General features: G+C 49.5%; 7 protein-coding genes and 1 long non-coding RNA gene across 12 annotated transcripts; 3 read left to right on the top strand and 5 right to left on the bottom strand.

Annotated features, from left to right (window-relative positions):
• Positions 1-15,493: 15,493 nt before the first annotated feature.
• RPA1 (replication protein A1) lies at positions 15,494-38,344 on the bottom strand. Its single transcript, XM_054287453.1, has 17 exons — positions 38,272-38,344; positions 37,912-37,959; positions 37,575-37,653; positions 36,948-37,056; positions 36,034-36,122; positions 31,392-31,475; positions 30,063-30,195; positions 28,985-29,087; positions 27,801-27,869; positions 27,468-27,660; positions 26,236-26,375; positions 24,485-24,633; positions 23,069-23,201; positions 21,660-21,836; positions 20,237-20,344; positions 16,866-16,952; positions 15,494-16,494 (listed from the first exon to the last, which is right to left on the bottom strand). Exons 1-17 carry the CDS (start codon positions 38,302-38,304, stop codon positions 16,387-16,389), a joined length of 1,842 nt encoding a protein of 613 aa, XP_054143428.1. The 5' UTR covers positions 38,305-38,344; the 3' UTR covers positions 15,494-16,386.
• A 173-nt stretch (positions 38,345-38,517) lies between these two features.
• Positions 38,518-45,761, top strand: SMYD4 (SET and MYND domain containing 4). Of its 4 annotated transcripts, none has more exons than XM_054287450.1 (10): positions 38,518-38,664; positions 39,351-39,501; positions 40,341-40,430; positions 40,725-41,868; positions 42,606-42,788; positions 43,075-43,241; positions 43,551-43,686; positions 44,112-44,228; positions 44,539-44,662; positions 45,278-45,761. In XM_054287450.1, exons 1-10 carry the CDS (start codon positions 38,534-38,536, stop codon positions 45,426-45,428), a joined length of 2,394 nt encoding a protein of 797 aa, XP_054143425.1. In that variant the 5' UTR covers positions 38,518-38,533; the 3' UTR covers positions 45,429-45,761. The 4 variants fall into 4 exon arrangements, with proteins under 4 accessions (XP_054143425.1, XP_054143424.1, XP_054143427.1 ...); XM_054287449.1 differs by having other exon boundaries at positions 39,348-39,501; XM_054287452.1 differs by having other exon boundaries at positions 39,348-39,501; positions 40,725-40,944; positions 45,278-45,759.
• Positions 45,762-45,819: 58 nt separating this feature from the next.
• Positions 45,820-52,928, bottom strand: SERPINF1 (serpin family F member 1). Of its 2 annotated transcripts, XM_054287457.1 has the most exons (8): positions 52,784-52,928; positions 50,359-50,444; positions 49,800-49,998; positions 49,568-49,723; positions 48,538-48,741; positions 47,634-47,776; positions 46,823-47,033; positions 45,820-46,471 (listed from the first exon to the last, which is right to left on the bottom strand). In XM_054287457.1, the coding sequence occupies exons 2-8, from the start codon at positions 50,434-50,436 to the stop codon at positions 46,212-46,214; spliced, it is 1,251 nt and encodes a 416-aa protein (XP_054143432.1). In that variant the 5' UTR covers positions 50,437-50,444; positions 52,784-52,928; the 3' UTR covers positions 45,820-46,211. The 2 variants fall into 2 exon arrangements, with proteins under 2 accessions (XP_054143432.1, XP_054143430.1); XM_054287455.1 differs by having other exon boundaries at positions 46,381-47,033.
• A 3,623-nt stretch (positions 52,929-56,551) lies between these two features.
• Positions 56,552-64,288, bottom strand: SERPINF2 (serpin family F member 2). The gene is given in 10 exon segments (XM_054287084.1): positions 56,552-57,569; positions 58,274-58,478; positions 59,058-59,200; positions 60,063-60,266; positions 60,421-60,564; positions 60,842-61,250; positions 62,128-62,184; positions 62,991-63,193; positions 64,061-64,136; positions 64,139-64,288. Coding segments are annotated over 10 exon segments (1,866 nt in total). The 5' UTR covers positions 64,238-64,288; the 3' UTR covers positions 56,552-57,243.
• A 654-nt stretch (positions 64,289-64,942) lies between these two features.
• WDR81 (WD repeat domain 81) lies at positions 64,943-77,844 on the bottom strand. Its single transcript, XM_054287083.1, has 11 exons — positions 77,815-77,844; positions 73,514-77,071; positions 73,183-73,290; positions 72,317-72,507; positions 70,380-70,570; positions 70,018-70,183; positions 69,724-69,889; positions 68,724-69,422; positions 68,426-68,571; positions 68,080-68,259; positions 64,943-66,782 (listed from the first exon to the last, which is right to left on the bottom strand). Exons 2-11 carry the CDS (start codon positions 77,058-77,060, stop codon positions 66,456-66,458), a joined length of 5,721 nt encoding a protein of 1,906 aa, XP_054143058.1. The 5' UTR covers positions 77,061-77,071; positions 77,815-77,844; the 3' UTR covers positions 64,943-66,455.
• Positions 77,845-79,394: 1,550 nt separating this feature from the next.
• LOC128944250 (uncharacterized) lies at positions 79,395-81,517 on the top strand. Its single transcript, XR_008483783.1, has 2 exons — positions 79,395-79,459; positions 81,165-81,517. It is a non-coding gene; the product is annotated as an uncharacterized LOC128944250 (long non-coding RNA).
• A 2,077-nt stretch (positions 81,518-83,594) lies between these two features.
• LOC128944240 (apoptosis-inducing factor 3-like) lies at positions 83,595-90,098 on the bottom strand. Its single transcript, XM_054287422.1, has 18 exons — positions 90,037-90,098; positions 89,860-89,969; positions 89,662-89,771; positions 89,233-89,277; positions 89,054-89,135; positions 88,796-88,908; positions 88,028-88,114; positions 87,769-87,860; positions 87,477-87,607; positions 86,836-86,951; positions 86,404-86,475; positions 85,994-86,057; positions 85,817-85,893; positions 85,616-85,733; positions 84,702-84,800; positions 84,270-84,345; positions 83,762-83,866; positions 83,595-83,637 (listed from the first exon to the last, which is right to left on the bottom strand). Exons 1-18 carry the CDS (start codon positions 90,096-90,098, stop codon positions 83,595-83,597), a joined length of 1,602 nt encoding a protein of 533 aa, XP_054143397.1.
• A 5,454-nt stretch (positions 90,099-95,552) lies between these two features.
• TLCD2 (TLC domain containing 2) lies at positions 95,553-100,682 on the top strand (the record flags this gene model as incomplete). Its single annotated transcript, XM_054287504.1, is given in 6 exon segments — positions 95,553-95,567; positions 96,950-97,112; positions 97,115-97,400; positions 97,730-97,812; positions 98,292-98,374; positions 100,290-100,682. Coding segments are annotated over 6 exon segments (1,023 nt in total), but the record flags the coding sequence as incomplete, so codon positions are not given.
• Positions 100,683-102,119: the final 1,437 nt, after the last annotated feature.

The following is a 102,119-nucleotide window of genomic DNA, read 5'->3' as shown; positions in this document are numbered from 1 at the left end:
ATAGTTGTCTTCACCCCAACTCCTCATGCAGATTTAGCAGTATAAATAAATCTGGCGTGGCCACCAAGAAAATAATCCCATCTATTTAGCAGCAACTGTCTACTGGGGAGAGGATAAGAGGCATTTGAAGACAAGAACAACAATCTCAAACTGTATATATATGAAATTAAAGGATCTGGGTAATTAATTCTTTGATAAGATAAAATCTGCGCTAAGTTAGGGCCATGAGTCAGAGAAATGAGAGCTAGAAAATATGTTCATCACTCAGTCCACCTCTTTACCAACACATATTTTCTAGCATTTGTCCAGTGTAGGCTTTGTTTTGTTTTTTTCAAGTCAATGAATCAACTTTCTTGATATTCAGCCCAACGCCAAACAGGAGCTAGTGGCATTTGCCGAGGATGAATAAATAACCAGCAGCGGCACAGTCTCGTGAGATGGTCCAGGAAAATCCTGGGCGAGGTTTCCCCAGGACAAGGCTGGCTCCATCACACTCCCCCTGCGCTTTCTAAAAGAGCAGAGGTACCTACATATGCACGGATCTGTGTTGTTTCACCAACCACCGCCACCTCTCAGCGCTGCGTTTTTGCCTGCTGCTCCCATCTCCCCGAAATACCAAAGCGACTTGTTTGGAGCAAGCTCGTTCCTCCCGGCACCCTTACCTCACTCTTAGCAACCTTCTATTTAAAGTCACAATCTGTTGCAGCAAGCCAGCTTAGGAGTGTATAAACAAGCTGTTATGACCCCGCTGCAGGAAGGGGAGGAAATGGCCTATGCTTTAAAGTCAGCTGCCTTCAATAATTAGAAGCAAGTAGACAAACATGAAAGCGATGACACTTCAGAGTTCTGTTATTTAAAGGGTACAGTCCCTGTTACCACCCAGGTATGCAGCCCTGCTGCAATTAGTCAAGCAAAGAAGAGTGTCACCTACCACAGGAGGGGGTCACAAACTCCTTCCCCGTCCCTGCTACTGGGAGAAGTGCGTGGGGCTTTTTATTTTAATCAGCCTTTTTTTTTCTCTTAGCATGCAATGGCAGCTGCTTCTCACATCAGAAGCCCTGAAAGGTTTTTATTAGTCCTAATGCTCCACAGAAGAATTAAGAGGTAACAGCACATATGTTCTGCCGTGCCCCGAAGAGTGGGAAAGGGAGGAAAATGAGCTCTTCTGCAGCAGCACAGCCCAGGGTGTGGGACTTGCTTATTACCAGAATCACTGCTGATGGAGTGAGCACATCCATGCACAAAGAATTCCCTTTGCAAAGGAGCATTCCTGGCCTGGGAGGGGGAAGGCAAAGGTCCCAGGGAGCAGCAGGGAGGTTCCTTGGAGCTGTCAGTAGAGGAGAGAGTCTCCTTGCGAAAGGCGACGCGGGATTTTTGCTTTATTCCATCTCCCACATGGAAAGTGGGGGAAAAGGCAAAATCAGCACTAAGATCACACCTGGGAAGCTCACAGTGCTGCGTGGTTTAAACCTGAGCGGGGCTCATATCTCCCATTAGGCTGTCTTGACATTACACTCACAAATAACCCTCAAGTGCTTTTAGTGTAAAAGCCTGAAACTTGTTTGCTGAGGGACTCGTTCGCATCAGCATCCTGAGCAGGGAGCCGACTTCTTCAAAGCAGCTTTCTTTAGGGAAACACAATGCCGAGGAGAGCAGGCACTCAGCTCTTCCAGGAGAGATTAAAGAGGAAAATTAGAGAAGCTGCAGCTTATGCCCATACCAATAAGAGCAGGCGTTTACCGCCACTTAAATAATTAAAAAGATTTTTCACCAGTGACCAGGTTGTCACCGACTCATCTCACTGCCACCCATGGATGTGACAGCAGGGCTCTGCTCTGAGGGATTCTGCCACCCCAGTAATCCCAGCACACTGAACTGCAGGGATGAGAAGAGGAAAGAGAGAGAGAGGAGGAAAAACCCCGTTTTCCCCAGGAAGCTCTGCTGTGATTTCTTTTGGGATAGGACCCGAGGTTTGCTTAGAACAATTTTTAGCCAGACCATGTAATACTGACTACATTAAAATGCTGAGACTTTGAGAGCAATTATCCCAAAAAACAGCGTGCCAGGCAGAGCAGTGCAATTAGGCTGCATGTAGAGAGGCAGGATCCAGGCATTAGCACCCAAACCGGCACGCACGGGACACGATCCACATTTAGTGTATTTACAACACATGACCTGATAGTAAAAGCAATAATTAGCTACTATTAATACCAGTGGATGAAAATAGACGGGAAGGGAAGCTGAATAACAGAAATTATTTATACAGAGGTGGTGCCACCAGCCAGGAGTAAAGATGGCAATGGTTTATAGGATGCTCATGGCCCCAAGAAGGGACAGGGTGGACCAGGGATGAGGGACATCCCTGAGAGCCTTTGGAAGGGCCTTTGGGAAGCTCTGTGGCTGTGCCATGGGTGTCCCAGCTTGCAGGGAGGCACTCCAGGGTGAAGGAGGTGGGTTTGAATGCCACCTCCATCACCTCTCTGTGTGCTGAGCTCGCACCACAGAATCTGTCCCAGGATCTGCACACGGAATTAAATAACACACAACCTGTGGAGGGTGAACCAGAAGGATGACACCCCCTCTCTTTTTAGCTATCCAAAACATTCCCAGGCAGTCAGGCAAGGCAACAACTGCAGCGATGCAAAGCAACACCACGACTGTCTCCTAGAGAAGGAAACAGGACTTGGCTCAGAGCTTTTGTTAGGGAGGAGAGGGTCCTTTCATAATACAGCCCTTTGTTCTGCCAGAGGAATTCAAATGCTATAAATTCATCCCCCTGGTAAATGCAGCAGTTATCAGGCATTTTACCACAGGATTCCTGGTCTCCTAGTGAAGTTAAATGCAGCGCCATTACAGCAGCACTTTAAGGTGTAAATATTACATTCCCGGTTCTTTAGGAGATGTTCATTTAGTGAAATAAAATCCTGCTAGTAAAACACCTGATCAAACCCTTCAGCTGAACTGGCCCAGTAATTGCTCTAGGACTGGAGGGAGTCCAATGACTGGTTGCAATTTATGACCACTTTAGGAAAAAAATCTACCTTGAAGCATCCGCTAAGGACTGACTTGTAGATGAGATCATGGAGTACATTTACATCGCAGCTTTCTGTAACGTTAAGTGGCCACTAATTCGTGCTGAATTCCTTTGTAATTCTGACGGAATCACATCTGACAATCACATAAACAGCAAAAAAATTCCTCAGGAATAATGTTACTACAACAAGGAGTAAAAGGCAAAGGGATGATTCATCTTTCATGGTGAGACATGCCCTTTTCTATCGTCTCTACTCACCCAAAATAATTTGCCCAGCCCAAATTTCACAGCCAGGGCTGACAGACACCAAGTTGTAAAGGGGTCACTTTCCTGAGCCACAAAACTCAGCCACAGTTACACAGTTTGAGGGAAATACAGTTAAAATCTGAAGCTGTGAGAATGCTTAAAGACAATTAAACAACAAGATGAGCTGCCTGAGGGAGGCGGCAGGAAAACCTTGATGAAGATTTTGCTGCAGGCAGGGGGCTGCATTAAATGACCATAATTTCCACTGCTACTAAAAATCCAGGGGTCGTGGTAGGAACAGGACAGAGAGAAGAGATGCAAAACCCATCCATTTTAACCTTTTCCACTCAGCAGAGAGAATCAGGGTTAGGAAAGGGTGGAACAAAAAAAGACCAGAATGCAGGAAAAAAAGCAGCAGAGTCATAAATGTATTGGAAGACTAAGATCCAGCTGGAGAGCTGTAAAATGGCAGAGCAGAGTCAGAATCCTGTCAAAGACATGGAGGGGAGGGATAATCACAGATTTTAAGGAGTTTGGTGGTTTCTCCTCCCTGCAGTGAGGGTAAGTCCTCTCCATATTCTGGAACCAGGGAGGAAAGGAGGGTTTGGGCTCTCTGCATCCCCCCAGCTCCAGAAAGGAAACACTGGTTCTGCCCTGGAAGAAAAGTGGTTTTATCACCTTCAGTCCTGCTCCAAAAGGGCTGTGTTAGAAAAGCCACAATCCTTTGGCACTCGAATAGCACTGGAATCAAACCACCAGCTCAGCTCCTGTCTCTTCATCCTCCCTAGGAGAAAAAAACATCTGGGAAAGCCATCAGGACATCTCCTGCTCTTGCTCCATGGACCTGAGAAACCTGGAGATGATCCAAAAAAAAGCTGTATTTTGACTGTCTCAATTAACCAAATAGCTAAAAACTTTGTTATTTGCCTGGCACCAGTAGAAGCAGGGTCCATATGCTGAACTAGAACAAGAACTTGCTCGAGGAATCGCTGCCTGCACCGAGAGATGCCAGAAGCCAGATGGGGGATTTAAAACAGCACAAGGCTGGCTCAATGGGCAGGGGCTGCTCCAGCACAGCGTGTTCCTGGAAGAAAGAAACAACCACCAAAGTTAGGGGAAAGGGTTAAAAATAAAAGTGAGAACTTTCTTATCATGCACTCCTCGCCTTCCGCTGAATTAACATCAGAACCAAACATCAGATGATGCTCCAGGCTGCCTGAAAATTGTTTTTACACTTTCAGCATGCCCATGGCTAAAACCTAGACAATACATGTTCGTGTGAGGTGATTATTTAATGAATTTTAAGGGTGCAGATAGATTAGGAGGAGCTGATGCTCCTGAAGAAAAACTTTGGGACCAGCTCCACAAAACAGCAGCAGCATCCCTGGAAAGGTGACTGGCTGATGGTTCAGCTCTTTAGGACAGCAAACACATTCCCCATCTCTGGTGGAAGTTACAGAGTGTGATGTGTGGCAGAGGGAGGCACAACATGAAGTTACAGTTTTAGCTTCCCATTGGGTGCAATAATTACAGGTAGGGAGTAACAGCAGCATCCCTCCATAAGGCTGTTAATAAAGTTCACCTTCACTAGCTAAACCCATTCCTCTTTCCCAAAGACTGGGAGAGATTTTATAGCAGATTCATCACCTCCACCCTTTAATTCTATTTTTGGAGTCTATTGAACTTTTGCATATGTTGAAATGAAAAGAGTCTATATTAACACAACCACTTTTTTGTTACTGTAATGAGAGCCTTGAAACCACCACAAAGAGAAACATGCCTTTTAGCAGCTGAAACAAATTATTACAGCAACTGAGTCTTAAAAGGAATTTCAAGTAAAAATATAGTATTGCATGAAGTTGTTATGGCAACTGATGTTGTAGAGTAACTGCACTGGGGCAACTTTTCCTCCTTCATCCTGCTCAGCAAAGTCTGGGAAAAACTTTATGATAAAATTGTGCCTTAATTAGTCAAATAAGTCATAAATATAGCTTATCCCAAAATCCTTAACATTCCAGCCTCATGCAGTCTGTGTGCAGTTACTCTACTAATGAGAAAATATATCTACTAAAGCCCCACTTACCATTAAAAATCCTATCCAATATTTTTCTAATACAATTTATCAATTTAAACACATTGCACAATGTAATATTCTGCAGCATTCCATTAAAATGATAAATAGCTATGGAAAAAACAAGGGATTAAACATACTGTAATGTAATCTAACAGTATTTAAACATAAATAAAAAAAACTTTAATATGGATGGGAAATGTACCGTATTTGCAAGGAAAAAGAGCCCAAATCACTCCCTGGGTTGGAGTATTAATAGGCCAGAAGAAGCAGAGCAATGAGAAATGACAGTCAACTTCAGAGGATATAAAATGTCCATTAGGCTTTGTTATAAGATTACATCAAAGCAGTTCATATGTTTTAATCTGGGGAAAGAGAAAGCAGCTACTTGGGGTCTGTGCCTGGGGGCTGCCTCTGTGTACTGAACCAGACAGTTTGCATAATGAACAATTTTTATTCAATCAGGATTTCGGCACAGATAGTTCCCACTCAATGGGCTCTGGCTCAAATGGGGTTGGATATTGATGCTATTCTTCAAGCTCCACCTGCTGGCCCCGGAAGAAGTGCCGGTGGCTTTCTGAAGGGCCACTCTGTGGAGGGACATCGAGTTATTGGGGGGAAAACCCAACCCCAGGTTCTGTGCTTCTTGCCTTTCTCAGTTGCAAAAAAATCCCCACAAAAAACCAGCAACCAACCAAAAAAAAACCCAAAAACCCCCATAATCCTCACAAAAAATAAACCAAAAAATCTTCCAGATTTTAGAGTCTTCCTTGGGCTGCACCAATGATTTGGCTGATTTGCTCAGGCAGATGTTGAGCTCCTGCAGCAGAGGTGCAGGAGCTGCCAAAAGCTGCCTGGTCGAACCCACCTGATCACCAGGGGAGTTGCCTTGTGCTCAGAGTGCAGCCAAAAGGGCAGAGCAGCCAGGGAAACAATTCCATTTAGCGTGTGCCTCCTGCACAATAATTACTTATTTAAATTTTACTCTGCTGCTCGAGCCATTAGGAAAAAAATGCACTATAAACAAAGGTGATTTTATGCAGACAATAGCTGAGCCAGTCATTTTTTCAAGGCAGGCATGCCATGACTTATCTGCCAGGATGAGCAGCTCTTATGAGATAGCTGAAACAAGGTTTATAGCCTAAACCCTATTTCCAAGGGTTATTCCAGTGGCTGCACTGCTGGATCACCTTCAGCTTTAGCAGCAGCATGGAGCTCACTTACCCCACCAATGCAAGCCAGGGTCACTAAGAGCTTTGTGGAGAGGAAGAGCCCAGGCAGCACTTTGCTGCACAGAAGTGCTTGCTAAACCCTGGGATGAACATCGAAAGGTTTCACACAGACACCTGCTAATTCAGAGTTAATTAGTGTGGGCACATTAGAGATGCTCCTGCCTGCACCTCTGGATCCTGCCTATTGATCAGGCACTGCAGCTGCTCTCAGCTCGGGGAGGAACTGTTGCAGTGAATTTTGCTTCCTGCCTGATTCGGGGAGGCTTTGCTTCTGACTGGCACCAAATCCCTTCTTCCCATTTCCAGAAGAAAAATAGCTCCCTTTTAATCTAGGCCTTCCAAAGCTCCTGCCATGCCTGTGACGTCCTGAATGCAGAATTATGGCTTTCCCTGGTTTCTGCTCATTTGTCTGGGAAGCCTGTAGGTTGTTGCATCTCACCCCCAGTACTTTTTTGGCTCCGTTCAGAAATACTCTTTTATCAAATTCACCTGACAGCCATCCAGCAGGACGGGTGTGCTGGAAGATGATGCTAATCCAGGGAGACCATTCTTCAGTTGGAGCATTCATGAAGTCTAATGAACTATAGGCAGAAAGGGACTTCTGTGGTGCAATTAAAACTTGCTTCTGCGAGACACAAAATATTGCAACTAAAAGTTAACGGTGCCAAGCAGGGGGAGGCGGATTAGCTCAGGGAACATAAATTGGTGAGAAGAAGCCACTTCCTTCACCCCCCCATCCCCAAGCCCTTATGCATTAGGCAAAGCTGAAATAATGAATATGTATTGCAAGGTGTTTGCTACAAGCCTACTTATAAAGTGCACAGCCAGGAACTCCTGGAAGGGGGATTTATGGGAGCAGTCACACACAGCTGGCACACCGTGTTCTGCAGGCTTCAATTGGGATGGATGCCCCCCCTGTAAGCACTTAGCACCCACCACAATAAACTAAGGTGTGTAAGCAGAGTCTAAAGTTTATTTTCAGGGACATCCCTTGAGGGGGAATGCTAAATCAACCACCTCAGGTTTGGCAAATTCAATGAGAAGCCTGAGCTGGGAGAGGGAACGTGGCTCATCTCCTGCTCTGAGATCCCCAATGTCCTCAAAATGCTCAAGGAAGAGGAGCAGAGCATGGGAAGAGGTTGGTGCTTGAGGACTGGACCAGTCATTAACACCAGATGACATCCCATTAATCAGAGGAAATGACACTAACAGGACCATTACAATGCTGTGATCTTTCACCAGCTTTGTTAACTGAGGAGGGGGAAAAAAACAAACCTACCCATCAGACACTAAGTTTTAATTTCAAAAGGAAATTCACCTTCAAACTGCTTTATCTTTTTGCATTTGTTTCCAGGCAGAGTAATTAAAATTCTAAATCAAAACACAGCTACACTCTTTTCCTTCAATCTCGCTTGGCAATGAGCACGCTCTCCCCAAAATCCTCCACAGCACCAGGGTATAATGAGAGCAAGTCAAGCAAAGCTTTCTACAAGGTGAAGGCAGCTCCTGGAGCTTTAGCATCAGCCAGGAGCTGTGGTGACACAGGCTCTGACTGCAAAGGCTGGCTTAAGGGCTGATGCTGAAGACCATGTCCACTGATAGGTGGGATATTAATGCCACTCCTTTCTTCAAACCCTCTAAGTCTGCACCGCTGCCTGGGAGAGGTTTGAAGACTAAAGATATATTTTTTTTGAATTATTAATCTCTTTGCAGAAGCTGTACACTTGGAGACAGCACAGAAAATAGGTTAAGGCTCACAATAAGCTGAATGAGTTAAATCAGAATCAGGCAAGTGTGCTGACAGCCAGCTCCTGTGACTCTTAAGCTTATGGGCCAAGGTATGAGTATGAAGGGAACAGCAGGATGAAGCCAGATAAAATGAACATGTTGGGTTTGACTAGTCTATAAGGAAGGGTCAAACAGTGGCTTGCTGGTGGGACCTATAGCCAGCATGGACTGACTGACTGAAGCAAAGAAGGACTGACATTACTTCTCCAAATTATAAATTCTGCTTCCCGATCTATCTGAATGGATTAACCTCAAAACACGAGATCCGGAATTTAAAGATTCAGAATTCAGAAGCTATTATGAGTCAAGAGCAGGAATTAGCATTTGAGTTATAAATATGCTCTAACAAACTGACAGGAGTCAGCTTGCTGTTCCTTCCCTTTTTGAAGATGGTGGCATCATACTCGCAATATTTAGAGACATAAACCTAGAAGTGATTTTCACATCCCAGCTGGATGTTAACAACGTGGCTTGTTGGGAGAACACTGCTCCTCATCTAACCAGTGCAGGAAGCTGTTACAACCAGGCAGGGTCTGGGTTCCCAGCACAGGAGATGGGAGCTGTCCAAGGAAAATGTGCTGTCCCAGGACACAGAGCTGTTACCACAGCACCCTGATCCTCTCCAGGTCCTCCCTTACCTAAAAGGGCTGTCAGGAGAGAGAGGCAGACATGAGCACACTCTGAATAAACAGGAGCCACTAATATCAGAGAAAGTCTCCAGGCAGTAAGTAATGAAGGCACTAAATAACTGTACCCGCTATTCGGATTTTCTGCCAAACATTAGCCAATTTAAAAGGCAGCAAGAGGCCTTTTACACAGGGAGAATTTCTTTGAGCACCGACTTAAAAGCTGAAGTTTGGCAGGCAAGTGTCTGAGAAGGATGGGGGAGAGGTAAAAGCCAATTTCACCTGGTAATCTGCTACACTATTTGTGTCCTACCCAGACCACACTTCATGCATTAAGAACACACTGCAGCTCTCCCCCGCGCTGGGGGAGCGGGGAGCTAATGGTTTCTATTACAGGCGTGTGTGGAGGGTGGCTGTGGCATGCACATCTGTCTGCAAAATAGATGTCAGCCCTGGAAAGTGCCTAAACACCTCCGTTCCCCAGCAAAACGGGGCTGGCAGTGGAGATTTTTTGGGCTCCCACCCCGCGGATTGACAGAGCTCGGAGCCCAAAGCCTGCACGTGCTCCCACTGTAAATAGTAAAGCTTAAAAGCCTCAGCCCTAACTGACTGTTTCACAGGCTTCAACTCAGTTACTCTTAATGAGGATTTCCACACACACACACGCACAGAAAAAAAAAAAAAAAAAAAAAAAAAGGAAAAAAAAAAAAAAAGAGTCTACACATTCGCAGTGCAAGGGAAAAAATAAAAACAACCCAAAAAATCAACAAGCAAACAGCAAAATAAACAGCTGGTGAAGTGAAATACGAGGTTAGAGCCCTCTCTGATTCAAGAGAAGATTATTAAAACAGCTATAAAGATGGTGTTGGCATCTCTTGAAATGAGTTTGTTACATTCAGAAGAGGCAGTTACACATGACAAACCATTTTCTGTTTAATTAGAGGGCTCTGTGTGGAACACTTCCAGGCGGAGGAGGGGAGCAGATTGCCACCCAGCATCTCAATTATGGGACAGAGCCTTAACGATTCCACATGCAAATGTTTTTTGACTGACCACAGAGGGACAAAAAAAAAGGGGAAAAAAAGAAAAAAAAGAGCTGTTCAGGAGGTTAAGGAACAGGAGCTTTGTCCCACACTTTAGCAACCTGGGCTGTCTTGTCACACACATTAGAGCTTAATGTTTCTTTCTGCTCAAAGAATGGCTTCTACTTGCTGGCTGGAGAAAAAAAAATACAAAATTTCTATGGGGAAAATCATAGAGATACCCTCTGCCCAACCCTGGTTGAAAGTCTTCTATTCTTCCAACCAGGTAAAATAATTCGTGGTTGAGGAATAGAGCAGGACCTTGGTATTCACACCAAAGCTCTGAAAGTAAGCAAGCACAGAAAGGAAATTCTAGCTAATACAAGTTAAATATAGGTTATGTTAGCTGCATTTTACAAGCACCAAGAATGTTTTTGGAGAAAGCTGTCATTTTTAATGACAGCACAAGCTCCAATTACCACATAGCTGATACACTTGGGATTTGGAAGTTTTTTTTAAAATCACTTGAAATCTAAAAAAACCTTCATTATCAGCTTCTGAGCTGGATGTAAATAACTTCACCTGGTGCTAAGAAGTTTAACATTTCACAGGGGCACACGAACAACTTAAAGCCATTTATAAATGCAGCTTCAGCTTCCTGGCAATCTAAATGCAGTCTCTGGCAACTTGAGCAGCAGCAGCAGCAAAGAACACAAGGCTGGGCTGCAAGGGGAAGAGCAGGGAGGCTAAAGGAGATGTGTGAGCATCACCAAACCCTGGAATCAGACAAGAACACACCTCAGGCTGCAGATACCTGTCAGTCCAGGGGAAAGATTAATCTTGCTGCTAGGCTTAGGAAAGGCCACTTAGGCTGAGAGCAAAACCATGTATCACCTTGAGCCTAAAGCAAAGTATTTGCCCCATAAGATGCTTCCAGAACAAAAATGAAGCTTTGCTGAGAAAACTCTGTCCAATGGATCCCTCCCAGCTCCACCAAGCTGTCTCCCAGGCTTTCACCACTCACCAAGGTTAACAAACCCAAAAACAAGTAAAAAAAAAACCCCTCAAAACTCGCTCACAAAAACCAGAAAGCTCCTTGGAAAACCCTGCAATAAACAGCAGAGCACACAGAGCAGCTCCAGCCCCAAAACCCAACAGAGGAGCAGCGAGGCTGAAGGCTGAAAATTCTCCTTCCCCACAGCTAATGTGAAAGCCTTACAGTCAGCAAGAAGAAGGGCAGGCTTCTAGCTTGTGGCAAGCACAAAGTGGGATTGAATCATTACTTGGAGAACGTGTTTCAGTGTCTATAAATAAAAACCTGCGAGGCTCCTTGCCAAAGGAGCCCGAGTCAATATCGCTTTTCTATATGCGCTGTCAAACTTTACTTTTAGACAGTATATTAATTACCCAGTCAATAATTGTGGGTTTCATTAGTGTATTAAATACCTCAATCAATAATATTTATCCTTTTCAGAGCCGGTCTTCACCAAAAACAAAGGCAGGAGTATTTTTTGATCCTGCAGTTCAAGAAGTCAGTGCAGCATAGCAGCAACGCTTTAATGGAAAACATAAAACACTGGAAACAGACAAAAATCGGATTATTACTCTTATTTTTCAGCCTTTTGTACAATAAGCCATGAGGGAATTCCAAGAGCTAAACTGATGGCAGAAAAAATTAGATTTCTTCCCCTTAATTGCTCAGCGGTGATGTCAGAGTGGACATGACAAATGTTCACATCTTTCATTTCTCCATCAGATAAACCAGCAACCAGCTCTGCTCTGCCAACTTTCCTGAGGATAAACTCTCAGAACAGAGCCCATTTCTGGTGCATCCTCTGCACTGCAGCCTCCCAAGCGCCTTTATCCCAACCTGGGCTATCCCTGGGAATTACATCCCTATGAGAGGCAACATCCTCAGGTGGGGCCTTAAAGAAAATTTCATCAGGCAGCAAAAAAGGAGATCAGGATGGTGATTTTTTTTGTTGGTTTTGTTAATTTTTAATTTTGTTGTTGCTGTTGTTTAAAATCTCCTTTTAGAGGGCAAAATGTTTGGGACAAATTAAAAAGAAAAAAAGCCTGTGGAAGTGTCCAGTTTATTTTAAATAACTTACAAGGATGGGAAAAAAGAAAAGCACAACAAACAGCTGAGGAACACTCCCAAAGGCACGCTTTTGGCATGGCACAGAGGCTGAATTTAACGACAAATCAATGCAATATAAACAGGAAAAAAACTAAAAACAAACAACACCCTACCCCCCAAACACAGACACCTAAATATCCAAATAAAATACACAGAAAAATGCATAACAGACCTCATGAAAAATCCATCTGGCGATCCAAACTACTTTTTTTTTTTTTTAAATATGCATATGATTGAAATGCAAAAATGTAAACATGAAAAACAGACTTTAAAAACTGCGAGAAGGTCTGTGGGCCTCTTGCATCCTCACAGATAATATATTAAAGAGAATTTCCACTCCCTGTAATAAGATTACTGATATTTACTGCACTACTCCAGTATTTATAAAGCCTAATATGCTGCAGACCACTCCTTCCCATGAACACAGGCTTTGGAAGCAGGCAGCCCACTCTATTTCACGTTTTTCCTAAGCCTTTTATATCAAAGTGATGTGAAATTTCCCTTTCTTTGCCATCTGAGCCTCCCCAGCATCCCTGGGGGCTAAGGGAGAAGCCTTATGGGGTGGCCACTCTTCTCCAAAGTGGCCACTTGGTAAAAAGGCTGGAAAACAAGGAGGCCAAAGAAAAGGGGACAAAAAAAGGACCCAGAAGGAAAGTTACTGTTCCCTTCTCGAGATGTTGTGCTGCACCTTGGGCAGGAAACGTAAATATCAGCCAGAATTGGGAATGAAAAGATCAGACTCAGCAGCTTCCACTCTCACCCTGGTTGCACTAAAAGGACAATCCCGTGGTGCTGGAACACGGAGCCCACACACACTCACTCATCCCAGCTGCCAGGCAGAGCACACACACAGCACAGAGCAGCCACTCACTCCTGATCCATCCACCACCACCATTTATTCCTTACAACGGCTCTGAGAATGTGTTGCTGCCACAAGCTTGACTTCTGGGACCAAAAAAACCCCAAACAAAGAAACAACAAACCACCTGATGCATCTTAAAAACTCAGCCCGGCTCGAACAGAACCTCCCCTCCAGGGACTCGTAAAGGGTCACTAACAACTCATTTAAAATTCACACCCGGTGAAAACACAGCTCAATCCCACCAGAGGGAATTAAGACAAACAGCAAAACTACCTGAACATGGCCTGGCCGAGCACGCTCCAGATCTTCCCCCAGCCATGCACAACTTGATGTTCTCGTGTAATTGCCTTGGCACCTGCCTGTTTCCAAACCAGCAGCCTCCCAGTTTCATCTCTGCTGTGTACATTTAATTTAAAGCAAAACAAGAGCAGCCACAGGAATCCTCACCTCACAGAGATCTAGTTATGAACAATTCCAGAACCATTTCCATTGAGCAAATACATATTCAGGGCCAGGTAATGGCTGAAGCCATGCAGAATAACCTGGGTGGCAGCAGGGGAGATTTATGATGAGGGGAAGGAAGGCACAGGCTAGTTTGCCAATAATCCAAATTAGCATTGTGAGTCCACTTAATTAGCATGAGAGCCTTTGTGAAGTTTTCCACAGCTCCTGCCAGTGGCTGCAGGGTTTGGATGGCTGTCATGGTCAGCTGGCAGTGAGGTGGAAGGAGAATGGAGACACCTCCACAGCTTCCTTGCCCTCACTTTCCTGGGATTAACAAACAATTTATTAACCAGGTACCTTCAGCAGTCCCAGCCTATGATCAGGGGAAGGAAGGCAAGATAGAGAGAGGAATTTATCTTTTATATAAGTGGGAAATCATATGCCCCTCTCAGGATTCATTCTGCTATATTAGCTCTTCCAGGCCCCTCCTAAAAAAGATCCTCATTCTCCTACTCAGCAGTGTAGTCCTCCTCTGTACTCGCCCCAGCTGAGTTTCTTTTTTGCCTCTCCACATTGCAGGCCAGAGCTGTACATAGCATTCGAGATGAGATCTCACAGCAGAGGCTTATATAATGCTGTGGCACTTGTATAGCTACACTAGAAATACCTTGCCTCACATAGCTTGATGTTTTTATCATATACTAGCTGATTAAAGCATGATTAAAACCCTCCAACTCTTCAGTCACTAATGAGCATCCACTTTAGAGCAGAAGGTTGTTTTTTATTAGTCCTCAAATAAATGGCTTTTCACACAAACTGTTTTAAGTTGATTTTCTGTTCCAGTTCTCAAGGTCATTCAGCTGATCCTGTAAGATATCTTAATGCTCTTGAGCATTGATACCCTGCATCTCTAGTGCTCTGGCTGATGGCACAGCAAACCCAGCACGGTGGAAGTGCAGCAATTCCCCCTGGGAGAAGGAGCTGCCCCAGCAGAGGCAGCTGTGCCACGCTCAGAGCAGCAAACACCTGCCAAAAACAACACCCATAAAAACTTCCTGGTGTAAATGGATGGGCCCAGGCATTGGAAATGAGCCTCAAGGAACATTGTGCACTTCTACCACTTGTTCCCAGTTTCCTAAAATTGGGTAGGAGGGATAGGAAGGGAGCAGTAGTAAAAGACTGGTTAGCAGAGTGGAAAGATGGATAATCACCACTAACCTACCATTTGTCAATCCAGAACTGTGCTGAAGACTGTAATTTTCTAGTCAATGCTTTATAAGCAAGGTCAGAGGAAACAAATACTTCAATAAAAAAAATGCAAGACATCAGCAGAAGAAACCCAGTCATGATCCTCAGAATCCAAAAAAGAAGAGGTTGTGTTTGCAATTAATGGGCCCAGAATAATGTGCTTCATGTCCATCAATGGAAATGACATTTACAGTACTTAAACACCAAGACTTGAGATGACAAACAGGAAATCACAGGGAATAAAGGGCACCAACTGAATACACTAAGAAACTGTGCTCTACAGAGCAAAATAAATAAATAAATCTCACTTCTGCCACCAGAGCCCCACTGCAGCACTGCCTGGATGCTTGGAGCTGTGCAGCAAATGCCAAGCTGTGAGCTGCAGCCAGGGAACACATAATTAATGTGATTAGGAGCACACAGAGCTAGCATGCTCTGCTGACTGAAAAGCCCAGTAGCATAATTACTGTTTTCTGTACTAGCTCTATGTCTGAACAAATCTCAAAGCCTGGTTAGTTTTAGACTGCTGTGTAAACGTCAATAAAAATCCCAGAAGTGCCAGCTCATCAGCATTCTCAGGCACAGAAATGGTGAAAATATCACTGCATTTCCATGCTGTTAACATCAGGCAAGGAAGTCTCCATTCTTCAGTCTAACCTTAGAGTTTGTAATAAGGTAACATCTCCCCCAAGTGAATGCTTATTATGAAAGCTAATTAATTGCTTTCCAGTAATGAGAAGTCTTTGGTGTTCAAAGAAAGCAAAATTCAGTATGCAGGAATTAAACAGTGTTTATTGAAACAAAGCACCCCCCACTTAAAGACCTCTTTCTGATTAACATCATTACAAATAAAACCAAAGAAACTCAACATACAAACATACAAAACATGTATAGGCAGGAACTGTGAGCCAAAGAAAATCAGTCAGAAATCCATAGTATTAATTGAAGAGAAAACTAAAGCAATGCTTTGTAGTTGCCTGGATTTCCCTGGGGGATGGAGAGTCAATGCTTATCTGCCTTCCTCAGAAGAGACAATTTTGATTAATATCAGACCCATCTGACTCAGTCTATTAAACCCTGAAGGAAGGATATTCTTCAGATATAAGAGATATGTCTTTGATTAATAATTCTACCATATTGCCATTCCAAGCATTAACAACTGCATGGCACCTGTGGAAAGTGAAAGCCTTTGAATTCTATGGAAGGGAACTAACTTGTACTAATAGACCTGTTCTCTTTTGTCCAGATCTGAAAGCTCTGTGACACTGCTCCTCCTGCCCTCTGCTGAACAAGTCAAAGTGTCAAGGTTGTCACTACTCCCTTGCAAAGAAGACAAAATGGTTATATAATTCAGCTTTACATATAGGAAAAGAGCAAAGTTACTTCAGACATTCTCGGGGGTTTGTCTAAAGACCTTGGCAATCTGTCTAGAGATTCCTCTTCAGCTCTGTCAGAGTTTAACAGACCACAACAGGCTACAAAGTGGTGGCCATCACAGTTCACTCTTACCTCCCAGAGCACATCTCCAGAGAATTGCAAAAATCACTCAGCTCACTATGCTGGGTGTAACTAATGCCCAATTGTCACACACGAGGTGGGGGAAATGTCAAGGTAACATTATCTAGTGAGTTTTTCCTGGAAATTCTAGGCTCAAGCAGCCAGCACTGGCCTCCTCATCCCAGCTGAGCATTCCTCCTGATGTTGGCAATCAACCTCTTGCTGTATTCTCGGTAGTTCACGGGTTTGACGTCCAGTGCCGTGGCCTTAATACGAGACTCGTCCTGCAAAAGAGAAATTTTAGCATGTAAAAGAACATGAAGCACTCCAGGCATTGATTCCAACATCCTTCTGCCCCAGTAACTTACTGCTCATGCTATCTGGGTTAGCTGGGAGTGCCAACACGACCTCCCAGAGCTGGCATGTTGTTTTCATGTGAAACCAGCCACTCTTGATGAGCCTGAGAGGGAGCAGCAAGGATCCCTCCTTCAGTGCTCAAGACTGACAGCATTTGTGTGATCTCTGGAATCTTCTGTTCTCTGTGAGCAAGGGAAACCTCTCCCCACAAACATAAGAGGAGGAAGTCACCTCCTATGGAGACAAGCTGAGCTACAAAAGCCACAACTACATTATTTGCCTTTTGGGCAACACTTACGTTGTAAGTCTCCAGCTTCACCCGGATCCTGAACTCGTAGGTGTTGAAGTTTGCATTCTGGAACACTTCTTCAAAAGCCTGCTCGTTCTGAGGGAAGGACAAAGACAGGGATGAGCTGCAGACACTCCAGGCTCCCACTAGAGCCATGAACTTTGAGAGCAGCTCAGCTTTTGGGGAGGCTGGCAAAACCCTGGAGCTACCTGGCCCACACAGGCAGAGCTGAGTGTTCCATCATCACATTTTAGATGCCAAACCCATAACTCAAAGGTTTTTAAAATAAAAAAGGTGACAACTTTTTAGCTGCTTAAACAAAGGAACATACAATTGCACTGAATCTGCAACCAGGTGTAAGGAACAAAAATACTACAAATCTTCAGGAGCTGCCAAACTGGCTAATTCTGGTGTTGTGCTGTGATCACAAACACTGATAGAGTTAACTATTTCCTTATTAATTGCCTTATTAGGCATTCTGGTTTTCTGCTTATCCATCAAAGCTGCATGAATCCTTCCCATCCTGACACAGGCCTATTTGAGAGAATGTTCTATAAAAAAATCAGATCCATGTTTTGAACGTGCTTTAATAACCATGAGAAGACTGTGTCATATTTATAACATAAGCAGCTTCTAATTACCATATGAACACTAAACATCATCATCATCATTTCTAATAGACAATTTGTCAAAACAGTAGAAAAGGAGCAGGCAAGTCGTGGAGACTGTGAAAAAAAAAAAGTTTATTTTTGTAAAAATATGAGTCGTAAAAACCTTTGCTGACATTCAAAAAATATCCTGCATCTCCCTGATGATACTGACAAGTAATTATTAATGCATTTATCTACCAGATGCACTTGACTTGATCAGTCACTCCAGCAGCAGACAGAGCATCTGATCTGGAATTGAATCCACCCCAGTTCCACTCACATTCCAAGTGTTACATCTGCTGTTTTTCACTGTGTGCAGCACTATTTTACACTACACAGTCATTCTCCTAGGGTTTAGAAAAGCACAACAAATGGAGGTGAACAGGAGCAGCTAGGTTCACAGATTACAGAATTTAAGCATATCCCTCCTGAATATTAAAACCCCCTCCTTTGGCCATCTTATGGATTAGAGGATAAGAAAACTCGCTTAATAAAGCATTTAGCTCCTCTCTGCAGCTCTGTCACAAACTGTGCTAACCATTAGTGAGTTGAAAATGCCCTCAGCATAGCAGCCACTGCTACCCCACATTAGCTCCTTTGGTATCTAACAAGCACAGGCGAGAGGCAGATGAAAAACCTTGCACATGTATCTGTGCTTAGCGTGGTCACAGGCTGTACATGAACTCCATCCATACTGTGAGCACTGAAAAGACTCCCACCAACTTCACAAGACACTGCATCAGCTCTATCAGAGAAAAGCCACTAAGAAAAGCTTGCTGCAAATGCATCGAGTACCATTTTTAAAGGCTCATAAAAGTGTCAAATCAAAACCAATTTCTCCTGGAACACAAAGCATTCCTGCTCAAGGGCTCACTCCATATTATGTTCCATTTTCTATCCTCAGCCATTTCCATTAGGCAGCTCTTCAAAAGACATTACATGTTTGTACTGGTACATAGGATCTGCTGTCTCTCCTTCCCCACCCAGGTATCTTCAGCATTAAAAGCAACTTAAGAAATTTTGTTTAAACTCTAGCAGAGATTAAGCACGGCTGAAATAAGAAAACATTGACAGGTTAAGAAAGCCTGAAAATGGAAATGCAAAAGTGCAAGCACATCTAATTAGAATCCCCCCAGCTAGACATCTTCCTACAGAACAGAGGTGGCCAGCCTTTGTAATGCCACAAAAACTCAGCATGCCACACCACAACCTTTGTACCCTTCACCTCCGCCAGCCAGAGTGCAGAAAACCTCCAAAAATCATTCCATACTACAGGAAAAACAGCCCTGCTCTGTAGAAACAGAGGTCTACACCAGTGTCTCAAGGCACAACAGCCTCAACAATGCCTCCTGCTCCATTTCCCTCCCACAGCCAAGCAAGGGGTTAACCAACAACTGGGATATCTGTGGAGCCCTGGAATCAACCAGCCTTAGCCTGGGAGCACAGCAAGGCTCATATGCAATTCAAGAACTTATCATGCATTCCACATCATCATTTAAAAACAAAACAAAGCCACACAGTTTTTATACAGTACACAAGTTAAAAAAAAAAAAAAATCAGGAAAAGATTATTTTGGTTGGAAGAAAGACAAAGGCAGCAGAGAAGCACAGAGCGACAAAAGGGAAGATAATACTGCCTGTTAGTGTCTAATGACTTAAAACCTTAAAAATTGTCCTAATCTGCACAGAAAGATCAATTCAGCACCTCTGCCAATGACCTGTTTTACAAATTGTGGCTTTTGTGAGACCCACAAAATTCTGATGATATTTGGTGGGGGGGAAAAAAAAGAGCCTTCAAAAGTGGGCTCACACACATCAGTTCAAAAAGCTTCCTGCCTACTTAACAAAGATACATACAAAGTGTTCTAGAACTTTTTGATTTTGTAAACAAATTTTTGGAACACATTAGGGGCAATGTTGTCTGCACTCATTGCTAAACTAGGGTTGGGGTTTTTTTTGCAGATTTTTCCAGTCTAGGTACAATGATAAAACAGGCTGTGTTTTCAACAGGAGCCAACACTGTGAAAGCTGTCAGTCCCACAAAGGCTGTGGCACAACCCTGGGGTGAGCAGCTGCCTCTGCAGGTCCAGGTGATGAGGACAGGCTGAGCTGCAGCTTTCAGCAGCCAAAAGAGCTCAGGGGGAGACAGACTGACTGTGGGAGCAAACTATGGGGGAAAGCAGGCAAATCTCTGTTCTTCAGGCAGATGGCCTGTGGAAAATAATCCTGAGGAGAGTAAACAAGTCCCTGCCAAGAACTTCAGGCTAGGGAGAAGCAATGATTTGTGAACTTGTTAAAGACACTGAAGGCCAACATCTGTAGGACAACCTTGGGCTGAGCTGGCCTATCACCCAGAGAAAGGGCAAATCAAATCCTTGACAAATGAAACAGAACATCTCTTTCTTTCATATGGCATTATTTAATGTATTTTCAATGGTTTTAATTCTCACAGCAAGTACATGAACATGACCCAGTGCCTTTGCCACATTTGCTGTCCATTCACACACAAATATCAGACCATGCTCTCTGGTGGATCAGCACTGGTGCTCCACACAAACCTTACATCTTTGCCAGAGCTGCCTTCAAAACATTACAAGAATATTTCCTAACCAGAAGGATCAAAAAAACCCAAAAAACCCCAAGAAATCTGAGGGCAGCCCAATAGAGGATGAATGAACCATAGTTCAACTTCAAGGCAAATAGTAAAAATACAACAAGCTAATTGACTGACCTTTTCCTTCAGTTCTCCCAGAAAAGCAGCATTTTGGCCAAGAATGAATTCTGCTGTGTCTTGAAAACAAGTCACCCACTGATATTCCAGACAGTCTGCAATGGTCACCTAGAATACAACAACAAAACCCAAAAGGTTATTTCTTCCAGTTGCCTTTTCCTCCAGAAAGAAGACAACACAAAAGAAAAAAAAAATCACAAAGCCATAGAGAGTTTTAAACTCCTAGTTAACTCTCAGAGCCTGACCTGTGTGTCCTTTCAATCACTGTGGGTGGAAAGAAGTGACTTCCTACCTTTTTTAAGCTCCACAGAATGTCCATAACTTAACACAAGTTAACTCTGGCAGTAGATTGAACCACAGGGCAAGGCCAACAAGATCATAGCAGGAAAACACTGATGGATGCTCAGCTGTGTTTCTGCTGCCACTGAAGAGCAGGAACAGGTATCCCAGAACAACAACCACCAAAGGGAACAGCAGCAGCTCTGCACACTGAATTTACTTTGCACATACCTGAGTACTTGAGCATAAACTCACAGAACATTATGTTATGTAGGAAACTATCAAAACACTCAAAGATAGTTAAAAGTTAAAAAATCAATTAAAAGATTGGTTTAGATTTGCTTAGTTAAAAGATCAATTTCCAGCCTCACATGCATTTCCTGGCTGCTTTGACAATTAGGAATGAGGAAATGGGAGACACTGCTCTGAAGGCCTTGAGTGCACCCTCAGCATCCTCTTTATATTCTACAAGAATGACTCTGCTATGTAAAGCACTTCATGTATTCCTAGAAGTTATCAGATAAAAATTATTCAGAAGCAGTTTGTGTTTTAAGAAGCTGCAGGGATAGTTCCCTTCTCTCTGCATGCCCACCTGGCAGAGCATTTCTAAAAAGCAGATACAACTCTAATTTATAATGTAAAACACGAGGAAGTTCAATGCCTATGGTGTAAGTGGGCATCACAATAATAATCCCCAGACAACTTTCTAAAGCAGACTCCATTAAAGCACGAGGCAGAACAATACCTACCAAAAAAAAACTGTACTAAATATAGGTAGCAGCTGTAAAAGTGCAATTACTGCTCTCCAGAAATGCCATTTTACTTCAGTTTATCTTCACTACTGAAGAGGCGGGGGCCATCTGTATTCTGCACTGCATAGTACACTTGGAAACCAGAACCAACTGAGCTAGCAGCAACTTTTTGGCAAAGAGAAAACCTTTTAATTGGAGCACTAGGAAAACAAACTGCTAATCAGCTCAATGAAACATCCCTCACTCAGGTAACAGCACACTAAACAGCTAAACACCCTGTAACTCACAGGGTTGCAGCACAGACAGACAAACAGCATCCTCAAAAGATTTCCTGCTTGGGTTGTGCTGGGAACGTGGCAGGGAACGCCCTGAAATGTGATCCGGGTACTCACCAGGAGCATCAGGCGGTACTTGAAGTTGGGGAATTCGCGGTCGCACTTCTCGCAGCGGTAAAGGCCGTTCTGCTGGTCTATCACCTTCTTGTTGCAATCCTGGGAGGGACACGCCTGGTACATGCAGTTCTCCTTGCGCAGATGTACAATGGTGCCCACACAGCTAAAATAATCTGCCTGCCAGAGCGAGTGTGCAACATTAGCCTCAAAATACTCAATGTTTCCCCCATTCTGAATTAACTACAAAAGCAAGGCAACCATACTTGGATATTTAGGATTAGAAAGCTTAACAGCTATGGATTACTGGGAAACTGTAAATCAACCCCTCTGTTGCAATAATTTTTAGGCTTCCATTATGTTAATAAAGCCCCTACAGCAAGATTATTTTGTGTTTCCATTGCAGGAAACTCCAATTGCTAGGTCTTCTTTAGATAAAGCATATTTGATTCTCCATTGTGTCTGTTCAAATCTGCACTTTTTCGCAGGATTAAGATTCTGCACTTTCCTACGCTTCTTTCAGGAACCAATACAAAAAACAGAAAGCCTATTGTGTAGTGTTACAGATAAGCATTTGATTAAACTATAGCCTACAGAACAAAATACCCACTCACCACACTAAAATAATCATCATAATGGTTTAAGACCACGGTCAAGTCTTTCAGCAGAAAAATAGAGGTTGCTTAAGAAACATGGACAAAAATTGTCACAGAAAATAGCTGAATTTCAGGTAAAGAGAAAGTGTTCAGAGCTAGGCTGGATGGGACTGAGCAACCTTATCTAAGGGGTGGCATCCCTGCCCACGATAAGAGGTTTGGAAAGAAATATGGTCTCTTCCAACCCAAACCATCCTATGATTTTAAAGGTTTTTTTTCCATGGATAGAAGTTCTTGTATATCCCAAACAGCATAGCATTTAAGTCTGAGACAAAAAAAAAAACCTCAAAAACTCCACAAAACTAAAAAAAAACCCAAAAAAAAAAAAACCCAAAAAAACCCCACAACAAAAAACCAGCATAAGCCTAGAGAGGTTTCTGGAATGAAAAGCCAAGGACCTGGGGTTTATTACCAGCTTTTCTATTGACCAAGTGTGCACCCTTGAAAACCACTTCCTCCTAATGCACCTGTTTCTCCTAGAACACTCTGTGCTGTCTCTTTGAACATCTTTGGGGTAAAAACATCCTCCCTTCGTTTACACAAGGCATAGAATTCTCTTGCAAACAAAGTACCATGTTGCAACATCAGCAACAAGCTTGGATTTATTTGAAAAACAATAATACTAATTAATAGCATAAATTCCAAGACAGTAAACACCTACTGCTCAATACTTGAATAAGAAGAATATCTGCACAAAGCCTTGCTTTTTATTTTCTCCCCAATACACAAAGCTTGCACTGAGTGGCCATGCCTTACCTTATCTCCTTGTCCCAAGTTCTCAGATTTGGCTTCAAACAAAGTTTTCCAGTTGGTATTTGCTCCAGCTGCTGGCCCACCCCTCACATCAGAGATGGAGGTACATTCCAGAAGCTGCCCCTCGGAGTCAAACCTGCAACCACAGAGATGTGCACTTCTATTTTTGGAGAGCAGACCACACAGACTTATCAAAAGCTTACGTTTATTTTCATGTGCTCGATACATGAGGGATTTTTTATCAATGATTGCAAAGGAAACAATTACAGTAATATGTGTATATTGCAAACAAAAATAGCATTTCAGAATAAGTTAATAGTCTGACTTAATTAGCACAGTATTTTATAAACCCACAAAAGGAGGACAGCTTTGTTCTATATAACTGCAATTTGTTTGCCAGCTAGTGGTCAAACCACGCACTGCACACTTCTTAGAGGCTGGCAGATAACAAGATTTAAGGGCATCAAGATATTTCCATAATTAAAATTAAATTACATGGTACCATTATCTTCGCAGCAGCTTCGAAAGGAAAAGCAAATAGCATTGAAAAGATTATGCTTCCTCTGTTAAAATCAGAAAGCAGAGCTCTTCAGCAAAAGGTTGCACTGCATTCCCGTTGTGATGGGCTTTGTGATTTCACAAACACACCAACGAGGCTCCAAGATTGAGCTTAATTAAAGCGTGACAGTAATAGCTCAGACCCACAATCAATTTTATCTCCAACAAGCCTCTGAAGTATGGGAGAGCTCAATGACAAATGGAGGATGCCATTTATTTCATCCACATTTGGGTGATGTAACTGGAATCTGAAGACTCAGGATTCACAAGTCTGATGCTGTTGGCACTTAACCCTCTTCACACACACACACACCACATCTCACCACGTTCATACTTGCAACAGACAATTTAACAGCTCCTTGCAGGAGAAGCAACAATGAAATCGCTTTGTTTTGCTGACAATAAAAGAGTTATTTTGCTATCTGAAAAATATCTGGCAAGAGCTAGACACTGAGAGATGTCAAATAGTCCCTCCGCACTAACTGAGTGTGTATCAGATTCCACACAATGGAAAAGCCTGTGGGGAAAAAAATACCATTCTCTCAGATCAAGCCTCAGAAAGTAGAGCTGGTCAAGCCTGATTTCATGCTGCCTTCCAAGGCTTTGGGTCAGCATGCACTAGCCCGATTTCAATTTTTCAAGGTCTGTCATGGAATTAAAAGTTTTTTGAATTGAACAACTTAAGAAGGAACAGCCTTCCAGGCTCCAGGGCTTGCAAGCCAGAGAAGCCTCTGCAGCTCTGGAAGCCACAGCCTCTGCCACCTTCCCTCAGTGCTACACACACTGCTCAAGCACAGAGAAACAAAATAAAACAAATACTCTGCAGGAGGTTGAAACAAAGCAAAATAAACACATTCCTACCATCCTCGGAGCTTGAAAGCCTCTGGGCTATCAGGGTTGATGACAACTGTGCTGGAGGACAGGACAGACAGGCTTCTGCCACCAAAGTCAGAGACACGGGCTCCTTTGATGGCAATCACAGGTTGTCTGGAGCCATCAAACTGTTCAGCCTGCATGTGTGAAAAACCAGAGAGCAGCAGCAGCACAGTTACAGGAAAGGCTCTGAACTTGTGGTCATAATTCACAGATCATGACAAGAGACCAGACCTGAATCAAACTGCCCCACTGTATCTAAAAGGTAAGGGTTTGAATGGTGTCATTAGGAGTTTAAGCAAAGGTAGGTGACAATTTTCTGTGCAATCCTAACACCCTGTTTCCTGGGGAACCAGAGAATCCTTAAATCACACCACGGGTTTGTTAGAAAGGACTGGTCCCCTCTGTCAGCAGCTTTACAGCAGGATTTTAGGAAGGGAGATGTGTTATGGGAATGCAAACAAAATTAATTGTTCATATCAGACTCCTCAGGAGATGAAACAACTCACTCAGCTTCACTGAGCCAATCATGTCCATCTTACTACCACTTACACAAAAGTGCAGCTGTGCTGACCAAACATTTCTAGTCAACTTTCCATCTTCTGTTTTTTATGTCATAAAGCTGCTCTAATGTTGTTCAACTGTCATCACCTGAGTAGTCTGACACTAACAAAGAACCTCATGGCATGAGAGAGGGTTTGAAAGGTATAGATTTTATGGACACCACACCACTCAGCAAGCAAGGGGAGGATCATGTACTTAAAGATAACAAATGAGCTGGAGTTGCAGTAGCACTTACTGTACCCATGAGATGCAAAAAGAACAGAAAACACATCCCAGCAGTCATGGCAGTGACTGCTGTAAAGGACATCCAGATTCTGACCCCAACTGTGCCAGCTGCAAGCCATACATCACTCCCCCTCAATGCTTATTGATATTTCTATTCTACAAGCAAGCAAACAGATTTAACTTTGCAAAATGCAGACCCTGATCTCTGTTGGAAGAGTTATGCCAGGAATTGTATACCAGTAGTCTCTCCTATTATAACCTAGTTCAGTCTTAAGGTTTTGCAATACTGAACTTCAGTTTACTTCATCTGTATCAGCAGATGGTTAATGGTGTTTAGGTACCTACAGTATCAGTGCACTTGATCATTTAGCCATAAAGCATCACTGTCAAGCTGGCAGGATCACTCCCATTTTATAGACTGCCACATAAATCCCTAAGTATCTATAACAACAGTGGAAAACAAAGTAGCCTGTTAAAAAGATAAGGAAACAGTTTACTGCAACTGTTCAAACTTCCACTTCCAAGGCTCTGATGCTTTAAACTCCCAGTCTGAAACAGAGCCTCTCAACCTGCTCATTAGGGGTAATATGTATCCCACCTACAAATAAAATTCATCTTATTTGAGACAGCCATAGCCACCAGGCTTTTCCATCATCAAACTGCAGCTCACACCCTTTCCTAAACCTGGAGCCCGTTACTTTCAGTATTTTGGCTTGAGACATTATGTCTGCAGTTGTTCAGAACACATTAGTCAGATCATGTCAGCAGTTTGTCAGGGAAAGGTTAGGAACATCACACCTGAATGCAAGCAGACAGTCTTTCACCTTCTCTTGGCCCCTGATCCTTGGACACCCAGGACTGTGGCAGTGCTGTGCCCATCTCAGGTGACAACAGCACTGCCTAGCCTAACACCAAGGAAGCTTTGTTAAAGCAGGTAAGAGAGCACATACCTCATTTCCCCACAGTGTAGCTGTCACCAGTTTCCCTGATGTATCCATCAGATGCACGTTCCTCTTTGAAACCTCCCTATTGTTAGCTTTCACTGTAATTTTAGTGACATCTTCGTAGCTCTTGCAAATTCCAATTACATCTGAGAAACAGTTACAATTTAGAGTTACTCAAAGGGTCACAATTGGAGAACACAAGATCACAAGAGAAGAATTCAAACCTACTGTCAGATTTTTACCTTGTATCCCAGCTCCCTATTGAAATGAAATCTGATATGGAAATTAAGTGTATTATGGTAGGAATGTTCCACTACAGAACTCCTCAGTGCTTTAATTTTGTTGACGCAGTCATTAAGATATTCATGAATGCAAGCCTCACCACATTAGAGAGATCAAGGCATTGTACTATCTTTCCCCATCACATTCTGTCAAAGGACTTCAGTCCCGATCATGTAACACACTTGCTGTTAAAGCACAAGCAAGAGCCTTCAAAGTGGCTGTAACACAATGAAACAACTGGCTCGTGCCTCCACGTAACTCTGCAATTACAAGTTGCAACTTTAACAAGTCTGCATGCTCAGGTGGCAAGAGCTAAAGCAATCCCCTGTGCAGTCCCTAAAAATACACCACTTTTAATATTTCCCATCTACCTTTAAAATTCCCAGCTGAATGTCTCTGAATCACAGGCGTCTTGTGCCTCTGAAACCTGAGAACCCTCGCCCCCACCCAAGCCTCTGATTTTTTCCGGAGTACTCTGCTCAACGAATTACAGAAAAACAAACCTCCAATACTTCATAAAGCAAGCCAAAACAGTCATGCAACTTGGACTTGGATGCAATGAATTATGCCAAAATCACTACAGAGATAATTAGATAGTGAAAGAAAGCAAGACCACAGAAGGTATGAAATGCACACATGCTGAGCAAGGGCATTTTTTCTTTCAGCCTTTTTCTGTGGAAAACAGTGATCACAGTACAATAAACAACTCTCACCTACTGTCTTCAGTTTGAAGCACAAGTTTGAGGAATAATTGTTATACATTGCTAGAAAACAGGCAAAATCATCTTAACAGGAAAATTGTCTGAGAAATTTTTAATGGCAACCATCACTGGATGACTTCAATTAAGAGATCACAACACTCAAAGCATCCTATGCTCACTACCTGCCCAGAATTCAGGACACAAAAATCAAACTTCAAAGCTTTAAAATTTGCCATTTTTCTACTTTTGACTGACCAACAATCGAGTCTTTGGGCGTGTTCTCCAAGTCAGAGATGGATACAAAATCAAACTGAACAGATGGAAGATGCTGGGCATCATCACAGGGCACAACTGAAGTCTCATTAGTGAATGTAATCTCGTAGTCATTCTTAACAGCTGTATATTGCTTGTTAGCAGTCTTCAAATTGCCTTTGGTAAAATAATATACCTACAGGATAAAGCAATGAAACAGGGGGTATTATCAGCAGTGAGGGAAAATAGATTGTGTTCACCTTTAAAAATCCTTGCTAGGCTCAAGTTCCTCTTTTCCAGCTCCTGTCAGTCTAAGAAAGCACAAAGCTACCATACCTTGTTCAATTCAATGAGTGGAAAGAACTTGTCTGCTTGATCGTTGAATGCAGTAGCTCTAATCTCACCCTGCAGGAAAATAGGGGAGCTGGTCAGAAGTGAAATTTGGCACGGAAAAAGATTAAAAAAAAAAATAAAATCTTTGCAATGTTAAGTGGTAGCAGTCCTGCAGAGACAGTGGGGTCTGCTAGGGTTGCTCCAGGCGTGTGAGAAACAAACAACATTCTCTTCACATCTGTACTTAGAGCTAAAATGACATATTCTACACCTGACAATCAAACCTCATATTCAAGTCTCATTAGTACTTCTACAGCTTCAGAATAAAATGCATAAGAACTGCATCCATCATAGAGACACCTCTGAAAATGCCAGAAAAACTGGCAGTGATGGAATAAAATTCAAATACACCCCACAGCTCCACAAGTTAGCACACAGTATATTGTGATGGCTCCCACTCAGATATGTCTATAAGTAAGAATTAATAACAATTATACCCTCACTAGATATAAACACTGTTTAAAAAAAAAAAAAAAAGGAAGAATATAGACACTATGCAGAGAAAACAAATGCCTGGTGACAACATGTTACATTATTAACCTCACATTTTACACTCAATATAATCTAGCAGAATCTTGTTTGTTTTCACGACAGAAGGCTGTAATTTGATAAGAGGTTTGACAAACTGCAAGTTCAGTTAGATTAACCAGATACCATTCCCCAAACAAACCACAAAGGAGATTTCTCAGTGTTACAATAATTTGTACTCCAATTTCCTCATGAAAATTGAAAGCTTGTAACTTGGAGGTAATGCTCCTCTCACTCCCTGTTTTGTAAGGTGTAGCTCAGCCAGGAGGAGATGTCACTCTCAATCTCCAGGAAACCACCACAACCCTCAGTATTAGGTTGTCAGTTTGCATAAACAACTCTATTTTGAAGCTGCAAAAATCCAGTCACACACTATAGACTTTGATGAAAAATAATCAGCAATGCTGCACATTTAAGACTTCATTCTGGATAAAAACTGGCACGTTGATGTGCAACTTAATGAATGCAGGGATACAAGTTTCAGTTGTAATAAAAAAAATCATTTCCGAAAAATGCACTTTATTTCCTCTATTCTGCCTTTATGAAAGGTTCATCAGCATCTGGCATACATTATCTTTGTCTCAACATATGACACTTACACTTTCATCAACCAGCTCTATGGAAAAGAGCTTTCCTTCCCCACGAGAGTTGCTCCACGTGCGGATCTGACCTTTTTGGGTAACACGAGCACAAATGGTCCACCTGAAATCATTCAAGAAATCACTGCTCTGCATCTCTTTGCATCTTTTTAAAGAAGAGATTGGCTTGGCAAACCTTTGGAACTGGAATGTGATTATTTAAAAGCCAGAATCTTCCCACTGCACCTCGGCAACTCTTTGCTTTCAGTTTTAATGGCCTAGACCATTAAAGACACAAAGTTGTAGAGAAGGCAACAAAGCAGCCATAAAACATCCAGTATGATAATAATAGTGAACAATCCTTCTGCACAGAAGCAGGCCTCAAATCTTTTACTCTTCTAGGGTACATTTCTCACACAGCAGTTTGCCTGCTCTGAAAAGCCACGCCAGAACTCAAGAGCTCAATTATAGGATTCGCATTTAACTTGGGTAATCAAATCAGTTTGCATAACTTAAAAATGTCATTCACTAAATAATTACATCCTCATGCTTTTCAACAGCTCAGTAGCTGAAGTGAATAGCTTACTGAGCTGTTTTGTCATTAAGTTACCAAAAAGAAGGTTGCTTTAGGAAAAAAAAAAAACCCAGACAAGTCAATCGATTTTCAACTAAAATATTAAAAACCTATCAAGCTCAGCAGGGCAGCTGCACCAAGACAATGGCAAAGCAAATCTCAGATTGTTAAGAGTGTTGATGCAATTTAAAAAGATAAAAAAAAAGAAAGAAAAGAACACCCTTCTCCACAGGAAAAAATATCAGAAAACAAAACCCTAAACAAAAACCCAAAACAACAACAAGAAAACAAAACCCCATAAAAACAAAACAAAGCCCACCAGTGTTTCTGTGGAAGGTTTTCTGCTTCGTTCTCTGGGTGGTTTTGTGGTTGCTGTTGGGTTGGTTTGTTTGAACTTAACCAATAAAATCCAAAGAGCTCAATGAATTATTTGACAGACACTCACACACAGAAAATCACAACAAAGGTATTGTTCCTCCATGCCTGTGAGATGAACAAAAGGCCTGGCAAACCACAAGGACTCACTTGGACTGGTATGGATTCAAGCTGGCAATGGGCACCACTTTGATCTGAGACCCCCCAGGTGTCTTCAGGGCACTGGGAGCACTCGCTTTTCCAAACTGGTGGGAGGGAGCGTGGTACTTGGGAGCAGCAGGACCTTCCAAAAACCACAACAGAGCAGAGAGGATTTCAGCCTCACACACAAAAATCAGGTTAAAACCAACTCAGGGGGCAGAACTTTCCCACCATGGCATGGGGAGGGAACACCCTGTGCCACGTGGGCACCACAGAGGGGCTTGGAGCTTCTTGCATCGTTTCTGCTCTTGGTCACAAGTGTTTTCTAGGCTGCAAAATGCTGCAGAAGAGACACTCTCAGACCTTTTAGAGTGCTTGCACTTAAGTGGAGATGTGTCCAGAGTCAACCACTTGAACAGAGTTTAAGTGGCAAACAACTGTTTAGCAGTAAATCCTCTAAAATAACAGAATTACAGGGTGGTTTGAGTTGGAAGGGAATCATTCCAATCCCTGCCAAGGACAGGGACACCTTCCACAAACAACCCTACCCAAAACCCCATCCAACCCAGCCCTGAACACTTCCAGGGATGGGAAGTGTTAGAACAAGACACCACTTGGGGGAACAACTAAGGAAAAACACCCTACAAACAGTTTTTTAACATAAAGTGATACTGGTAATTCTAAACTCAAACTTGTCAATGTATATGGAAAAAAACTCTTGTGATCAGCTTTAAGCAAGGAAGGAGAAGCTTGTTTTCTGCTGCAAGTTTCTAAGCAAATGTCAAAATTTTACTATTTAAAAATTCTTCCTAAACACAGGGGTAAAGAATACAGACAAGTTAAAGCAGCACCAAGAATTAGGATTGACAACTTTTTAGCTAAAAAAAAAAAAAGTCTACAGGCTGACATTTAAATTGACTGCATCTTCCAATATCTCACTGAAATCTTGATCAAAAAACAGATTTCTAGATGTACTACCAAATAATTTCAGTGTATTGCCTAAAAAATGTTTGGCCTCCATCTCAGCACTGGTAACACACAGAGTTGGTGGCCAGCTCCAAGCTGCAGCCTAATTTGGGTGTCCACAAAGCAAGAATGCAGTGTAAACTGAATAAAGTTGGGGTTTTTGGGCTTGTTTTCCTCTTGGGGAAGAAAAGGGACAAATTTTCCCCCCTTTTATAACCAGTTCTCTTGAGAGAATTCACCTTGTCAAGCTATGGGTTACTCCTCAATGGAGAGTTTCTTGTGCAACACCACTAAAGAAAGGATTTTATTTAAACTGAAGCTGCAGTTTCTCACTGATCACATATCAGAATTCCTGCCCAGCATGACTCTTACCTGGTCCAGACAAATTGCCATTTTGCTGCTGTGGTTTGCTGGCTGCTGGGTTTCCTGCTGGAGCTGCAGAACGTTGCCCTTGTCCTGGTAATTAAAATGGAAAGAGACCATAGAGTAGGGAGCACATTAATTAAAAGTACCCTTTGAGGAAATAAGACTTGCATGCAAAAAAAAAAAAAATTAAATAATTACACTCACAGAGACCATGCTAAACTCCAGGTATTTAAGACACAGGAGCAGCCAGGTATCTGTTGAACACTACCATGAAGGAATTCCAGTCAGATCTCTTTCCTCAAGCTACTGCTTTCTACTTGGAAAGAACTCAGGGCTGATGGTGATTTAAAAGGACAGCCCTGAAGTAATCTTGACAACTTTTCAGTGTTTATCAGCTGCTATTGCTCTGACAGGTAGTTTCTGCTCCTACCTAAGAGCTATGATAAAAAAAACCTGTAGAGAATTCTGTCTCATCACTCAGAAAGGGCCAAAAATCCACTGGGTAAAGTCAAATCTGAAGTTAACCCAAGACAAAGAAAACACCTGCTGCGTTTTATTTCTGAAATATGAAGATGTTTAATGTGGGGGTGATGGAGCCATCACTTCAGAATTCACCAGGGCTCCTCTTGGCACACAGCAGTAAATTGCTTAGGGAGAAAAGTGATGCCATAGTAAGAAGTGTCCATTTTTTTAGATTTCAGGGCTTTTACTTGCTCTAAATTAATGATAAATTACAAGGCAAAGAGCAGACAGGCATATCTAAAGTAAAAGTCCATTAAAAGACTAATCTACCATCCAAAAATTTGAATTCCTTTACAATGTAATTTGCCTCTAGATGAGAAAATATCCAACATTTTTGTCCTTTTGGACACAACTAATCCTTGAGGTCTTGATTTACAGGGAAACCTAGGCCTGAGCAGGCAAAATCCCTGCGATTTGGGATGTGAGGAGGAAGATGCTCAGAGAAAGTAGCAAAGAAGGTCAGACCAAGCCTAGAGAGCACCACGAGGAACAAAAGCAGAGAATCCCAGGACAGAGGGATGGCACCAAACTACAGGAAAGGAACACAAGGAGATCCCAGTGAGGTGTTGCCTGATGTGGTGGAGGAGTCTCCAGAGGCAACCCTCTGGTTATTTTTAATCCAAAATCCAGGTCCTTGCACCAACCCCAATCTCTAAGTTGCCGCAGCAGAGTCACATCGGTGAACTGGTGACAGTCTCCCTGGCAACAGCGTGACGTCAAACTGCAAAATGTGTATTTACTGCAGGTTCCACTAGATGGAGGAGCCAGGTCTCCCCCTTGCTCCGTGGCCTCAGGTGCTCAGAGGGTCAGCACTCCACACCCAAACTCATTTTGTGCAAGGGAAGGTGGAAAAAAACCCAACAAGACGCATTAAGAGAAAAATATGTCTGGTCAGGGGAGGAATATTCAGGAGGAACAGAATGTGGGTATGAAGCAGCAAGAGGTTTCCTTATTGCTTTTGTTCCAAATATGTTTCTTTCTGTAGGAATTTGTGATTAAAAAAAAAAAAAAACTCCACTGAAAACCAAACCCAAGACCACCACATCCATTGGAACACGTGTGCGTTATGAAACACAAATTCACATTTTAATGGCTGCCTACCCACAGCCGAGTGTTTCTCAACAGAGTAAGAATAAATTCACACATCTGTGCATGTGTTCAAATACAGAAGTAGCAGAAATATCTCTCCAATTTTCTCACTTGCAGAGCCTAGGGACTCCTAAACTGTGATTTTTGGTGGCTGGTGGCCTACAGATCACTTAAAGTGCTCAGAAAACCAAGGAGGCTGCCTGGTTTTTGCTGTTCGTTTTTATTAGCAGGAGGTGAAAAAAGCAGCTGAAATACCTGCTCACATTTCTGCTGTGTGTGGTAGATTAGGTAAACCCAAGACCTTTGCCTGCAGCTGCCCCCCAGCCCACTCAAAGGCAATAACTGTGTAACAGGAACCCTCAGCTCCCAATAATTTGTCACCAAGAGGTTTTGCCACAATGCCATGACACAAGACCTGCCCCAGAACTGAGCAGCAGGGAAGGGAGAGAAGGGGGAAAAAATGCACTTTGAAACAACACACCCCTAAATCACAGCAGTGGGAAGGGCAAGAGGAAGGAGTTCAAGTGAATGTGCAAGTACATAAACATCTCAACATGGAAAGATTAATGACAGGAGTTAAACATAAGTAGCAAGTCATTGTCAAAGTGAAAAGGAAGTCCAGCATCAGAGTAATTTGAATGAGATTAACGACAGTAATAACACAACCATCCAGTCTTCAACAAGAACTCAAACTGCTCAGTCTTAATTTTCAATACTATTATGAGAGGCTGCCTGAAAAGTTTTTATGATTTGTAATAAGAAGATTGTGTCTCCAGCTTCCTTGTTAGGCAGATTAACCACCTACTGCTCCCATGTAAAGTGGCCAAAAGCCAGCTTCTCACCCCCCTGGGTCCCACTGTGCTATTACAGCCTGAGAAAGAATATTCCTTAATCCTAGGTCTGGCAGTCTGAGATCTGTATTTCAGGGAAAACCAAAAGTAGGGCTAAAAGATACATTTTTAAAACACCAGAACTCTTTTTTTTTAACAGAAACCATGAAGTACATTTAAGATGCTCATTTTGCATTAGCTGAGTGTCCCACAAAAAATACAATTTCTTAATATATACAGGAACTTAAAAGAATATGCAATTTAAAATACACACCTCTGCCATTTCATCAAGGCCTTCATGACAAATCTTGCAGCTTGCAGAGCAGCAAGGCTGGGTTAAGCTTACCTAATCTAAACTATTACCATCTTCTGTATCAGAAACTTTATTTAGTATCAAATAAAAGGGTATGAAGTCGTCAGAATAAGATCAGTGTTAAAATGAAATACACATCACATCTTTTTTGGCATCTTTTACCTAGTGCAAGCCCACACATATTATGACCACAGACCTGTAACATCTCCAAAAGCGTTTAGATTTGAAACCTTCACTGCGGAGTATTTTTGTAAGTCCAAATGAAGAACACAACTCTGATCAAAGTAATGGTAATTTTACCAGAATTTATAGTTATAGGTATATTTTCAGCTCAATTCTGTCAGATACCACGTTCTCAGTGGTTTCTAAGCAACAATATAACTGAAAAACACTATAGTTCACAAGCTCTTGTATCACATAAGCAGGGAAATGGGAGAAAGGCACAAAACAGTCTGCTCAGTAGCTATTCTGAAAGTCTTGGTCTCTACAGCAACTGTGGGATTAAACCATAAAATCTGAGATGTCAACACATTTTTTAAACAGCAATTAGCTAAGTAACTATCAAAGGAACAAAGGATTCTTTAGGCTCATTTAACATACGCCCCTCTTAATTCCCTTGGAAAAAGTTAATGAAGAAAGATGTCTTTGCCTTTGCAACAGAATAGATTTTTAACCAGAAGAGCAATGTACCTACCACCACTGTTTGTCCCAACTGTTCTACAGAAAACTCTTGCCACTAATGTGTGGTCCCTTAGTAATAAAAATATATTAGTCCACTTCTCTCAGGATAAAAAAAAATATCTTCAGGAAGAGCTGTTTGCTATTAAATTCCAGCCATTATCTGTGTATACATCACTGACAGAGCTGTTCAAATATTTCCTTTAAGTGCTTATTATTCTCCCTCCTTTTTAAAAGATCAGAATTGGAAGAGCAGCACAGACTTTTCAACATTCTCAGAGGGAAAAATGTTTTAATTTAAAAAACCATTTGCATGAGAACTGCAAGCTCAGCACACAAAAGTGAAGAACACAGTTATTTATGCAACATAACAGATCCAAGGGGATTAATGGCAGGTCAGATTAAGGTCCAGCCAGTACCTCAGTCCTTTTTCAGCTGGGCATGGTAGGAAGGAGTGCTTAGGGAATTCTGTGCTCTCCTGTTTTCATACCAGTCTCTCGTCTATGTACTTGAAACAATCTAAGTTTTAGTGCTTCCTGCACCTAACATTCATGCAGAGGATGTATTGTTATGTTTAACAGCCTTTGATGGATTTCTCTTTCACATCTAATTGCTTTTTGAACCTGTGCCAATTTTTGGCACCTACCTCCACAAGTTCCATCATTTAAGTGTGCAGTTTAGGGGTGTAGTGCAGCCTTTGTTTTACAACCACTGCCTGACAACACGAGAGCTAAAGAGCATCAAAGGAACATAGAAAAGAGAGAGAGAGATTCATCATTCTTTATTCATCCCCTCTATGCCATCTTAGACTTTTACAGATCATTATTCCATCTTCCTCCTCCTGTTTCTCTCCAGACAGGAGAAATTAGAATCTATTTGATTACTCATTATGAGGAGACATAAAATCGCTTCCGTTTACTTACTGGAACTCGAGGTAGAGACCACTCACTACAATAAAAACCTGTCAAGGTTATAAGGGATGGATGCTCCAAACACCATGGAGAGACTCAAGCTCCAGCCATGGTGCAGAGTTTATTAAAACAGGAACACACCCCAGTTTGTGTGACACGAACAAAAAGGATTTTCAAGATCTGGACTTCCTCATTCCAGGCACAAAAAAACCCTGAACGTGTCTGCCTGCTTTTTTTTTTCAAGTGAAAGAGAGAAGCTGAAAGGCTCTGAGGTGGCAGAAAAGTATTTACTTACAGCTACTCACCCTCATTGTATGGCTGGGGATTGCCTATGGGCCCACCAACCTGATCAGCAGTTTGCAGGACGTTCACATCCATCAGGATCACCACTCTCCTGCAACACAGAACACACAGCAAACAAAGACTTCACCCTCTCTGCAACTCCCATCTCTGGATATCCTCTGCAGCAGGTGAGGAAGCCAAGCATTAAGAGGCTGATTCTTTGGATGAAGGATCTGGGAGACAAAAGCTTTCCACTGTCAACTAAGCCCTCTCTTGAGGGACAAGTAAGCTTGAAACAATATCAAGGACACTTCATATCACTGCATCAAGGACAGGCCTGAACAGGCACCAAAAGCAGCTTGGGAAACCATTGTGTTTTAAAAGTAGCAAAACCATACCAGATTTTTATTTCCTGCTTCAAAAGTTGTTGTCTTCTCCCCAGAATAAAAAGAATAGTTCATACCCTGCTAGACATATACACAGTTTCTCTGTTATAGTTTCACCTGGATCTCTTCTAATTTTGAAGTATCCTATTCCCTCAAGTTTTCCACTTATTTCCTCAAATTTTAACAAAAGACCAGATTCCACAACACCTAAGTAACAAGACACCTTTATTGTTTCTTTCCACCAGCAGATAATTTTAAGGAAGCTTTGTGCAAGTATTTGGAGTATTCCAGCTGGAGTTGGAGTATTGCAACTTGAAACTTTATATTACTAAATCACTGTACCAGATACATCTGATCCCACCAGAGCCACATTCTGCAATTTATTTCTTCTGTTACTGGTGCTGTGGACTTTCCCCCTCGCACCCTAAACCTGAGTATGTTCAGATAATCCCAACCAAAAGCACTTGGCCTCTGCCTAGTCACAAAGCACAGAGTCCCCACTGGTGCAGCTGCCTTTCTGTAGGGCTGAACTTAAGGATTATCACAAATACCTTCCATCTTTCAGGCTGTTGACAATGAATCTGTTAACCTGGCAAACACACCGAGCTGACAAGCGTTCCTCTTCCACCAGGGAGTTCAGCTGTGTTGCCAACATGAATGCTGCAGGAGCAGAAGGAAAATATTGAGAAAATTCACAATGCCAGCTTTAAAAGGGGCTGCCACACCTTTTCCAGCCAGTCAAATATTACACTGGATCTCCAACTTGACAAAGAAAACCGTGCAACTGCTAAGAAGTCACCAAAACTGACCATAAAATATGCTGTATTTATTCCCCACACGTCAGAGTGGGGTGATAGCTAGAATGATTGTATATCAAAAAGCTAAGAAATAGATTAAGCTAAATTACTTTTAAATCAATATTACATGTACAGGTTTCTATATTTTCATTATATCCTCCAGCAAGTTGATTGCTTATATTTCACAAAGTTCCAAAAGTCAAAGATTTCACCTAAATGACAAAAAGCAGTTGCATACTTCAGAGTCTGTGGCCCAGTGAAAAACCACATTCTACCTCAATGTTTATTTCAGCACTTTGCATCCAGTCACCAGACCAGGAATTTAACAACCCTTAGCATTTCCAAACTTAGAAAAATCTCACTGCAGCGTGCCATACTCACAGGAGAGGGTGTTCACCCCATCACTCATCAGCACTCTGTAACGTGGGGGCCCAGTTCCTGTGGCAATAGCCCGTGTATTCTGCAGGGGAAAAAAACCAACCAGGCTGTCAGTTCACACTTGTTCAGAAACTTCTCAAAAACAGAAACTGACATTAACAACAAGTGACTTATCTACTCGGCTTTTTTGAACACTAATACCAACAACACTGACCAAATAATGTAAAACAAAATTAAGAGAACTAAAAGTAGAGCAGCCTCGCTCGGCTTCTCTGCAGAGGAAAGTCTGGCTGCACTCAGGACCCCACAAGCAGCCACCCAGGGAAGGGACGGTACTCACGATGACTTGCAGCACGGGCTTGGAGACCTCCTCCCCTTGCATTATGGCCTGCAGAAACGAAAGAGACGCTCAGGAAACGTTACCGGAACGCCTCGCCACCCGCAGCGACCGAACCAGAATGAGCTCGGATGTCCGAGACCATCGGCCCAACCTACGAAGGGCTGCAGCCAAGGAGCTGAGCAGAAACTGCCGCGGAAGAGCCACGAACGCGAGTGCGGCCAGGACACCCCCCCGGGACCAGGCCCCGCTCCGGGCCTGCTGCTCCCCTCGGGACCGGGCCGGACCCGGTGCCCAGGCCCGGCTTTCACCTCCCACCCTGACAACGAGCAGATCCATGCCAGCCCACCCCGAGCCGCTCACCGCGATGGCCCCTTCGCTCAGCCGCACGCTCATGGTGCCGCGTCCACCGCTGCCGCCAAATCCTTTCGCCGCTGCCGCCAAATCCTCCCGCCGCCGCTGCCGCCACCGCCTCCTTCCGGCGCCGCCTCACGCCACGCCGGGCGTGCCCCGCCAGCTCGGCGCCGCTATTGGCTGCCCGGTGCCGTACGGCGGAAGTGCCGCGGGTTCCGTGCAGGGACGCTGCGGGCGCCGCCATGGTGATGGCGCTGCCCGTGGAGCGGTGATGGCGCTGCCGGTGGCGGAGTGGCAGGGCCGCACCGCCCGGCTCTGGGCCGCGCTGGAGCCGGCGCTGAGGGAGCGGCTGGAGGCGGCTTCGCTTCAGGACGCGGTGCGGTTGGGTTGCGATGTGCTCCGGTGAGGCGCGGGCAGGGCGGGTGCGGTGCAGGGCAACGAGGGGAGAGGGGGACTGGAGCATCTCTTAATGGGAATGAATAATAAAGGGCGGTGTCGAAGGATGGATGAGGCTCCGCTCGGTGGAACCGAGCAACAGGACACAGGGTGACGGGCAGAAAGGGATACCATGTCCCACCTTTCTACCGCCCCCTTTTTAGCAGGTTGGAGGTCGGCCTCATGTCCCAGGCTCTTGGTGGTAGGACAAGAAGATATCGGCGTAAACTTCACCTGGGGAGGTTTGGGTTGGACACTAGTAAGAATTCTAGTAAGAATTTCTTGGCAGAGAGGGTGATTAGGTGCTGGAATGGGCTGACAGGGAGGAGGTGAAGTCGCTGAAGTTGTTTACGGAAAGGTTGGACAGGGCATTCAGTGCTGACCAACCGGACATCCCTCACAGGCTGGACATCCATCACTCGGTGGCCTCAGAGGTCTTTTCCAACCTAACTGATCCTGTGATTCTGAGAATATGGGGAAGAACTTCTTCCCTGTGCAGTGACCACACAGACTGAGAGTGTGGAGTCTCCCTCGCTGGGGATATTCCAGAGCCCTCTGGACACAGTCCTGTGCCACAAGGAGCATCCTGCTTGAGCAGGGAGGCTGGACCAGAAATTCCAAACTGATTCTTCTCCCTCTGTGTCCCACAGGAGCGAGGAGGAGGAGGAGGAGGCCGCTCTGGTGCAGTTGTGCCACCGGGCACTCACAGACAAGAAGCCGGAGGCTGCGAGCTGGTACCGGGAGCAGGGGAACCAGGAATTCAAACGGGGCCGGTACCAGGCTGCCCTGAGGCTCTACTCCAAGGTAAGTGTGGTGTGAGGGGGTCCCACAACATCTCACATCCCCTCAGAGGATCCCTCTCGGGACTCTAGCTGCTCAGAGTGACCCTGAGATGTGTTAGAAAGTCTCTTTTCCCAGCCTGGTGCTCGAAGAAGGAGTCAGAGCTCTTCAGTTCTCGGTCTCAAGGTTGTTTATTGTGTCTTATCTATAAAATTTTTTCTCCTGTCCAGCTGAAGTCCACTCAGCAAGACAGTCTGAGGCACTCTGCCCACCCCCAGGGTGGTGTTATCTTTTTATACTAAAACCTGCATGTCCAATATTTACAATTACTTTCCAATACCTATCACCTATGTTAGACAGTGAGCTGCTACTCCAAACCAATCTAAAAGTGCCACCATCACAGCAGAAGATGGAGGCCAAGAAGAGGAAGAAGGAGAAAGGCTGGACACACCCAGATTCATCCATCTTGCCCCCTGAACCCCCATTCTAAAAACCCCAAAATCTATTTTTCACCCCATGATAAATTCACTGTCATTCTACTTAAACTGTCGTGCCTTGCAGATCTTCATCTAAGGTTGGTAATTTGCTCCATGGGTCATAATCAAAACCACAGGGGCATTTTGGGCTCTGTGCCAGGGTCTCTGAGCCCCCTGGCAGGGGTCTTGGCAATCCAGGACAGCCAGAGGGATGTCCTGAATTCCCACAGATCCCCAAGAGAGCGTCCTGCAGCCCTCATGGTTGAAGGGTGAGGGGAGAGGAGCAGCTCCCGTGAGGGGATCCCCAAAGAGGGGATCCTGCAGGCCCTGCTGAGGGGGTGCTGTGAGGGATCCCCCCAGGCAGCAGCAGTTCTCTGGTCTCTGCAGGCAGCATCCCACGAGCTCCCTGGGAGCCCCGAGGTGTCCGTGTGCTTTGCCAACCGCTCGGCCGCCCTCCTGCACCTGGGGCACTTCGAGGTAAGTGCTGCCCCTGGGGCCAGGGCAGCACCCACCCCACAAGGTCCTGGGTGCCCCTGAGGTGTTTGATTGTTAGAACAACAGACAGCAGATCAGATGTGCTTCCCAAGCTGTGCTTAAAGCATCCATAGCTCAATTTTCCTACCTCGTTTCCATGTCAGGATGCTTTATTTGAGCAGCAGGTTGGTTATGCACATGGAATTTGCTGATTATTCCATGAGACTGTCTGAGGTGGAATGAAAAGGCATGAGCTGGTTTTCAAGCCCACTTAAAAGGCCTTTTCTTTGTTCCTAGGTTTGTTTGGAGGATATTGCCAGGGCTGAAAGCCATGGCTATCCAGACAGGCTGCTGCCCAAGGTCCTGCTGCGGAAAGCTGAGTGCCTGCTGTGCCTGGGGAGGTTACAGGATGCACAGGATGTCCTCAGGATGCTGGAGAGTAAAATTGCTCTGGATGGGGCCATGACTACACACCTGACACGGCTACAAAAGCTGAGTCAGCTGAAGGTTAAATTGGGTGAGAAAGAGAAGTGTCCAGAGCCTGCACGAGGAGAACATGGTGGCACTCAAGGGGAGCCAGAGATCTGGGAAGAGAACAGCAGGATTTCAGGTGCATCCTCATCCCTGAGCCTGAGTTTTAATGCAGACAGAGGACGTCACTTGGTGGCCTCCCAGGACATCATGGCAGGACAGAGCCTGGTGAAGGAGGAGGCCTTTGTGAGCGTGCTGTGCCCTGGGGACAGCCTTGCCCTGCAGCATGGTGACACAGCGTGGGACACCCGAGCCACCAACGCAGACCTTTACTGCCACCGCTGTCTGAGGCAGCTCCTGGCCTCAGTGCCCTGCCAGGGCTGCAGTTATGCCAAGTACTGCAGCCAGGACTGTGCAGACAGGGCATGGCAGCAGTACCACAGGACAGAGTGTCCCCTGGGAGCGCTGCTCCTCACCCTGGGGGTCTTCTGCCACGTGGCCTTGAGGACTGTCCTGCTGGCAGGATATGCAGAGGTCAGCAGGCTGGTGGAAATGTCCCACCATGGGGACAGGAACCTTCAGAACCCTGAAGGAAGCTGCAGGCCTCTCAGTGAGGCAGCAGATGCAGGAGCTGGCAGCAGAGGTGTCCCTGGTTGTGACAGCAATGGTCGGTACCAGAGCTCTTACCAAGCTCTGTTCCACCTTTTGCCCCACACTGAGCAGCACAGCCCTGAGCACAAGTTCCTCTGCACTCTCAGTGTGGTAGCTCTGTGCAAACAGCTGCAAGCAGCTGGCCTGGAGGCTGCTGTGTTGAGTCAGGAATCACCTCAACAGTGCTCCAAACCAAAGACATGTGAGAAAACCTCAGAGGAATTGTCCCCAGAGCTGAAGACTGTGGCAGAAGCAATGCTGAGGCACGTGTTGCAGCTGCAGTGTAATGCACAAGCAATCACTGTAATGCAGGAGCTGGGTAAGATAAAAAAAAATTAAGCCCTACAGTGTTATCACAGAATGGTTGGGGTTGGAAGGAATCCCCGAAGATAATTCAGTCCAAATCCCCTGACCAGGCAGGGTCACCTAGAGCAGGGGACACAGGAACATGCCCAGGTGGGTTTGGAATGTCTCCAGACCTCCCTGGGCAGCCTGTTCTGCCACCCTCAGTGGAAAGAAGTTTTTCCTCATGTTGAGGTGGAGCTTCTTGTTTAGTTTGTGGCTGTTATTCCTCATCCTGGCACCACAGAAAAGAGTCCATCACCATTCTCTGACAACTGTATTTGTAAATGTATTGATGAGATCCCTTCTCAGTCTTCTCCAGACTAACCAAGCCCAGCTCAGTCTCTCCTCATAAGAGAAATACTCCAGACCCCTCATCCACTGAACCCTCTCCTGTAGCTCCTCTTTCCTGTCCTGGGGATCCCAGGACTGTCCTCTCCTTGCCCATCTTCTTGTGGGAAGTGAAGACATTAAATTCTCAGCTGTAAAAAGCTCCCATTGCAGACGGAAATGATTTGTTTACAATTTAATGGGCTGTCCCATGCTGGCCTGTTCCTTGGTGCCCATGCAGAGTGTGCTTAGCTGTTATTTATTGCAGCAATATACCAGGAACCTTTCTGCCGCTGCCTGCGATCGGTCACGGGGCTCCTTGCAGGAATTGTGTGGGTTTGTGAGCATTCCATCTCAACCTGCTTGGTTTTCCTCTGTCTTCAGGGCCTGGAGATGGGGCTGTTGTAGATAAGAAGCCTGTGAGGCTGGCAACAGCCTTCTTCCCTGTCCTCAGCCTCCTGAACCACTCGTGCTGCCCCAACACCAGCGTGTCATTCAGCGGGACATCTGCCACTGTCAGGGCAGCACAGCCAATCTCAAGTGGCCAAGAGGTTTTGCATTGCTATGGTAAGCCCCAATTCTGTGTTTGTCTCAAGGCACAGACATCATTACCTCCCCTTATCATGCTGATAGCTATTTATATCATAATTCTCATCTAATTCTCATCTGATATTGCCAGAGTCTTTGTTTAGCATCCTTGACCAACATTTCATCCCTTAACCCCTCTTAGATTTTCAGTCTCCAGTTGTCTCTTCCCCAAAATGTACCTAGTCTCAATTGTAGCAAAAATCCATTTATTCTGATGTTAAGAACTGTGCCTGTGGGAGATCTTTACCCTTGCCATCCTCTGCAGGGCCTCACTGGTGCAGGATGAGGGTTGCTGAGAGACAGCAGCTTCTCAGGCAGTATTTCTTCGAGTGTCGCTGCCCAGCGTGCCTCCAGGAGTTAGAGTCTGGTGTCAAGAGTGTGCTGTCCATCAGAAATTCGTTCTGCTGTCCCAAATGCCAGGCCCAAATGCAGGTAATTCTCCATGGTTATGATTGTGCAACTTGCTGGGGTGTGTAAGGTTTAGGTTTGGGGAAGGCAAGAGGTGAAGGCCTCACTTTGAGCCCTGCTCAGAAGCCAAGAGCCCCCATTGAGTCAAGACAAGTATCTAGCTGTTTCTTATAAAATCAAATAAGCTGATAACAATTTATTTTAAAAATCACTTTGTTTCTCTGTTATATTCATTAAACAATTTAGCATCTCTATAACCCAGAGCTAATGCAGATGGAGAGTAAGCTTTGAGCTGAATGTGAGCAGGAGTGATCACAAAGGTGATTTCCACAGGGGGAAGAAGACACACTTTGCTGTTCAAATGAAGCTTGTGCAACCTTAGCCAGCAGAGATCACCTGTCTGGCCGTTTACAGGACCTTCAGCAAGAAATCAAGAAAGCCTTAGAGCTGCTGAGAGTTGGGAAGGCTGGTAAGGCTCAGCTTTGTGCCCTGAGGTCAGGCCCAGGTTGGGACAGGAACCATGAGATGGCACTGTTGCTCATGCCATTGGGGTGCTGTGACATGTGTCCTGGTGTCCCTGGGGACTTCAGCTTTAGATTTTTTATACCCCCTGATCTGGGTGTTAATCTAAGTCCTATATTGTTCCATAGTAAAGTAATTAAATAAAAAGAAATCAGGGTAACATTGGAGTTGGGCATTCCCAGGCCTTGTTTTCCTGGAGGGAGTTGGGCCAGTGCTGGGGTAGAATAAGCAGAGGTGCAGATGAAGTCAGTCCTGAATCCTAACCAAACCCCAATTAGCTGTGCAAAGATGGATTGGATTGATTTTATTTCATGGATCATGGAAAACTGGACACTCACCACAGGGTGAACTTTATAACCTTTTTTTTTATAGATCAGGCTATCAAAAAGCTCCTGAAGTGTCAGATGGATGCTGGAACCTTCTTGTCTCCAGAGCATTTGCTGATGGGAGAGATGGAGGATCATCTGGCACAGGTCTATGCTACTGTTGGTATGGCACTGTCCTCTCACTATCCCATGTCTCCTGAACTTTGAATTTACCATGACTAGCTTTTTATTGGACTGGCCCTCTCCTTTTTCCCCTGGTTTTGTCAGCAGAGCTCTCAGAAAGACCAAACCTGTGTTCCCAGCAGCCAGTGAACAATAAACTGTGCTCTCATGTTCTTTTAGATTCCCTGTCCTGGTTCTGTGGACAGAGTTCACCACATTTTGATTAATTCTGTCAGATTCTTTGGGTGCCAGTAACTCTAGGAAGTATTTATTCATTTCTCATTGTTCTGTTTTGTTTGTTTTTCCATCAGGGAAGTGGCAGGAAGCAGCCAGACACCTGAAGAAGAGTATTGAGATTGTGGAAATGCACCATGGGCCATCAAGTGTAGAAACAGGCCATGAACTTTTCAAACTGGCACAAATTCTCTTCAATGGGTGAGTTTGGTTTCATCCTCTGTCCCTGCCCTGTGTGTCTGACACAAGATCAGAGCACCTGGTATGTGTCTCACAGGACACAGGGCAGTCTAGCACAGGTACCCTCTCAGGAATCTGTTTCTCTATTTTGTGCCTGTCTATCTTTTTATTCTCTCTGGCTCAATTTATTCCCTGTCCAATTGTTTTATTCTGTCAACTCATCACCCTTGGTGTTTATATCTCAGTTGTATAATGTTGCTGACATCTTCTCAAAAGAGGGAATGAAATCCTCTTGCTTTATTGGCAAGGAAATCCCCTGACTGCTTCTGAAAATCTCCTCACAACAACTCCCTTTAACCAAATTAATTTTAGCAGGAGCAGCAGTGATGAAATAGTAGGTTTTTATATACTCAAAGATAATGTTTTCAGGTTTTGTCCTTACCTTTCCATCCCCCTCATCCTCCCTTTGCAGTTGAAGCAGACACAATTTTCCTGGTGCTGGAAGGCAGGGGAGGGTGGGATCTGTAGCCATGAACAGGTTTAGGTTTTTTGTTAGGTTGGGCTTAAAGGTTGTGTAAGTCAAGAAGCTGAATTAAGTATTTTGCATGCTCTGTTCTTATTATCTTCCTATTTCAGCTTTGCAGTTTCTGAAGCTCTGAGCACGATACAAAGAGCAGAGGGGATTTTGTCAGTGCACTTTGGTCCTCAGAGTGCTCAGATGCAGGAACTACAAGAGATGAAGGCCTGCCTGTCAGAGCTTCCCAGAAACATCCTTCAGAGGACTTAATTTCCCTGTCAAAGGAAGCTGCAATGTGATCTTTCATCAAAGCTAAGTGTCATGTGGTAGGGTAGTCATGTAGTACAAGCTGGAAAATCATGTGTAACAGCAACTTGAATGAAGTCTTGGAATGCTCTTTAGTGAGCCTGTTGTAAATAAAATGACCAATTCTAACGTGAGAGGTGTGTGTGTGGTATGGTGGGAACAGAGGCTGTTGTATAAGTTCTGTGTGTGGGTTGGAAGCAAATGTTTGAGTTGCTTTTGTGTGAGGTGTGACTCTCCCCTGTGTGGTGCCCTGAGCATTTTGAACATACAGTCATCCAGAGCACGTTGCCTTCTATTTTTAATACTGTGAGGCACTTTCCTTCTTGCCAGTGTCAAATGGAAACAGTTGGAAGGGGTGAGGCAACAGCCTGGGAAGTGCAAACTTACAGTCTGTAAAAGGGGGCACTGCAGAACTTGGAGGGCTCCAGCACAGCTCTGTCAGTGATGAGGGACTCAGAATCAACAACTGGTGTCAGGTTGGAAAACAGGATGAGGAGCAGTGCAGCATACACCAGATAATGTTTGTTTTCAGGACACAGAACTGCATTCCTCCTCTGGGGAAACTGGGAGTGTAGGCAGATAACCTTTCAAGGGAGAATACTTGGGCTTGCTGAGATTTAATAGCAAAAGCTCTTTTATTGCAGCATGAAGGCGTAAGATTTGCAAGTTGTGTCTTTGTGCAGCAGAGCAGGGAGCCAGTATCCCTCCCAGTATCACCCTTACCATTGCAGATTATTGTGAAGGGATCTAAACCCCCCTGGGATCCAGGATCTTGCCAATGAAGAGGAGGGTTCCTGTGGTGTCATCCCTTAGTACAAGAAGGAAGGGTCTGTCCACGTGGTATTCTATGGGGAAGGTCAGACGAGCAGCAGTGGCCTCAGGGTTTGGTGTGGATCTTTCCCCATCCTCACTAAGCTCCAGCATTGCCTTGTGTTGCACATGGGATAATCTCAGAGGTTTGGCAGAAATCTTGGAGAAATCAGGTGATGTGAAAAGTGATTGGAGCCCTGGAGAAAAGAGAGAAAGTTCCATTAGCTGGGGGCATTAATTGCAGCAGGGGGAGCAGCACTGCTCGTGTGATCCACAAGGGCAGGGAGCTGCTTGGGCTGAGGTTGTTGGGGGAGCAGGGAGGAGCAGCTTCCATCTGCTTGTACTCAGCTTCACCCACAATCTCAGCAGCACTGCACGAGTTTGGTGGAGGGATGTGATAAAAAGCTGAGAAATCCTGGATGAAGGTGATTTGGTTGCTGGTGAAATCTCCACAACCATACCTAACAACCCACCAGCTTCATAATCTGAGAGCAGGAAGCACCTTGACCACTGCTTTGAGCCCTGCAAGGGGGGTGTGATGCACATACTTGTCTCCTTTATTGTGTTTCCAAGTGCCTCTTCGTGGTTCAGCTTCAGTTTGGGCAGGCTCAGCACAGCGTGGACTGTCTTCAGCTCCTTGTCCACATCATGGACAAACTCAGAAGTGAGGCTTTCCTCAATCAGAGTCATGTTCTGGGTCACCTTCGTGGGCAGGAAGAACATGGCACTGATTCCCTCTGTCAGGGGCAGCTGGGCAATCTGCAAGGACAGAAATAAGAGAGAGATAAGAAAGGGTCACATCAATAATAAAGTTTTAATCATCCTGTACCAAGCAGTGGCCTGATTCTCAGGCTGGAATCTCAACCTTTCCAGTGACCATTTGATCTTTTTCCCTGTTTGCTTTTATCTGACATGATGCTTCCTGACACTTCTGGCTTTTTCCCCAGGCTTTTATCCATCCTTGCTGCACTCTTCCTGCTATGGAAGTGCTCTCTCACCTGCAGCATTGCTTTGGGGAATTCTCACTTGAACACCTTTGAACTCATGCTCCGAGGAAAGATTAGTTGAAAGAGGTAGAGATGGAAAAGTTTTGAGAGGTGTGCCCTGCCCTTCTTGCCCAACTTTAAGTCAAGCAATACAGGCTGATAGGACCTGGGCATAATTTATATTTTGGATTGCTTGTGACATAGCTTGGGTAGAAGCAGGATATCCTAAGAGTCAACACACTGCCTTTCAAAAGAGGGATTGCAAAAGTAGCAATGATGGGAGGAGCAAGGCTGGGATGGGTTAACAGGCAGGTGTAGCTGAACCTGCCCCTCAGTGGGTTTAGGAGATCTTAGGCAATATTTGCTGTCTGACCTTGCAGTTGAGTTCTGAGTCAAAACCATATCTCAGGATGGCTTTGGGGTCTGACATCATGGACACCTTCACAGTCCTGTCCTCATCCAGGTGGAAGTCTTTCAGGGCAGTCTTCTTGGTGTCAAACTTGGTTTTCCATGTCCCTGTTTTATAAGAGAGAAAATGAAAGATTTTTCTGGAATAACAGCACAGGAAACCAGTCATGCCTGTGGCTGAATAATCTTGTGCTTTAATATACAGCATTTGTGCTTTAAGGAGTTGAGGCATAACAGGGACAGAAATAGACTGATTGGAGCTACTGATTTACTGCCATCCTTGGCCCCTCCTTTTCATCTGAGAATTGGCTAAATGGCAAATAAATAATCAAGCCAGTGTATGGGTGGAGTAGCCAGTGGGAAGTTGATGTCTACTTATGTAATTACAAAACTATTTTAAAGGGTAACAGTTGTGTCAATGGATATAAAGTGCTTCTCTCCCCACCCTTTATTTTGCTCCTTGTCTCTAAGCAATAATTCTCCAGGACAGTGGCTTACAGCATGTTTAAGAACAGCTCTCAAGTATCAAATTGTTCCTTCTACAGTGGTAAGAAGGCTCAGAACACTCTAAGCTGTTCCTTCCCTAAATGGCAATATCCCATCTCTGAATGGAGTTTTGTGACCTTAAACTTCCCCCTCTGATTCTTACTGCAAACAGGTCAAGACTCAGCTTCCCAAGAGTAATAATTCCTTCCTCAGGACTATTTTTGTGTGCTTTTTTTTCCTTCTTTACTAAACATTCTCAAACACTTTCTTCTCACACTCTCTGTTTGACAGCCTGTTTGCTTTATTGGAGGTGAGAGCATTCCTTCACATCTCCTCTAACACTTAATGCACTTTTTCTGTGTCCAAGCACCCAACATTCTTACCCTTGAAGAAAGCAGCCCCAGCAAGGAGAATGCTGACATCTGTGGGCATGTCCTTCATGAACCTCATGATCCTTCCCTTTGTCTGCTGCCTGGCCCAGGTGTTGATTTCCTGCAGGTCCAGCTGGGAGTTGCCACTCAGTGCCCTCGGCCTCATCTTGTAGGATTTCTCGAGCTGGCTGTGAAATCCAGGCCTTGCCCTGAGTCCTGGGGAATAAAAACATGGATGGCTGCAGCTAGCTCCCTTATCCAAACAATCTCCAGGCAGCAGGTGGCAATCCAAAGCCCAGCAGCAGGTCTCTCATAAAATATCTGGCCCTGTTTGTCTCCAGAAACTCAAATTCCTTTGAAGAGGAATATCTGAAAGCACATTAAGGAAAGTGATCCAAATCCTACAGCCACCCATGCTGGAGCATGGGATAACTTTCTTCTGAAAACTGAAAAAAGGAGATAAGAACTGAAGGCTTGGACACAGCCATTCCCACATCAGCCTTTCTTCTTTTCCCCAGCCTGCTTTCTGAGTACAGCTTACTCAACCTATTGGATTCTTGGAACCAGCAGGTTCCAAAAGATAGCTCTTAGCATTCTCAGCAGATGTTTATGGCATGCCAGAAACAGACATTTCAAATAGCTCTGCAAGGAATTAAACAAAGGAATATGGCTGAGTGTTATCACAAATAGAAAATGTGATCTGTGGGTTCCTGGAAGCCAGCAACACCTGCCAGACAGCCTGGAGTGAAGGCAAAATTATCAGCAAGTTTCTTTTAGGTCTTCTGTGAGTTAACTGTTCTGTCACCAATGTCTTTGTGTGCATGTCTGGTCTTTTATTTAAGTGCACACAAACTTTCCAGGCTTTTCCTGGAGCAGCAAGAGCATTCCATGCCCTGTCTGCAGCCTGGCTCAGCAGGATGCCAGAGCCAGAGCTGTGAGTGCCGTGTGTTTTTATATATACACTCACACCAAAATAACTGCTTTGACAGCAAAATGACAGCTTTTTAGGTAAAATTTTATGGAGGGCAAGAAGGACTTTTACTTTTCTCCAGGATGATGCGGGAGGCACTTTTCATGCTCTTCTCAGGCCCAGTCACACTGCCCAGGAGCTCCTTGTAGGTGTCGTGGACCTCAGCCTTGTTGAGCAGATCGTAGAAGAGCGCGCGGGAAATCACATCCTCAGTTCGTTCTCCAGCCCCTGAAACGAGCAGGAAAACGTGAGGGAAGGGCTGCCAAACCTGAGGGGGGGTGTGGAAATGGGGCAAAGCACTCACCAAGGGAGAGGGCAGAAAGGGCAGTGGCCAGGCTGAAGGGGGACAGCAGCACGTTGGCCGTGGCCGTGCGCCCGGACTGCTGGCGGTACAGGTCGTAGCCAAAGTTGGAGACTGCAGCTGCCAGCTTGTTCACAGGGCTCTTGTAGAATGGATCTTCCTCTTCCTCACCAGCGTTGGCTCCATCAGCCGTGGCAGAGTTCTGGCAGGCCCAAGGAGTGCTTTGGTTAGACTTGCAGGTGTGGTAAACGCTTCATAGGCAAACAACTAAAGATATTCTTCAATGACTCACAGAAATATTGACTTAATATTACAGAGGGTGTAGGAACAGTGACTTTAATGCCAAAGGCAGCACTGAGTTTGAAATTCTGCCTCCTGGTCATCCCCTGATGTAACAACTGTGGTTTTATCCAGGTAAAGCAGGAGTTAGTCTCATTATGTTGCTAAATAAAATCCCAGTAATTTAGGAGGGTGGTGCTTAATCCTTCAGTAAGAATCTCTAAACTTAAATTACCTGCTCCACACCTCTCCCCTTGCTCTTTGCATGTTGTCTCCCACTCACCTGCTCAGTAGCTGAGTTCTGGGTTCTGCTTGGGACAGTTAGGAGACCCAGGAAAAGGAGAACCACTGGAACCTGCATGCTTATACCTACAGAGTAAGAATATGACAGAGAGAGTTTGAGCAATCAGGTAAATCCATCTCTACCACAGCTATTCACTGTACCTGGCTGTGACAGGAGCTGCAGTGACAGATGCTGCTGCTTGTCCTTCCAGTTGTGAAACACACACCTGATCTGAGCCAGGTTTCCTTCTGTAGTTGCAATTATTCAGCCAGACTGGCCCCAGTGACTTTAGAATTGGGCAAGCACAGGGTGTGGGTGTGCCTGAGCACAAAAGCAGATGTGTGTGGCCCAAACCACACTGATGCTGGCAGTTACTGAGTGCCAAGGTCCAGAAAAGCACCAAGTCATTGCTTCTGAGTCTTGGGCTTCAGAAAAATTAAAGATTTCACTTATAAAAGGTACCAAATCCATGTTGTTGAATGGGGTGAAGGCAACACTGACTGGTGCTGCTTTGATATACAAATTACCTGCCTCAGGCAGTAGTTTGCTGTTTCTTGTGTCTACATGTACCTGTGTCCATTCTTTGCTTCTTATTTGCAATCTGATGAAGTAAAATAGAAGAGGTTTCTTAAAAGACAATAAGGAAACCTGGAGAAGTGAAAGGCAGAGCTTGGCTTATTCAACATTTTAAATGGAGGTGGGAGAAAAGCACCAAACACCCCAAAGCTGTTCCTTGTGTGGAATCCACTTCTCACCACTGCAGTTCTGGGATGAGTGGCCCTTCCAGACAGATCTGTCTGGTCCAGAAGGGCACTGAGCAACCCAGGGCTTTGCTGTGGGTAAAACCAGAGCTATGAAGGGTCCTGCCCCCGAGAACAGACGCCACCGAGGCTGGTCTGAGGCAATGTTTAGATAGATTCCCAGAAATTAAAGGAAGAGGGTTGTATTTAACTAACCCCTGTCATCCAGGCAACTGGAGAAATCAGAGGAAGAACATGTGTTTCAGATTAAATCCAGCTACAAAGAAAAACACGCCTGCTGCTAGAAATACACGTGGCCACAACAGCCCCAGCTCAAGACCCCGTTCAGGCAGAGTGAGAGGCAGTTTGCTGGTTTTGCTGTTTCCCTTCCCTGCCTTTTCTTCTGCAGGCAGCTCTCCCTTGGAGAAAAAAGCATCACAGGGGAGGTTTTAAGCTCTCATCTGTGTTCAGCCAGTGTAACACAGACGTGGTACCCTCTTTCCCCTCATGCATCCTGCAATCTGCTGCCATCCCAGCTGCAGAATGGGTGAGGTTTGTGGTGCAGAAGATGTGGATCAAGAGGATTTACTGATGGTGTGATAGTGGATGTGGTGCTGGGATTGCTCCTGTCATTCCAGAGATTTACAGCTGGAAGAGAGATGCCACAAGTCCTGCATGAGTCTCAGTCTGACAGGTTAAGCAAGGGCTCTGTGAGGCTGCTGTGCCAAGCTGCACTCCTGCATGCTGAGAGAAAGAGCTTTAGCCCAGTCTAGCTCAGAGATGAAGCTTTTCCATGGAGCATAACCTTTTCCCTGAAGAAAAAAAGAAAATAATCTCAACACAACCTCTGCTTCCAGCTACACTGAGCTCCTGGGAGCATGGGAGCAGAGATTGGTTTTGCAGATTTGTATTGTTTTTGCCAGTACTGTCACCAGCTTCATATTTCTCAGACTTCGCCAAAAAGCAATTTCCATTTAAAAAAGACAAAGCCTTTTGAGTTTGAATTGGCCTGAACATCTGGATTCTATTTGTATTTCTCTTAGCACACGGCCAGAAACGCAGAGAAAAGAATTTGGTTGGATTGGAGGTGGGATGGTTTCAGGCATGATATTAAAATCTGTGGCTGCCTTGAAGGAGAAGAGAAGGAGCATCAAAAAGCACAGGAAGAAAACCTCGAGAAATGAGCTGAGAAGGAACTTTTGTGTCTGGGAGTTGTCGATTCCTGAAGGCCTGCAGGTGCAAAGGAAACATTTTACTTTCCACCTACAGTGGTACAAGTCTCTCACATCATTTATAAACACTTGAGACTTTAGAGGTGCTGTGAAACAGGACCCATGAGCTCAGGCTGCTCCCTCTGCTTGTCCCACAGCTCCTGGAGCATCCTGCAGCCAGAGGATTTCCCTGTCACACCATCACAGACAAAGAACACATTCCCAGCTGCTTGAAAGGCACAAAACCCACCCCAGTTCCCCAGCACAGCTCAGCCACCGATGCTGGTGGCTCCCCATCCTTGCTGAGGTCTCTTGGTGGCAATCCCACCTGCAGAAGAACCATTCTTCCCATTCCCCAGGTGCTCTGAGCGCTGCCCAGCCTCAGCCTCAGCCTCAGCCTCAGCCCCTGCCCTGTGCTGCCCTGGCCCAGGTGAGCTGTCCCTGTCCCCGGGCTGTCCCCGGGCTGTCCCTTACCTGGGGCTCCTCTCGGCCGCTGCTCTCAGGGCTCCCAGCGGGTGCGAGGCGAGGACAGCGCGGGTTTGGTGCAGCCACTTCTGCTTTTTGCTGCTTTCCCCCAGCCCAGCCTTCGGCAGGCTTCAGGTTACAGCTTCCCAGGGCTCTCTTAAAGTGCTCTGCTCCCATTTTCTGCCCCTGCCACCCTCGCCCCGAATTGTGCTAATTTTCCAACCCTTTTTTCGCCCCAAAACAAATCCCCGTGCCAAGGGCAGCCTGGTGGGTGAAGCACAGCTAGGAAAGGCAAACTCTCCCTGCTCTGCTCGAGCAGGTCTTTTATCCCTGCAGTTCTGCCATAGGTCACATCAGGGAATTCCTTCTGTCTCAGAGGTATGGTTAATGCAGCAGTGTTTAATGGATTTATAGATTTATGTCCAAGGTTTAATGGAGAGACTGTGGAAACAGGATTCTGTTGTTCGAGGCAGTTAAGATGCTGGGAACTGCTTGTATCCAGTGATAGTTATAGTTAACAAGAAATCATTAACTGGCTTAAAGTTTTTGGCTGAAAAGAAAGAGGCTGGAAAGCCAAGGACTTGTTAAAAAAAGAAGATGAATTAAGAGAATCTTGTAGAAGCTTTCAGAATGATAAATGATATGGAGAAAGGAGAGGGACAGAGGAGTTCCATTATTACTTTCCACAGGAGGCTCAAGGGGAGCACCCACCCGTGCACATTTAAATCAGGGGAGTGTATTTTTAAACATGTATTAAATTGTAGAACTCATTATAACCAGATATTGCAGAAGATGAAAGATAAAAATAGATTTGATGTAAAAAACCCAACCCAAACCAAATTAGTGGAAGAAAGGTCCCCTAAAGGCCAGCTGGGCAATACAGCCAGAGAACAGTGGGTTTGCCTTGACCCTTGCCATTCCTTTTTTACCTCATCCATGGTTACTGGAAGGAGCAGGATGCTGTACATGATGTAGCTGACCAGATCCAGCTGTTTTTCTGTTTGGAAATGCTGCAAAGGCAGTGATGGCAGAGCCCCCAGGCTGGGACATCTCCCTGGGCTCACTGCCAGCAGGTAACAGGAGCTCCTCCCTGTGAGCACTGAGCTCACCCATCCCTCAGCAAAGGGGAAGGATGGGCTCAGAGGTGCATTACCTGCTGGCTTTGCAAGCCAGGAGAGCAGATCAGGTGTGCCCTGAGATTAGTCAGTGCTTCAAAGGCCACCCCTCCTAACCAGAGGGGTTTCTGCTTTCAGCTGCTTCTCAGCTTGCTCTGTGCAAAATCATCTGCAGGGAAAAGATTGTGCTTGTTATTCTTCCATTCTCAGCCCAGGAATGGGGGTGTTGGCTGCGGAGATGTTTTCTGGTGGTTTTCATCTCTTTGTGATACCTTGTTTGTGGTGTTAAAATGCCCTTTTGTGGAAGGAGCACAAGAGAAGTTTTTATGCCTCGTCTCTATCTTCAAATGAAAACCCATCTGTTTAAATACAGGTTTGGTTTTAAAACCATTTAAATCAGAGTGGTAGTTTCATAGAATGTTATTACAGACCAAAGCCAGCTTTATTCCTGTAGGTGAAGGGTGTTCCTGAAATGGTGCATTAAACTCATCTAACAAAATCAGTTTTATTAAATCAATACAAACATTTTGTTGTTGTTCTGGTTTGGTCTCTGTGTGCTCTCTGACAGGGTTCACCTCTGCTGTGGAAGTAGTGCTGATATGAATTTGCTCTAGGTAAGTAAAAAAACACATCTAATATGAAAGAAACTGGGACTTATTTGATATTCTGAGCCAGTGGTGCAGATGGATAGAGCAGACACCCTGTGCTAGTCATGTCTTTTCAGAATACAGCTCCGTCAAAATGAAAGCTTTAGCAATGCAAAGTGGAAACTCCTGAGCAGAAACATTAATATTACTTTGCATTTTACAAACTGCCTCTTCTGGAAAGTCAGTGGAGTGAAAAAGAGTCTTATGGTTGGTGTAACTGATAATTTGTTGAGCGAAGCACAGTCATGGAGGGCTGCTGTACTGTCAAATAAGATGAAATTAATAGTTTGACAAGAATAGCTTGGAGGAGGAGTGATGGCAGCAAGACAGAAAATAGGAAATAAGAACCAAGCTGTTCAGGAAACTGAGAACAAGGGGAAAAACTTTATAAAAGCAGGAGCTGGAGGGCAGAGGCGTGAAAAGGAAAACTTGAGCTTCAAATTTTGCAGCGGTTGCAGTGCAACAGGGTGGCATTCAGGGAGGCTACAGTAGCCAAAGAAGACTTACCTAAGGCATGGAATGGTATTTCTGAATGCTAGGAATGAATCTGTATAAATAAATAAGCTAAAATGTTCCCTGTGGGCCAGAGCTGTGCCCTCTAGTAAGAAAGGCTGAATTCTTGTGGGTTTACTTGTTAAAATTGCAGGGCTCTGTAATTACAGCCTCTTTCTGCAGGGTTTGTGTCATGACATTGGTTAGAGGGGTAGGCATTATCTTCGGCCATTCTTCCCCTTTTAGACTGGAAGAAATGCATAATTGGAGGCTGGAGCCAGGACTTTTTTTATTGCCCAAAGTTGCCTGCATCCCCTAAATTCATGGTTAGTGAGTCAGTCCTGCTCTTATGCCAGCAGATGGTGCAGACTATTCAGGGACGGAGGCTCCCAGAAGCATTCTGCTCCTTCCTTTGGGGGAAGGCAGCCTTCCCAAGAGAGGAAAACACTGCCAGAAGGATGGCCCTTGGGCTCCATAACTGCTGCTCTGCAAGAACACAGCACCATCCTTTCCACCCAGCAGCTGAGAGAGTTTGGAAGCAGAAATTACTATGGACGGGAGTTGTTTTGTACAGAAGTACTCATGAATTTTTAAGTGGTAGGATGGCTTGGTTGGGTGGAGAGACCCCAAAATTCCTTGATAGAATCATAAAATGGGTTAGTTTGGAAGGAACCTTAAAGATCATCTTGTTTCAGCCCCCCTGCCATGGACAGGAACACCTTCCACTATCCCAGGTTGCTCCAAGCTGTCCTTGGACATTTCCAGGGATGGGGCAGCTTCTCTGGACAATCTGTGCCAGGGCCTCATGGGCATTTTTAGGGCACTGCTGCACTGGAACAAGGACCCATCTCAGACCAAAGCGAAGCTGTAACTGGACATTGTCTCTTGCCAAAACGAAAGCAGTGACATTCAGTTACAGGTGTCAAAATCTTTCCTCCTTTCCCTGGAAGCTGTCCCAGCCATCCACATGGATACTGTGGAGCCAGGAGCATCCCAGTGAAGAACAAACCACAGGTAACAGATGCCAGATCAGCACCTTTGACCCCCTGAGCAGATCCCAGCATTTGTCAGGTTTTACCCAGGAGAAAGGTTAAGGGCTGTTCCATCCCTGCTTATCCCTGCATTGCTGCTCACAGGCCAAACACCCTCCTGACCCTGTGCCACTGAGCTCATGCCCCAATTCAGGGAATTCTGCCATCTCACAAAGCCAGCTCTGACCCAGAGAGCAGCCATCCCCTGCACACTTGCCAGGGGAGATGCCCAAAACTGGTTGGACTTGGCCCTTGGAGAGTCTTTAGAGATTTACCATTTCACCTCACAGCCCCTGCTGTTCCCTGTGACAAGGTGTAGCAAAAACCAGATCCTTTCCACAGCCCCTCCTTCCTTTTCTTCTGTCATGCCTAGATTTTTTCCTCCCAATCTTTACAATTAATAAATTTCTGTGCCTTTTCTCTGTTGGGTCTTTCAATGCAACACCTTCAGCAAACACATTCTGCTTTATTCTTTATTATTCTGCCAACAATAAAAATTACTAAAAAACACTTTATAAAACATGCCTTGAAAAATCTAACATCACCCAGCCTCTAGAAGAAGGCCTGGAGAAGGAAAATTACCCAGCCTCTAGAAGAAGGGCTGGAAAGAAGGATCCAAAGGGAGGGGTTTCCTACAGCAGAGCCTCCTACATCAGATCCAAATAGCCAAGGAGTGGGAAAAGGGAATCTTTGAAATGAGCCCATGCCTGGAAGAGGTTGTGACTCATCCTAGAGAGGACAACTGGTTTCTGGTCCAGTTGCTCTGGAGGTCGCTGTCTAGGTGGGCACAGATGGTTTTAGAGGAACACGGAGGGATTCGTGTTCCAGAACTGCGGAAGGAAGAGCCACACTCAGACAGCCCTGGCTGATGTCCAAGCTGCCAGATGCTAATGATGATTCCAGGCTACAGGGGACTCTAATAAGATCTTAATGAAGACTCTAATAACAGTCTGGGGACAAGAAAGTCTCCCTTCCATGACTGAGAGCCCTGGAAGGGAAATCCGGGCAGAACAAGGTTTTCAGGTTCAACAGAGGGGAGCCTCAGCCTGGAGAAACTCAAAAATCCCAGGACTGGTCTCTAGGGATCTGGAAAGGAAAACAGCAAGGAATTGCCCCGCTGTGGCCTCTCCCAGCTGGTCCAGAGGGTCAGGCAGGAGTCCCAGAACACTCAGCTGTGCCCTCTGTTATTTGGGCACGCGGTTCTTGTTGGCATCTGTGGCTTCACCCGAGTCCTGCGGCTCTCGGATCTGGGGAGCAGCATCTGGGTTGGGGTTCTGGACACTGCCAATGAAAAGTGGGATCCCTGTTTCGTCCTCAAAGATGATGAAGACAAAGGGCCTGTCGAGGCTGAAGGCAGAGACCGAGCGTGACAGCACCACACTGGTGGCAGCAGAGGCTTCCACCCCGTCTTCTCTGAGCTCCAGGGTGGCCTGGTGCTGGACACTGGACACAAAGAGAGGCTGCTCTGTGATCTTCTGGAGATTTGGGCTCGTGAACAGCTCCTGGAGGCCTGCAGAGAAATGAGACCAAGGTGGTGCTGTGAGTTCTGAGTTTTCTCAAAGCTGTCTGAAGAAAGCAATTCCCCGATCTCTTGCTCCATGTGCTGCCCACCATGGAGGACTGGAGAAACAAGAGAAACAAAAATTCCACCTGTTTAGGAATATAGTGTAAGAACTTGAAGTCATCCTGAAAAAGCAGCATCAAGTCTGAAGACTGTCTAGCTAGACTGGAAACTATAGAGATTATTTTTTTATAGAGATTACTTTTTTATAGAGATTATTTTTTTAAGCAATTCTTTGCAAAACAAAGTGAACTCTTAAATTATTCTCGTCTGCAAAGGCAGCACCTGGTGTTTTATTTCAGCTCCAGGTTTTGGGATCTGCATTTTCTCTGTTGACAATTTCCATGTCCTGGACACTGAATGAAATGACAAAGAGACTGAGATGGATGCACGGGGGAAGTTGGTCTTGGCTACAACAGGAAGAACTCGTAGAGGCTGTGAGAAGCTGTGAATTCTCTGTAGTATCATCTTGTTGGAGCAAAACATTTGGTGCCAGGCAAGCAAGGAGTAAGGAGGAGGAGAGGAAGAAGAGCTGGGAGGGTTTGGAGCTCTGGAGCAAGCTGTGAGGCACAGCTTTAGAAACAAGGGTAGCAGCTTTGGGTGTCAGTGAACAGATTGATCTTGTTCTCTGCAAACCCTGCCAGGGGCCTTACCCATTTGGCTGAGAACCTGGTTGAGTTCCAGCTTTTGGTCCAACTTTATTTTGGGGATCTTCACCGTGGTGGGCACCTCTCTGGGGAAGAGCCTGCACAGTTGTTTGTAAGGGAAGTTCTCCAGCACGTGAGAGGTGTCCCTGGTGTTGTGGTTTGGCACAATGACCACAAAACTCACATTGCTCTTGAAGGGAAACTTGGCCACCTGGAAATGAAACCAACCAGAGAAGGATTCAGGGAAAAGGAAGGGAAATCCACAAAGTGATGCTTCTAATTTAGTAATTTTCTAATTCGTCTACAGGGCCACTCTTGCTCACAGATGAAAACAGCCTGGTGAGAAGGAGGGATCTGATTTCTCCAGAGGAGAATTTGTTGGAATAACAGCTTTAGGTTTTAGTATTGGCCGCTGGCTGGTAAAGGTTGGGCACATGGCAGAGTGAAAGCCCACAGCTTGCCCCACTCTGGATTCTGAAAAACTCCAACAGCACGTTGTCTGAGGGGATTCCTTTCCATATTTCCTCATTTATCTTTAATTCAGGGCTTTAAAATTCTATTAATTCCCAGTTAGTCTGAATATCTCTTTGTGGTTTTTCCTAGAGATTAAAAGTGAAGTTTCAACATTCTTGCTGGAAGCAAGGACAAAGAATGATTATTAAATTTTTGTGTGCTATGCCTGTTTAAAAAAATATAATTGGTTTTTTGGAGGGAATGCTTTCAGTTAGTAAAATACCACAGCAAGAGGAAATTCCAGTGAAAATTTGCTGTACTCCTGAGAGATCCCTACCTGAATATCCTGGGACTCCAGAGTAAACCAGCTCAGGGGGTACTGGTGGGCTTTCATCATCTCAACTGGCACCACAAACTCATTGTCAAGGTGGAACACATCTGGCCCAGTGAAGCTTGCATTAAACTTATTCCTCCAAAACCCTGTAAAAAAATAAAAGTTTTGAGAGCGATGAAGTTAAATTTGAGTAGAAAACCAGAAACTGCTGAGCTGACACTCCTCCTATCTTGAGTTCTCTAACAAGGCCAGGAGTGACCAGGGAAATGAAAATACAGCAAAGAGAAGTCAGTACCAAGGCTGGGAGAGTCCTAACAGCAGGAAACTCTTATCATCCAGAGAGAAACTATGGAATAACAAAAAGAACTCGGATTAATCCTCATGCCTCAGCGTGGGAGACTACTGAAGGCTATGGAGATAAAAGAAACTATGTTTGTGCTTTGAAAAATGGGGAGTATTGCCTCTGTGCTGCAGAGGGGGAAACACTGCTCCAAGACCAAGGTAAAACGTTTGTAGATTTGCACTGGAAGTGTTTGGTCTGTGCACAGCCCTCAGGGAATTAAAAAAGGAAGATGTGGCTGACCACTGTGCTGCAGTCAGAGAGAAATCCACAGAAGCTGCCTCTGAGCTCTGTGGTGGGTGTTTAGAGCTGCAAACAACCTGGTTCATCATTTGGGTTGGAAAAGACCTTTAAGATCACTGAGGAGATGAGCAGGGATGTGCCACTGCCTGGGATCCTGAACCAGGAGGCAAAGATGCCGCAGGTCCCACCTGCTGTGTCCTGGCTCTGCTGTCAAGTAACATTTTTAGCACATGTGAAGCAGTTGGGAATTATTACTGTAAAGAAATCTAAGCAAGAGGAGCAGCAGATGCACAAGAACAAGCAGATTGCCTAGCAGGAAGCGAGGAGAGGAGAGGAGAGGCTGTTCAGCTACAGGGCTTGCAGAAAACTGGAGTTCCGACTATTTCCTCTTGAAAAAAAAAATGAGGAAGGGCTGTGGAGCTCACCGTGGAAATAGATGGCATTGAGCAGGAGCATCACTGTGTTCTGAGGGAGCTGCTGGAGGAAGGAGGGGATTTTCCCATGAGTGACATCCTTTACCCAGTTGTTTATGGCCACGAGGTCGTCCTGATTGATCCCAGAAAGGGTCTTGGGCTTTGCTCCATAGAATTTCTCTGAATCCTCCAGGAACTTCTCTTTCACCTCAAACCCTGGCAGAGGGGAGGAATGATGGGAAAGGTTTGCTCAGCGTGCTATGACACTCCCCAAGAGGAGGAAATGGGGGAAATTGATGTCTGCAGGGTGCTTCCATCACTCTGTGCGACTGGGAGGTTTGTCCTACACCAGTCCAGCCCCTCCTCTCACCTTTCTGCAGGTACAGACGTGACCCCAGGCTCAGGGTGGACTCTGAGAGCCTCCTGCCAAGGGTGCCCAGCATCTGGTGGAGGCAGGGCACTGACTCCAGGTGCATCACCTCCAGCAAACGCTTCTCTGTCTGATTTGCTGCCCCTAAAAATCAAATTCCTGTTAGGTCTCGTGCCCACGGAGTGGAAAACAGGGATGTTACTCTGGCTGCCTCTTGTTAGAGACACGCTGTGCCTCACAAAAGAGGCTGGAGAAATCTGAGAGCCGGAGCCTCAGAGGGCAGCTTCAATTGTAATCATGGCTAATTAAAGCTGCAGGAGCAAGGATAAGTGGAAGGGACTGTGTTTCATTTGCATCTGGTTGCTCATGGCTCAGGGAGAGGAGCTGGGAAGGGAATGGTGGCTTTGCCACTGAGAATTACCCAGAGCCAGGTGGGACAGGGCGAGGGCGATGCTCAGGGGGGACAGGATCACGTTGCTTCTGTTGGACTCCAGCTCCACCTCTCTCAGGAGATCAATGCTGAATCTCATCAAGCCATCTGCCAGCTTCTGGCTCGTCTTCCAAGTCAGCTCACAGCTTTTATCTCCCTCCTCTTCAGCAGAGGCATTTTCCCCAGGTGATTTCTCCCCACGACAGCCCCCAGCCCCAGCCACGGCTTCATCTTCTGAGTTCCAGGCATCCCTCGAGTCTGGCAGGGTGCTGGGGAATGCTGACATGGCCCCATCATTCTCCTGGAAGCTGTCATAACTAAATTCTACCATCTTTCCCTCTGGCAGGGCAGGGATGGCTCCCGGCAAATCCGACTGTGCAATTCCAGCACTTTTCACATCCTGGGGAGAAACAAGGAGAGAGCACAGTGACACCCTCATGGGCTGTCACTGCACACCCAAATGGGCTGAGGAAACTGGGAAGAGCTGGACTGCTCTGCTCTGGTGGTGGTTTTGCTTCAGTTTCCCTTTAACCCTGAGGATAATGGTTTGGAAAAGAGGTCTTGGATCCTGTGAAAATGGACCCAGTGAGGGCCTGGCAGTGGTTCCTCCTCTAATTGCTCTCAGGAAAGCTCGAGGGCAAGACCCACCACCAGCTCAGCACATGTCCTGGTGCCTTCAGTATTTACAGATCCATCATGCTCAGCCTTGATTTCATCTCCTCCCCTCACACATTTTAGCAGTGCCCACCTGCCTCACCCTGGTCACCCCTTCTGCTGCTGTCACAGCCCTGATCCAGTTTGGCTCAATTCCTCCTCCAGGCATCTGTGTTTTCTTGACCTGTGTGTTCTATTCCATCCTCCTTCTCTCTAATTTCCCTCATTTTCCACTCTTCTAAGCTTTATCCTTTAGCACTGCCACTGCTCTCCTCACATTTGCATGATCTGAAACATCCCAGCCTCAATGGGCTGGATCAGCTACAGGTCTTTCTCCCTGTCATCCTCACAGCTGGTGGTTTCCCTCACCTTTCCTTATCAATCAGAAATTAAATCATCCACCTGCCAGCCCCTGGACACACCATACTGGTGTTAACTCCATGCTCTGCTGTTATTTAGGGTGGAGCTTCCAACACAGCATTGGCAGCAGCTGGGTGTAAATCCTGCAGAAAATGAACTTTCCCATGGCACTGGCACTGCCTGGGCTCACCCCTTCTCAGGAAAAAACTGCAAATCCCACAGCAAAACTTCATCCCCCTTGGGTGGAACCCATCAGTGCTTACCCTCAGCTTCCCATCCTTGTCCAGGAACAGACGGTGCTGCTCAACGCCATGTGCCAGCTGTGGGGGAAAAAATCAACAAAAAAACCAAAATCAGGTCCCTCTGAATTTCCAGAGTTTGTCTTCCCTGCTCTCACTGCAGTCCCCACATGGGCAGGATTTTGGCATTCAAACCCATGGGGAGGTGGAAGTGAGGAGCAGCTGGAGACACTGCAAACACTGGAATTGTTTAGAAAGGGATCAGGTCAGTCTGGCACAAAATAATGGATCCTTTTGAGAGTGAGCAGTGGGGTTTTGCAATCTCAGTCCTGACAGGGATCCAGATTTAAAAGTGGGGGGGGGGAGGAGGAAAAACTTGCTTTTCAAAAAGTTCCTGTTAACTCCTGCAGGTCACGGTCACCAAATACAGTTTGAGGTCAAGTTCCAAAAGAAAAAATTCTACAGAAATATGAATAATATTGAAAATATTATATATAAGACTGAAATATTATATATAATATTGAAAATTTATATATATTTATAATATAATATATAATTATTATATTTATTTTTATAATTACTATATATTATATTATATTATATTATATTATATTATATTATACATATTCAATATTTATAATATTATATATAATTTTCAAATATTATATATAATATTATAAATACTGAATACATATATAATATTATAAATATTGAATGAAAATAAGAACATCCACAACTATTTGAGCTAGGGAAAAATATTAGAAACCTTGCTGGTGAACCTCCTCCACCAATCTGCCTTCCAGGGCTTTTCTGGGTGGTATTTGCGCCATGGTCTGGCTCAGGGAGCCACCACAGTTCCCTTGCTCTTTGCTGGAGTAGGAACTTACCCTTGGGAGGCTGTGCAGAGCAAACAGGCAGAGCAGCCCCCAGAGGAACCCCATTTTCCTGGAACACAAGGACCAGCCGAGAGAGGAGTGAGTTATTTCCAGCTGCAAGCTCAGCCTATTCAGCTCTGCAGGGAGAAAATTATCAACCTGGCCAAACAGGTTGGCACAGGAGCTGGTGGAAAGCAATGGGGAGATGAACAAAGCTGCAAAGGAACAACGCAGGGCTCCTGGTGCCAAGGCAGGGAAATCAGAGAGGAGCAGGGGCCCACAGCCAGGCTGGGCTGGGATCCTGCCTGCCTGACCCTGCTGCCCTGGTTTCTCTGCATTTGAAATGGTGTTTCCCTAATCAGTGTGGCACACACCGTGCCTCTGGAAGGAGACAAGAGCCTCTCTGCTCCTTTCCCATGGAAACAACCGGGATACAGGCACAGCATCCTGAGCTGTGCCCCGGGGAGAAGGGCTACTGACCTGCAGGTGCTCAGCAAGTGCTGCCTGGGAGGGAGTTTGCAGCTATGAAGTGCAATATCAGAGCAATTTCCCAGCATTGTGTCCTGCAAGGGGGAGTTCTCCCCTTCCCAGCACTCATTTTCCCTTTTGCTGGCAAACCCCGCCTCTCCCCGATCCCTGCTCCATTTCCAGACCGGGACAGGGCTGCCAGGGTCACAGCAAAACCCCACCCAACGCTTCACCCGGCCACTTTTCCCTTTCTGACAGAAATAAAATACCTTCTCCTTCTCATATAAACCCCCACGCCAAAGCCCTGCCCCCTGCATGGTGCCCACATTTAATTCCTGGGGCTGCTTTCCACTCTCCAAGCAGCCCTGACTTCACCCAGAACTGCTGGGCTGAGATCCCACTTGAGGCCAGTTCACTCCTCCCCTTCCTTCACCCCAAATACTGCAGCCCCAAATAAACACCCCAAATAAAAATACCCCAAATAAAAACCCCAAATCCCCCTTTTCCTCCCTGGTGGCGCCCATCCTTTAACCCTCTGCCAAATTCACCCCTCTCTCCCAGAGGGCCACTGCAGGAGCCCTCATTTCTGTCAAATCCTTTGGTTTCTCCCTTACCTGAGGCTGTTGATGTCCACGTTGGAGCTGGCAGCTGCTTCAGCCTGTCCAGCAGCTCTGCATGGGGCACACACAGAGCTCTGGTCCAGCCCCCCCTTCCCAGCAGTGACCTTCAGCACCACCCCCTGTTTGAGGATTTGGCAGGCAAATATTGACCCACAGCATCCGGGTAAACATTTCTCTGGGGGAGAAGAGTGAACCTCTGGTGCTTTTGGAGATGGGGACACACTTTTGGGGCTGCTGTACCTCCAAGACAACCTTAAAGATCCAAAACTCCCACCAGCAGAAGTAATTTGCAAGTGGCTCCACTTTGCATTCACTCCCCGTGCTAGGAATGTTCTCTTTTATCCATAAACATCAGTGAAAATGCAGGGCTGGGTGTTTATTGCCACAGGGCTGTCTGGTTTGGGGATTTTCTTTGCTGAAAGCCCCAGCTCTGCAGTGTGAGGCACTGGTTTAACAGAGGTGCCCAGGGGGCTGTGGCTGCACACAGCAGCTCGGAGGGCCAGGCTGGGCTGAGCCAGGAGCAGCTGCTCCCTGCCCTGGGGCACAGCACGCTCCAGAGCTCCCCAGGGCAGCAGGTCCCAGTGCCCAGGGCATGCACACACTGCTGGGACACAGAGGAACAGCCCTGGGGACGGGCAGAACTCCAGCAGAGCTGCCCTGGGTGCATTTGTGCTGCACGCAGGAGTGGTGCTGATCCTTCTGCCTCTGCCCGTGTCCTCAGGGGGAGAGGAGAGCCAGCAGGGAGCACCAGCAGCATCTTCCACTCATCCATTCCTTGCAGGACTCCTGGTTCCCAAGCTCACCCACAGATCTGAGCTCTCCAAGCACTTTTGGGAGCTCCTTCCCCTTGGAAAGCAAATGCTGTGCAGCTGAGCCCTGTCCTGCACCCAGGGCTGCCCCAGAGCACAAGAGGAGCCTCAAGGATGAGGTGTCACCTGGGCTGAGCAGCAGGAGAGCTGCAGGCAGCACACCCAGTCCCTCCAGCAGCACAGAGCTCACACACAGACACACAGAGAGCTCTGCAGTTCTTTCAAAGAGTATATTAGAAGTAAATATTTACATCTATTGCAAATGCTTAATAGGCAACACGGGACTGAGAGCTCCCCTCGGGTAGGGAAGGACAGCACTGGCCAACCACTCCAGCCACACCTCCCCAGCTCCCTGCAGCTGGATGGAAGCCCTCTCCCCTTTCCCCTCCCAGGACAACCCTCAGCAGGCTCCTCCTCTGCCCAAGAGCTTCCCACTCCCCTGGTACTGGCTCTGGCTAGGCTGAAGGATGGATGGGAAAGGGGCTGACATAGAAGGGAGGAAACTGCTCCTACTGGTGGGGCAAAGAGCACCCTCTGTGCCTTTGGGGTGGGAACAGACAGTGCTGTCCCAAAGGAAAGGTCAAACAGAGACCAGGCTGGATTCCTGCCTCCTGCCTCTCACCCTACAAGGGCAGGAGGGCACAAAACTGAGCACCTTTTGCTGTCCTGTCTTCCCCAGGAGCCTGACCAGCACGGAGGGGAGGATTAGGATTTATTGGGGATCAATGCCAGTGCACAGCACACATGGCATTCCTCACCCTTTACATCATCATGGGATGCTGGGGCAGGAACCAACAACAGCCCTATCCCACTGCTCCAGAAGCCAAAACCCCCATGGAAGCATCTAGTTATCTAGTCCTGGCCTTTTTAGAGAGTCACATTCCCACCCCAATGTGCCCACTCTGACAGGAGCTAGCAGGGCAGATGGGATTTGTGCCTTGGCTGCCTTCCATCCCAGCCCTTGCCCTGCAGCCAGCTCGGCAGCAGAAGGGCCCTGCTGAGCCTCTCCTCCTCCTCCTCCTCCTCCCATGCAGGCTCTAACTCAGCTGGCAGAACCTGGGGTTCACAGAGCATCTCCTCTGGGCTTTGAGGAGGAGGAGATGCAGCTCCAAGGGCAGCAGTTCCCAGGCTCAGCTTCTGCCATCCCAGTGGGGCTGTTCAGGGGTTCAGGAGAGGAAGGGGAAGTGCAGGTGGCAGTAGCTGAACTGTTGTGTTTTGTCAAGGGGCACCTCCTACCCCTTAACTGAAGGGGGGAGGGTACCTGTGGTCCCTATTAGTGTGGAGGGCAGCTCACAGTCCCCTGGGGATCAGGCACACACGGTAAGGAAAGCTCCAGGCCTCTCTGCAGGGCTGGCAGCGACCTACAACGCCCAACATCTCTCCCAGCAGCAGCAGCAGCAGAGGTTTCTCAGTTTCTCAGTTATGGCTTTTTTTTTCTTTCTTTCTTTTTCAAGACACAGAAAGAGCTTAGAGACCTAACAAGTACACCTCCCTCTGCATCCTGTGCTCACAAACACCTGACTGTGCCTCCTCCCAAAGCCACGCTGCTGGTTCCAGCTCCAGGGACAGCCAGGGGGTCCCTACGCCAGGAGCCGGATGACGCCGTTGTCCGAGCCCAGCAGGAGGTGGCACTTTGTGGGCAGCACTGCCAGGCTGGTCAGGGTGCCCCGAAAGTTCTCTGAGCTCAGCTTGGTGGTGCTGCTGGGCAGGGCTGAGGACTCCAGCATGGAGTAGACCCCGATCTTGTTGGCCACGGTGCCAGTGACCACCTCGTTACCGTAGAGGTCGAAGGCGTGGATGGGCTCGGAGGCGGATTTGTAGTGGTGCAAAGGTTTCTGCTCCAGCTCCTTCCACACAGTCAGGGAGTGATCTGAGGAGGAGCTGATCAAAACGTTGCCCTCTGCAGCCTGCAGGAGAGCAAAGGCCAGTGAACAGATATTTCTGTAAAAACTCACAATCTGGTGCTGCACGTGAGAGCAGCAGGTGGCTGCCAGCGATCCAGTGGTCACTGTGCAATCCCTCAGGACTTTCAGAGCCAGAAATTCCCTCAGGACATTCAGAGCCATTTCCAGGCACCTGATGGTACTGAGCAAGGCCTTGGGTGGACATTGCAATCTCCTGGCAATCTCCTCCCAGAGATGGGCTGGGCCTCTTCTCAACAACACCCTGACACCCGACACAACTCATTCATCATCTCTTACCACTGCAGTGGGTACAGGGATTACCATGCAGTCTCCCTCTCCACTAAATCACCTGCCAAACTATTTTCCTTCTCAGGAGAAGGAATTAGGAGGGTCTCTCACAGTTGAAAATACTGCTGAGGGTAGGACAAGCCTGGAGCTGGTTATTAGCAGAGCTAGTGAGAGGGTAAACAAGGCACACTGCTGAACTTTGTTTAACCCACGTTTGGGTCGAGGACACTGGAGAGCCAGCACTGCTCCCTGGGGTGGGTAAATATGGACAAGAGTTACTCATTAGAGCAACACTCTCCCAGGGAAGCCCAGAGCCCCGTGGAGAAAGGAACACATTTGCTCCTTCACAGGAGCCATGGCTCCTCCCTGTTTGAAGTGTCTACGCTGGGGAAAAACTTGGTTTGACACTGAATGTGTCACTTCATAGGACAGCTTCCCCCATACCCCATTTCTGATCAGACTCTAACCAGGAAAAGACTTTGTAACCTTGTTTTGACACCCAGTCCCTTTTGATACCCAGTCCCTTGCCTGTATGCTCTAACTTTTTTTCCTCCTCTGGCTTTATAAAGTACAGCTCACTTGTGTTCTCCTTTTTGAAGTAGGTGTTATTATTTCACATCTACTTCCCCTTCCACCCATACTATACCATTAAAGACACTCTTGTATTCATACTAATACTTTCCCTACTCCATTTTAGGCCATGGAATCTGGTAGCAATGAAGAACGTTGAGCCATAGACTCCGTCAGCAATGTGTACACGGCAACTGAGAGATGCAATTATGATGTGACTTATTCAGGTTGTGAATATGGCATTGAAAGCCAGGAGGGCTGAACTCTGGCAGCACGAGCTGGACCAAGAACAGCTGGCAGCAGCACTAAGCATGGGGCAGGAGAGCTTGGGACACTGCAAGGGATGGAGCAAGGATAGAGCACACAACCCTGAGGGAAGGATGCTCCGCACAGCCTCAGAGCATCACTGAGGCCCCACCCTGATGCCAGCTGAGCCTCTCACCTTGATCTGCAGGATGTCTCCCTCGTGGGCAGGCCAGCCCCGCATGATGAGCCCCGTCCTGGTGTCCAGCAGCACGATGAAGCCCGAGGAGAAGCCGGCCATGACGCTGCGGCCGCCGGGGCTCACGGCCAGGCAGCGGATGAGCCCCGCGCTCACACCGCTGGCCAGGCGGAACTCGTGCTGCAACACACACAGCCCAGCAAGCTCAGGGGAGATGGCACTCAAGGGACAAGCTGCTTTCCATGCAGCCATCACAGCTGGCTTGGGATCTGGGCTTTGGGCCAGCTGTGATCCCATCATGAAGCACAGGGAGGGAGGAAGGGGGCACATAGTGCCATGTCCCTACCTGTAGTCCGGGTTTCCTGTGGTCAATGAACCTCAGCACAGAGTCTGCACTGGCCACAGAGATGCTGTGATAGGGAGGTGGCATGGTGGTCACAGCTGTGATGGGCACTTTGCTGTCTAACTCATCAAAGGTCCGCAGAAGCTTGCCTGTGAAAAGATGACAGATGACAGCAGGGCAAGTCACACAGCAAACCTCCAGCTCTGTGCTGGTTTTTAACAGGAGCCACCCAAACTCAGCACAGCCCTGCCTGTAAGGGCTGGACCAGTTCACCCCAGCTCCTCATCCTTTCCCTCCTTACCCGTGAACTGGTCCCAGATGTGCACGGTGCCATCACAGCTCACCACGTGCTGCGGTGCCTCCAGCTGGCTCACGTAGAACACCGACTTCTTGTGCTCGGCGTAGGTGAAGCGCGGGGGCACCTCGCTGGTGCCATCCCCGTAGTTGTACAGCGGCCAAAGCCTCACGGTCTTGTCCTTGCTGCCACTCAGGAAGAAATCCTCGCTGCCCAGCGGTGCCACGCACTTGATGGCCCCGGAGTGCCCTGAGAAACTCTGCAGCTTGATCTGGTGGAAGTGGAAGCGGGGGTCGTGCTGGCTCACGCCGATCTCGTACTGCCAGTAGGCCAGCCAGTTCCCACAGAGCATGTGGGTGCTGCGGGGCAGGTCCTGCTTCAGGGCACTCTCCTCGCTGGAGGAGCTGGGAGTGAATCCATCAGTGCCAGCACTGAGGTGCAGCAAGCCAAGGCCCTCCCGCTGCGTGTCCACGGGCACCTGGATGCGGTTCCCCACCAGGACACTGCCAAAAGTGCCAGAGTGAGTGTCCTCCTGGGGGCTGGAGAAGGGCTCAGCCCCTCGAGGGTCCTGCTCTGAGCCCACCACATTCGGTGCTTGCTCCAGGCCAACAGCCTGCAGGTTCTGGGGGTTCACGTTCTCCAGGTGGAGGCTGGCCAGCTTCTCAACCAGAGAGTGGTTGGGCACAACCGTGCGGATAACGTCACCTGAGGAGACAGGGACAGAGTGGCTGCAAGGCAAGCAATGTCCCCATCATCATCATCATCCCCTCCATACACTGGGATGTGGACACAGCATCCCCAAAATCAGCTACATCTGCTCCCAGCCAAGGCAGCCTGAAGTTCAGAGAGCTCCCAACCCAAGAAACAGCCCAAGCCATGCTGCAGAAGCTGTGGGTTTCCCCCAGCAGCCCTGGGAGCTGTGATTGCCCTGGAGTTCAGACCCAGCACGCATGCCCAGAGCACAGAGCTCCCTCACAGATCCCTGGAGCTGGTGGCCAAGGCATACCCAGCAAGCAGGAGAAGGGGATGTAGGTGATGTAGGCCATTTCAGGGTTGAACACCTTCTGTAACTCCACCAGCACGGATGGATCCAGGGCCAGCAGCTTCCCATTTGAAAGGGGCACCTCCATCACTGGCACCTCACAGCTGCTCAGTGACTCTCCTGTCAACCCCTGGACAAGAAAAACAAGGTCAGATAAACCCCAAGATGAGATGCTCTTATCACACAAACACAGCCAGGTATGCCCACCACATTCCCACATCTGGGGAAGTGCAGGAGAACTTCTCCCACACCACTGACCTGGTCCTGCAGCTCCTGCAGCAGCGAGAATGCCCCAAAGAAGTTCCTCACTGTGTCACTCAGGTGCTGCTGCACCATCTCCTGCCCAATCCTCAGGCAGATCAAGGCAATGAGGCTAATTGTCTTCACACACAGCACAACACGGGCCTGGGCTCCACTGGGGAAACTGAAGAGGACATCCATGACCCCATGCCCTCCACATATCCCTTTTTTCCATCCTCTGCCTCATGCCTCCTGCCTTTTCTGTGTTACCAGAATGCTTCCAGCAGTGCAAGGAGATGCACACCCAGCCCTGGCAGCATTGATGCCCCCACAGAACCATTCCCAAATCCCTGATTTTGTGCCAGTCCTGCAGCGCTTACCCGACAGCTGGCGAAGTGAGGAAGCCCAGCACTGGGAGCAGCACCTCCTGGCTGATCTTGGGCAGGATGTCCATCAGTGTGGTGTCAGAGAGACACACCACAATCTTCTGTGTCAGTGTCACAGCAGCCACGAGCCCGGCCTCCTTCCGACTGTTGAGCCGCACACCGCCAGAGCCGCCGCCGGGTGCAACCTGTGACAGGGACACCCTCAGTGCCAGGGCCACCACCTCCCCAGCAGGACACAGCAAAGGGACCCCAGGGCCACCTGAGAGCAGCCTCCAACCCAGCACAGCACTGCTGAAGAGGAACCTGAGCATTGAACCTCAACAGCAAAATGTGTCCAAAGGGATGAGTAAAAACTGACACCCATCAGCACAAGAGATGAGCCTGCAGAAAATGGGGAATGACACCCCTAAGCTCACAGATTTCCTCTGCAGAGTACAACATCCCCACAAATGGGAAGCTCAGTAGCAAGACCAACAACCCCACACTGGCCCAAACCACCCTGGACACTCCAGAACAACATTTACCAGCACAGAGGGGAAACCCTTACATTTTAAAAGCAAAAATCAGTGTCTTCATCCCACAGTCTGCAGAGGAACAGTCCTTGCATGAAATAACCAAATACAAATGATGGGCAAACCTGCTGCTGACTTCTAGAAACCCAGCTGCTAATAATTTCATGAGGCAGAACTGCACATCCTTTTTCTGCTGACAATGTACTGCTGCTGTTATGGCAGTGCCAAAGAGTTAATAACATCAGCAGCAACACGAAAATATTTCTTTCTAGATTGTCCTATTTCCTAACTCCTAGACAAATCAAACACCCAAGAAAAGAGAGCCAGTAACAAAACCCACAGACAATTCCCAGTTCCTGCTATATTTCTTGTACACCTGCCATCTTCCAGCTCATCACAGAGGCTCTTCCTCTCACAAAATAGTCACCCTGCCAAATCCTGCAAGAAGGATTGACTTTATCCTATTTGTGACCTGCCAGTTCCATGGCTCCAGTATCAGGTTGCCAAATGCTGTTTCACAGGGGTATTTAATCCCCTCTGTGCCCCCAAGCAATGAGCTTAGGAAAGCGAAGCAGAACAGCTGGAGCTATGATTGCAACTGGGTGGAGAATGATTTTTGCTGAAAAATGGGATTTTTTCCCCTGAAAAATCTCCCCTTCAACACTGGAAAAACTGACAATGCCTTTTTGTTTTCTTTAAATGAACAGCTGTGGCCTCTTTTCCTCTATGTTTAAATTATCAGAAAGCTACTGAAGTTTTCCATTTAAACGAGAATCCATAACCAAAGTGTTTACAACCACTAAAGAGGGAACAATACGAAAAATAAGCCTGTTTTAAAACATTCAAACCCTTTTTCTTTTTAATGAAAAATTAAGTTTTTTCAAACAGCTGCATTATACATTTCCTTCTTGCTATGAACTTCAAGCTGAAAAGTTGGAGAGCCTTGCCAGTGCTTTTTATTCAGTTGAAAACCCGTTGGTCTCCCCCCAGCTCAGCCCTATCTACCCACACAGACCTCTGGGAACACTCACTCCAACAATCTCACAGCAGCACAAGCTGCTCCTCCTGCCTGTTATCACAATCCCACCGTTGTGCCAGCTCTGTTTGGGCACAGAAAAGCAGAATAAATGCTTTTTCTCTGCTTCCACAAGGTCTGACAGTGAAAGAAGGGTATGAACACAGCTGTGTGCTTTGCTGGGAGCAGGCTGGAGCTTGTGGCAGGAGGTGACAGTGCCTCTCCTGCCCTTCTCAGCCAGCACAGCCAGAGCTGCTCAGCCCTTACTGGCCCAGACAGAGCCCAGCCAAGCTCAGTTTATAGACAAGAAGCTCCTGGTGAGGCTGGACTATTTTTTTACATCTTTTCTTTGTGCCTGGACACAGCTCTTGCCCCAACAGAGAGGAGAAAAAGGCAATACTGACCAGGTAGCTGATGTAGGGCAGGTACTGGTAGGTGAGGACAGGCTCTCCATACAGATATGCCACGTGCACGAGGCAGGCCAGCACTGGCTTCGACACCTGATCTCCCAGCACAGGCCGCTTCTGGTAGATGTTCCCTGTGCTCAGGGGACTGTTCTCATCACTGCTCGGTACAAACTGCTGCCTGGTGGGGCCTGACCAGAGAAAAACACGTCAGGAGCTGAAGCAGCAGCCACACCCAAGCAGAGAGACTGAGGGAACAGCCCACCCTGTGTCACCATCATATTTGCTGAAAAATCCCTTCGCCAGGATTTTTTCCCCTGGGAAGTTGAGAGAAAAATGTAAATCATCATTATCTGATTGTCCTCTCCTGTGTTTTGCTGTTTTGGAATGTGGTCTGGACATTGTTTACCAACAGGTACATGTTTGATTGGCTCCATGTGAATTGTGTTAACTCAATCACCAATCACAGCCAGCTGTGTCAAGGCTCTGAGGAGCCACAGATTTTTATCATTCATTCTTGTTAAGCCTTCTGATGTGTCCTTTCTCTATTTCTTTAGTATAGTTTCCTTCTGATGTATCTTTCCTCTATTTCTTTAGTATAGTTTATTTCTAATGTGACCTTCCTCTATTTCTTTAGTATAATTTCCTTCTGATGTATCCTTCCTCTATTTCTTTAGTATAGTTTATTTCTGATGTATCCTTTCTCAATTTCTTTAGTATAGTTTTAGTATAGCATTCTATAATATAATATCATATCATAAAATAATAAATCAGCCTTCTGGGAACATGGAGTCAGATTCTCATCTCTTCCCTGGTGCTGGGGACCCTCACAGAGCCCACAGCCCTGTGCCCTGGGGAGGCATTACCGACGTAGCAGGAGGTGAGCAGGCGCAGCAGGTTCCTGGCGATGAAGCGGGACGTGACGGTCGGGCCCAGCTTGGCCGAGAGCCACCTCACCATCTTACAGGCTGTGTCTGCAAAACAACAGCAGCCCCAAGGACACGGCACAGATTAGCTATCTAGCACTCTAGCAGTCCTTGCTGCCCCAGCCCTGACTCTCAGAGCCACCCACATGCAGTCCTGGCCTCTCACCCTGGTTTCATCACTGTCCCCAAGCCGGGACTACAAACACCCCCAGATCTGGATCTGCTTCTCCCCAGGCTCTGTCCAACAGCCAGGACGCTGGCAGGGTCTTACCCAGCAGTATGGTCTGCTCTTTGTCATCAGAGTGATCTGGCAGCTCCTCTCCCTCCCCATCCTCTGGCTCGCTGCTGTCATCAGCCAGGGTGACATCCACAGAGGCCCCAGCAGCGTCCACGACCACCGTCAGCTCCGCATCGACCACCGCGTCCTCCTGCTCCTCTTCCTCGTGCTCCTCTTCCTCCTCCTCTGACTCCTCGCTCTGCTTCAGGTCCTGGCTGCTGTCCATGGACTTCAAGCTGCTCTTGTCCTTCTGGGAGTCCCCATCTGCAGGTCTGTCCTCGCCCAGGGACACCTCGCTGGCGCTGCTCTTGTCGCTCATGCGGCCGAGGCTGAGCGACTCCTGCTCCTGGGGCTGCAGGGATTCCCCCACGTAGAGGCCACTCTGGAAGTCCTCACCCTCGGGCAGGTAGGCCTGGTCGTGGAAGCTGACCCCAGATGTGTAGTCCAGGAGGTCAAGTGCAGCAGAGCTGTGCTCCACGTCCATCTTGATCTCCTCCCCAAACACACACGACACCGGGCTCTCCCCTCCGCTCTCATCGTCCTCGGCGGTGCCCAGGAAGGATTTGCTCTCCTCCCGTGAGCTCTCGATGCCCACGAGGATCTGCAGGATGTGGGGCAGCAGGTTCAGGAGGAAGGGCTGCAGCCCCAGGCGCACGATCAGCTGGGCCACAAAGCAGTCTGTGTACAGGTAGAACCTGCCGTGGCGGGAGCAGGGTGTCTCATAGGCTCCGATCAGGGGCTTCAGCAGGTATTTGTTGGCATTCTTGGGCCCCAGGGATTTAGCTATGGGCTCAAAGAGGTACCACGCTGCGTAGACAGCGGTGTTCTCCTCAGACATCAGAGATAATATGAAAGGCAGAAGAATCTCCAGGCCCTCAGGAGTGATTTCAGCAAGGATCCCCTCCAGCTGCTGCCACAGCTGGAAAACGAGCTCCCGTCCTTGCCCTTCATCCTCGATCTTCTTTGCCTGATAGGTGAAAATGAACTTGTGCAGAGCAGGGAAGTAGGTGGGGAAGGGGACAATGGAGCTGAAGGGGCTGAGGAGCTGCGTGGGACAGGGAGGGGGGAGGCCCTGGGAGATGGGTTTGTACTCAAACAGCTGCACTGTGCCCTTGCCCAGCCTGCTCTTCAGCAGCTTCTCCACGGGCACGCTGAGCTGCAGCAGGACGTGCAGCACGTGCTGCAGTGGGGCCGGGATCTCCTTGGGATGGTAACGGCAGAGGTTCCTCACCATCAGGAACCGCTCCAGCAGCGACGCGTCGGGCTTGGAGGGACGAAGCCTCGGAGCAAATATAATCTCAGCTACCAGGATGCCCAGGGCTTGCATGTCCCTCTGGAAGAGGTCTGAGAGACCCAAGGGTGGCTCTTCCCACGGCTGCTCCATCGGCTGCATCTCGCTGCTTAAGCCTTTAACCAAGAAATTGTCCAGTTTCTCCAGTTCCTCCAGGGCCTGGAGCGGGTTGAAGCCTTCAGGAAGAGTGATCTTCATGTCCAGCTGATCCCCAGCCCCTGCCTTGCTCCGACGGAGCGGTCGGACCCCTGAGGATTTGCCATCAGTGACATAAGCAGGGAGGGTGGAGGGCTGTGCTGGAGGCACCGTGGCACAGGGCTGGTCAGGGGCTCTCCCAGGAGCAGGAATGGAATCCAGGGCTTCTGTGCCTTGCTCCAAATCATCCTCACCAGCCAGGGGTTTGTCCCCAGACCAGGTGGTTTCACTGGGAGTAGCCTCCAGGACCAGCCCGTTGACTGCATCTGTCACCTGGCCTTGGATGTCCTCCAGAACCACGGTCTCACGGATGTTCTGCAGCAGAGGCCTGGCAATGGCTGGAGCTTCAGCAGGAGTGTAGGCAGGTCCCACCATGCGCCTGGGATGGGGCTGGTCAAAGAGCTGCACCACCCCGTAGGTCGTCAGGTGCGTGTGGTTGTCCACCAAGTGGAGGCAGACGTTCTTCTCCTTGACTGCATCCTTCCCCAGCAGCTTGTAGCCAAAAGTGAGGTCAATCCAGTGGTGCAGGTCCTGGGAGACCTCCCGGCTCTCCAGCAGCATGCGGTGAACTTGGATGAACTCCTCGTAGGAGCTGCACCACGAGGGCACATCCAGGTCGAGCATGTCGGGGTGGATGGAGCGGAAGATGGAGGGGTCAGTGTAGAACTCCGGGATGCACTCGTCGGGGGTCCAGCTCTGCATGCGCTCCATGCTGGCTGGGTACTCGTTGGGCTCCCACTGGGACCTGACGTGGCAGCACAGCACTGCCTTGGGCGTCCTGCGGGCCGTGTACACGTAGTAGGTGATGTCTGAGAGGACGTCTGAGATGTGGTGGGGGACGTGGAGCTGCTCCCCGCTCGAGCCCCCCGCGACAAACGCCTGCTTGGTCATCTCGTAGGTGAAGTCCAGCTGCTTGTCGCCCTTGTTGAGGCGGAACTTGGATTTCCTCAGGTCCCTGAACTTGCCGTTTTTGGTAGTGAAGTCCACCACCCACGGGAGAACTGGGTGGTAATTGGGGTCTCCCATTCTCCTCCCAGCCAGGCTGTTCAGGCGCATTAGGTAGTCAAAGTTGCTGACCTGCCCGTGCACCCACTGCAACACCAGGTCTCGGAGGTCCTTCTGGCAGGCACTGCATGTCACCTCCTGCCTCTGCACGCAGCTTTGCTTGCTCTCTCGTTCCACACCACCCTCCAGATTCTCCTCCTCCTCCTCCCCTGGCCCCTCGTACCCTCTGAAGTTCACACGCAGCCGGCTGCACAGCTTCTCATCCACAGCCACATCCCGAAGGGAGAAATCCCCACAAGCCAGACCTGCCTGGTGACAAGCCCTCATGGCCTGCAGCACGTGGAAGAGGAGGAAGAGGATCTTGGCGTGGCTGTTGGTGAGCTTGGCCGGGCTGAAGGTCACGATATCATGCAGGCAGTACTGCACATAGGGGTAGATGACATACAACATATCAGCCGACTCCAGCAGCGCCTCAGCCTGCAGCACATTGGGACACAAGGACGCCGCTTTGGCCACGCTCTCCTTGGCAGGGGACGTGCCAGGCACGTTCCTGCCCAGCTGGAGGATGGGACAGCCATAAACTCTCTGCAGGGCAGCCCTGAGTGCCTCCAGCGCCGGCACCGTGGGCGGCGGATCCGGCCGCCGGTAGGGCCGGGCATACAGCCCGTGAGCCCGGCCCCACAGGTTGTGGTAATTCTGGGTGGCCACGCTCTGCATGAAGCCGTGCAGGGTGTCCATGCTGCTGCCAGCACGCTGCTCAGGGGGCTGTGCCACCCGCAGCGGGTACCGCAGCCGGGCCTTGCGCAGCCCGTGGATCTCCACCCGCGCCCAGCCCGCCGGGAGCTTCTGCACCGAGGGCTGCAGGAACGTCCTGAGCTCCACCTCGCTGAGCCCCTCGGGCCGCGGGCAGGCGGGAGGCAGCACCCGGCGCTCCTTGAGGCTCTGCAGCCATTTGGCCGGCACCAAGGCGGTGACGTGGGTCCTCTCGGGGGCCAGCTGCCGGCGGTCGATGTTCAGGTCCTTCTCCACGCTCTGCAGGAAGCTTTCCATGCTGGATTCTGCTGGGAGAAAGGTGGTTCAGGCAGGCTGTGAGAGAGCAGAGCACAGAACCGCCCTGCCCGCCCCAGTGAGCGGCAAGTATCACTTCCCCATCGGCACTCGGGTTAAAAAAAAAAGGGTTTGAGGAGCTTGGTGGCTGTGGCTGTGTGTGGGGGTGGAGATGGAATCAGTCCTGGCTGTGAGGAACAAGGTGGGACCTCAGCAGGGTGACATGGTGGGGCTCCCACAGCCCCTGGCAGGAGGACTTGATGGGGACTGGCACATCCAGGTGCTGGGGGAAGGGACATTACAGGATCTCTGCAGGCTGGGGGGACACACAACGGAACATCCACAGCCAGGGAGTGGGACGGGATGGCACCTGTTCAGCTTGAGGGACACAACGGGACATTCACAGCCCCAGGAAGTGAAAGGGACCATGATGGGACATGGAGGGGGACATCTGCACCCCAGGGCTGGCAGTGGGGACACACGGCACCTGGGCAGCTGGAGGGGGGACACGACGGCATCTCCAGCATTACCCCCGCACTGGGGACACAACGGGAGCTCTGCAGGGTCCCGTGAGGGGCCACCCAGACGATGCTCCGAGCACCGAGCACGGCCACGGCCGGTCCGGCGGCCCCGGCCCCTCGGGGCCCTCGCTACCGGCGGGGGGACCGCAGAGCCGGGCTGAGCGCCGCGGGCCGCTCCGGGGAGCCCTCATCCCCCCGCCGTAGGGTCCCTCACCGCCCCGGCGGCCCCGCGTTACCTGGCGGCGGCAGCGGCGGCGGCTCAGCCGCGGCGGGCAGCGACGGGGGCGGCCCCGGCCATGATGGTCAGGTGACGGCGGTCACATGCGGCCGCCGCGCCGCCATGTGCGCGGGGGGGGCCGGGCCCGGGCTCCCTCACGCGGCCGCGGGCCGGGGGGGCCGGGGCGGGCATGGGCGGCAGCGGCGGGGCGTGACGTCACCGTGACGTCAGAGGCGCCCCGGGCTGTCAGCTGGAGCCGGCGAGCCGCGCTGACGAGGCAGCCGGTCTTAAAGGGGTCCTTACCCGCCGCGGGCGGACCCCACCGGCGGCAGGTGAGTGCCCGGGGCAGCCGGTGTGGGGTAGCGGGGCCGCTCCAGCCCCGCCGCTGCCCCGGGACCTTGCCGCTCTCTGCCCCGCCAGGCACCGCACGCCAGCGGATGTGCCCGGCCTCGGTGCTCGTGAGCCGAGCCGGGCTCTCCCGCCGCCGTCAGGGCGCTGCCGCGCCTCCGGTAGCGGCGGGTGCGGCGGTACCCACGGGGCACACGGTCACAACAGCCACGGGCCGGCGCGGCCCCTTTAAGGGCGCCGGGGGCTCCCGCCGGGCAGCGCCGCATGGCGCGGCGGCGCGTGGGAGTCACGTGGGTGGGACGTGGCGGCCGCTGATTGGTCGCCCGGCCCTGGCCCGCTGCAATCAGCTGTTACTGGGACGAAGGGCAGGAAACGGCCTTAAAGGGGCACCACAACTCCGACCCCCGTCCCGCGGGGCGGCAGCGGGAGCGCCGGGAGTGCCGGCGGGGCTGCGGGTGAGCGCTTCTGGTCGGACCGGGCCGGACCGCCGCTGAGCTGCGCTGTCCCCCGCCGGCACCCGCGGCGGGCGCGGCCCCTTTAAAGAAGTTGTCCAGTCATCGCGCGGTGCTGCCAAGTCATCGGGGTCAGCCGAGTTCTCGCGGCCACGCCCCCCGCGCCCGCCCATTGGTGCTCGCGGAGAGAGCTCACTTCTGATTGGTCGAGGACTTAGAGCAACTTCTCGGAATCGGGGCTGTGTCACCAGCCCCGGCACAGGGAGGCACCGCCCGAGGGCGGGTGGGGGCGGTCAAGCCGTGTCCGCGGCAGCGCCACGCCCCGCCCGGGGCCCGCGGAAGGGTCGAACCCCTTTGGAGCCGCCCTGCCCCCGCCGTCCCTTCACCCGCTTGAAAATGCCAACTCACAGCACGCGGGGCACGCCGGGAGCACTGCTCCGCACTACAACTCCCAGCGTGCCCCGCGGCGGGGTGGCCCCGTCCGTTCCCACGGCAACCGCCGCCCGGCCAGGAGGGAGCCGAGCTCTCCCCCAGGGGGTAGGCGGGGCAGAACACCGGCCTCGCCTTTCCATTGGCTGAGCCGCGGGTCTCGTCGGGCCGCCATTGGCGGGAGCGTGTGGCAATCGCGGCGCGGGGGCGGGCGCGGCGCGCGGCGGTGGTACGGGCCGGCGATTGGCCCGGGGGCGTGGCCGAGGGGCGTGGCCGGGGGGCGGCTGCGTCATGACTCCGCCAGCTGATCCGGGACGGAGCCGGCGCGCGGCGGGGGGAGGCGGCGGCACCGGCACCGGGCACGGCCCGAGCGGCACCGGCGGGGCGGCGGCGCTGGTGGCGCCGGGCCAAGTCGGGCCCGGCCGAGCCGCGCAGGTGGGTCCGCCGGTACCGCGTTGGGTCGGGCGGTTCGGGTGGCGGAGCGGAGCCCCGCACGGCGCTCTCGGTGCTCTGGGGCTTGAGGGGCCCCGCCGTGCCCCGTTAGGGAAGGTCACCTTTCCCCGGGGCAGCGCGGCCGGGCGGGGTGCGGCGCGAGGCGTCCTTCGCCGGGCCCCGCGGCGCCGCCTGGGCCGGGCGGCCTCGCCCCCGGTGTCGGTGGGGCGGGCAGGGGGGGCTGGGGCCGGGCCCGTGCGCGGCTCCCGCTCCGGAGGGTCCCGGTGGGGCGGGCGGGGCTGCGCCCGGGGCCTCCCCGCCACGGGCGGTGGCCGCCCCGGGGGTGACCTTCACTCCGGGACCGGACTGGGCAGACTTTGACCCGCGGCCGCTCCCCGCCGGGGGCACGGAGCGGAGCATCCCGGGCGGCGGAGGGGCGGCAGGGTGTCCCGGGGGGAACGGAGGGAGCGGCTTTGCCGTGGAGCGGCGTGGGGGGAGCTGCCTCCGTTAGGGGGGAGGGGGGAGTTGGTTTTACCGGGAGGAGAGGCACCGGGGGAGGGGGGGGTGACCCGGTTATACCGGGAGAGGGGCACCGGCTGGGGGCACGGCGTTCTTTGCTAGCGGGGCGAGCTCCCACCGGGGCCCTTCCCGGAGCCGCTGGGGTCCGCCGGTGCTGAGAAGAGCTGGGTGGGAGCCCCGTTACCGACAGGGCCCCCTCTCGTCGGTCCCCGGTGCCGGCGGCGCCCCCGGTGCCGGCGGGGCCGGTGGCTTCAGCGGCGGGTGCTGATTCACGGGCCGGCGGGGGTGGAGCAGGGCCGGGACCAGCTCGCTGGAATCCGGACCAGATGTACCCGGCACGCCAGGAATGCTCGGCATCCCCGCCGGGCCCCGCCGCCGCTGCGCCCCGGCCACCGGCCCCGCACCGAGCGCCCCGCGGCACCCACCGGGCTCCGGCCGCCCCCGGGGCCCGCCCCGGCCCGGGGCCCGCCGCGCTCCGCAGTGCCCTCGGGGTGCCGCCGGCGGGAGGATGCTGCGGGGGCCCCCCGGGGCTTTCCCGGTACCATCAGTCCCCCGCCGTGCCCGGTGGTTCCCCGGGAGGTTCCCAAAACTCCATCCCTGGAGCCAAAGCTCTGGCTGTTGCAGAAAAGGGATTTTTCCGGGCTCAGAGGAAAGCTGTAAGATCCAACACCAGCCCTGGGTTTGGCGTCTTTGCCTTCCAACAAAACGGCTCAGAATGGGGCTGAGCTGCCCGAAGTTGCCCCTCCTGCCCGAAATTGCCCCGTTCCCCCGCCGTAGCTCGGCAGCAGCCGCCTGCCCGAGTGTGTTCCCCGTCAGGAAGCAGCTGGCTCCCGTCCAGGTGGGACCCTGCCAGCAGTGATGGATGCCCGAGGTGAGCCCTGGGAACGCCATCACCCCCACCTGCAGTCCCTCCCTGCCCGAGGAGCTGCCCTTATCTCTGTTATTTTCCAGCAGAAATGGCCTTGGCTTTCCCTGCCTGCTCCTCGTGGTTTGGGGCTGGCTGCAGGTGCTGGAGCTCAGGCTTTGGGAGAGGGGAGGGATGGGGAGAGCTGAGCTCTGAGCTGCCTCTGGATGGGGGGAGGACAGAGGAATGGATCAGCGTTGTGGGGAGGGATGGGAGCTGCTGTGGGTGACAGCTCAGCTGGGCACAGCTCAATCCTGGCTCTGAAATGGTGTGTTCCCTCCCCAGGTGCTGCCGTGCCGCCCTGCTCCTGGCTAACCAGCACCAGTTCTTCAGTGGCAAGCTTTATGTCCTTCTCCAGTAGCTAAAGCTGCCAGTTGAAGAACTGTTGAATGTAGCCACTCTCTTCTCGTCACTGGGACCTTGGATGCCAGCCAGAGCCGTGCCCCGAGCCACCAGGATGAGCCACTCTGCGTTGGAGGGCTGAGGATGAGTGTGACCAGGATGAAGAAAGACTCCAGACAGAGCCTTGGCTGGAGGATTGTAGGCAGCTGTGCCAAAATGTGTCGTCCCCCTCCCTCAGCGGGGTGGCACTGAGCTGGGAGGAGACTGAGAGAAGCATTAAACATTATTTTGCTCAACTGTTGAGTTTTAGGAAGTTTGTTGCCTGGATCAGGTGGGGGCACAGCACCAGATCTGTGTCCCCAGTGATGCCACCCTGGGGTTTCTGATGGAGGGGTCGATCCTTTGGGCTTGTCCTGAGCCAGAGGCTGAGCCCAGGAGCTGGATGAGCCCTGCAGCAGGGCAGGCAGGGGGATGGAGCCCAGGAGAGGGCTGGCTGAGCGGGTCAGGGCGCGGCCACTGGGCCAGGGTGACTCAGGGCGAGTCACACGTGGGTCACACACAGCTCTGGACGCTGCTCCCAGAGCCTCCAGCCTGGGGGGACACCCAGCAGTGCCTGGGCTCTGAGCTAGCAGCACTCAGAGGAGCTGTGGTGAATTTTATTTGGTTCTTCTGTGCTCCAGGCTCTGTTTTGTTGGTGAACACAAGCTCCGGACTGGCCTGGGGGGAATTTGGAAGCTGCTCTCCCAAGCTGGAGGAATTTGCCTTGCACTGAGCGAGAGGGGAGCTCCATGAGGGCTGCAGGATTTCCCCCAGCTCTGCCAGGAGCAGCAGCTCCCTGGGTGACTGGGAGCAGGGGAGTGTCCAGGCCCTGCTGCTGCTCAGAGCCTGCCAGAGGAGCACAGCTCATCCCCGCTCCGAGGGCGGGCACGGAGGAACAGCCCTGTGCTGAAATGTCTGCACAATCTCAACTCCATCTGCCTGCCCAAGGCAGGGCTGCTCCCAAATCTGGCACCCAGCAAAGCACACACAGTGGCCTGGTGTCCATTAAGTGGTACAAGTAGAATAAATCTGTTGTCCTGGGGTCTATAAAGCTGCTGTGCTTGGTGTGTTCTTGCTGTTGGCTAGGAGGAGCTGGGTTTCTTTGGGGTGGTTCTCACCCACAGGGGGTGGGACTGCTGAAAAGCCTTGGATCAGTTCTCTTCCACCACAGCTGCCCTGCTGCAAGTCCATGCAGAGCAGCTGGCACCTGCTCAGTGCCCAGCACATCCTGGAGTGCATGGAGGGGCAGAAAGTGATGGTGGAGGGTGCCTGAGGGCAGGGAGGAGCAGCTCCTGGGCGGTGCTCCCCCTCCTCTGATGTGCATGAGCTGTGTGCTCCGTGTGCCTCACAAATCTGCAAACCTCCCCTGGCATGAAGGAACACCCTGTGCTGCTGAAACCCGGCTCTTTCCTGGGTAAATTGTGGCTCTTTCAGAGCAGAGAGTTGCCCTGAGCACAAGCACCATACCAGGAAAAGTAAAACATTGTATTTAAGTTAAAATTCGCATGTGAGGTGCCAGAGGACAGGTTTGGGTGTCCCAACACAAAACCAGCGCTGCAGGATCACACCTGCTGAGCAGAGGGCCCAGGCTCTGGCTGCCCTGCACTCAAACCAGAGGGGGTTTGGGCTGTCACTCAGTGTCCCTGTGGGAACTTGCCCGGCTCCTGGGACTTACCCTTCCTCCTGCACAGCCCCATGTGACTGGTGAGTAAGTGCAAGGCTTCCTGTAGAAAGCACAGCCCTGGCCGTGCAAAACCCCAGTGACTCTTTCCTCTAGCATCTGGCCACCTCCTCCAGGCATCCAGCATGCAGGCACACAGCAGGAAGGGCTGGATCTGGGATTTCTCTGCCAGAATGTCACATTCCAGACAGCAGCGACCCTGCCAGCAGGTGCTGCTGGCTCTGAGCTCGGGTGGCATCCCTGTGTCCTCAGGGGCAGAGCATTCTGTGCGAGTTCCTGCACAGAGCCCACCTCGTTCCCTGCTGGGAGAGGAGCAGCTCGTCTCGGTCACAGCTCCCCTCGCTGGGAAAATGTGTTTTTGCAGAGGAGAAGGTCAGCGTGACCGGTGTGCTAAATGAGAGCTCCCTGCCGGCAGGGAAGGAGCTGCTGTGTCTCTGGCTGGTGAATCTGTGCATGAGGGGTGGCTGCTGAGCCCCAGGCCATGGGCACCCTCCTCTTACCCAGCCCAGAGCTCTGCTGAGCTTTGCCCAGCCAAGGGCTGTCTGCAAACACAGAATGCAGGTTCTGGGTTCAGCTTTGCTGATGGTTTTATTGCTCCAGGGTGGGAGGCTGTGGAGCTGTTGGCACTTTTTTGTCAGTGCCACACACCAAACTCAGCTCTCTGCCAGCGAGGTGATGCTGCCAATGTCACAGGCCCTGCAAACAAGAGGTGTGATGGGGGTTTGCAGTGACTCCTTTACGTTTTGTGTCTCTCAGTGGGCTCTGCTGGCGTGGGGGACAGCACAGAGCCACCCAGCAGCTGGGTCAGGGTGCCACTCACTCTGCTTCTTCTTTGGAGATTTGCTTCCCCACGTACAACACTTCTGCAATCAGGGACACCATGGGGTCGCAGTTGAGGCTGGCAGCTGCAGTCACATGGCCATCCCTGGCACGGAAAGAGGAAGAGTGTGGATCTCCTCAGGGCACAGAGCTCAGCATCCCCGTGGCACAGGGAGCAGCTGTGCCCCAGAGGGCCCAGGGCAGGGTGGCTGCTGCTGCTGCAGGATGCACAGGCACTGGTGGCACACAGCCTGGCACTGCTGGGAGCTGGGCACCGAGCCTGGCAGCACTGGGGCACAGGCAGAGATGTGTCCCAGGCTCTCTGCCCAGCTGGTGCCATCGTTTGAGTTCATTCTCTCCTCCTTCCCTCTGCCCTGCTTTGGTTTTTCTCTGGTTCAGCACCCAGCAGCTGCACAGGGGGGATGTGGAGCCTCTGTGGGATCCCTGCAGCTCCAAGAGAGAGGGCTGTGCCTGTTTCCAGGGCATGGGCTGCCTGTGGATTCACTCACCTGATGTAAAAGATGAGGAATTTCTGTTGCTCCAGGCTGCCCTTCACCACAGTGTCCGTGTATCCCTTCCCACAGCCTGGGGGAAAGAGCCTGCTCAGGAGCCCTGGCACGGCAGATTGTACCCAAACCACCTCAGAAACAGCGTGGTGGGGACAGAGGGGACAGTGCTGCGGCTGGGGAGCAGACATGAGGGCCCTGGACAAGCAGAACTGACTTTGAGCCTCTCCTTGGTTTGGAGAGAGAAGTTCTTCCTCTGTGACCTCCAAACCCGCTGTAGATCAGCAAAGGACAAGAGCTCTGGGTGAACCCCAGGGCTCAAACTCACCATGGCAGCCACTCCTGAGCTTGAGCTGCTCCAGGTGACCTCTGCACCCACCCCCAGACCCAGCTGGTGGAAGGAATTGCTCTGCTCCCCTCTGTTCCTCTCCCTACCTGCATAGCGGATGCTCTTCCCAAGCAAGGTGCTCCAGAAGTAAGGAACAGTGTGCAGCTCCTCCCCTCTGCCCAGCATGTTCAGGGCAGCACAGCGACCTGGGAGCAACCAACACACTCAACATTGCTAATAAAATAAAATAAAATAAAATAAAATAAAATAAAATAAAATAAAATAAAATAAAATACTGCTCCCCGTGTGCCCTGCTCTCCCTCTGTGCCATTCCCATCTCTGAGGGAGCTGGAAGGTGACAAGTCCTGTGGAGGGACAGAATGTAAGAGAATAGTCTCACCCTGAGGAATTGCAGCTGTACAAATCACCAAATATTAGGAACAAGCCTGCCCTTAACAGGCCACAGCTGTGTCTAGTGAGGATGAGTGCTAAAAAAGAGTGGGTTAGCTGGGTGAGGAGAGAGATGGAGTTTGTTAAGGAGAAGAAGAGGAGGAGGAGGAAGAAGAAGAAGGAGAGAAAAAGGAGAAGAAGATGAGGAGGAGAAGAAGAAGGAGGAGGAGGAGGAGGAGAAGAAGAAGAAGAAGAAGAAGAAGAAGAGGAAGAGGACAATGGAGGAAGAGGAGGAGGAGAAGAAGAAGGAGGAGGAGGAGGAGGAGGAGGAGGAGAAGAAGAAGAGGAAGAGGACAATGGAGGAAGAGGAGGAGGAGAAGAAGGAGGAGGAGAAGAAGGAGGAGGAGGAGGAGAAGAAGACGACAATGGAGAAAGAGGAGAAGGAGGAGGAAGAGGAGGAGAAGAAGAAGACGAAGACAACAGAGGAAGAGGAGGAGGAGGAGAAGAAGAAGAAGGAGGAGGAGGAGGAAGAGGAATAGGAGGAATCAGTGCTGTGAGGAGTTGTCCATGAGAAATCACCAAGAAGGAATGGAAATTTTGCAATGAGATGACAGCAATGTCCCTCACTCACCATGGGCCTCAGCCACCTGCTGGTGGTGGATGCTGGACCTGTCCCCACCCAGCAGTGCCACTGGGAATGTCACCACGTCCCCCGCAGCGAAGACCTTGGGGATGTTGGTTTGCATGTGCTAATTGGGCAGAAGGCAATTAATTAGTGCACTGATGGGAGGGGAGGGATGGGGAGTGAGCTGGGTGCTCAGCTGGCACTCACCAGATCCACCAGGATGGCACCTTTGGCATCTCTGGCAATGGGGGTGCCCTTCAGGAAGGCTGAGCTGGGGATTGAGCCTGCGGGGAGAGGAGCAGGGGTGAGATGCAGAGAAATTCTGCAGGGACAGGGAGGAAATTTGGGAATGGGGAGAACACCCAGCAAGCCCAGGGCTCTCACCTATCCCCACCACCACCACATCTGCAGGGAGCTTCTCTCCGTTGGCAAGGACAGCCTCTGTGACCTGGGGAAGAAGGAAAGGTCATTAATAAAGAGTCAAAACCTCTGTCCTAATTCCCACAGCCTCCCTGCTGCTTGGCTCTTTGCTGTCTTTTTCTCTCCCCCCACGTTGGGATCACCTTGTCCAGCTGATGTGTGTTGCTGGGAATGTAAAAGAAAATCACGCTGTTGTCCCTGGGATAGGAACATTTTACTGGTGCCCTTTGAGCCCAGAGCTGTGCTCAGTGAAAAGGAAGGGAGGGTCTAGACATGGGAGAGGAAAGCCTGATGTAGGCACTGGGTTATATCTCAACTTGGGCTTTTTTTCCCCCTAAAATTAGCAGTTCAGGGATCACAAAGGCAGGACTGACCTTTCCATCCTTTCCTTTCAGCTCACACAGCTCTGTTTTCATGTGGAACTTCACCCCTTTATTTTGCAGCATCTGAAAAGGACTGGTTTGAGTATTCATTAGGAAATTCCAGGCTATAAAAACAGCTGTAGCCAGCCAAAAGCCAGGCAGGCAGCTCTGCTGCTGCTCCAGCCTGCAGGGAGACTCCATTTGTGTCCCCGCCTGCTGCAGGCACACACAGCCTGGCTTTTCTCTATGTGAGAGGTGGGTTCGGGGTGAGGAATTGATGAGGGGGAGGTTGGGAGCAGCCCTGTGTGGGTGAGCACAGAGGCTGGGCATGCAGGGTTGTGACTCAGCACAGGGGCGAGGTTTCCTGGGCTGATGTGGATCCTGGGGCTGCTTGGCTCTCTCGTGTGTTCTCCAGGCCAGAAATCAGCCCCAGGTTCTGCTCACCTTCATGGCAACGCCTCCAACCTGAGGACCCAAGGCGTGCTGGAAAGGGAACTGCTCTCTCTCCACCACGGAGATGGTTCCAGCCCTGTCTGAGAGGAAGGCAGCCACCTCCATCCCTGCAGGGAAGAGGCATGCCCGAGGTAAGCCTGCTGCAAGCACCAACCTGCACCCCTGGAACCCTTCTCCCCTTCCAGACAGCAAATCTGATGTGCTGCCAGCGCTGAGCTGCTTTGCTGTGCATTTCTGAGGTGTTCAGCTCCCCCCTTTCTTTGTTCTCCAGGATTTTGGGAGATGCAAAGAGTATCTCCTGGTTTTGTCCAAAAAACCTCCCTTTCTGTGCCTTAGCCCCTTGCTTTCCCAGTGCTTCTGGGGAATCCAGCTCCTCTGGAGGACAGTGACCTTTCCACAAGGCACATTTCCCTCTGTCCATGTGTAGCAATTGTTTATAGCTCTCCAAGTTTATCAGAGGAAAAGATGAGTGTGTGCTGTGTAACTCACACCCCCAGCAGCTCCAGGGAGGATCCCAGCCGGGGAGAAAAGGAACATCCCTCCCCTGAGGGCCTCCAGTTAATGTGCACATGAACCAGAAGGGGGTTTGGGGGGCTCTCACTGAGGGTCTGACTCCCGCTCCAGCCTGGTACCTATGAATGAGGCTCCCACAATCACCAGATTCTTCCCAGTTGCCAGCTCCAGGATCTTGCTGGACTCCTCTGGGGTTTGGAGCGTGCAGATGTTCTGCAGGTCTGCACCTGGCACTTTGAGGAAACCAGAGCTGGAAGAGAGAGAACCCAGATGCATTCCGTGGTGTGAATTAAACAAAGAATGGGGAGGGAGCACAAACCCACGGCTGTGTCACCCCATTCTGCCCTCCCACCTCATCTCCTACCTCCACCTCTGCATCCCTGCCCAAAATCCAGCACTTTGTGCACTCACTGGCTGCCTGTTGCAATGAGCAGCTGGTGGTACTTCTGAGAGGAGCCATCCATGAAACGAACCTTCTGCTTCTGGAAATCCACTGACACTGCCTGCAGGAGAGAGGGGGCACGGATCTCACCGGTTCCCCTGTCCCGCCTGTGTTTTTGGCACTCAGGGGAGATATGGGGGGTGCTGGGGTTCTCTCTCCCACTTCCCACAGCTCCATCCATGGATGTTTCACCCTCCCCATGAGGATTGAGCCCAGCTGCTCTGGTACCTCTTTCTCTGTCCAGAACTCAATACCCCGAGCCTGGAGGAATTCAGGTTTCCTCAAGTAGATATCCTCAGCTTTCAAGTCCATTTCCTGGAAACACAACAAAAGTATGAAATGAAGCATTTCTTAGAGGCAGCAATTCTCTTGAAGTGTTCCTTGTGGAGTCAGTTTGGAAAAGAGGTGAATTTTACATCAGTGAATCACAGCTCCCCACACTGCCCCATCGCCATCACCTTGTGACCTCAGAAAAACCATCAAACTTTAAGGGAAGAGCTCAACAAAAGGAGATAAAAACATCAGCTCCTGTTGACTCTGCTCAGAGATTTTCTGGGAGGAAAAAGGAGTTTTCCTGGAAATAACATCCCTATTTGTGGGGGGATAGAATATAAGAAAATAAAAACAGTGGAGAAAGTAATCTCACCCCTAAGGAGCTGCAGCTGGGCCAATTATCAAAGATTAGGAACAGGCCTGGCTTGAAGAGGTCACAGGTGTAAGCAATGAGAAGAAGATGCTATAAAAGAGTGGGGTGGGTGGTGGGGAAGGGAACTGGAGTCAGTTGGGTGCTTTGTGAAGAAGAAAGAGTCAGTGCTTGGAGGAGAAACACCAAGAAGGTGTGAAACTTTTGTGATAAGGAGACAACAGCATGGAACCCCTGCAATAAGATGGCAACACCTATTCCTTCAGGATGCCTCAGCACTCCTGCTTTGCCCCCCGAGCGTGTCCTGTGCCCAGGCACGGTGCTGCCCTTGTCACATTGCTGAGCATTGTCACCTTGCTCAGCTTGGACTTGTCGTAGGGAACGTGCTTCTCCTTGGTGGCCATGATGATCCTGCCGGTGAACCCCTCCTGGCGAAGAGTCTCTGCACACACCAGGGCAGCCACACCTGCAGGAGAGGCTCGTCTCAGCCCTCTGACACCTCACTGAGGAGGAGGAGGAGGAGGAGGTCGGTGCTCCCTGGAGAGGAGAGCGGCAGCTCCCATTGTGTGTGTGGAGGGGGCAGAGCTCAGGTCTCAGATGCCTCCACTGACCTCCCCCCAGCAGCAGCATCGTGTTCTTGTTGAGGAGGCACCTCCTGCTTGTGTCCTTCACCCTCTGGCTGCTTTCCAGGTCCTGCAAAAAAAAAAAAAACATAAAAAAAGCAAAATGCTCAAGTCACACGCAGACCAAGGCACTGCCTGTGCTCAGTGACTGCAGGTAAGGTCAGTACCTTCTTTTTTGCTGTAATGAACACCTTTCCATCTTCCACTGTTACCTAAAGGAGAGGGTTTTTGAGTGCTGCATCCATGAGGTTGTGGCAGGAGCTCTCCTGGAGATCCTGGTCCAGTGTGCCATCTGCCTCTGCTCTGATCTTGGGTGTCACATGAGGAGCTGAGGAGCTCATGAGCTTTTCTCCTCATCCTAAGAGCACTGAGGAAGAGCTGTAAATCCTCTTTTTCTTTCCAAAAGCACTTGTGCTGGCTCTGAGGACTACTGGGATCTGTGGCATCACCTTGGACTGAAAGGAGCTTTAGGGCAGGGAGTTGCCTAATCCCAAAATCATCCCTGGTGTGGAAGCTCTCAGTGACAGAGCTGTGCTCAGGGGGCTTGGGAAAGAGAATGAATGTGAGCCCACCCAGCTGGGAGGCCAAGAATTCACCTTAAAGCTGGGGATGCAGTCCAGAGCAGGGTATTCCTCAATGTCTCCAGTCCTGATGTTAAAGCAGGCCCCATGCCAGGGGCAGCGCAGCCTCTCCCCTCTCAAAACCCCTGCAAGAGACCCCCACCCCAAGCTGGGCAATGAGAACCAACCTCCCCAAGGTGTTTTTTATCCCCCCTGCCCCAAGCTTGGGGCTACCTTTGCTCAGAGGGGCACCGTAGTGGGGACATTTGCTGCCCAGAGCTCGGAACTCCCTCCTGTTCCTCACCAGCAGCACTGGGTACCCGGCCACCGCCACCTCCAGGAGCCTGGGGGAGAGGAGCAGAGGTGGGCACAGAACCCCCCAGGTCCCCAGCATCCCCCCCAGGCACTCACTGTCCGTCCCCAACGTCGTCCTCCCTGCAGACCTCCTCAGTGATGGTGTCACTGCTCTCCATGCTGGGCGCTGGCAGGCGCTCAGAGGGTCCCAAATTTCTGATGGAGCACCAAAATTACCTCCAAACGCCCCTTTTGTAACTCTCTGTCCAAACCCAGCACCCTTTTCTCCTCTGAATTAACCCACTTCTCATCTCCAGCCCCATTGAACTCAGCTGCAGCACGGGGTGAGTGAGCAGATGTGGTAATGGCTCTTGTAAACAAATATAATTATTTATGGGGAGCTGCTGCTGCTGCCACAGCCCGTGTCTCCCTCAAATTGGGTCTAAAGAGATGCTTCAGCCTCTCCAAAGCCTCTCCAACATTTGTGCAGAGATGTTACTCATGGGAATTGCCCTGAAAACATTAATCCCATCCCAAAATGCCTCCTGGGCTGGAAAACATCCAACCCCCTTGGTGCTCAGTGCTCTCCCTGCCTTAGCAGTCATTGAGAGGCTGATTAGGAATCTCCCTCTTTGTTTTACAGAGGAAAAAAAGCAAGAAATGGAGCAGGAGAAGATAATTTAAGGCAGGTTTTGGTGCAGGGCGGTGACTTGTTCCTACAAACCCCTCTGCACCACTCCCCTCATCCCAGGTTTTTTGGGAGAAGCATCTCTGGGTACTCACCTGGTCCTGCCAGGGGGGTTCAGGCACCTGTCCCCCGGGTCAGAGAGCCACGACCGCTGCTGCCTGCGACTTTCTCCTGCGAGGTGACACCCTGGTGTCTCCCAGAGCCGCCAGCCCACGGCTGGTGATGCTCTCCCTTGCACAACGCTCCCACCCATCAGGAGATGCAGCTCCTGGCAGAGGCTGCCTGCCAGGCAGCGTTATCTGATTTCTGCAACTGGCCTGGGCCTCATTAAAGGTATTTTGCTGGGGTTTAGGGTTGCAAAAGAGTCGAGGGCGCACAGGAATTATGGCACAGGTGTGGTGCGAAGATGGGGTGCGTCATGGGCAGCGTGACCAGAATCTCAAGGGGGTTCAGTGATATCCCAGGGTCCCTTTCCCACTGCCCCTTTTCCTGGTGGAAAGCACTCCGGCTACAACACAACATATTCTTTCAGCACTTTGGAATGATATTGCTACATTTTATATATTTTAACAACACTTAAAATGCTTTAATTTGATTTTTTTGTCTTTTTTTCTCTGTTGATTTTAAGTAACATGAAGTTTCCAGCAGCTCTGCATGTGCCTTGCATCCCAGCTCTGCTCCTGGTTCAGCCACTGATGTCCAGGCACACAATTCCATCATCCCCTGGCCCGTGAAGGATGCCTTGGAGCAGGGTGCTGCTTGCTGGGCTATTTTTACAACAAAGTGGGAGTTGCAAAAAACTGGGAGTAACACCTACACTGTTTGTGTCTCCTCTTGTGTTCTTATCTCTATTTCACAGTCAGTATGTTTCACAACTTAAAATATGCCTCAAAAAATTAAAGGGGGGGGGGGAAAGTTACCAACAGCGCACTTCCATCATCTCCCTTGCAGAACAGGAGATCTGCAGCAGGGGGGATAAAAATCCTCTGGTGGGTATCACCTGCAGGAGAACGCATGTGCAGGATGCTGGGTAAGTGCAGGATGGATTATTTGGGAAGCAGTTAAATTCATGGGACCCTCCAAGCCATGAGCAGGGTACCAGGACCCTGCTGTGCCCGGCCCACGGGCTCTGCACACCCACGACGGCCGCAGGAATGAGGGATTTTCTCACAGCACCAACGAGCAGCTTCTGGGCTCTGCCCTCCTGGCCAGGAGCCGGAATGTGAAGCAATTTGGCTGCCAAATGTCCGTATTTAAACTCTGTGTAATTATTCCCCAGGAGCGCGTTCCCACGTGGAGGAGCAGCAGCCCTTGCCGGGCGTTCTCTGACTCAGCAGAAAAGGCTGGAAAAGCGTTTGCTCACGGATGGAAATGTGCAGAGAGCAGGCAAAGAGGTGTGCAGCCTTGCGATGAGGCAGGTGGAGCTCGATCCTGTGCAGGGATGTTTGCACTGCAGGGCTGAGCAGCAGATTTGGCTGCTGGATGCTGCTGGATGCAGCCGAGCGCCCAGGAAAGGCTTTTGGAAAGGGCAAAGGAAAGGGCAAACCAAAATGCTTTGACAGAGGCAAAGATGATAGAATGGATATTAGAAAGGTGATAGACAGAGGATACAAAGTGGAAAAGGGCTTTGGATGTCAGGGGAAAGCTGGGGGCTGGCTGCAGGGGTGTTGGTGTGTGTCAGGAATGCACAACGTGCCCTCGAGGGACTGGGATGGGACTGGAGGCAGGTTTTCAGGAAGATGCTCTGTAAACATCTTTTGGCCTTTTTTAGGTAAACCAGAGGTGGTTACTCAGAGGGTTTTAGACCTTTTCTTGTAGCACAAGTCAGGATTAAACATAGGAAGGAAGAGAGGAAAGGGAAGTGGTGCCCTCAACCACAAAGAGAGCCCAGGTGGGCACCAGACACCTCTGAGCAGATCTGCCACCCACATTGTGCTGACTCACACGAGCTGCTGAGCTGACCTTGGGTGTTATTAGACACCTTCCCTTCTGCTGTGCCTCCCCAGTGCTGAAAACCCAAGTTTAGAGGCAAAGATTTAAGGGGTGTAACTTTCCTGCCTTCAAGTTCCCACCACCATCAGCTGGAGTAGCACATTTTTTCATGCCATGGCTGTGTGGATTCATCTTTTTCCCAGCTCAGGGACCTTCCCTGCTCTGCCAGAGCCACTGATTTTAACAAGCAGCACCCACGGAGTGAAACTGCTCAGCTGCAGGAAGAGGAAGCGAGGTGAAACCTGCAGCAGAGCTGGAGTGATTAATGGGGCACTGCTCTCAGAGCAGCTTGGTTTGTGATATTAATAACGAGAGAATTCAGGAGGGAACCCAACCTGTTCCGAGCTGTGGAGCCAGCAGCAGCAGGAGATGCAGGGGGGAAGCTCCTGTGCTGGTATTTGTAAAACAGGAGGAATTGAGTGGGCTCAGAGGGTGTGTGAGGGGTTTGGGATGTGTTCCCACCTTGGAGGATTCATTCTTAACCTGTCTGAAATGCAACAAAAAAACCCCATGTAGTGGTAAATGCATCATGATGTAATCACGAAGCACATACATATTCATCGAAAATTACTTAAGCTTGAGACTGGTGAATTAAACAGGGGAAAAAAAATGTTTATCCCAGAAGGGAAGAAGACGGGGAAAAGGAAAATTTAGTGAGAATGAATTTGCTTACAGGGTAAGAATAATTATATGTGATGGTTCACATTTTCTTCCTGAGCATTCACGTCTGGTGATGGTGAGAGATGGGACACAGGCCTGGCAGACACCTGGCACCGCTTCACAGTGAGCATTGGGAAAGGAAAGAAGGAACCTGAAACCTTACCAATGACAGCACATCGACAGTTCAGAAAGTCAAAACATTTGGAGCACAGCAGCTGCAGAAAGCAGAGGGGAGCTGCCCATGCTGCTGAGCTTGAAGGGGATTTGCCACCAATGGAATTCTGTCCATCCCATGGCATGCCTGTGCAGCTGGAGTGAGGAGGGAGCACATCCTCTGAGCCACTGGTCCAGCACAGCCCTGGAGGAGCAGCTGAGCCTTGGGGACACTCTGCTGTCAACACAGGTTTCTCCAGCAATTCCCTTGTGCCAAGTCCTGAGGGGAAAAAAATCCTTTCAGTGCTGGGAAAAAGGAAGGGCAGAAGAAGAGCATCCAGATCAAGCTGCCCTGGGGTCATTTATCAAAGCAGGCTGTGCCTGGGTGGTTTGGGAGCATTCCCACATGCCAGGCTGCAGCTGGTGTCTGGCACCAGAACCTGCTGGTTCTGGGAAGCTCCCAGGGGACATTCCAGGTATTCCAGGAATGATCTCGGGAAGGAGGAGCAGCCTGGGCAGCAGAACACCTGCAGTGCTGGTCAAACCCTCCGGGGGGGAAGGAAAATGCTTCCCTCAGGAGTGAGAGCCTGCAGACCTGGGCACGGTCACTGTGGTGCAAGCACAGGTGATTTCCTCTGCCAGGTGAGTTCAGGTCCTGAGGTCAGGGCTAAAGTGCTGACATTTGGTATTTCTTGCCTTAAACTCTGTGGCTGAGAGACTGAAATCCCTTTTTCCAGTGTCCACAGCAAGTTCTACCTGGAGAATATCCAGCTTCTCCACACCAGGAAGGTGTACCTGGCTGGAAGGGGTGGATGCTGAAGTTTGAATTGATTTCATCTCTCTCCACAGCTGCCTCTGCAATGCATGGGCATGCTCTGCCATGCAGAACCTGCATTTTGCACAGCAGATCCTTTCAGGAGTGTGGAGTTCCAGACTTCCTGGATATACAAACCATTCCTACATCATATGCCCTCTTATGGCCTCAGCAGACAGAGTGGTGGCACAGTTTAGAGAGGCATGGAGACAACAGCTAATTAAAATTTGGAAGCCAAACTGGATTTGTTTTGAGCTCTTGGAGTCCTCAGATTGCTTCAGGTGTGAGCCAGGTCTGGCATTAGGCGAGCAGATGGGTTTATGACTCCCTGGACGCAGAGAGGCAGATTAAGGGAGGGAAGCTTTGCAAAAACAGGAGCAGGACTTGTGCCTGGCTCCAGTGAATCCTCTGTGGAATCTGCCGGCAGAGTGGGCTCCTCCTGAAGTAAGGGATGGTGGAAGTGCAAAAACACACCCAGAACCCCACCCAGGAGTAGTTGGGGACCATCTAGGGGGGACAGAGCTCAGCTGGCAGAATTCCTGTGGTGGATTATCACGAAGTTTTTAGTTCAGTCCCAGCTTTTAATTGTGGAAAATGGGTTGTATCTCTCCAGTGCACTGCAGAGAAACTCCAGCCTGGGAAAGGGAAACAAAAACGATTGAATGAAATTCTGTACCCTCGATTTACATCCCGATTGCTGCTGGGGAGCCCCCATTGTGGCATTATGGGATGGACCTGGGCACGTCCTTGCTGGGATCTGCAAGGATTCCCCCTGCCCTGCTGGGAGCAGGCACCGGCACCAGCCGGAGCCGCATCCCCGCAGCAAACGAGGTCGTTTGGGGACAGCCGGAAAACTTCTGGAAATCTGGGTGAAAAAGGCAGCGTCTCCAAATAAGGTGGGGATGAGGAATCCCATCGGAGCGGGCTCCCGGCTCTCCGGCGGGCGTGCAGGGACCTCTGGTGGCAGCCGAGCCCGAGAGTTCCCGTCCCTGCTCTTCCCTCCGGGTTCTTTGGGGACGAGCCTGGCCCCCGAGCCTGTGGCGTGTGGTTGGAATTTTTTGGCCTGATCTGGTGTCAGGGGACTTGTTTGTAACTGGGTTTGGACGTCTGCAGCTCCAAAACCGCCCCCGGTGAATGCCATTGCTGCAGAGGAAGGAAAAAGGCTGGAATCGGGGTTGTAAGAAACTCAATGGGAAATAAATTAAATGAAATCTGGGCTGAAACAACCCAAAAAGTAGTTTATACGTAACTGTTGGTAGTGCTCTAGCAATTGGGATCAAAGTCCTTGAACCAGAGGCTCAATTAATCACGGCTTAAATTCCTGCCATGCAGAAGTGGAAGGTAAAAGCTCTCCAGCCTCCAGAAACATTTTAACTATTCCTGTGCCCGAATCCTGAATGTTCAGCTTTAGGATAAACACAAATGGAGGAGCTCCTGAGGAAACAGGGCTGGAGCTGCAGGCATTGCACAGCCTGGGATTTTCCCTGCAGGAAGGTGAAGGTAGGAGTTGTCACCAGGGAAAAAGGCAGGAAAGATTTTTTTTTTTTTGAGGCTAAACCACCGCAGATGACTTCTCATTCGGAAACCGGCTCTGTGCAATTTTATCCTCAATTAATTGTTAAATGATTTTTCTCCTCAGTGCCCCGAGCAGCCCAGCACGTCTCCAAGGCATGTCTCTCTTTTCCTCAGCACATCTTCTGCTGAACAAAAATGTCTTTGCATTTGGTCTTCTCAGTAACAGATTAGCCTGTGTGATCCTTCCACTGCTAATACACGAGATTATTTAAAATCCCCTGAGCACTCAGGGCTGCCTATTACTTCAGGCACTGTCTCCCTGCCACGTAACTGTTATGAAAGTGCAGTGCCTTGCCTGGCTTTTAAGCAAATTTGTGCAGCATGAATAGATGCTTTTTTTACCAGTTGGGACTATCATAGAAACACAGAATCGTTTAGGTTGGAAAAGAACCTCACCCATCTCCCAATTTGATTTAATCAGCCTTCCATCAGTGTGTATTTGATGCTTTTGTGTCCATCACCCCAAAGCCAGGACAGCAACCAAGAGCTGTCTCCACGCACTTCTGTTTCAGAGAAGAGGAAGTGGAAGATTTCATCCAAAATTAATACCTCAGAGCAGAGGTGGAGTTTGACATTAATCGGTGTGTACACGGTGACTCAGCCCGGCGGCAGGAGGGGAAGCGAGGGCTGCTTCTGCTGGAGACATCAAAAAGCAACAAGGGAGCGATCAAATTACGGGAAGCTGGAAAAGCAGCGTAGTTGTAGGGAAGAACTAAAACTGTGGCTACGGGATTGTGAATTTCCACAACATCCAGACAGCAGAGCTGGGGTATCCAGACTTCGGGGAGCTTTTCTCGGGATCAGACATGGGATATGGGAATAAGGGATAACGGTGCTGTGGGCAGAGCGTTTATAGGCAAAGCAATCAGTTCTTTCTCCGTGCTGGATGTGCGATCAGTGCCGGTGGTGCGGTGTGATCTGGGGGATCCTGAGCCGCGGTGAGCGGCGCTTGGAGAGCTCCTGCCCAAGGAAACAACGACGGGCATCACCCGCCGGGGAGGCTTTGGGGTGAGGGACCCCCGGCCGCAGCACCTCAAGGGAGAAGAGTTCGGCCACCAGGCGGAGGAGGAACCTCCGGGGAACGAGGGCAGCGTCCCAGTTCCCGCACGGGGACCGGACACGCGTTCCCCGCTCCGTGCCACGCTCAGCCGGCTCCGGGCTGGCGCCGCTTGTGCTGCGCGGTGCCGGGGCAGGCGGGAACATCCCCGGGGGTTCCGCTCCCGTTATCCCGCTCCCGGTGTCCCGCTCCCCGACGGGGCGGCCCCCGGCGCTTTCCCTCCCCTCGGGGGCGATGCGGGCAGGGCAGGGCCGGGCAGGGCGGTGCCGGTGCCCAGGGCGGGCCCCGGGGCTGGGCGAGGCGGAGCCCGGCGGGCAGCGAGGCCGGTCCCATGGGAGCCCGGCGGGCCGGTGGATGCCCATGGCTTTCAGCCCGGGGCTGCTGGTGGTGGCCGGTTCCTTCGCCGCTTTCCGCCTGCTGAACCGGGGGCTGGAGCGGCTCGTGCCGCCGCCGCCCTCGGCCCGGCGCAACCGCTGGAAGTGGCGCAACATCTGGACATCGCTGGCGCACAGCGTGCTCAGCGGCGGCGGGGCGCTGGCCGGGTGAGCGGCACCGCGGGGACACCGGGGGACACCGGGAGGGAACGGGGACGTTGAGGGATCCCCCGAGGGGAGCCTGCGGCCAAGGGGGTGCTAAAGGAAATGGGGATGTTGGGGACCCTGGGGAGTGTGAGGACCTGCAGAATGGGGGTGCTGAGAGAGGGAGGAAGGTGCGAGGCACCAGGAGATGGGGAAACTCCAGGAGGAGAGGGGAGCGGGGCAACAGGAGGTCTCCAGTGAGGGTCGGCAGCACCAGGTGGGTAATGAAGACACCGGCAGGGGAATGGGGACCTGGAGGCGCTGCCCGACACTCACAGCCTCTCTCCCCGCAGGTTTTACCTCCACCCCGAGATGTCCAACGACCTGGTGGGCACACACCCGCCCGGGGCGCACAGCCTGGTGGCCGTGTCTGTAGGTGAGGTGTGGCCGTGGACTGTCCCCTGTTCCGTCCCCCCGGGGGTCTTCACGGGCTCGTCCGTGCCTGACACCAGCCCCCCGAGCCATGTCGCGATGTCTCAGGCACCTCAAACAATCGCGCTATTCTTGGCAAAGGACAGTGGCTCCTTTCTGTCCCACGGCAGCCGCAGACAGGAGCTAATGGGCACCGGGCTGCCCTGCACCGGCCCCGGGGGGAGCCGGGGCTCGGGGCACCCCAAAAGTGCCCGCATGGGGTTGGAGGAGTTGATTGGTGCGTCTTCCTGGGAGCACATCCTACAGAGTGATTGCCAGAGGGACCCAAAGCACCGATTTCCTCCTTTTGCTGTGTGTGGCTCCCCACCCACACAGATGTAACCAGCAGGTCCCAGGGGGGCTGCCCAGCCCACCGGGGCAGGGGGGATTCGCTGGCACAGCCCTTCCTGACCCCCTTTTTGTTCATGCACTCCCCACCCCCAGGCTATTTCATTGAAGACTTTGTGGACATGTTGTGCAATCAGAAACTTCATCAGTCCTGGGAGCTGCTCTTTCATCACTCTGTGGTGAGTGCACCTGCACGGGTACCACCAGGGAGGCTGGGCATGGGGGCTCTTGCTGTTGTTTTGTGTTGTTTGCTGCCTGGTCCAAAGTCTGATTTTATTTCCTGGAGAGAGGAGCCCAGACAGCAGGGCCTGGAGCTCCTCTTGGTCCCGCAGGACTCTTAGAGGGTCTGCAAAAAGGGACCCAAAAATAAGGTGGTATTGGCAGTGATGAGAGAGATGAGGCGACTGAATGCTGGTCAGAATCCAAATTTATTGTGGACTACATATGCTTATGTACCATTCTAGGATGGCTAGTAAGTTTTTATTGCAATGATTGGGTTAATCATCACATAAACAAACTTATACATTTTACAACATCTCTTGCTTGCAGAACTTGATGTAATTTTCTTTCCAGTCTGATTTAATTTTCAGCTGTGTTTGTTCTTGCCAAGACACCCTGATTATCAAACATCTTATGCTAATCACGTCCAAAGTCCATCACCTGTCTTGTGTGTCCCAATAGAGTAGGAAACAACATGTGTACAGAGTATGGGCTGATCCACAACAGTGTCACTGACAGCAGTGACCCCGGTGTCCCCTCTGGCACAGTGGGCAGCTCATCTCCTGTGGCTCTTGCCCTGTTGAGCAAGAGCTGCACATCCCAACATCCACCTCCCTCCCCGGGGTGCTTTCCTGGTGTGGCTGGAGCAGCTGGGATGCAGGACCCCCACTCCAGTGCCCCCTGCCTGTCCTGCTGTGCCCTCTGTGGGTTTCTCTCTGTCCAGGTGCCAGAGTGCTTTCCCCAACCCGAACAATTCTGTGGTGCTGAGGCTGTGCATGCTGCAGGGCAGGGGGGTGGCACAGCCTGGAGCTGGGCAGTGGAGATGCTGCAGGGGAGGCTCAGGGCTGTGCAGGGCCTGGGGAGGGGGACAGGGACAGGGACAGGGACAGTGCTGGCACTCACCTAGGATGAGAGGGGCAGTCAGACCTGCTCTGTCAGTGAGCCCTGGGGCTCTGCTGGCTGCTGCTGGTGAGCCAAAAGTTCATCTCCACAATGGAGCTAATTCTAGCCAAGACAGTGACTTGACGAGCGGGGAGCAGATAATCTCATTACAGAGCCCATACAGAGAACAGCATTAACGGCATGAACCAAAGAAAGGACTGAGTGTGCTGGAGCGTGGGCAGGCAGAGCCTGTCCCCCTGCCTGGCAGGGAGGGTGCGGGGCAGGAATCCTGTCCCAAACAGCCCCAGAGTGCTTCAGGGGGCTCTCTGACACACCAAAGCCACCTAATCCCTGTCCTGGGGACAATCCCTGAGCCAGCAGCAGCCGTAGCCCTGAGCTACAGTCTCCCTTCCTGTCCATTCACTGGGTGTGGAAAAACCTGCTTGGCCACAACTGGCTGCATTCTCCAGGCCACAACAGCAGGGTTAGGTCAGGCTGCTTTGTTTCCTCAACCAGCCTGGGGCTCAGAGAGCTGCTTCCTTCTCTTCCCACTGGAACAAACAAACCCACTCAGGTTTCCTGCAATGGTGAGGAGGGACACTCAGTGACAGCCCAAACCCCCTCTGGTTTGAGTGCAGGGCAGCCAGAGCCTGGGCCCTCTGCTCAGCAGGTGTGATCCTGCAGTGCTGGTTTTGTGTTGAACACCCAAACCTGTCCTCTGGCACCTCACATGCGAATTTTAACTTAAATGCAATGTTTTACATTTCCTGACCTCACAGCTTTGGTGCTTGTGCTCAGGGCAACTCTCTGCTCTGAAAGAGCCACATTTTACCCAGGAAAGAGCCACAATTTACCCAGGAGAAAGCTGCAGGGATACCACTGCTGTGATGATCCTTCCCACCTCTGCTCCTTTCTGTGCCCAAGGGGTTCCAGCTTGCAGCAGCTGAGAGCAACCACCCCCTGGGCTCAGCCCCTCTTCTCCCTCGTTCCCAGGTGATCATCTGCTTTGGAATCGCCGTGCTGCTCCACCAGTACGTGGGCTTCGCCCTCGTGGCTTTACTGGTGGAGATCAACTCCATCTTCCTGCACCTGCGGCAGATCCTGCTCATGGCCAACCTGGTGCACACACCCTGCTACCGCCTCAACAGCCTGGTCAACCTGGGCACCTACGTGGTGTTCCGCATGGCCACGCTGGCCTGGATGAGCCGCTGGCTCTTCCTCAACCGCCACAACGTGCCCGCGGCCGCCTACGCCGTGGGCACGGCGGGCATGGCAATCATGACGCCCATGAACATCGTCCTCTTCTACCGCCTGCTGCGCAGCGACTTCCTCAAAGCCCGGCGGGACAAGGAGGAATGGCAGGAGAAGGAGGAAGGGCAGGAGAAGGAGGAACAGCAGGACAAGGAGGAATAGCCCCTCCCCTGTGAGCCCATGGAGCGCTGAAGGGTGAACGCGGCTGTTTCAGCACCTTACAGGGAGGGGCTTCACTAACAGAGCATCCAGGCTTTGCTCGTGGCCCTGCACAGCAAGGAGGTGCTCATGGACCAGGCTCTGCTCCCCACTTTTGGATGATGTGGTTGGACAGCTGGGAGCTGCTCAGAGAGGCTCCCTGAGGCACCACTGAGAGGAGAAGGGGGCAGAGCAGCAGTGCTGTTTCCTCACTGCTCTTCCAGACATCCCAACACCACAGGGTGTTCCCAGCCCCCAGTGCCCCATCAGCCACAGATCACTGAGCTCTCTGTGGCTTCTCTGTAGAACAGCAGCAGCAAGACAGGCTCCAAGGTTTTGCCCTCGAGGTGATGGTCAGTGAAAACCAAGCCCTGCACTGATGAGCCCTCCCTGAGGAGATTGTCCCACCTGGCTGGGTGGTCACTGTGGGGTGCAGGTCAGGATCAGCCCCAACCTCTGCTGACAATGGAGCTTTTTCCATGTTTTGTCCCCAGATAATTTAAGTGCCCATAAATGCGGGTGGGAGAGCATGAGTGGCTGGCAGGAGGATGCTGTGTGGTGGTCACTTCCCACAGATGTGGGGTTTTCAGGCACTTTTTAGGATTCAGGAATGCCAGGTTGTGCTGCAGAGCCCGGGGTAACGCTCTCACCCGGCAGCAAAGGCTCCTACTAACACGAGCTTTTAATCAATGGCTGCAAAATGAAGTGGCTTGAGGGGAAAGGACTGAGAGGGGACAAAAGGACTCATCCCCCCAGCCCACTCTGGGGCTGTCACTTAGCACAGTCCTTACCCCGTGTCTCCCTGCCATGGAGTGAAAATACACTGTACACTGGCACACTCTACCTCTCTTGTTGGGTTTTTTTTTCCCACTTCTTACTGTGGAGGAAGATGAAAGTTTTAAATGTTCTTCCACCCCACATTTCCTCACTGATTCACACTGCACTGCTCCCCAGCAGCCCAGCACTGTGTACATAACAGGATCATCCCATGTGGAGTTACGTGAACCAGTCTGGAGAAATCCACCAGCTCAGTCACGTTTCCTTTGTGTGGCAAATGAGCTTTAACACAAAATCTCTGCCTTGGTTTGAGGAGCAGGCACTGCTCACAGAGGGTGGCACGTGTTCTGAGATGGAGACACATTCCTGCTGGGCAGGGAAACATGAGTGATCCATGGGCAGTGTGAGGCTGGAGACAATGTGTGCCCAAAGCTGCTTATATTTCTATTTGTGGACAGCAGGGAAGCTTCCAGGTGCTGGGCACAACTCCTCCAGGTTTGGATGTGTCACCTCAAGCAGTGCTGAGGTGCCTGTGTGCCCCTCACAGCTCCCAGCTGGAGCAGAACTCTCGCCCAGGGCTTTCTCTTTGGTTTGACC

Source organism: Melozone crissalis, unplaced genomic scaffold (assembly GCF_028551555.1).
Source record: "Melozone crissalis strain CALT ecotype California unplaced genomic scaffold, PUWL_Pcris_2 ptg000057l_1, whole genome shotgun sequence".
In the NCBI taxonomy this organism is placed as follows: Eukaryota; Metazoa; Chordata; class Aves; order Passeriformes; family Passerellidae; genus Melozone; species Melozone crissalis.
This window is presented reverse-complemented; position numbering and strand designations above follow the sequence as displayed.

Excerpts from the sequence above, each read along its gene's own strand:
- WDR81 (XM_054287083.1), bottom strand. The coding sequence starts at position 77,060 with ATGGAAAGCTTCCTGCAGAGCGTGGAGAAGGACCTGAACATCGACCGC. Across the intron at positions 73,291-73,513 it reads AGAGCAGACCATACTGCTGG|ACACAGCCTGTAAGATGGTG; the intron begins GTAAGACCCTGC and ends GTTGTTTTGCAG. Across the intron at positions 70,571-72,316 it reads TGCCCTACATCAGCTACCTG|GTTGCACCCGGCGGCGGCTC; the intron begins GTCAGTATTGCC and ends TCCCTGTCACAG.
- SMYD4 (XM_054287449.1), top strand. The coding sequence starts at position 38,534 with ATGGCGCTGCCGGTGGCGGAGTGGCAGGGCCGCACCGCCCGGCTCTGG. Across the intron at positions 40,431-40,724 it reads TGCACCTGGGGCACTTCGAG|GTTTGTTTGGAGGATATTGC; the intron begins GTAAGTGCTGCC and ends CTTTGTTCCTAG. Across the intron at positions 42,789-43,074 it reads AGAGGTTTTGCATTGCTATG|GGCCTCACTGGTGCAGGATG; the intron begins GTAAGCCCCAAT and ends CATCCTCTGCAG.
- RPA1 (XM_054287453.1), bottom strand. The coding sequence starts at position 38,304 with ATGAGCGTGCGGCTGAGCGAAGGGGCCATCGCG. Across the intron at positions 31,476-36,033 it reads TCCCCAGCCATACAATGAGG|GACAAGGGCAACGTTCTGCA; the intron begins GTGAGTAGCTGT and ends TTTAATTACCAG. Across the intron at positions 20,345-21,659 it reads AGTACCGCCTGATGCTCCTG|GTGACCATTGCAGACTGTCT; the intron begins GTGAGTACCCGG and ends GTTGTATTCTAG.
- SERPINF1 (XM_054287455.1), bottom strand. The coding sequence starts at position 50,436 with ATGCAGGTTCCAGTGGTTCTCCTTTTCCTGGGTCTCCTAACTGTCCCA. Across the intron at positions 49,999-50,358 it reads AGAACTCAGCTACTGAGCAG|AACTCTGCCACGGCTGATGG; the intron begins GTGAGTGGGAGA and ends TGGGCCTGCCAG. Across the intron at positions 48,742-49,567 it reads CCGCATCATCCTGGAGAAAA|GACTCAGGGCAAGGCCTGGA; the intron begins GTAAAAGTCCTT and ends TTTATTCCCCAG.
- LOC128944240 (XM_054287422.1), bottom strand. The coding sequence starts at position 90,098 with ATGGAGAGCAGTGACACCATCACTGAGGAGGTCTGCAGGGAGGACGAC. Across the intron at positions 89,136-89,232 it reads TCATTACAGCAAAAAAGAAG|GACCTGGAAAGCAGCCAGAG; the intron begins GTACTGACCTTA and ends TTTTTTTTGCAG. Across the intron at positions 88,909-89,053 it reads GATGCTGCTGCTGGGGGGAG|GTGTGGCTGCCCTGGTGTGT; the intron begins GTCAGTGGAGGC and ends CCTCTCCTGCAG.